This window comes from Somniosus microcephalus, chromosome 32 (assembly GCF_052327205.1).
Source record: "Somniosus microcephalus isolate GS21.2 chromosome 32, FLI_Smic_1.0, whole genome shotgun sequence".
Lineage (NCBI taxonomy): Eukaryota > Metazoa > Chordata > Chondrichthyes > Squaliformes > Somniosidae > Somniosus > Somniosus microcephalus.
In genome coordinates, this window is record NC_141018.1 from 7,826,980 (window position 1) to 7,945,345 (window position 118,366).

At 49.7% G+C, this 118,366-nt stretch overlaps 1 protein-coding gene across 2 annotated transcripts; it reads left to right on the plus strand.

The window, feature by feature from the left end:
- The first annotated feature begins 8,680 nt into the window (after nucleotides 1-8,680).
- On the plus strand, nucleotides 8,681-99,563 carry ca12 (carbonic anhydrase 12). Of its 2 annotated transcripts, XM_085972052.1 has the most exons (11): nucleotides 8,681-8,986; nucleotides 11,492-11,512; nucleotides 44,823-45,002; nucleotides 46,198-46,340; nucleotides 58,636-58,731; nucleotides 58,821-58,884; nucleotides 62,442-62,599; nucleotides 72,816-72,942; nucleotides 89,507-89,539; nucleotides 90,626-90,707; nucleotides 96,713-99,563. In XM_085972052.1, the coding sequence occupies exons 1-11, from the start codon at nucleotides 8,896-8,898 to the stop codon at nucleotides 96,789-96,791; spliced, it is 1,074 nt and encodes a 357-aa protein (XP_085828178.1). In that variant the 5' UTR covers nucleotides 8,681-8,895; the 3' UTR covers nucleotides 96,792-99,563. The 2 variants fall into 2 exon arrangements, with proteins under 2 accessions (XP_085828178.1, XP_085828179.1); XM_085972053.1 differs by lacking the exons at nucleotides 89,507-89,539; nucleotides 90,626-90,707; nucleotides 96,713-99,563 and adding an exon at nucleotides 75,978-79,212.
- The last annotated feature ends 18,803 nt before the right edge of the window (nucleotides 99,564-118,366 follow it).

The following is a 118,366-nucleotide window of genomic DNA, read 5'->3' on the forward strand; positions in this document are numbered from 1 at the left end:
GAACGGGCGTCGACCACGAGCAACCGCCCAGTCATCCGGCAGAGAGTGAGCATCGCAGGGGAGGCTGTTGAGAGCTGTGCTTGGTTCTCCAGCCACGATGATCCAGCAACAGGCTGGCAACAGGTACAGCGCAGACCCTTCCCGGACAGCGGTGGCTGGAGCCGACCGACGGCACAGAAAAGGCCGCACTGCGTCGACGGGGTAAGAGAGAGGGTAAAGTGCACAGGGCGCAGCCGGGGGTTGAAGGCCGAGCGGCGTCGACGGAAAACAAAAAGAGAGAGAGGGTAAAGCACAGCCGGGGTTCAGGACCGAGCGGCGGCAACGAGAGAGGCGCACAGGAAAACGCACAGAGCGCAGCCAGGGCTCAAGGGCTGAGCAGCAAGCGCGGGAGACGCCATTTTTGAAGCTGCAGCGGAGAAGAAGGGCGAGCGCGGGAAGAAAGGGAAGCGCGGGAGACGCCATTTTAGCCAGTCTAACCACACCCAGGGATGCCGAAGAGTGGCAGTGTCACAGCGTTCGACAATGAAGTCGAAGATTGGGCGACATATGTGGAACGCATTGAGGTGTACTGCAAGGCGAATGAAGTGCCAGATGCCAGGAAAGCACTGGTTTTGTTGAATTCCATGGGTGCAAAAATGTATGGCTTACTGCGAAACCTAATAACCCCAGAGAAGCCAGTGGATAAGGATTTCGAAAGCATAGTGGAAATCCTACAGGACCACTTAAACCCCACACCGCTGCTGATAGCAGAAAGATTTAAGTTTCACAAAAGGAACCAGCATAAAGACGAAAGTAATGCTGAGTATTTAACGGAACTGCGCAAGCTATCGAAACACTGCCAGTTTGGAATGGGACTAGCAGATACGTTAAGGGACAAGTTTGTGTGTGGGCTTCAAAGTGAAGGAACCCAGAAACGGCTTCTATCAGAAAAGGATCTTACGTTGGACAAGGCTTTCAGCATGGCAGTATCACACGAAGCAGCCGCACGGGGTACTGCAGAGATACAGCGGAGACCGCAAGAATATGGCAGCAATGAAATGTCATATGGAGCAGGGAAGTGTTATTGCTGCGGCAGAACAACACACGACCAGAAGGATTGTTGGTTCAAGGACCAAGTGTGAAGACAGTGTGGAAAAGCAGGACACATAGCAAGAGTCTGCAGGTCGGGGAAGAAAACCAGCAGCAAGAAATCTCCACAGGAGAAGTACAAACAGGTACATAAGGTGACGGAGAGTAGTCCAGACGAACAGAAAAGTGATACAGACTCCGGAAGCAAGGAGCTGGGTTGTCTGAAACTACATAATGTAATCAAAATGGAGGATCACCAGACTATCTGGGTCACGCACAAGATAGACGGAGTCCAAGTGAAAATGGAATTGGACACAGGATCAGCCCTAACAGTCATAAACCGAAGGGACTACAAGCGGCTATTCTCACATATATCCTTGAGAGCTACAGAGATTGTCTTGAAGACGTACACGGGGCAAAAAGTCTACCCCAAAGGAAAAATAAGGGTGAACGTGATATACAACGGCCAGGAAATACCAAAAATGGACCTATATGTATTGCCAGATGGAGGACCACCACTACTAGGACGTGAATGGATCCGGAAGATACAGTTAGATTGGCATTCCATACAGGCACTGACGGTAGAGGCCAAAAAGGATGACGACGTCACACCTGGACGACTGTCAAAAATGCTAACTGACGCACAAGAAGTGTTCCAGGAGGGACTCGGAACACTAAAAGGCATAACAGCGACGATTAAAATAGAGGAAAATGCAAGCCCAAAGTTTTTTAAGGCCAGACCGGTGCCTTATGCGATCCGCCCAGCCGTCGAAGCAGAGCTAGAAGGTTTGGAACGTTCAGGAGTACTGTCCAAAGTGGACTGGAGCGAGTGGGCTACACCCATCGTTCCTGTAATGAAGAGGTCGTTGAGTAATACGCCTGGGGAACCAAAGAAGGTTCGCATCTGTGGGGACTTTAAGGTGACGGTGAACCTGTAGTGTATGTGCCTTTACGAGCCCCCTGTGTACTGTAATGCCGGTAATGGCCACTCGGGCTATATAAGCCTGTATATTGTGTTGTATCAGTTAGTTCACCTCCAGACTTTGTTCAGTAAACACCTGTGAAACCAACTCCTGCCTTCAGTGTCTCTATTAACACACGGATACAACAGTGGCGACGAATTGGAAACGGACTTACCTGCAATTCGGCAGCACCTCAAGGACATCGATTCCTCAGACGTCCAAAGTCAAAGAAAAGCAAGGAAAAAAAAAACTGTGGTTTCACCAGCTAGCCGAGCTGGTGGCAGGTACTGCAATAATCCTTCCTGGGCGGGCTGGGGCTCCATTGGCTGGCTCTGCGGCGAGGCCAAGCAGCGAAGGCGGAGGCAAGCAGAAACAGACGGGGGGGAGCACTCGGGAGACGGCCGGTGCTGCAAAGCAGGTCGGCGTTCGGACCTAGCAGAGGGGGGGAAAAGTCCCAGAGAGTCCGGCGGGAACGAGTCTCCACCTGTAAATAAAAAAAATAAAAAAATAATTTTTTTTTTTTTAAAACGCGGAAAACAGCGTTGTCAGCAGCAGCAGCGGCGGGAAAGCGCGGGAAGCGCCATATCTTTTTTGCAGGAAAGAAAGAAAAGCGCGGGAAGCGCCATTTTTTTTCCAGGATGCCTAAGGCTGGCAATATTGATGCTTTTGATAACGATATAGAGGATTGGACCACATATGTGGAAAGAGTGGAGGTATATTGCACAGCAAATGGAATAGAAAATGATAAAAAGGCGTCAGTACTTCTAAATCTAATGGGCGCAAAGACATACGGGCTGTTACGAAACTTAATCACTCCAGCCAAACCAAAGGACAAGAATTTTAAGGAAATTGTTGATACCCTACAGGAGCACTTAAACCCAACACCGCTGCTGATAGCGGAACGATTCAAATTCTTCAAGAGGAATCTGCACAAGAATGAAAGTAACGCTGATTACCTCACCGAATTAAGAAAGCTATCAAAGCACTGCCAATTCGGGGCAGGACTGGCAGATTCTCTTCGAGACAAATTCGTCTGCGGTCTCCTAAGTGAAGGAACACAGAAAAGGCTGCTTTCTGAGAAAGATTTGACACTGGACAAGGCTTTCAGTATGGCTGTATCATACGAAGCAGCCGCAAGAGGAGCTGCAGAGATACAGCAAAAGACACAGGACTTCGGCACCCATGAAATGACACAGGGTTTCGAGAGATGATATCGCTGCGGCAGATCCACCCATGACCAGAGGGTCTGCTGGTTCAAGGACAAAGCATGCAGGCAATGCGGAAAGATTGGACATATTGCACGGGTATGCCGATCTGGACAAAAAAAATCCACGGACAGGAAAAAAAAAATCAATAAAGAAAAGTACAGAAAGGTACAAATGATGACGGACAGTAGCTCCGAAGACCAGAAGAGCGATAGCGACTCCGGAAACAAGAGACTAAGCTGTCTCAAATTACATAATGTAATTGCCAAAGAAGATTACCAGATCATTTGGGTTACCCTCACGATAGCAGGGTCCCCAGTTAAAATGGAGCTAGATACAGGATCAGCTCTGATCATCATAAATCGACGGGATTACGAGCGGCTATTTCCGCATATACCTTTAAAAGACACATCCATTATCTTGAAAACATATACGGGGCAGAAAGTATACCCCAAAGGAAAAATAAGGGTGCCTGTTGTATACAATGGCAAGGAAATACAGAAGTTGTATTTATACGTTCTACAAGATGGTGGTCCACCGCTGTTGGGACGTGAATGGATCAGGAAGATACGTTTAGACTGGCACTCCATTCAGGCACTGACGGTGACCAGTAAGAAAAAAAATGATGATGACGTCATACCTGAACGATTAAAAGGCATCTTGGCCAACGCCAAGGAAGTGTTTCAAGAGAAACTAGGAACCTTGAAAGGCATCACCGCCTCAATAAAAGTGGAAGATGCGGCAATTCCCAAGTTTTTTAAGGCAAGGCCGGTGCCATACGCAATTCGTCCAGCAGTCGAGGCAGAGCTGGAGAATTTGGAAAAGGCAGGCGTATTATCCAAGATAGATTGGAGCGAGTGGGCAACACCCATCGTCCCGGTCATGAAGAAAACGTTGAATAATGATAAATCTGAAGAACAGAGAAAAATTCGCATCTGTGGCGACTTCAAGGTGACTGTAAATCCGGTCCTTCACACGGTACAGTATCCTCTTCCGAGGTTAGAAGATATTTTCGCCTCACTATCCGGAGGGAAACGTTTCACCAAAATTGACTTGGCACAGGCATATCTACAGATGGAGGTTGAAGAGGCCTCTGGAAAGTATCTCACGATAAATACACACAAAGGCCTGTACCAGTACAATCGACTGGTTTTCGGAGTAGCATCAGCTCCAGCTATCTGGCAAAGAGCTATGGAGCAAGTCCTCCAAGGGATTCCGGGGACTCAATGCTACCTAGACGACATCCTTGTAACAGGAGAAAACGACAACGAGCACCTTGCCAATTTGGAGCAGGTGCTCACTAGGCTGAGAGAATGGGGCCTACGAGCAAATCGCCCCAAGTGCGAATTTTTCCAGAAACAAATATCATATTGTGGCCACATAATTAATAAGGAAGGGTTGCATAAGTCACCTGAAAAAATTGAAGCGGTCATAAAAGCCCCAGCACCTGAAAATGTTTCACAATTAAGGTCGTTCCTGGGATTGATAAATTACTATCATAAATTTTTACCGAACTTATCAACTCTTCTGCACCCTCTTAATGAACTGCTACAAACAGGAGTAATTTGGAAATGGAGCGAAGACTGTAAACGTGCCTTCCATAAATGCAAAGACTTAATCACGTCCAAGGAAGTTTTTGCTCATTACAACCCATCACTGCCAATCAGACTGGCGTGCGATGCATCCCCTTACGGCGTAGGAGCGGTATTATCGCATAGATTCCCTGATGGCTCGGAACGGCCGATAGCTTTTGCGTCACGCTCATTGAACTCAGCTGAGCGTAACTATGCCCAAATCGACAGGGAAGCACTCAGCCTGGTATGGGGAGTGAAGAAATTCAACCATTACCTGCACGGACAAAAATTTACCTTGTTGACTGACCATCAACCCCTCATCTCCATATTCAACCCTAAAAAGGGTGTTCCCATTATGACAGCGCAAAGGCTACAGAGGTGGTCCCTTTTTCTAGGGGCACACCAATATGACATAGAATACAAAGGATCAAAACAGCATGGGAATGCTGACGGTTTATCACGCCTACCGTTGCCAATGGTAGAAGAGGCACCTACAGTAGACCCAGTGGAGATGTTCCACTCTACCATAGTCGAATGTCTACCAGTAACAAATTCTGCCATTGAAAGGGAAACGAGAAATGACCCGACTCTCTCACGAGTCTACGATTTAACAGTGAAGGGATGGCCAGCACATGGCGAACCACTGCTGCCAGCATTCTCGCTACGAAGGTCAACATACCATTTGCCTTCTTAACCGCCTGCTGCACCTGCATGCTTACCTTCAGCGACTGGCGCACAAGGACACCCAGGTCTTGTTGCACTTCCCCTTCTCCCAATCTATTGTCATTCAGATAATAATCTGCCTTCCTGTTTTTGCCACCAAAGTGGATAACCTCGCATTTATCCACATTATACTGTATCTGCCATGCATCTGCCCAATCACCCAACGTGTCCAAATCATACTGGAGTTTCTCGGCACCCTCCTCACAGCACACACACCCACCCAGCTTTGTGTTGTCTGCAATCTTGGAGATATTACATCTAGTTCCCTCGTCTAGATCATTTATATATATTGTGAATAGCTGGGGTCCTTGGACCGATCCCTGTGATACCCCACTAGTCACTGCCTGCCACTCGGAAAAAGACCCATTTATTCCAACTCTTTGCTTCCTGTCTGCCAACCAGTTCTCTATCCAAGTCAGTACCTTGTCCCCAACTCCATGTGCCTTAACTTTACATGCTAATCTCTTATGCGGGATCTTATCGAAAGCTTTCTGAAAGTCCAAATGCACCACATCCACTGGTTCTCCCTTATCTATTCTATCAGTTACATCCTCAAAAAATTCCAGTAGATTAGTCAAGCACGATTTACATTTTGTAAATCCATGTTGACTTTGTTGACACTGTTTTCCAAGTGCTCTGCTATTACATCTTTTATAATGGACTCTAGCATTTTCCCCACTACCGATGTCAGGCTTACCGGTCTATTATTCCCTGTTTTCTCTCTACCACCTTTTTTGAACAGTGGGGTAACATTAGCTACCCTCCAATCCATGGGAACTGTTCCAGAGTCTATAGAATTTTGGAAGATGACCAGCAATGCATCTACTATTTCTAGGGCCACTTCCTTAAGTACCCTAGGATGTAGATTATCAGGCCCTGGGGATTTATCGGCCTTCAATCCCATCAATTTCCCTAACACCATTGCCCTACAAATACTGATTTCATTCAGTTCCTCCCTCTCATTAGACCCTATGTTCCCGACATTTCTGGGAGGTTATTTGTGTCCTCCTTTGTGAAGACAGAACCAAAGTATGTATTTAATTGGTCTGCCATTTCTTTGTTCCCCATTATAAATTCCCTCGATTCTGACTGCAAGGGACCTACGCTTGACTTCACCAATCTTTTTCTCTTCACATATCTATAAAAGCTTTTACAGTCAGTCTTTATGTTCCTTGCAAGCTTACTCTCGTACTCTATTTTCCCCCTCTTAATTAATCCCTTTGTCCTCCTTTGCTGAATCCTAAACTGCTCCCAATCCTCAGGTTTACTGATGAAGGGCCCCAGACCTGAAACGTTAACTCTCTTTCTCTCTCCACGGATGCTGCCTGGCCTGCTGAGTATTTCCAGCATTTTCTGTTGTTACCTCAGGTTTACTGCTTTTTCTGGCCAATATATATGTCCTCTCCTTGGATCTTATGCTATCCCTAATTTCCCTTGTTAGCCACGGTTGAGTCACCTTTTTTGTTTTATTTTTATGCCAAACAGGGATGAACATATACTTAGAAGTGTATCACCGATCCTTCATCTGTGCTGGGTCAAAATCCTGGAACTCCCTCCCTAACAGCACTGTGGGAACACCTTCACCACACGGACTGCAGCGGTTCAAGAAGGCGGCTCACCACCACCTTCTCGAGGGCGGCTAGGGATGGGCAATAAATGCTGGCCTTGCCAGCGATGCCCAGATCCCATAAATGAATTTTTAAAAAGTGTGGTTTTACCAAGGTTCGATACAGGTTTAGCATAACTTCCCTACTTTTCAATTATATCCCTCTAGAAATAAACCCTAGTGCCTGGTCTGCTTTTTTTTTAATGGCCTTGCTAAGCTGTGTCGCAAATTTTAGTGATTTGTGTATTTGTACTCCGAGATCCCTGTTCCTGCACCCCACCCAGACTCGCACCCTCCAAGTGATGTGACCTCCCTATTCTTCCTACCAAAATGTAATACCTCACATTTATCTGTTGAACTTCATTTGCCAACTATATGCCCTGTGTGTGTGTGTTTCTGTCTGTGTGTGTGTTTCTGTCTGTGTTTGTGTGTATTTCTTGACTGTGTGTGTTTCTTGTCTGTGTGTGTTTCTGTCTGTGTGTGTGTGTTTCTTGTCTGTGTGTGTTTCTGTCTGTGTGTGTGTGTATTTCTTGTCTGTGTGTGTGTTTCTTGTCTGTGTGTGTTTCTGTCTGTGTGTGTGTGTATTTCTTGTCTGTGTGTGTGTTTCTGTCTGTGTGTGTGTTTCTTGACTGTGTGTGTTTCTGTCTGTGTGTGTATTTCTTGTCTGTGTGTGTGTTTCTGTCTGTGTGTGTGTTTCTGTCTGTGTGTGTTTCTGTCTGTGTGTGTATTTCTTGTCTGTGTGTGTGTTTCTGTCTGTGTGTGTGTTTCTTGTCTGTGTGTGTTTCTGTCTGTGTGTGTGTGTATTTCTTGTCTGTGTGTGTGTTTCTGTCTGTGTGTGTGTTTCTTGACTGTGTGTGTTTCTGTCTGTGTGTGTGTGTATTTCTTGTCTGTGTGTGTGTTTCTGTCTGTGTGTGTTTCTGTCTGTGTGTGTATTTCTTGACTGTGTGTGTTTCTGTCTGTGTGTGTGTTTCTTGACTGTGTGTGTTTCTGTCTGTGTGTATTTCTTGACTGTGTGTGTTTCTGTCTGTGTGTGTGTATTTCTTGTCTGTGTGTGTTTCTGTCTGTGTGTTTCTGTGCCTACCCGCCCCTCCCCCTTCGCTTTGTCTATCATTTCTTCCATTTCTAAGGCGCCATTCTTGAACCGTTAACTGTTCTCTCCACAGCTTAGAGCATTGTGCAAAACGAATTAATCGCCCATTATACTCCCGCCGTTCCCTTCCCATTAATGTTGATGTAATGTGCATAACAGGCGGTAATTAGCTATCACCCCTTTAACTGAAAGATAAAATGACCCCCCCTGAGTATTTTCCAGTTTTTGTTCTTTGCCCCGAGTTGGATCTGGTCCAAAACTGTTCCATTCTGGAAAGTTTGCTGAAACTAGCAGGAGAATGAGTGGCTGTGGGAGTGAAGGCAACAATAAGCACATGGCGAGAGAGAGAGAGAGATCAATGGAAAGTGAGTGGAGACAGACTGGTGGAGAGTCGCCCGGAGCTCAAGTATCTCCTGGCCCCTGAGAATGGGGAGAGGTCAGGTTACAGGAGCTGCCCCATTCGGCTCTCAAAGACTGAGCATCTTTTGGGGATTTCAACTTCTCCGCTGAACCGGTCGGACAGAGAGTCCGGCAGCTGCACAAGGCAACGCCCATTGACGCCAGCCCAGCCACCAGCTAGAGGGAGCCCGGAGAGAGAGAGAGAGAGAGAGAGCCGGCAGAGTAGAACAGAGTCAGAGAGAGTAGCGCAGCTCTGGTCAGCTGGACCATGTCTCCGGGGCGGATCTGCGGCTCGGCTCTCCTCCTTCTCCTGCTGCATCTCCTGGGGCTGAGGAGCCGCGTCCTGGCCGGGTCTGGAGGTCAGTGGGGGGGTCTGCGGAGTGGGGGGGTCTGCGGGGTGGGGGGCTTCGCCCAGGGTGGAGGGGCTTCACTTCCACGTGCTACTCTCAGTTTAATTGTGGGTGATTTCACTCCGGTTGGGAAGGGTTTCAGTTTCTAGTGTGGGGTTTTCACAGATTGTGGGGTCTTCATGCTGACAGAACAAAGCAGGTCTGTGAGATGGAGAAATTGCTCTGTGTATATTACCCTGGGTTTAAAGGGGCTCTGTGTATATTACCCTGGGTTTAAAGGGGCTCTGTGTATATTACTCTGGGTTTAAAGGGGCTCTGTGTATATTACCCTGGGTTTAAAGGGGCTCTGTGTATATTACCCTGGGTTTAAAGGGGCTCTGTGTATATTACCCTGGGTTTAAAGGGGCTCTGTGTATATTACCCTGGGTTTAAAGGGGCTCTGTGTATATTACCCTGGGTTTAAAGGGGTTCTGTGTATATTACCCTGGGTTTAAAGGGGCTCTGTGTATATTACCCTGGGTTTAAAGGGGTTCTGTGTATATTACCCTGGGTTTAAAGGGGCTCTGTGTATATTACCCTGGGTTTAAAGGGGCTCTGTGTATACTACTCTGGGTTTAAAGGGGCTCTGTGTATATTACCCTGGGTTTAAAGGGGTTCTGTAGATGTGTGAAGTTACTGAAGTGCTGATGAATGTTTTGTTGTGAATTGCAGCAAGGGGCTTCTGCTTGTTCAGACACTGGCAGTTGCTGCAGGAGGGTTCATGCTTCAATGGACTCGAATTCCTCTCAGACAAAGTCTGTCCGCAGGCAAAACGACCGGGCCAGATCTTGCTGGAGTGGGGCATCTTGCGGTGTGCCGCTTTAGTTAGACTTTTTCCCTGCACCCTTCAAAAGTTTTTGTACCGTAACTTGCTGGAAGTGCGAGCTGATAACGGGGCAACTGGGACCTCCGTGAATGACGGGACCAACAGTCTATCTCCTTAACCAATGAGATTTAAGCATTGAGAAATAAGCAGAGGAAGGGCAGAGAAGAAAGTAGGGTGAATTAGAGTCAAATCATAGAATGATACAGCACAGAAGGAGGCCATTCGGCCCATCGTGCCTGTGCCAGCTCTTTGAACGAGCTCTCCAATTAGTCCCACTCCCCCGCTCTTCCTCCAACAGCCCTGCAAAATTTTCCCTTCAAGTATTTATCCAATTCCATTTTGAAAGTCATTATTGAATCTGCTTCCAACGTCCTTTTAGGCAGTGCATTCCAGATGAGAATAACTCGCTGCATTAAAAAAAAATTGTTTCCTCATGTCGCCTCTGGTTCTTATCACCTCAAATCTGTGTCCTCTGGTTACAAAGCCTTCTGCCACTGGGAATGTTTTATCCTTATTTACTCTATCGAAACCCTTCGTGATTTTGAACAACTCTATCAAATCGCCTCTTAGCCTTCTCTGCTCTAAGGGGAACAACCCCAGCTTCTCCAGTCTCTCCACATAACTGAAGTCCCTCATCCCTGGTACCATTCCAGTAAATCTCCTCCGCACTCTCTCCAAGGCCTTCCTAAAGTGTGGTGCCCAGAATTGGACACGATACTCCAGCTGAGGCCTAACCAGTGATTTATAAAGGTTTAGCGTAACTTCCTTGCTTTTGTACTCTGTGCCCCTATTTATAAAGCCATGGATCCCGTATGCCCTTCTAACAGCCTTCTCAACTTGCCCTGCCACTGACTTGTGTACGTGTACCCTTAGTTCTCTCTGTTCCTGCATCAAAGAACTCAATCAAGTTAGTAAAATCTGTGCTGCCTTTCATTTATTAACCCATATTTTTTCCAAGTGCCAATTAATTTTCTCCCAGATTAACCTCTCTCAAAGTTTCCCACCACCGAGGTTAGGCTGACTGGCCTGTCGTTGCCGGGTTTATCACCCTCCTCTTTTAAACAGGAGTGTAACATTTGCAATCCTCTGGCACCGTTCCCATATCTAAGGAGGATTGGATCAGGTACAGAATGAGCGGGAAAGAAAGATTGGATTGAGAGAGAGAGAGAGAGAGAGAGAGAGGGAAAAAAGAGACAGAAAGGAAAAGTAAGAAAAAAAAACGTAATTTTAAATCTCCAACAATTTACTACCTGCAGAAATGAGATTGACCACTTTAAATTGTTCCCTTTTGCATTAACACTGACCATGTTGTTAAAAAGCTACTTACGCTCCTAATTGCCAGCGCTAGCTATCTGTGGCGAGTTTAATGGGCAATTAACATGCAAATCCAGCAAGTTCTAACAATAACGGGGAGTCTGAGGCCGAGATGCCATTCGTGCGAAGCAAACAGCGGAGCAGCAAGTTCTAGAGATTCACAACTCCCGGCGTGTCTCTCAATCCCCTGAACTCGCTGGCTGATTTGCACACAAACAACGGCGAGTGTCATTTCCCAGCAAGATCCGGCCTGTTGTGTTTGAGTGTGTACGGACCTCATCCCGAATGTGAATATTCATGATTTGATTTCATTAACGTTTTCTTTTTTTTTACAGCATCTGATTGGAGTTACACTGGTGAGTGCTTCTTGGTTTTTTTCCAGTTACAGACTGCATATTTCACATCACATTGCCCAGTAGCTCACTCGCACGGAACACAGGCTGCTCCCGCACCGCACAGTAGCAGTCAGACTGCAGTTAAGTGCGAGTGTTGTTTGTACCAAGTATCTATCCATCACTTTCACACTGCAAGATCAAGGTGCCAAATAGTCTCCGCTTTGCACTGAGGCTAGTTCTGTGCCGTGTATAGCAGCCAGACGGTGGGGTGGGGTGGGTTGGAGTGAGATTACCTCCGGATCTAATCCAGGTTGCATTTACACTGTAAAAGCTGAAACGTGATTACATTTTCAAAACCAGTAAAGTGAACTTGGGGTGCCTTTACATTGTAGCCGCGGCATCAGTGAGAGGTGGAACTGGCTCGTAGCTATGTTCCAGTGTGGGTGCTCATCCTCATTCCCCATTCAATGGCCTTTATTAGTTTTGCAAATGCAATCACATCATAAAAACACGTTTGCCTTTAACACAGATCAAATTATCTGTTATTTTCAAAACCCAAAGTGAACAGGTCAGTTTATTTTCTAAAATGGCTCTGTGTGGATCGATATTTCAAAGGTTTATTTCCATTTTATGGTTGGCATTTGCCTAAAAATGATGCTTCAGTTGGACCGATGGGTTGTAATGTGCTGGAAGCGAGGGGCTGGACTTGGACCACACACAATCTTAGCAGCACCGGGCACAATCCAACACAGTCAATGAGACCCGTCAACAACTGGCCACTTCTCGAGGCAGCCTGTAACCAAACCCCCGCGGGGTCCCTCGCCGCCCCCGCCCATCCCATGGGATCCCCCTGCAATCCCTCTCGCCCACCCGTGAGGTCTGTCGCCCCGCCCCCCCTTGTGGGATCCCCCTGCAGTCCCTCTCTCGCCCCCCCGGTGGGATCCCCCTGCAGTCCCTCTCTCGCTGAGGAAGGATGTTCTTGCCATGGAGGGAGTGCAGCGAAGATTCACCAGACTGATACCTGGGATGGCAGGAATGACGTATGAGGAGAGATTGGGTCGATTAGGCTTATACTCGTTGGAGTTTAGAAGAATGAGAGGGGATTTCATTGAAACTTATAAAATTCTGACAGGACTGGACAGACTAGATGCAGGAAGGATGTTCCCGATGGTCGAGGAGTCCAGAACCAGGGGACACAGTCTAAGGATAAGGGGTAAGCCATTTAGGACAGAAATGAGGAGGAATTTCTTCACCCAGAGAGTGGTGAACCTGTGGAATTCTCTACCACAGAAGGCAGTAGAGGCCAATTCATTAAATATATTCAAGAAGGAGTTGGATATATTTCTTAAGGCTAAAGGGATCAAGGGATATGGGGAGAAGGCAGGGACAGGGTACTGAATTTGGATGATCCGCCATGATCGCATTGAATGGCGGAGCAGGCTCGAGGGGCCGAATGGCCTACTCCTGCTCCTATCTTCTATGTTTCTATGTTTGCCCCCCCCCGTGGGATTCCCCTGCAGTCCCTCTCTTGCCCCCCCCGCCCCCCCGGTGGGGTCAGTCACCCCTCCCCATGGGATCCCCTGCAGTCCCTCTCTTGCCCCCCCCCCCCCCCACGTGGGATCCCCCTGCAGTCCCTCTCGCCCCCCCCCTGGTGGGGTCAGTCGCCTCTCCCCATGGGATCCCCCTGCAGTCCTGCTCTCCCCCCGCGGGGTCCCTCTCACCCCCTGCAGTCCCGCTCGCCCCCTGCGATCACACCGCGGACTCACTGACCCACTGACCTCAGTACCTCGCCCAAGTAACTATTTTGTATCCGTCTGTCATGCAAGTGCCCATTGGCTGGACATTCGACCACAGAGCCATGACAGCTGGGCCCAGTCCTTAACGCACTCGCCATCCACACATTTTCCAGCAGCATAGTCACCCGGAGTTGATGCCCTGTCTGATTTATTTTCTCTGTCTCTCTCCCTGATCAGGGAGTGCAGAGACCAATTGTAACCTCCCCAACCACCCCCCCCCCCCCCCCCCATGCCGTCCAACTCGACTGACATCTGCCAACTGTGCCCAGATCAGCAATGCCACCTTTGACTTTCTGGTCTGTGTGACTCCGTGCTGCACCAGATAGTGCACTTACGCGGAAGGGAATTCCTACAGGTTAATCTGTTTTGGCGCAGTATGCTTAATACGAGAGGCATAATTCTCACAATTTACTTGACGTTTCCGCCTTCAGATAATTACAGACCTGTAATTCTGCTTCTCACTGCCCTAACAACTTGGAATTATTCTTTCCTCTTGGGAAATGAGGCTAATTAGTAGCATCTGAAACTCAGTGAGGAGAAGCTGGATTGTGAAATCTGCAAATGTTGGTTGTGATTCAAGTGACTTAAATTTTACTCGTGTGTAATAATTGATACTGACGGCTGAAAAGGTTGGTTTGTATTTGTGCCAAACAGTAACAACAGAGCTTTATTCAGGCGCTAACTATAAACTGGCTCCGACCTCGGCCATCCAACAGAATGTCTGTTACTTTGCATAAATTATTGGCCCAAAAATTGCTGTCAGAATAAGGGTGAAGCTAATGGCGCTCACCGTTATTTAAGTGAAAATGCCTCAGAAACTTCAGGCGTGGGGCAGATCCGCGGTTAGACGCAAATATCCATAAGTTGCTGTCCGAGTTGCGCCGCTCCACCGTTGGCCTCGTGAAAGTGGCATCTCGCTGTCTGGCTCGCCATTGAAATTGCAATATTTGTGCGGTAGATATGAAGTAAACTCGCCACAAAGTTCAGTCTTGTCCATTCCTGTCTCAGTACTTTTTTAATGACGTGATTATTGTTAATTACTGATGATCGACCTCTCTGGTACTGAAAATTAACTATTACAAGTGTCGAGTCTCATTCCTTCAGGTTTTAATTGTTGGAGATTTAAAAGAAAAAAAGACTTGCATTTATATGGCGCCTTTCACGACCGTGCTTAGAGCCAATGAAGTACTTTTTAAACCGTAGTCACTGATGTAATGTAGGAAACGCGGCAGCTAATTTGCGCACAGCAAGCTCCCACAAACAGCAATGTGATAATGACCAGATAATCTGTTTTAGTGATGTTGATTGAGGGATAAATATTGACAGCGTGGGTAACTCCCCTGCTTTCCTTCAAAATAGTGCCATGGGATCTTTTATTTCCACCCAAGGGAGCAGACGTGGCCTCGGTTTAATGTCTCATTCGAAAGACGGCACCTCCGACAGGGCAACACTCCCACAGTACTGCACTGGGATGTCAGCTTGGATTTTTGTGCTCGAGTCTGTAGCATGGGACTTTCCCCCCCTCTCTCTTTTTCTTTCTGTACCTGATTTGACATTAAATTTATCCACGTTAATTTATACTTCCCTCTCAGTCCGTGCGCTGCTCATTTCAGAATCCTTCTGTCTGATTGGTTAAGGAGACGGCCTGTTCTCTCCGATCCCAGATGCCCTGTAGCGGGCGCTGCACCAGTTCAATCTCCCACTAACAGCAACTTGCAGCGTAAAGTCTCGCAGAGATTAAACGGACAAGGGCAAGTGAATGTTTAAATCAATTGCAGTTTATCTTTTTAAATATATTTTTATCCAGTTTTCTCCTATTAAATTTCCTCCTGCCCTCAGTGTAATGCCTCCTGTTGGAGATCTCTGATACTCTTAGTGTAAGGCTGGTCATTGCGCTGTAATAGTGTGCAGGGTTGGTCATTGCACTGCACTAGTGTGCAGGGCTGGTCATTGCACTGCACTAGTGTGCAGGGCAGGTCATTGCACTGCACTAGTGTGCAGGGCAGGTCATTGCACTGCACTAGTGTGCAGGGCAGGTCATTGCACTGCACTAGTGTGCAGGGCAGGTCATTGCACTGCACTAGTGTGCAGGGCAGGTCATTGCACTGCACTAGTGTGCAGGGCAGGTCATTGCACTGCACTAGTGTGCAGGGCAGGTCATTGCACTGCACTAGTGTGCAGGGCAGGTCATTGCACTGCACTAGTGTGCAGGGCAGGTCATTGCACTGCACTAGTGTGCAGGGCAGGTCATTGCACTGCACTAGTGTGCAGGGCAGGTCATTGCACTGCACTAGTGTGCAGGGCAGGTCATTGCACTGCACTAGTGTGCAGGGCAGGTCATTGCACTGCACTAGTGTGCAGGGCAGGTCATTGCACTGCACTAGTGTGCAGGGCAGGTCATTGCACTGCACTAGTGTGCAGGGCAGGTCACTGCACTGTAATAGTGTGCAGGGTTGGTCACTGCACTGTAATAGTGTGCAGGGTTGGTCATTGCACTGTAATAGTGTGCAGGGTAGGTCATTGCACTGCACTAGTGTGCAGGGTAGATCATTGCACTGCACTAGTGTGCAGGGTAGGTCATTGCACTGTACTAGTGTGCAGGGTAGATCATTGCACTGTACTAGTGTGCAGGGTAGGTCATTGCACTGTAATAGTGTGCAGGGTTGGACATTGCACTGCACTAGTGTGCAGGGTTGGTCATTGCACTGCACTAGTGTGCAGGGTTGGACATTGCACTGCACTAGTGTGCAGGGTTGGACATTGCACTGCACTAGTGTGCAGGGTTGGTCATTGCACTGTAATAGTGTGCAGGGTTGGTCATTGCACTGCACTAGTGTGCAGGGTTGGTCATTGCACTGTAATAGTGTGCAGGGTTGGACATTGCACTGCATTAGTGTGCAGGGTTGGTCATTGCACTGCACTAGTGTGCAGGGTTGGTCATTGCACTGCACTAGTGTGCAGGGTTGGTCATTGCACTGCAGTAGTGTGCAGGGTTGGTCATTGCACTGCAGTAGTGTGCAGGGTAGGTCATTACACCTTAATATTGTTTAAGTTGCTCCTTGAATTGTAATTTTGTGTTAGGCTGTTCATTGCACTGTAATAATGTTGTAGTTCATTTTTTTGCTTCTCTGTATTAATCCTGCTGTAAATATACTTGACCCTGTAGTAGTATCCTGCTTCCATTTGTCTAACTAGAGTTAATGGTTAAATCTGAGTATAGTCATTCAAAAGGCCGTGGACAAAGATGCAGATTTTGATTCATCAGGGTCTCTGTCTTCTTATGAATCCTTCAGTCGGGCCATGAACAGAAGAACACGGGGGGGGGGGGGGGAAGCCCAAATTGGGTCTTGCTGTCCTATCGCAGTGGAGACCTCTTCTGGGTTATAGAAACTAATTCCATTTTCATGTAGGAGCACAGGGTAAAGATTGTGCAGAACACACACAACAAGGTTTGAGCAAGTTTAGATGTTGTTTTCTGAGTTTTCCCCCTCTTGTTAACACATTGCATGACCACAAGAACTGTTATATTTTTGGGGCTTCTTCACTCTTTGGTTTCAGTGTTTCTCTCTAGTCTCATAGAGTCATAACGGCACAGAAGGAGGCTATTTGGCCCACCGAGTCCGTGCCGGCTCTCTGTAGAGCAATCCAGTCAGTCCCATTCCCCCGCTCTATCCCCGTAGCCCTATAAGTTTATTTCCCTCAAGTGCCTATCCAGTCTCCCAATGTCCCAAAGAACCTCTTTTCACTTACCCAGATACCTAGGCAACTTTGTAGTGTGCCCAGGGAATGAACGGAGAACCCACTTCTAGTTATTGCAGCCAGCTATTTATCACATTCCCTCCGATGATCTTCCTTGTCTTTGACTTGGGCTTCAAGTGTCAGTCGTGGCTCAGTGGGCAGCACTCTCGCCTACTGACTCAGAATGTTCTGAGTTCAGGCCCCACTCCAGGGACTCGAGCGCAAAAATCTAGGCTGATGTGCCCAGTCAAATACCGAGGGAGTGCTGCATTGTCAGAGGTGCCGTCTTTCGGGTGAGACGTTAAACCGAGGCCCCATCTGCCCTCCCAGGTGGATGTAAAAGATCCCACAGCACTAGTTCGAAGAGTAGCAGGGGTGTTATCACTGGTGTCCTGGCCAATATTTATCCTGCAACCAACATCAGTAAAACAGATTATTATCACATTGCTGTTTGTGGGAGCTTGCTGTGCGCAAATTGGCTGCCGTGTTTCCCATATCACAACAGTGACTGCACTTTAAAAAGTACTTCATTGGCTGTAAAGCGCTTTGAGACGTCCTGAGGTTGTGGAAGGTGCTGTAGAAATACAAGTCTTTTTTCATCCAGCACTTGCATGCACACCTGCTCTGTACAGCACTTGTGTGAGACCTCTACCCAGTTCCTCAGGTTGATGTAGATTTACCGCTTTTTGGATGCTGTTGCCCTTTTGGAGAGTTTGGGTGTCTCTGTCGGTGCAGGCTCGGTGTTCACAGTGGCCATGTTAGCTGCTGGAGGGCACACACCTGAGGCGTGCTCGTCACAGGATCACTTCCAATTTAAATACAATAACATCGAATTTTACAGTACAGAGACAGGCCATTCTGTCCACGCCGGTGTTTCTGCTCCACACGAGCCTCCTCCCACCTAACTTCATCTACCCCATCAGCGTAAACCTTCTCTTCCTTTCTCCCTCATGTGTTTATCTAGCTTCCCCTTAAATTCATCTGTGCTGTTCGCCTCAACCACTCTGTGGTAGCAAGTTCCACATTCTCACCACTCTGAGTAAAGAAGTTTCTCCTGAATTCCTTATTTGATTTATTAGTAGCCATCTTATATTTGTGTCCTCTAGTTCTGGACTCCCCCACAAGTGGATACATCTTCTCTGTGTCTACCCTATCAAACCCTTTCATAATCTTAAAGACCCCTCTATCAGGTCACCCCTCAGCCTTCTCTTTTCCAGAGAAAAGACCCCATCCTGGTCAATCTTTCCTAGAGTTATAACCTCTCAGTTCTGGTACCAGCCTGGTCAATCTTTCCTATAGTTATAACCTCTCAGTTCTGGTACCAGCCTGGTCAATCTTTCCTATAGTTATAACCTCTCAGTTCTGATACCAGCCTGGTCAATCTTTCCTATAGTTATAACCTCTCAGTTCTGGTACCAGCCTGGTCAATCTTTCCTATAGTTATAACCTCTCAGTTCTGGTACCAGCCTGGTCAATCTTTCCTACAGTTATAACCTCTCAGTTCTGGTACCAGCCTGGTCAATCTTTCCTATAGTTATAACCTCTCAGTTCTGGTACCAGCCTGGTCAATCTTTCCTATAGTTATAACCTCTCAGTTCTGATACCAGCCTGGTCAATCTTTCCTATAGTTATAACCTCTCAGTTCTGGTACCAGCCTGGTCAATCTTTCCTATAGTTATAACCTCTCAGTTCTGGTACCAGCCTGGTCAATCTTTTTTGTACTTTCTCCGGTGCTGCTGTAAACTGGTGACCTCATGACATCACCATCTGGCCTGTTTCCCATCGATCATTGATGACATCCCATCACTCTAGCAGGATGTCCAACTCCTCTGACAAACGCAACAACCTCATCATTGCACTGTTGAAGATTGTGCTTTGTCCGTGATGCCACTGATTGGTCCTCTATAACATTTATAAAAACCTGCGGTGCCTTCTTCGAAAACCGTTCACCATTACCTATCCCGTTAATGACGCCATTCATTTCTTGCACTCAAATGAATTTTGGATGGTCCATGAAAGTGTCCACGGGGGAAGGGAGTCCATTAAAGGAACTTGGTTTAACTTTCAGCTCTTACTCAATAGCATCAATTCCCTTTAGACATTCACTGAATGCTAAAAATGCAATGGGGTTAAAAAGCTGCAACAGGAGGAGAAGCTCTTGCACTCTGCTTGTGGGTATGTGCTGTGGCTTAACATGATTGATTTACAATTTACAAAAGGTGCTTTGTCCATGACTTGTGAGCGAACTGCACCTGCTCACTCTGACGAATGTGCAATGTGGTGAGAGCCGAATGTGGTAAATATGTGTGATTGAATCTGAGGTTACCGCTTCCTGGGCCTCCAATACACTGAGCGATGGAACACACATTCATGCCTGTGGTTCCTGACATGGTGAGGTGCCCCTCAGAGGCACTGCGCTGGGGAGGAAGGTTGAATGAAGCTCGAGGGGGGGGGGGTTCCCTGCCCTGTGAGCTCAATGCTCAATTATTCCCCAGTTCTTCCTGCTGACCTCCACCATTCACAAAATCCAACTAATTCAGGGAATTCAGAGAAATTAAATGGGCCACGCACCCAACAAACAAATTAGCGGCAACATTGCTACTGAGTAGAGGGCCAGTTGGAAGAAGGGGAAAAAGAGATCGATAGATGGAAAGGCTGGGTGAACTCCCACTTGACCTGATGAAGTCTGCTATTGTGGCCAATAGCTGCCTGAAACGGGGCCTGAAGTATGGCACATACATCCTAATGACGCTCTCTCAGCACCGCAATCGCAGTGGAGGTTCGCGCCCTCGCCCTGGCTGATAGCCAGTCTCTGAAAAACTTACTGACACATATACGTTACAAATATATACACATATACGCTGCGCAGATCGACCGGGGTGGGTGTAGAAAGAGGCCCGGTCCATTTTAACGGCCGAGGCCTCGATTTAAGTGGGGCGAACCAGGGGCAGTTCGCTGGGTTTGGGCCACCGCTGTATCGGGAGTTCCTGCAAGCAGCAAGGTACGTCGTTTGGGGGATGGGGGTGGATTCGGGGATCGCAGGGGGAGGTGGGTATGGAGCCTGGAGTGGCTTCATCTTGTGGGGTTGTAAGGAGAACTCCTGGTCCTCCTGCCCCACTAAGCTCTGTGACTTACTTACCTCGGAGAGCCTCCTGGCTCCGGTCCGACAGCTTCTACTGTGTTGGTGGTCAACTGCGGCTCAGTGGGCAGCACTCTCGCCTCTGAGTCAGAAGGTCGTGGGGTCAAGTCCCACTCCAGAGACTTGAGCACAAAAATCCAGGCTGACACTCCAGCCCAGTACTGAGGGAGTGCTGCACTGTCTGAGGCCCCGTCTGCGCTCTCAGGTGGGCGTAAAAGACCCTGTGGGCACTATTTCAAAGAAGAGCAGGGGAGCTATCCCTGGTCTCCTGGCCAATATTTATCCCTCAATCAAAATAATAAAAACAGATTATCTGGTCATTATGAGATTGCTGTTTGTGGGAGCTTGCTGTGCGCAAATTGGCTGCTGCGTTTCCCACATTACAACAGTGACCACACTTCAAAAAAAGTACTTCATTGACTGTAAAGCGCTTTGGGACGTCCTGAGGCCGTGAAAGGCTCTAGATACTGAACCGCACCCCCGAGACGCTAAAAATGACTCCGGGATCCTCAGCCGCCCAGCTTTAAGATGGCTGCGGGGCGGTAAGTGAAGCGCTTTGCTATTACCTCCCGGGCCTCGCGGTTTTAGCCGAGCAGAGGGAGTTAGAATTGGCGATACCGTTCCGAGTCAATCAGGAGTGAGGTAGCTAGTGCTCGCGCTCCTTGCTCGCTCTGCACTGGGTGAGGGACATCAAAAAAATCAATCGGGTAATGAATCGATTGTGCACTCGAGCAGCTCCCGTTCTGCGTTGGTGGCACTAGATCGTGGAATCCCCTCTCCAGGTCTATTCCCTGTTAACAGTGAGTCTCAGCGGCTGTTGGCAAATCCCGGGCAGCGAACCGGCTGTTTCCTGGCATGGACTGACGGCAGGTGAGGTACCTCACCCTCGGCGCACACTCCAGGGCTGCCAGCCCTCCAGGATTGGCCTGGAGTCACCAGGAATTGAAGATTAGTCTGCAGTGAGCAAACCCGGGAGAAACATCATAGGGCAGTTAAAAAATTTCATTTTCTTTGAACACTTCTGTTTATTAGTTACAAAAATATTAGGGATGGGGGGAAAAAATACTTTTTGATTGGGTAATGAGTCTTTTCGCTTTCCAATTGGCCATGGGAAGGTGGGTGGGGAGTGGCGGTCTTGGCCGACCAATGGCAGGAGAGTGGGGGCAGGACATGTGATGAGACTGCCAGGAATACGTTCAACCAGAGTTGGCGACCCTAAGGAGCTCATAAAATTCACTCCCCCCATCTCCACTTCCTGACCTGCCGTGAAAAGGAAAGGCGAGGGAGTCCTAGCTCTGCAGGTAGAGCCAACATTGTCCCAGAGACGAGCTCAGGAGCACCTGGCAAATGCGCTGCAATCTTTATTCAAGCTAGTAGGTTGCATTGCCCAGTCAGTAGATAGATGTATTTTTTTTTTTACATGCACAATGGTGATAGAATTGGGGGAGAGTTTTGGACAGCTCGCTCAGTACAACCACCTACTTCTCAGTACCTGCAGCTACATCGTGACACCATGACAGTTGACATAGCAAGATTGAATGGGAAATGTTGACATAGCACTTTTCAATGGGAAATGTTGACACGAGGTGTGGCCAAAAATCATGACGACAAGAAATAAGGTTTATGGACAGGAAGTGTGTGCCCTTTTAATAGGATATAAAAAATATGTTATGTCGCATTTCAGTTTTAGACTAAAGAAAGAAAGACTTGCATTTCTATAGCGCCTTTCACGACCACCGGACATCTCAAAGCGCTTTACAGTCAATGAAGTACTTTTGAAGAGTCACTGTTGTAATGTGGGAAACGCGGCAGCCAATTTGCGCACAGCAAGGTCCCACAAACAGCAATGTGATAATGACCAGATCATCTGTTTTAGTGATGTTGGTGCAATAATAGCCCCTCAGGAGAAAGGGCAACTGTAGAATTCTTCAAGGCAGGCAAATGAACTGATGCTCTGCCTCCTTCCTGAGGATGCAACTGTTACTTTATAAATTCGAATCACAGAATCATTCGGCCCATCGTGCATGTTCCGGCTCTTTGAAAGAACTGTCCAATTAATCCCACTCCCCTGCCCTTTCCCCATCACCATTTTTCCTTTGCAAGTAAATACTCTTTTGAAAGTTACGATTGAATCTGCTTCCACCGCCCTTTCAGGCCGCGCGTTCCAGATCACAACAACTCGCTGCGTAAAAAGAATTCTCCTCAAACTCCCCTCTGGCTCTTTTGCCAATGATCTTCACCAGAGGCTAAATAATGCTAACGATGGTCACAATAATACTTGATCAAAACACATCTAAGGCTGTGTGTAAAACACTGGTTGTGTAAGCGAGGGTTCCTGCGGAGCTTGGCAAGGGTGAGCGATTCTTACTCCCAGTCGCAAGAACTTGTAATGAGTTTGCACGGCTGTATAAGGCAATGTCATTTGCATATCTCTTTGCAATCCCATTTGTAATTAGCAGAATGGTCATCCAATCCAGGCCAGCTCTTGTCTCCTTTGTAGAGGATGTAATACAAATAAATATTGTCTGACCTTGCAGATGAAATACTCTAGCGAATTGAGACAGCTACGAGCAGTGAGGGACAGGAACAGACCCACTGGTCCATCCAACCTTTTATCAAACCTCAGAGTGCTGGAGAAATCAGTACACTGCTTAATGACGCATGTAGACTAACGCACACCTTTAATCTTCCAATGCTACCAAGACCAGAGGGTAAGCGTAATCAGGCACGCACGCACGCACGCACCCATACACAAATGCACCCTTACCCACAAGCACACATGTGCGTGTCCAGACACAGCACACAGGCACAGCATATGCTGCATCCACACACACATGTACATGCACACATACACGAGTGCACACACACAACTGCTTGCACTGGCTAGGTTTATTCACCAGCTCAAAGTAGACGTCGTACATGAAGAGAGATTGGGTCGATTAGGCTTATATTCGCTACAGTTTAGAACAATGAGAGGGGATCTCATTGAAACTTATAAAATTCTAACAGGACGAGACAGACTAGATGCAGGAAGGATGTTCCCGATGGCCGGGGAGTCCAGAACCAGGAGTCACAATCTAAGGATAAGGGGTAAGCCATTTAGGACTGAGATGAGGTGGAATTTCTTCACCCAGAGAGTAGTGAACCTGTGGAATTCTCTACCACAGAAGGCAGTTGAGGCTAATTCATTAAATATATTCAAGAAGGAGTTAGATATATTTCTTAAGGCTAAATGGATCAAGGGCTATGGGGAGAAGGCAGGGACAGGGTACTGAATTTGGATGATCAGCCATGATCTCATTGAATGGCGGAGCAGGCTCGAGGGGCCGAATGGCCTACTCCTGCTCCTATCTCCTATGTTTCTATGTCTATCCCACACAACGGTGATGCTTTGTGTTTAAAATGATGAAAGGATTCCAACGCTCCCCTGGCTGGCTTCCCATCCTCCACCCTCCATGAACTTGAGGTCATCCAAATCTCTGCTGCCCGATCCTAACTCACACCCAGTCCCGTTCACACATCACCCCTGTGCTCGCTGCCCCGTGTCCTAACTCGCACCGAGTCCCGTTCACACATCACCCCCTGTGCTCACTGCCCCGTGTCCTAACTCACACCCAGTCCCGTTCACCCATCACCCCCTGTGCTCACTGCCCCGTGTCCTAACTTGCACCCAGTCCCGTTCACCCATCACCCCCCTGTGCTCACTGCCCAGTGTCCTAACTCACACCCAGTCCCGTTCACCCATCACCCCCTGTGCTCACTGCCCCGTGTCCTAACTTACACCCAGTCCCGTTCACCCATCGCCCCCTGTGCTCACTGCCCAGTGTCCTAACTCACACCCAGTCCCGTTCACCCATCACCCCCTGTGCTCACTGCCCCGTGTCCTAACTCACACCGAGTCCTGTTCACCCATCACCCCGTGCTCACTGCCCCGTGTCCTAACTCACACCCAGTCCCGTTCACCCATCACCCCCTGTGCTCACTGCCCCGTGCCCTAACTTGCACCAAGTCCCATTCACCCATCACCCCTGTGCTCACTGCCCCGTGTCCTAACTCGCACCGAGTCCCGTTCACCCATCACCCCCTGTGCTCGCTGACCCGTGTCCTAACTCACACCCAGTCCCGTTCACCCATCACCCCCTGTGCTCACTGCCCCGTGTCCTAACTCACACCCAGTCCCGTTCACCCATCACCCCTGTGCTCCCTGCCCCGTGTCCTAACTCACACCCAGTCCCGTTCACACATCACCCCTGTGCTCGCTGCCCCGTGTCCTAACTCACACCCAGTCCTGTTCACCCATCACCCACTGTGCTCACTGCCCCATGTCCTAACTCACACCCAGTCCCGTTCACCCATCACCCCCTGTGCTCACTGCCCCGTGTCCTAACTCACACCCAGTCCCGTTCACCCATCACCCCCCTGTGCTCGCTGACCCGTGTCCTAACTCACACCCGGTCCCGTTCACACATCACCCTTGTGCTCGCTGCCCCGTGTCCTAACTCACACCCAGTCCCGTTCACCCATCACCCACTGTGCTCACTGCCCCGTGTCCTAACTCACACCCAGTCCCGTTCACCCATCACCCCCTGTGCTCACTGCCCCGTGTCCTAACTCACACCCAGTCCCGTTCACCCATCACCCCCTGTGCTCACTGCCCCGTGTCCTAACTCGCACCCAGTCCCGTTCACCCATCACCCCCCGTGCTCACTGCCCCGTGTCCTAACTCGCACCCAGTCCCGTTCACCCATCACCCCCTGTGCTCACTGCCCCGTGTCCTAACTCACACCCAGTCCCGTTCACCCATCACCCCCTGTGCTCACTGCCCCGTGTCCTAACTCACACCCAGTCCCGTTCACACATCACCCCCTGTGCTCACTGCCCCGTGTCCTAACTCACACCCAGTCCCGTTCACCCATCACCCCCTGTGCTCACTGCCCCGTGTCCTAACTCACACCCAGTCCCGTTCACACATCACCCCTGTGCTCACTGACCTACATTGGCTCCCGGTCCGGCAACGCCTCGATTTTAAAATTCTCATCTGTCTTTTCAAATTCCTCCACAGTCTCGCCCCTTCCTATCTCTGTAATCTCCTCCAGCCCTGCAACTCTCGGATCTCCGTGCTCCTCCAATTCTGGCCGCGATTTTAATCACACCACCATTGGCGGCCGTGCCTTCAGCGGCCTGTTGGAATTCCCTCCCTAACCCTCTCCGCCTCGCTACCTCTCTCCTTAAGACGCTCCTTCAAACCTACCTCTTTGTCCAATCTGTCCTAATATCTCCTGTGGCCTGTTGTCAAATTTTTGTCTGATCACTCCTGTGAAGCACCTTGGGAGGTTTTAACTGCGTTAAAGGCGTGATATATCTGCAAGTTGTTGTCGTTGATGGGGTGGATCCAGAGAAACTATTTCCTCTGCTGGGGAATCAAGAACAAGGGGACATAATCTTAAAATTAGAGCTCAGCCATTTCGGAGGGAAATCGGGAAGCGCTTTTTTCCACACACACATCAGGAATTTTCTCCCCCAAACCAGCTGTGGATGCGGAGGGTAACTTGGAGCTGAGATCGATAGAGTTTTGTTGGGTAAGGGTATCGAGGGATATGGAGTTAAAGCGGCTAAATAGAGCCGAGGTACAGATCAGTCATGATCTAATTGAATGGTGGAGCAGGCTCGAGGGGCTGAATAGTCCACTCCTATTCCTATGACAGTATGTACCCGCTCCACCCCACCCAGAGCCATCTGATCTCCTTGGAAAGGCAAAAGAACAGATAAAATCCCAGGCCAATTAGGGGGAAAAAGCTGGATAGCTGCCCTGCTCTTCGAAATACTGCCATGGGAGCTTTGACGCCCACCTGAGAGAGCAGGCGGGGCCTCGGTTTAACGTCTCATCCAAAAGCTTTGGGACATCCGGAGGCCGTGAAAGGCGGTAGAGAAATACAAGTTCTTCCATTGAGTTTATGAAGCTTTTCAGACTTAGTCCGCCATATGAAAAATATCCCCGAATACACCATTGTCTATCTACTCCAGCAATCTGTGCACTATAACTCACTGGGTCCTTTGCTTTTTGTGGTATATATCAACGATCTTGACTTGAATATCGGGGGTATGATTAAGAAGTTTGCAGATGATACTAAAATCGACTGTGTGGTTGATACTGAAGAAGGAAGCTGCAGACTGCAGGAAGATATCAATAAATTGGTCAGGTGGGCAGAACAGTGGCAAATGGAATTCAATCCGGAGAAGTGTGAGGTAATGCATTTGGGGAGGGCTAACAAGGAAAGGGAATACACATTAAATGGTAGGACACTGAGTAGTGTAGAGGAACAAAGGGACCTTGGAGTGCACGTCCACAGATCCCTGAAGGTAGCAGGTCAAGTAGATAGGTGGTTAAGAAGGCATATGGAATGCTTGCCTTTATTGGCTGTGGCATAGAATACAAGAGCAGGGGGGGTTATGCTTCAACTGTATAAAACACTAGTCAGGACTCAGCTAGAGTATTGCGTGCAGTTCTGGTCACCACATTACAGGAAAGATGTGATTACACTAGCGAGGGTACAGCGGAGATTTACAAGGATGTTGCCGGGAGTAGAGAATCTTAGCTATGAGGAAAGACTGGATAGGCTGGGTCTGTTTTCCTTGGAACAGAGGAGGCTGAGGGGAGACCTTATTGAGGTGTATAAAATTATGAGGGGCCTAGATAATGTGGATAGAAAGGACCTATTTCCCTTAGCAGAGGGGTCAAAAACCAGGGGGCACAGATTTAAAGTAACTGGGGGAAGGTTTAGAGGGGATTTGAGGGGAAATGTCTTCACCCAGAGGGTTGTGGGGGTCTGGAACTCACTGCCTGAAAGGGTGGTAGAGGCAGGAACCCTAACCACATTTAAAAAGTACTTGGATGTGCACTTGGGATGCTGTAACCTGCAGGGCTACGGACCAAGAGCTGGGAAGTGGGATTAGGCTGGATAGCTCTTTGTCGACCAGCGCAGACACGATGGGCCGAAATGGCCTCCTTCTGTGCTGTAACTTTCTATGATGCTACGAGAAGGCAAATAATCAGAATATAGTCACAAATCATTGGCAGGAAAGGTTACAATGAGCGGTGCTGGTCCAGGACTGGCCCTGTAGGGTCTACAAGACTGATAGCTTTCCAAAAGGGATTCATCAGTCCGTTATTCTTTCATGTCAAAATTCATTGATCTACATGTAACAAATCTATTGAGGGTTCAGGCAGGCCAAACAATGGCTCCTCATAATGGAGCCTGTGGCCTGGTGCCGGTCACTGTGTAATGCTGACCTTCGATTTCTGACCAATTTACAGCGCTTATTCATCAGAGCGTTTGTTACAAGAAAGAAAGAACATTTCAACTTGATTTGGTTTCCGATAGGGATCAAGAAAGCATAGCTGCTGTCGTGACTTTTTCTTCCGTCAACATTTTTAAAGTCGGAATTTGCCGATTGCACCCAGCCCAGCTTCCGAGTCTTGGCCACGGGAGCTCGTACGGTGGAGGGAGGGCGGGGAAAACCGCACACGTGCAGTCGGAGAATTAACCCTTCTGGCATGCCTCTGCAGTAATTCTGATCGGGAAGACTTTGAGTGAAGTTCTGGTGAAGGAATCTTGGACAAGAAATAACTTGCATTCTACAGCGCCTTTAACGGCCTCAGGATGTCCAAAAGCGCTTTATAGCCGATGAAGAACTTTTTTGAAGTGTAGTCACTGTTCTAATGTGGGAAACGCGGCAGCCAATTTACACACAGCAAGCTCCCACAAACAGCAATGTGATAATGACCAGATAATTGTATTTTACTGGTGTTGGTTTTGGGATAAATATTGGTCAGGACACCGGGGATAGCTCCCCTGCTCTTCTTCAAAATAGTGCCATTGGATCTTTCACGTCCATCTGAGAGAGCAGACGGGGCCTCGGTTTAACGTCTTATCTGAAAGACGGCACCTCCGACAGTGCAGCACTCCCTCAGCATTGCACTGGAGTGTCAGCCTGGATTTTTGTGCTCAAGTCTCTGGAGTGGGACTTGAACCCACAACCTTCTGACTCAGAGGCGAGGGTGCTGCCCACTGAGCCACTGGCTGACAAAAAGGACAGAATCAACATTGTAGTGTGATTCCGACTGGATAAGGCCTCGGGGATGAAAAAGTTTCCTGAGGAGGTGGTTTCCGTGGCAACAGACACAGGCCTGGGAGCAACCTTGGGTCCTATCTGACGGGGACTTGAGGTTTCCTTGCTGTAGTTCACTGACAGATTTTTACATGTAATCCCCCCGTTCAATAATTATTCTGGCATGTTGTGGCTCACTGGAACCAATGCCATATGTGGTGAACAAGGGGCTCATTGTGTGGTTGGCATCGTCACGTATTGGGGGAGCTTGCACCATCGGGTGTATCCCAGTTCCTCCAGGATCAGACTCCGCAGTCCACCAACCTATTGGAGGCTTGCTGAACGTGCGCTCCGCTTTGCCGTTTACATTGGCGCGGATTTTCCCGCTGCGGTAAAATTGGTGGCCGTGAATCTCGCTGTCGCTGACTCGATCCAAATTTTGGGATGTGCTGTCGCTTCAGCTCTTGGATTGGCATCAAGTGCCAGATTCACCAGGACGAGCGTCACTGCGCTACCATCAATGTTCCCTCTAATGTCTCTTTCCCGCGCGGTCCCGTTTAGGTTTGCCGCGCTTGCGGGGTATCTCTTCCAGCTTGTGAGCAGCCTGCGCGGGATTGTCAGATTGATGCGCGCCCGCACACCTTAGGAGGGACGTTGGCTACCAACCCCGCCACCCTGCGCCGCTCCACCCATGCACCCCACCACGCCCGCTCCTCACCACCCCGTTCCCTGCCGCCCTGTACCGCTCCACCCCTGTCACCCCCGCACCCATGGTTCCTGAGCTGATTGCTGTATTCACTGCATTGCTGCTGCACCGATGTGGAAAGCGAGCCTTGCCCAATAGTCATCATTCACCGTATGAATCATGCAGAGTGTAATTATGAATAAATGACATGCAGCAACTTCCAGTGTGTCTGGTTGCCCCGGGGGACCGGGCCTGTGTTTGGAAAAGGATGTTTTTCTTTGAAAAGTCTGGTGTTATGTCCGTGGGCAGCTCTGACGCTGAACATGCAGAAACAGGGAACAGAATTAAAGCCAGTGATGAAAGGAGATGTGGGTGGTGTTGCTCGCGAAGGGTTCATGACCAGTGCCATGAATCAATAACTAAAGTCGACAAGGTTCCCAGGTGTAGTCACTGGACAATTCACTAAGACAAAGCGTTTTGTCCTTGTACAGGACCTTGCTTCAGCCTCTGTTAAGCCAGTTTTGGTCTCCTCACATGGTGGGGGATATTGCGGCTTTGGAAAGGGTGCAGAGGAGGGCCACCAGACTAATTTGCAGCTTAAACCGCCTCACTTACCCAGACAGGCTTAACGAGCTGGGTCTGTACATTTTAGGGAAGTATAGACTTAGAGTTGATTTGATTGAGGTTTATAAAATAATGAAGGGACTAGATTGTGTGTACGTGAACAAATTCTTTCAACTGAACCGGTTAGAGAGGTTCGGGGTCACGGATACAAGTTACACGAGAGCGGTAACTAGGCTGTAAGTTGTGCATGGACCCGTGAAACAAGTTACCGGCCCGTGCGGTGAACGTTGATTCACTGAATTCCCTCAAGCGAGGGCTGGATCTGTTTCTGGCTGGGGCAGAGTTCACCAGGATGTTGCCTGGGCTGGAGCGCTTCAGCTATGAAGAGAGACTGGACAGGCTGGGGTTGTTTTCCTTGGAGCAGAGAAGGCTGAGGGAGGACCTGATTGAGGTGTACAAAATTATGAGGGGCGTAGATAGGGTAGATAGAAAGGAACTTTTCCCCTTAGTAGAGGGGTCAATAACAAGGGGGCATAGATTCAAGGTAAGGGGCAGGAGGTATAGAGGGGATTTGAGGAAAAACTTTTTCACCCAGAGGGTGGTTGGAATCTGGAACTCACTGCCTGAAAGGGTGGTAGAGGCAGGAACCCTCACAACATTCAAGAAGCATTTAGATGAGCACTTGAAACGCCATAGCATACAAGGCTACGGGCCAAGTGCTGGAAAATGGGATTAGAATAGACAGGGCTTGATGGCCGGCGCAGACACGATGGGCCGAGGGGCCTCTTTCTGTGCTGTATAACTCTATGGGCTAAAAATTCGGTGGCGCCGCGTTTGGGGCACCAAGCTCGCCTGGGTGCTAGAATTTGTGCTCCGGGCGGAGCCGCTTGCGCCCTCCCAATATTCAGTTGGAGCGCCCTAAGAGGGACTCTGGGCGCTGCTCGAGGCTCCCCGCGTCCCGCTTGGGGCGCTCAAACTGAATATCGCAGTGCTACGTGCCGCAGCGCCACATGCTGCGGCACGGCACGCTGTGGTACTGCAGGCCTTCCTCCCCTTCTTAAGCGGGAGGGGCCTGCACCAGCGCGATCTCTGATCGCGAGTGCCGGCAAAAGAGGCCGACACCGAGGAGAAGTGCCGGCCTCTCGGGACACAGCTGGCACTGCCCGGGGTGGGGGGATCAGGAGGCCGGGGAGGGCGGCGCGAGGAGGTGCTGGCAGGCGGCCACCGAAAAAAATGGCCGCCCCGCACCTCCACCTTAATTTGCGCCATTACCGCCACAGGTAGGCCCTGTGAACCGGTCGCGATTTGCGACCGGCGCTACAGGGGGGGGGGGGCGTGACCCAATATTGCACTCGGGGCGGTAGCGGGGCGCTGTGCACACCGATGACATCATCGGTGGCGGTGCAGCGCTACAGGCTAACGCCGCCATCAGCGCCCCGCTAAATATCGCGGGAGGCGTGGCCAGTGGCGCTAAAGCCAGTGAGTGCCCTCTTTAGGTGCTCACTGGTGGCGCAGCCCACCGAATTTCTAGGCCTATGACTCTATCTATGACCTCGAACAAGAGGTATGTTCCTGTAATGTGAATGAGGGCCAGAGTGATCTCCTGGACTAGTTTCGATCGCTTAAGGGGGTCGGTGAGGAATTTTCTGGATTTTGTCCCTAATTGGCCTGGGTTTTTATCTGGTTTTATTGCCTCTCCCAGGAGATTCAAGGTGGGTGGGGCCTGTACGTATTGTGATGTATAGGGCATCACAACTGTGTGGGTCGAGCGGAATGGACCAGTTGACCTTTTCCTGTTCGACACTTGCGTATGTTCGTATAACCAGCTCTGAGCCTTCAGGCTCTTGAGTACACAAGAGATTGATTGGGTTAGTGGACTGGCTCGGGTTTTCAACATCCCATCAACACATAGTTCGCCCATCACAACCTCTGGCACCTACCAGAGCCAGATACAGACATCATTTTATTTGTAAATGCTGAGCGATGGTTCTCAGTGGGGGAGCTGAGGGTCGCTGACACAGTGACGTGTTTCCGAGACAGCAAAACAAGGTCCGCGAGGCTAACCTTTGAAATCTGATGCCCGTCGCCAGCAAGAAAGAAAGACTTGCATTTCTACGGCGCCTTCCACGACCTCAGGATGTCCCAAAGCGCTTTACAGCCAATGAAGTACATTTGGTGTGTAGTCACTGTTGTAATGTAGGAAATGTGACAACCAGTTTGTGCACAGTAAGATCCCACAAACAGCAATGTGATAATTGACCAGATAATCTGTTTTTAGTGATGTTGATTCAGGGATAAATATTGGCCAGGACACTGGGGAGAACTCCCCTGCTTGTCTTCAAAATAGTGCCTTGGGATCTTTTACATCCACCTGAGAGAGCAGACGGAGCCTCGGTTTAACCTCTCATCCGAAAGACGGCGCCTCTGACAGTGCAGCACTCCCTCAGTACTGCACTGGAGTGTCAGCCTAGATTTCTATGCTCAAGTCGCTGGAGTGGGACCTTCTGGCTCAGAGGCAAGGGTGCTGCCCACTGAGCCACTGGTGACCCCATTATGTGCCCACTGCAGTGGCTGATCAGTCACACACCCGGAGCCCACCTCTGCCCACCCAAAGCAGATAACTGCGAGTGCCCCCTGATGGCACAGCCAGATCCACGAGGCGTCAACGTGGCTGGTTAATGTACAACAGTAGACACTAGTGTCATCGAGAACCCATGGAATCAATCCCAGGACTCTTCACAACACCAGCTGCTCAGTAACCGTGGCTCAGTGGGCAGCACCCTCGCCTCTGAGTCATGAAGGCAGTGGGTTCAAGTCCCACTCCAGCGACTTGAGCACAAAATCCAGGCTGACACTCCAGTGCAGTGCTGAGGGGGTGCTGCACTGTCAGAGGGTGCTGTCTTTCGGATGAGATGTTAAACCGAGGCCCCGTCTGTTCTCTCAGGTGGACATAAAAGATCCCAGGGCACTATTTCGAAGAAGAGCAGGGGAGTTCTCCCCGGTGTCCTGGCCTATATTTATCCCTCAACCAACATCACTAAAACAGATTAATCTCATCATCATCACATTGCTGTTTGTGGGAGCTTGCTGTGCGCAATTTGGCTGTCATGTTTTCTACATTACAACAGTGACTACACTTTAAAAAGTACTTCATTGGCTGTAAAGCGGTTGGGACGTCTGTTGGTCCTGAAAGGCGCTATAGAAATGCAAGTCTTTCCCTCTTTCACTGGCAAAATGTGCCGTTTTATACCTATTTTAGTCTATTCATTCTCGGGACGTGGGTGTCCTTGCATTTCAACAGTGACTACTATTCCAAAAGTACTTCATTGGCTGTTAAGCACTTTGGGACGTCCTGAAGTCAAGAAAGGCGCTATAGAAATGCAAGTCATTTTTCAGGCAAGGCCGGGGTTTATTGCCCATCCCTAGTTGACCTGGGAAGGTGGTGGTGGGCCGCCGCCTTGAACCGCTTACGGTGTGGCTCGCTCGGCCACTTCTGAGGGTAGTGAAGAGTTAACCACGTTGGGGTGGGACTGGAGTCACACTTAGGCCAGACCAGGTAAGGACATTAGGGACTCAGTTGGGTTTTTACAACAATCTGACAGCTTCGTTAAAATCAATGGAAGATTTGGGAGAGAAGTATAACGGGCTGCCGATTCGCTATTGCCCATTTTACACTGTCACATAACGTCACGATCAACCCCACGTGTGCAATACCACGGAGATTGACTGGTAAAATATTAAAAGTCTTGTATAAAGAATGCACTTCCTGTCTAACTTCCTATTTTTGGTCGCCCATTAAACATTGACACTGCCTATGTAAACATTTACAATAGAAAGCTAATACAACAGCAAAATACTGCGGATGCTGGAAATCTGAAATAACAACAGAAAATGCTGGAAACACTCAGCGGGTCAGGCAGCATCCGTGGAGAGAGAAACAGAGTTAACGTTTCAGGTCTGTGACCCTTCGTCAGAACTGGAAAAAGTTAGAGATGTAACAGATTTTAAGCAAGTGCAGGGGCAGGGAAATGGGGAGGGGAGGAAAGAATAAAAGGGAAGGTCTGATAGGGTGGAAGGCGGGAGAGATTAAATGACAAAAGGGATGATGGCGCAAGGCAAAAGGAGATGGTAATGGAACAAGTTAAGAAACAAAAGATGAGTCTAGATGAGGTGTAAATGGCAATGGCAGAATCATCAACAGCTGCCATGTGAGAGAGAGAGAAAATATGTGCTGAGGTTATTGTCTGAAATTGTTGAACTCGATGTTGAGTTCAGAAGGCTGTAAAGTACCTAATCGAATGTTGAGTTGCTGTTCCTCGAGATAACATTGAGCTTCGTTGGAACAGTGTAAGAGGCCGAGGACAGTGAGGTCTGAGTGGGAGTGGAGCGGAGAATTAAAGTGACAGGCGACCAGAAGCTCGGGGTCACCCTTACGGACTGAACGGAGGTGTTCCGCAAAGCAGTCACCCAATCTGTTCCATTTCTGACAAAGGGTCATCGACCTGAAACGTTAACTCTCTTTTTCTCTCTCCACGGATGCTGCCTGACCCGCTGAGTGTTTCCAGCATTTTCTGTTGTTATTACACAATAGATAGCTTGTATGTAAACAGCTGCCTGTAACAATGTAGTTGCAAGCTCTGGCCAGTAAGTGATGCTGTGGAGTGAGTTTTTGAAGTCTCTCTCAACTGCGTCACCATCTTGTAAATGAAAAATAACATAGTCATTAACTCACTTTGAGCAACGCTGGGACAATCTATTAGTTTTCCAGTCTGGTTTCAGAGTCTAGGACCCAAGCTGGTTTTGTTTCAGAGGTTAAAAGCTATAGTGCATAGGTTAACAGGTTGATGGAACTCCAGATAAGACTATTCACGTAAACACTAGGAGGTAGATTTTACCAATTCACCATCCTGGCGCAAGCTTCACGTGACAAGGCTGCCCAGTTGGCGCAGAGGTCAGTGACCCTTGTTTGGTTTTCTGTCGTGAACGGACCGCTGCACACAACTTCCTGATGTGCAGCACTCTCGCGCAAACCCCTAGGTGCACAAGAGGTTTCGTTTGATTGACCCTTAACTGGCCTCTGAAATGGCCTAGCAAGCCACTCAGTGGTCAAGAAGGCAGCTCACCTCCGCCACCTTCTCAAGGGCAATTAGGGATGGGCAATAAATGCCGGCCTTGCCAGCAACACCCACATCCAGAGAATGAGTTTTTTAAAATGTTGTGTTCACAGATTGTCACCCAGCACTGCTCTCACTGCAGGCTCGGACTCCAGCCCCAGAGATGCGATGCACGGCTGGTTGCAGCGATGACCAGCGTGCCCTGGCTCCGGCTTCCACCCCCGGTCAAAAGGCAGACAGGGCGAGGTGGAAATGGGGCCCGTTTGCTCATGTTCGAAACAGGCTTGTTCACACATGCACCAAACACTCAGTCCCACTCGGGCAGGGCGTTGTATTAAATACAGCCTTGTCTTTGTCCGGTTTTTGCATTGGGAAAAGATGAGCAACTCTATCAATATTGCTACCCAACCCAACCCAAAACCACATGGATGGGTCACCTTTGGCAGTTTCTAAGAAACTGTTTACAAAGAGCTGATTGGTCTGTCTAAAAGAAGCTGAAGTGGAATCAGAACAATTTGAGGATAGACCGTGTTCACTACAGTGGAACAAAAACTAACTCAACGGGCCTGTACAAAAACAAAATACTGCAGATGCTGGAAATCTGAAATACAAACAGAAAATGCTGGAAACATTCAGATGGTCAGGCAGCATCTGTGGAGAGAGAAACAGAGTTAACGTCTCAGGTCGATGACCTATCGTCAGAACTGGAAAAAGTTAGAGATGTAATTAGTTTTAAGCAAGTACAGCAAAGGAGAATTCAATGTGAGAACAAGTTCAGCCAAGCGGAGGAGGGTGGTGGTGGATGGGGACTGGTTGGGCCTCCGTTCAAGGAAGAAGCGGAGCGCCCTCAGGCCATCCTGGGGGTGGGGGGGAGGAGATGGAGGTGTAGTGGGATTGAACTTGCTGAAAACCTATTACATCTCTAACTTTTTCCAGTTCTGACGAAAGGTCATCGACCTGAAACGCTGACTCTGTTTCTCGCTCCACGGATGCTGCCTGACCCGCTGAGTATGTCCAGCATTTTCTGTTTTTATTTCGATGGGCCAGTGGTTGAGATGGTGAGCACTTGGCAGGACCATGGGGACTAGTGAAGAGCTGGGGTTGATCCTGTGACTGTTGCCGGTATTGATGGAGCTTCACTGGGATTCTGGCCCGTCGTGTCTCTCGACAGGGCCTTTCCAAGAGTAGGACACTTTGGGTTTTGTTGCCACTTGCTTTTCAGTTTGAGCAGCCACTTGAAAAATAATCAGTTAATGCAGCTTGTGGTGTGATATGAACTCTGACTTTCTGCCATGGAAGGAGTGCAGCGGAGATTCACCAGGCTGATACCTGGGATGGCAGGAATGACGTATGAGGAGAGATTGTGTCGATTGGGCTTATACTCACTGGAGTTTAGAAGATTGAGAGGGGATCTCATCGAAACCTATAAAATTCTGTCAGGCCTAGACAGACTAGATGCTGGAAGGATGTTCCCGATGGTCGGGGAGTCCAGAACCAGGGGTCATAGTCTAAGGATAAGGGGTAGGACATTTAGGACTGAAATGAGGAGGAATTTCTTCACCCAGAGAGTGGTGAACCTGTGGAATTCTCTATCACAGAGGGCGGTGGAGGCCAGTTCATTAAATATATTCAAGAAAGAGTTGGATATATTTCTTAAGGCTAAAGGGATGAAGGGATATGGGGAGAAGGCAGGGACAGGGTACTGAATTTGAATGATCAGCCATGATCTCATTGAATGGCGGAGCAGGCTCGAAGGGCCGAATGGCCGACTCCTGCTCCTATCTTTCTATGTTTCTATGTTAACCGCCACGCGCGCTCTCCCATGACGTCCACTCCAGATGAAAGCCGCAGAGACTCCTTTTTAGCTAAGATTTAGAAAACTGGGGAGCATTTGATATTAAAAGATATGTTGCCTTAAATTCAACATTTAGAAATTGGGATATTGTTGTTGGGTTTCAGTTATCAAACTACAGGAAACTCTCGTTTAAACGGCACCTAAATATCCGGAATTCTCTATTAACCGGCAAAATTCTCACTCCGAAAACAGCACCTCAATAACCGGCAATGTTGCCGAGTCTGAGTCTCCCGCGGTGGCCAAGTTAGTCAGTGGGGGTAATTCTCCAAACTGCCACTCCTTGGCTTCTTGGCGCTGTCGGAAGTCGGAACACCTCAAAACCCCTGTAACAGGAGTCTGACTCTCCCGCGCTGCCGGTAGTCTCTTCTGATCCGCCATTTTACAGGGGTAGTGTGTGTCTCCCACGCTGCTGGTAGTCATTGCATTGCATTACCCTCAACTGGCAGTACTGTACTTAATGAAGCATCTTCCACCATCCATTTAACACAACATTCTGTAAGTGAGTACCCAATTGCTGTATACTGCACATTTCTTGATTTTTTTAATTTTTATTTGTTAAAAATAGCCTCGGTAGATAGCCCTCTCCGTCAACCGGAATTTTTGATCAACCGGCAACACGTCGGTGCCGGATACCAGAGAGTTTCCTGTAATTCAGTTCGCTAACCACTTGCGAAGCTCGGCTCTTGTCAGGAGCCCGCTTGCATTAACTTTGCTCATATTCTCCTGAGTTGAGGAGATTGAGGTGCGATCTGAACGAGATGTTTAAAATGTTAAAAGGGTTCGATAGACTAGATACAGGGAAAACATTCCCTCGAAGTGAGGGAATTCAGAACGAGGGGGCGTAACCTTAAAGTTAGAGCTCGGCCGTTCAGGGGTAAAATCAGGAAGTATCTTCTCCAGACAAAGGGGAGTGAAAATCTGTGGTTGTTGGCGGGGGGGGGGGGGGGGTTCAATTGAAGCTTTCAAGACTGAGATTGTTAGATTTTTGTTGGGTGCGGGTATCGAGGGATATGGAGCAAAGGCGGGTAGATGGAAATGAGGTGCCGATCAGCCAAGATCTGATTGAATGGTACGTCAGGCTCCAGGGGCTCCTCCTTTTCCTGATGTTATTATGTTGAAGACTTTGGAGATGCGGAAGCAGTTTATTGGGTCATTTAGGGTCAGAATTCCAGTCCAGGACACTCGACCCACTGATTCCAAATAACCGGATCGCACCAGAGGCAAACATCGCTGCCTCCTAAAGATGGCAGGGGCGGGCAGGGGCGGGCAGGGGTGGGCAGGGGTGGGCAGGGGTGGGCAGCCTGGTGTGCACACTGTGCTGAGGGGGCGGGCAGGGGTGGGCAGCACACTGCGCTGAGGGGGCGGGCAGGGGTGGGCAGTCTGGTGTGCACACTGCGCTGAGGGGGCGGGCAGGGGCGGGCAGTCTGGTGTGCCCACTGCGCTGAGGGGGCGGGCAGGGGCGGGCAGCCTGGTCTGCACACTGTGCTGAGGGGGCGGGCAGGGGCGGGCAGCCTGGTCTGCACACTGTGCTGAGGGGGCGGGCAGGGGCGGGCAGCCTGGTCTGCACACTGTGCTGAGGGGGCGGGCAGGGGCGGGCAGCCTGGTGTGCACACTGCGCTGAGGGGGCGGGCAGGGGTGGGCAGTCTGGTGTGCACACTGCGCTGAGGGGGCGGGCAGGGGCGGGCAGTCTGGTGTGCCCACTGCGCTGAGGGGGCGGGCAGGGGCGGGCAGCCTGGTCTGCACACTATGCTGAGGGGGCGGGCAGGGGCGGGCAGCCTGGTCTGCACACTGTGCTGAGGGGGCGGGCAGGGGCGGGCAGCCTGGTCTGCACACTGTGCTGAGGGGGCGGGCAGGGGCGGGCAGCCTGGTCTGCACACTGTGCTGAGGGGGCGGGCAGGGGCGGGCAGCCTGGTGTGCACACTGTGCTGAGGGCACGATCCGGGGCGGGCAGCCTGGTGTGCCCACTGTGCTGAGGGGGCGGGCAGGGGTGGGCAGCCTGGTGTGCACACTGTGCTGAGGGCACGATCAGGGGCGGGCAGCCTGGTGTGCACACTGCGCTGAGGGGGCGGGCAGGGGTGGGCAGCCTGGTGTGCACACTGTGCTGAGGGCACGATCAGGGGCGGGCAGCCTGGTGTGCACACTGTGCTGAGGGCACGATCAGGGGCGGGCAGCCTGGTGTGCACACTGCGCTGAGGGGGCGGGCAGGGGTGGGCAGCCTGGTGTGCACACTGTGCTGAGGGCACGATCAGGGGCGGGCAGCCTGGTCTGCACACTGCGCTGAGGGTACGATCAGGGGTGGGCAGCCTGGTCTGCACACTGTGCTGAGGGTACGATCAGGGGCGGGCAGCCTGGTGTGCACACTGCGCTGAGGGTACGATCCGGGGCGGGCAGCCTGGTGTGCACACTGTGCTGAGGGTACGATCCGGGGCGGGCAGCCTGGTGTGCACACTGCGCTGAGGGTACGATCAGGGGTGGGCAGCCTGGTGTGCACACTGTGCTGAGGGGGCGGGCAGGGGCGGGCAGCCTGGTGTGCACACTGTGCTGAGGGGGCGGGCAGGGGCGGGCAGCCTGGTGTGCACACTGCGCTGAGGGTACGATCAGGGGCGGGCAGTCTAGTCTGCACACTGCGCTGAGGGTACGATCAGGGGCGGGCAGCCTGGTGTGCACACTGCGCTGAGGGCACGATCAGGGGTGGGCAGTCTGGTGTGCACACTGCGCTGAGGGCACGATCAGGGGCGGGCAGCCTGGTCTGCACACTGCGCTGAGGGTACGATCAGGGGTGGGCAGTCTGGTGTGCACACTGTGCTGAGGGCACGATCAGGGGTGGGCAGCCTGGTCTGCACACTGCGCTGAGGGTACGATCAGGGGCGGGCAGTCTAGTCTGCACACTGCGCTGAGGGCACGATCAGGGGTGGGCAGCCTGGTGTGCACACTGCGCTGAGGGCACGATCCGGGGCGGGCAGTCTAGTCTGCACACTGCGCTGAGGGCACGATCAGGGGTGGGCAGCCTGGTGTGCACACTGCGCTGAGGGCACGATCCGGGGCGGGCAGTCTAGTCTGCACACTGCGCTGAGGGGGCGGGCAGGGGCGGGCAGCCTAGTCTGCACACTGCGCTGAGGGGGCGGGCAGCCTGGTCTGCACACTGTGCTGAGGGTACGATCAGGGGCGGGCAGCCTGGTGTGCCACACTGCGCTGAGGGCACGATCAGGGGCGGGCAGCCTGGTGTGCACACTGCGCTGAGGGCACGATCAGGGGCGGGCAGTCTAATCTGCACACTGTGCTGAGGGTACGATCAGGGGCGGGCAGTCTAGTGTGCACACTGCGCTGAGGGGGCGGGCAGGGGCGGGCAGTCTAGTCAGCACACTGTGCTGAGGGTACGATCAGGGGTGGGCAGCCTGGTCTGCACACTGTGCTGAGGGTATGATCAGGGGCGGGCAGTCTAGTCTGCACACTGCGCTGAGGGTATGATCAGGGGCGGGCAGCCTGGTCTGCACACTGCGCTGAGGGTATGATCAGGGGCGGGCAGTCTAGTCTGCACACTGCGCTGAGGGTACGATCAGGGGCGGGCAGCCTGGTCTGCACACTGTGCTGAGGGTATGATCAGGGGCGGGCAGTCTAGTCTGCACACTGCGCTGAGGGGGCGGGCAGCCTAGTCTGCACACTGCACTGCAGGGGCGGGCAGCCTAGTCTGCACGCTGTGCTGAGGGTACGATCGGGGCGGGCAGTCTAGTCTGCACACTGCGCTGAGGGTACGAGCAGGGGCGGGCAGCCTGGTCTGCACACTGCGCTGAGGGTACGATCAGGGGTGGGCAGCCTAGTCTGCACACTGCGCTGAGGGGGCGGGCAGGGGCGGGCAGTCTAGTCTGCACACTGCGCTGAGGGTACGATCAGGGGCGGGCAGCCTGGTCTGCACACTGTGCTGAGGGTATGATCAGGGGCGGGCAGTCTAGTCTGCACACTGCGCTGAGGGGGCGGGCAGCCTAGTCTGCACACTGCACTGCAGGGGCGGGCAGCCTAGTCTGCACGCTGTGCTGAGGGTACGATCGGGGCGGGCAGTCTAGTCTGCACACTGCGCTGAGGGTACGAGCAGGGGCGGGCAGCCTGGTCTGCACACTGCGCTGAGGGTACGATCAGGGGTGGGCAGCCTAGTCTGCACACTGCGCTGAGGGGGCGGGCAGGGGCGGGCAGCCTAGTCTGCACACTGCGCTGAGGGTACGATCAGGGGTGAGCAGCCTAGTCTGCACACTGTACTCAGGAGGCAGGCAGTCTTCATGCCGCTCTGAGCACTTGGACAGCCTCCCGGTGTTTCTCCCGTGTTTGATTGCAGCCGAGGAGAAATTAAATTCGTTACATGGAGAGAGGTTAGAATGTGGAATTCTTTGTCCCCAACCCTTGCTGAAGCAAAGTCCACAAACGGGAATTAGGGAGATGATTGAAAAAGAGGGATGGTAGAGGGATTAGACTGGGTAGTGAGCAGGAGAATGGGATTAGACTGGGTGGGATATTAAAGGGTGCGGGGAGAGTGGGATTAGAGTGGGTGGGATATTAAAGGGTGCGGGGAGAGTGGGATTAGAGTGGGTGGGATATTAAAGGGTACGGGGAGTGAGGGGGAGAGTGGGATTAGACTGGGTGGGATATTAAAGGGTACGGGGAGTGAGGGAGAGAGTGGGATTAGAGTGGGTGGAATATTGAAGGGTGTGGGGAGTGAGGGGGAGAGTGGGATTAGAGTGGGTGGAATATTGAAGGGTGTGGGGAGTGAGGGGGAGAGTGGGATTAGACTGGGTGGGATATTGAAGGGTGCGGGGAGTGAGGGGGAGAGTGGGATTAGACTGGGTGGGATATTAAAGGGTGTGGGGAGTGAGGGGAGAGTGGGATTAGACTGGGTGGGATATTGAAGGGTGTGGGGAGTGAGGGGAGAGTGGGATTAGACTGGGTGGGATATTAAAGGGTGAGGGGGAGAGTGGGATTAGACTGGGTGGGATATTAAAGGGTGAGGGGGGAGAGTGGGATTAGACTGGGTGGGATATTAAAGGGTGAGGGGGAGAGTGGGATTAGACTGGGGGGGATATTAAAGGGTGCGGGGAGTGAGGGGGAGAGTGGGATTAGACTGGATGGGATATTAAAGGGTACGGGAAGTGAGCAGGAGAGTGGGATTAGACTGGGTGGGATATTAAAGGGTGCGGGGAGTGAGGAGGAGAGTGGGATTAGATTGGGTGGGATATTAATGGGTGTGGGGAGTGAGGGGGAGAGTGGGATTAGACTGGGTGGGATATTAAAGGGTGCGGGGAGTGAGGGGGAGAGTGGGATTAGACTGGGTTGGGATATTATAGGGTGCGGGGAGTGAGGGGGAGAGTGGGATTAGACTGGGTGAGATATTAAAGGGTATGGGGAGTGAGGGGGAGAGTGGGATTAGACTGGGTGGGATATTAAAGGGTACGGGGAGTGAGGGGGAGAGTGGGATTAGACTGGGTGGGATATTAATGGGTGTGGGGAGTGAGGGGGAGAGTGGGATTAGACTGGGTGGGATATTAAAGGGTGCGGGGAGTGAGGGGGAGAGTGGGATTAGACTGGGTGGGATATTAAAGGGTGCGGGGAGTGAGGGGGAGAGTGGGATTAGACTGGGTGGGATATTAAAGGGTGCGGGGAGTGAGGGGGAGAGAGGGATTAGACTGGGTGGGATATTAATGGGTGTGGGGAGTGAGGGGGAGAGTGGGATTAGACTGGGTGGGATATTAAAGGGTGCGGGGAGTGAGGGGGAGAGGGATTAGACTGGGTGGGATATTAAAGGGTACGGGAAGTGAGCAGGAGAGTGGGATTAGACTGGGTGGGATATTAAAGGGTGCGGGGAGTGAGGGGGCGAGTGGGATTAGACTGGGTGGGATATTGAAGGGTGCGGGGAGTGAGGGGGAGAGTGGGATTAGACTGGGTGGGATATTAATGGGTGCGGGGAGTGAGGGGGAGAGTGGGATTAGACTGGGTGGGATATTAAAGGGTGCGGGGAGTGAGGGGGAGAGTGGGATTAGACTGGGTGGGATATTAAAGGGTGCGGGGAGTGAGGGGGAGAGAGGGATTAGACTGGGTGGGATATTAATGGGTGCGGGAAGTGAGGGGGCGAGTGGGATTAGACTGGGTGGGATATTAAAGGGTACGGGAAGTGAGCGGGAGAGTGGGACCAGACTGGGTGGGACATTAATTGGTACGGGGAGTGAGGGGGAGAGTGGGATTAGACTGGGTGGGATATTAAAGGGTATGGGGAGTGAGGGGAGAGTGGGATTAGACTGGGTGGGATATTAAAGGGTGCGGGGAGTGGGATTAGACTGCGTGGGATATTAAAGGGTGTGGGGAGTGAGTGGGATTAGACTGGGTGGGATATTAAAGGGTGTGGGGAGAGTGGGATTAGACTGGGTGGGATATTAAAGGGTACGGGGAGCGAGGGGGAGAGTGGGATTAGACTGGGTGGGATATTAAAGGGTACGGGGATTGAGGCGGAGAGTGGGATTAGACTGGGTGGGATATTAAAGGGTACGGGGATTGAGGCGGAGAGTGGGATTAGACTGGGTGGGATATTAAAGGGTGTGGGGAGTGAGGGGGAGAGTGGGATTAGACTGGGTGGGATATTAAAGGGTACGGGGAGCGAGGGGGAGAGTGGGATTAGACTGGGTGGGATATTAAAGGGTACGGGGATTGAGGCGGAGAGTGGGATTAGACTGGGTGGGATATTAAAGGGTACGGGGATTGAGGCGGAGAGTGGGATTAGACTGGGTGGGATATTAAAGGGTGTGGGGAGTGAGGGGGAGAGTGGGATTAGACTGGGTGGGATATTAAAGGGTACGGGGAGTAAAAAGATTGGTCAAACATATGGAACAAATTGCCAAGTCATTAAACTTTAATGGGCTTTTAAAAAAGGAACTAGGCAATTTCTTGGCAGCTGAAGGGATTCAATTATTTGAAGAACAGAGAAAGAAGGAGTGGCTCGGTGGCGATGCTCACTGTGAGTCGACACTTACTCTCTTTTATAATGAGCGAGTCACTGCACTGTGCGACACCCATAGCACAGAAAGGAAAATTGAGTTCCTGTAACATTGCTCACAGACTAAAATTAGACAAAACCTGATTTTAATCTTGCTTGCCTGCCGAAACATGGGTGACGGGTGGTTAAAATGGCGACGGTGGACACTTCCGTTAACGCTGCATTCAAGTTTGCTGCTGTTTTAACTACCGGGTCCTCGGCTGCATCAAGGCTTCATTATTTGTCAATAGCAGTTTGAGAAATGAATAAATAAAGTTAAGTTCCTGACTCTGTATTCATTGCATTAGAGGAGATTTTCTCAGGCATAATAATAGCTTGTCAATGCTATTCTTTCAAGGAGTCGGCCATGATTCAGTAGGTAGCACTGTCACCTCAGAATCAGAAGGTTGTGGGTTAGAGTCCCACTCCAGAGACTTCAGCACATAATCCAGGCTGACACTGTCGGCGGTGCCGTCTTTCGGATGAGATGTTAAACCGAGGTGTCTGTCCTCTCAGATAAAAGATCCCACGGCACTATTTCGAAGAGCAGGGGCGTTCGTCCCGGTGTTCTGGCCAACATTTATCCCTCAACCAAAACTCCAAATGATTATCTTGTCATTTCTGTTATTGCTGTTTGTGGGACCTTGCTGTGCGCAAATTGGCTGTCGCGTTTCCCCCCAACAGTGACTACAATTCAATTGGCTGTGAACAACAAGAACTTGTATTTATACAGCGCCTTTAATGTAGTAAAACGGCCCAAGTCGCTTCACAGGAGCGTTATCGAACAAAACCGAGGCACAGAAGGAGACATTAGGACAGGTGACCAAAAGCTCGGTCAAAGAGGTCGGTTTTAAGGAGCGTCTTACTGCACCATTGGAACATCTGGAGGTCATGAAAGGTGCTATATAAATGCCAGTCCTTTTGTCCAGACTTATTTTCTTTCCTGCCTTTGATTTCTTAAGCCCAAACACCATGTGGATGCAAGAGCGAGCAAGCGAGGCCTCTGATAAATGCTATGCAGAGACAGCTGTCAGGAGGTCCCAATGGGCGGGGGGGGGGAGTGGGTGGCGATTATTCTTCTGTGATATTTTTGTCCTTTCTAAGAACGCTCCTTGTCCCCTCCACTTGGGACTTTTCTTCAATATGAAATAATTCTCAGGAGTGAAATAAGTGTTTAATGCTAACCACTTAACCACTGCATGATACCAAGGAATGTGATAAACGGCCTCGAAATCCTAGATCTTAATTCTGCTTCACATGTGAGATCTTGCAGGATGTCAGCCAAGCAAGAACAATATTAAGGAACGGTGTTTCATTTCCAGGCCCCCATGGAGAAGATCACTGGTCATCAAGCTATCCATACTGTGGAAATTTGCAGCAGTCACCCATAGACTTTCACAGCGGTATCTTCAAGTACAACCCAGCCCTGGAGCCCATCCAGTTGCTAGGCTACAACCTATCAGCAAAAGAGACGCTGACCTTAACCAATGATGGACACGCAGGTAAGAGGCAATAGCGACGCTTGTTCCCGTGACCAATCAGAACCCAGAACTAGAATCCTGAGCAAAATCTACCAATGAAAAGAACTGGAAGCTGAACCAATCAAATACATTGGTAACAACTTTTCCATCTGGCATTTCTTCCCTCAATCAGCTGACTACACTTGGTTATGTGACAAATTGTATTTTTTTAAACCAACATAACCCTGATGGGTTGCCCTTTATAGAAGCTGCCTGATTTGTATTGCTGTTCATTCTGGGCAGTTTCTACAATAAACCGTTCATCCACAACACCAGTTTTACACACAATCGGCAAGGTAATTACCCCAATATCTCTGGGCTACTAGTCTAGTTCCATAACCTCGACTCTACTTGTACCCAATCTAAGTCAGACATATGGAGGAGCCCATTCCCTCCAAATTAATATTGATGACCCTGGTTATAGGAAAATCCAGGTCATCGTGCCCTCTCTCCAACCCCAATGAAACCGGACATAGGAACAGGAGGAGGCCATTCAGCCCCTCGAGCCTGCTCCGCCATTCAATGAGACCATGGCTGATCTGTGAACTGACTCCATATACCCGCCTTTGGTCCATATCCATTAATACCTTTGGTTAACAGAAAGCTATCAATCTCAGATTTAAAATTAACTATTGATCCAGCATCAATTGCTGTTTGCGGAAGAGAGTTCCAAACTTCTACCACCCTTTGTGTGTAGAAGTGTTTCCTAACTTCACTCCTGAAAGGCCGGGCTCTAATTTTCAGACTCTGCCCCCTAGTCCGAGACTCCCCAACCAGCGGAAATAGTTTCTCTCTCTCTACCCTATCTGTTCCCCTTAATATCGTGAAAACTTCGATCAGATCACCCCTTAATCTTCAAATTCCAGGGAATACAACCCTACACATGATTCAAAAACTGCTATCTGCGATAAGGAGTTGCCTGCATCCGATTAATCGTTAGTTACTGACAATGGAACAACTTGAGGTTCAGGGCAGAAGTCAGTGTTAACATGGAGAAGACTGTTTTCAATTATGATCAAGGTGTTCTGATCTTTGTTACTATTCCCCATGCAAGCAAGGTTCTCACCGCCGAGGTTAATGATTATCCAGTGATCGCCGGAGCGTTTCATAATGAACTTCTTTTGAAATCTCCGGGCCGTCCTTCCAGATCTCAGTGATGGTTTGCTGTTTGTTGCAGTGAAAATGACCTTGCCCCCGACCATGCACGTCACCATCATGTCTCACCGCTACACTGCAGTGCAGCTCCATCTACACTGGGGGAGTGAAAGCGAGGCCCTGGGGTCCGAACACACAGTCAGTGGGAAGCATTATCCATCAGAGGTAAGATCGTCCAATCTGGCCTGGGCCTCATCTGCTCTTTTAAAAGCCTTCTAACGGGAGCAAAAACCGAGAGCTTGCATTTCTATCGCGCCTTTCACTACCTCAGGACAGTCCCAAAGCGCTTTACAGCTAATTAAAAATTTGAGGTGGAGTCACTGTTGTATTAGAGGAGACGCGGCAGCCAATTTGCACACAGCAAGCTCCCACAAACAGCAACGTGATAATCTGCTTTAGTGATGTTGGTTGAGAGATAAATATTGGCCAGGGGCGAACTCCCCTACTCTTCTTCGAAATAGTGCCGTGGGCTCTTTTACGTCCACCTGAGAGAGCAGACGCAGCCTTGGTTTAACGTCTCATCTGAAAGACAGCACCTCCGACAGTGCAGCACTCCCTCGGCACTGCACTGGAGTGTCAGCCGAGGTTTTTGTGCTCAAGTCCCTGGAGTGGAACTTGAACCCACGACCTTCTGACTCAGAGGCGAGGGTGCTGCCCACTGAGCCACGGCTGCCCTCCCAAGAGGCTGATTCTGGGATGCTGCCCTCCCAGTACGGAGCCGGTGCCTCACATGGAAAGGACGTCTGCGACATCCTCTGTCTGGGGTTGTGGCACCAGCCCTTTGATATATGGACTTTGGGAAGAATACATGGCTGGGCGTAAACCATTTGTACTGCTCCTCTCTCATCCACACCCTTTCATATCTGTGTCGCATTAAAACTATTAAAGAGCACAGAAAACATTTGAAGGGCCATATTCACCTCTGCTAACGAAAAATGCAAGCGATGCTGGATTATGTGGTCACTTGATTGGAATCGTGAAGGCGAGCGTGGGACTGCACGGTTCTGAAGGGTAATGTAGTCCTACTTACGTTCCTGCTAAGCTGCGTGGCCACGCCGCGGTCTGGAGGTCCCGCGCAGGCCGCTCCCCGGCTTTTACACAGAAGAAACCGCGCATGCGCGGAAATTTGAATGGGCCGCGCAGCCAGTTAAAGGACCGCCCACCTAAAATTAAAATTAGAGGGAACTTTGGTCCCATTGGTGCAATTCACATTGTTCGTCAAATAGAAATTCCGCTAGCCATGTGGGAGAGATTGTTAGTTCAGATGTGCAGGGTCCACCAGTCAGACAGTACACACTGCAGCCACGGCAGGCCGGATCCTGATCCCACGCTAACTGCACCCCATTCCCGACTGATGGAATTCATGGCTCAGCCCTGCGAGCTGGTCAATCGTGAGTTAACACTGTGCGACACCCTCGGCATTCCAACAGGCAGCTGGGAGTTGGGACCATCCAGGTCTGCTGCCTGGGGCACCGAGTCAGCCTGGGACCAAGCAAACACTGAGCTGTGGTAGAGGCTGTTTGTTATACTGGGGGCTGATTGTTTCTTGCCAGAAGCAGTTTTATGGTTAAATGAATGGAACCGGTTTAGATCAGACTCGTGCCAGTTCAGTTATTGAGCCGACCAACGCAGCCAGACAGGAACATCATCCATCAGCAGAATACTTACCACTCCCTGGCCAGGAAATACCTTTGAGTGAATAAACACGTGATTGCAGACAGTGCGGTACTGCCCAGGGCTTCTGGGCTCTTGCCATGCGGCCACATCCCCCAGCCCTGTAGCCGGTGCCCCCCCAGCCCTGTGTACCCTTTGACCAGTGCCTGAAACTATTAACCTTGTCCCTGTGACCTTTTTGAACTGTGAACTTGGGGCAATGTTGGTTTTATTGTTCATTCAACAACAATAACATGCATTTATATAGTGCCTTTAATGTAGTAAGAATCAGACTCTCGGGCGCTCCCAGCCTCTATGTCAAAAATTCGCACCGTCAGACGTGTGCTCGCTCTCTCTTGACCTCTGTCAAGATCTCGTTTGTCAAGTCACACAAGTCATGTCTATAGCTCATCTAAACCATCAGTGACCCACATATAGGCCAGACCGGGTAAGGACAGTAGATTTCCTTCCCTAAAAAGGACATTAGTGAACCAATCTGGTAGTTTCATGGTAGTACCATAACTAACACTAACTTTTTATTCCAGATTTATTTAATTAACTGAATTTAAATTCCCCAGCTGCCGTGGTGGGATTTTGAACTCATGCCTTCCGATTATCAGTCCAGGCCTCGGGATTACTAGCCCAGTAACACAACTACTATGCTACCGCACCCAATATAATAATACTGCTCCCAGAATTGAACACAATACTCTAGATGAGGTCTAACCAGTGATTTATAAAGGTTTAGCATAACTTCCTTGTTTTTGTACTCGATGCCTCTGTTCATAAAGCCAAGGCTCCCTTTTGCTTTTTAAACAGCCTTCTCCACTTGTCCTGCCACCTTCAAAGACTTGTGTACGTACATCCCCAGATCTCTCTGTTCCTGCAACCATTTTAAAATTGTACCATTTAGTTTATATTGCCTCTCATTCTTCCTACCAAAATGTATCACTTCACACTGCTCTGCATTAAATTTCACCTGCCATGTGGCCGCCCATTCGACCAGTTTCTCCAGTCTCCCCATAACTAAAGCCTCTCACTCCTGGTATCATCCTAGTGAATCTCTCTGCACCCTCACTATTTCCTTGACATCCTTCCTAAAGTAGGGCATCCAAAACTGGGCCTAATATTCTAACTGCGGCCCAGCCAATGAAGCCGATAGAATGTTGATCCCTGTAACAATACAGTTCAGAGGAGGTGGTGATCAGACTGTACATGGCTCTGGGCAGACAGCACCTCGAGTACTGGGTACTGTTCTGGAGACAAGGGAGCCATTCAAACACGGGAGAAGCCACCAGGCTGATCGCCAGCGTCAGGGCTGTCAGGAAAGACTGTAGTGAGTTGGGCTTCTTAACTTTGAAAGGTAACTTCAGGACTGGTATCAGGAGGTTCTTGCTTCAGAGAGTGATCAACACTTAGCACGCTCGGAGTGGTAGAGGCAAAAACTCTGGCAATTGTTTAAGTAGCAACCAGGTGCAGCAATGGTTGGGGGAGGGCAGGGTTGTTCTGGGCAGATGAATTAAGATGGGCCGAATGGCTTCCCTCATCCGTAAAGGATCTTCTGATCTGTATAGGCTTAGCAATGCCTCTCTGTTTTTATACCCTATTTACAAACCTGTACACTTTGCTCAGATCTTTATGAACTTGTGAAGTGAGGGAACATCAGTGAGCTGGAAGTCATCCTGTGTGGGGGGAGGGGGGGAGGTATGGGGGGGAGGTGGGGGATGGGGGGGGAGGGGGCGAGGTGTGGGGGAGGGGGGGAGGTGTGGGGGATGGGGGGGGAGGTGGGGGATGTGGGGGGAGGTGTGGTGGGGGGAGGTGGGGAGGTGTGGGGGAGGGGAGGTGGTTCAGGGTGGGGGGTGAGGAGTGGCGGTGGATGGGGGGGTGGTTTGGAGGGGAGTGGGGGTGAAGGGAGAGGTGGGTGGTTCAGGGTGGGGGGTGAGGAGGGGATGTGGGTGGGTGGGGGGTGAGGAGGGGAGGGGGGGTGGCATGTGGGGGAGGGGATGGAGCCACTGGGAGCGAAGCCAGGGTTAAATCGCTGGGTGCAGTATTTCTGTGGACAGACACTGAGCGAAGCCGAGCAATGTCTGACTGAAGGCAGTGAGTTAGTGTCGGGGTGAGTGAGACAGCAGCTGGGCCTGCAGTCCGGAACACAATGAAAGCCGTTTCCCCCTGAAATGGCAGAATATTTACTGCACAAGCTGATCACAGGATTGTGCTGCACTTTGTGAGTCCGAGGGACCTCCAGCTCTGTGGTGTCAAATTGTCCTTTTCCGCAGACAGAGCCACGCCATTAATCACCGAGTGATCTTTTAATTTTCAATTTGCTTTATTGGTCCTTTGGAATCCAAGACTGAATGAAGAGGTTTAAAATGACACCATACACTCAGACAGCCTGCGTTCAGTGTGCTACATCTCCAGCCTGCCTGGTTTTGGCCACTTCAAACCACTTGCTCATTGAGATAATGCCAGGCACTGGTTGTTGAGGGAGCGTCTCCAAATTACATACTCAAACTGACAAGCAGGAACAGCTGGTTCCTGAGGAACAGACACTAAATCAGCGCCAGGTTGGAGTGTCTCTTGCCCTCCATGTTACACTCAGGCTATCTTACCTCATTGTGAGTGATCTTAGCTTAATTTGCTAGCTAAAGCTGAATCTTTGGAATATAAGTAGAGGGTATTTGTCCATTAACGCTACAGCTCGCACCAACGTTCCCGTTAAGCCGCGCGACGGTCTGGAGGTCCCGCGCAGGCCGCTCACCGGCTTTTCAATGCAAGAAACCACGCATGCGGGAAAATTGGAATTGGCCGCGCAGCCAGTTAAAGGGACAGCGTACTCCAAAATAAAAATGAGAGGGAACATTGGCTAGCACGCGCTAATATTAAGTCCTGTCGGAATGTATCTGATGCACGGCATTCAACAAGGCGTAACTTTTTCAATGGTTTTTACAGCGAGAATAGTGCGTAAAAAGCCGGAGTTGATTTCTAATCAGTGATAGCAGATGGAATCATTTGAAAAGAAACATAGAAGATAGGAGCAGGAGTAGGCCATTCGGCCCCTCGAGCCTGCTCCGCCATTCAATGCGATCATGGCTGATCATCCAAATTCAGTACCCTGGCCCTGCTTTCTCCCCATATCGCTTGATCCCTTTACCCTTAAGAAATATATCCAACTCCTTCTTGAATATATTTAATGAATTGGCCTCTACTGCCTTCTGTGGTAGAGAATTCCACAGGTTCACCACTCTCTGGGTGAAGAAATTCCTCCTCATCTCTGTCCTAAATGGCTTACCCCTTATCCTTAGACTGTGACCCCTGGTTCTGGACTCCCCGACCATCAGGAACATCCTTCCTGCATCTAGTCTGTCCAGTCCTGTCAGAATTTTATAAGTTTCAATGAGATCCCCTCTCATTCTTCTAAACTCCAGCGAGTATAAGCCCAATCGACCCAATCTCTCCTCATACGTCATTCCTGCCATCCCAGGTATCAGTCTGGTGAATCTTCGCTGAACTCCTTCCATGACAAGAACATCCTTCCTCAGATAAGGCGACCAAAATTGCACACAATACTTAAGATGTGGTCTCACCAAGGCCCTGTACAACTGCAGCAAGACATCCTCGTTCCTGTACTCAAACCCTCTCGCTACGAAGGCCAACATACCATTTGCCTTCTTAACCACCTGCTGCACCTGCATGCTTACCTTCAGCGACTGGTGCACAAGGACACCAGGTCTTGTTGCATTTCCCCTTCTCCCAATCTATTGCCATTCAGATAATAATCTGCCTTCCTGTTTTTGACACCAAAGTGGATAACCTCGCATTTATCCACGTTCTATTGCATCTGCCATGCTTCTGCCCAATCATCCAACCTGTCCAAATCATCCTGGAGTTTCTCGGCATCCTCCTCACAGCACACATGCCCACCCAGCTTTGTGTCGTCTGCAAACTTGGAGATATTACATCTAGTTCCCTTGTCTAGATCATTAATTTATATTGTGAATAGCTGGGGTCCAAGGACCGATCCCTGCGGTACCCCACTAGTCACTGCCTGCCACTCGGAAAAAGACCCGTTTATTACAACTCTTTGCTTTCTGTCTGCCAACCAGTTCTCTATCCAAGTCAATACCTTGCCTCCAATCCCATGTGCCTTAACTTTACACGCTAATCTCTTATGCAGGACCTTATCGAAAGCCTTTTGAAAGTCCAAATACACCACATCCACTGGTTCTCCCTTATCTATTTTACCAGTTACATCCTCAAAAAATTCCAGTAGATTAGTCAAGCACACTTTACCTTTTGTAAATCCATGTTGACTTTGTCTGATCCTGTCACTGTTTTCCAAGTGCTCTGCTATTACATCTTTTATAATGGACTCTAGCATTTTCCCCACTACCGATGTCAGGCTTACCGGTCTGTAATTCCCCGTTTTCTCTCTACCACCTTTTTTGAATAGTGGGGTAACATTTGCTACCCTCCAATCCATGGGTACTGTTCCAGATTCCATCGAATGTTGGAAGATGATCAGCAATGCATCTACTATTTCTAGGGCCACTTCCTTAAGTACCCTAGGATGTAGATTATCAGGCCCTGGGGATTTATCGGCCTTCAATCCCGTCAATTTCCCCAACACCATTTCCCTACAAATACTGATTTCTTTCAGTTCTTCCCTTACATCGGACCCTATGTTCTCCGACATCTCTGGGAGGTTATTTGTGTCCTCCTTTGTGAAGACAGAACCAAAATATGTATTTAATTGGTCTGCCATTACTTTGTTCCCCATTATAAATTCCCCTGATTCTGACTGCAAGGGACCTACGCTTGACTTCACCAATTTTTTTCTCTTCACATACCTATAAAAGCTTTTACAGTCAGTTTTTATGTTCCCAGAAAGCTTACTCTCATATTCTATTTTCCCCTTCTTAATTAATCCCTTTGTTGAATCCTAAACTGCTCCCAATCCTCAGGTTTACTGCTTTTTCTGGCCAATTTATATGACCTCTCCTTGGATCTTACGCTGTCCCTAATTTCCCTCGTTAGCCACGGTTGAGTCAGCTTTGTTGTTTTATTTTTATGCCAAACTGAGATGAACAAATTCTGTAGTTCATCCATGCGGTCTTTGAATGTTTGCCATTGCCTATCCACCATCAACCCTTTGAGTGACATTCCCCAATCAATCCTACCCAACTCGCGCCTCATACCATCGTAGTTTCCTTTATTTAAATTCAGGACCCTAGTCTCTGAGTCAACTACTTCACTCTCCATCTTAATGAAGAATTCTATCATATTATGATCGCTCCGACCCAAGGGGCCTCGTACAACATGATTGCTAATTAATCCTTTCTCATTACATAATACCCAGTCTAAGATGGCCTGATCTCTGGTTGGTTCCTCGACATATTGGTCCAGGAAACCATCCCGTAAACACTCCAGGAATTCCTCCTCCACAGTATTGTTACTAATTTGGTTAGCCCAATCTATATGAAGATTAAAGTCACCCATGATGACTGCTGTGCCCTAATTGCACGCTTCTCTAATTTCCCTTTTAATGCCATCCCCAACCTCCGCATTACTGTTTGGAGGTCTATATACCACTCCCACTAATGTTTTCTGCCCCTTGGTATTTCTCAGTTCTACCCATACAGATTCCACATCATCAGAGCTAATATCCTTCCTTACAATTGTGTTAATCCCCTCTTTAACCAGCAATGCTACCCCACCTCCCTTTCCTTTTTGCCTGTCGTTCCTGAATATTGAATACCCCTGGACGTTGAGTTCCCAGCCTTGGCCACCCTGGAGCCATGTTTCCGTAATCCCAATTAAATCATATTCGTTTACCTCTATTTGCGCAGCTAATTCATCCACCTTATTACGAATGCTCCTCGCATTAAGACACAAAGCCTTCAGGCTTGTTTTTTTAACGCTCTTAGACCTATTAGAATTATTATTTACTGTGGCCGTGTTTGATTTAAAACATTGATTTCTCTGACTGCCACTTTTGTTTTTCTCCTTATCTTTTGCTTTTATCCTTGTTTCCCTTTCCTCCGTCTCCCTGTTCAGGTTCCCAACCCCCTGCCATTTTAGTTTAAACCCTCCCCCAGAGCACTAGCAAACACTCCCCCTAGGACATCGGTCCCGGCCCTGCCCAGGTGCAAACCGTCCAGTTTGTACTGGTCCCACCTCCCCCAGAACTGGTTCCAATGTCCCAGAAGACTGCAGCAGCGCACCCTGTGGAGGAGCAGGGTATCAGTGACAGAAACTTCCGGATTTCCGTGTTTTACTGCGCAGACGACAGGAGTTGCTGTCAGTTTCACAGAGTAATGACAGCGAGCGCCATCAGTTTCGCCATCATTACAACCGCAAATTCCGGCCCATTATTCAACTCTTGACCCTGAGCTTGAGCTGAGCTTCCGACTCCATATCCTCTCCATCATAAAGACCGCCTACTTCCACCTCCATATCATCGCCCCTCGCCCCCCTGCCTCAGCCCATCCGCTGCTGAAACCCCCATCCGTTCTTTTGTTACCTCCAGACTTGACCATTCCAACGCCCTCCTGGCCAACACCCCATCAACCACCCTCCGTAATTCTCATTCTCGTGTCCAGATCCCTCCATGGCCTCGCCCCTCCCTATCTCTCTAACCTTCTCCAGCCCTACAACCCTTCGAGATCTCTGTGTTCCACCAACTCTGGCCTTCTGTGCATCCCCCACTTCCTACAACCCACCATTGGTGGCCGTGCCTTCAGCTGCCAAGGCCCTAAGCTCTGGAATTCCCTCCCTAAACCTCTCCGCTTCTCTACCTCCCTTTCCTCCTTTAAGACATTCCTTAAAACCTACCTCTTTGACCAAGCCTGTCCTAATACCTCCTGATGTGGCTCGGGGTCGGTTTATATCTGATTGCGCTCCTGTGAAACGCCTTGGGATGTTTTACTACATTAAAGGCCCTGGATAAATACAAGTTGTTTATGTTATTATTGACGATTCCTAAGGGAGTGACAATAACGTACAATCGACAGTGGGTTACAGAGTCTGTCGTACTTTTGCAATCAGGATAACTCAGTGTTATATTTTGTTAGGCTATGCTCCTTGTGCAGAGTCTCGCTCAACAGGCGCCCAGATCGAACAATTAGGCGTGAGCGCCGTACAAAACTGACTATAATCTGAAGTGTGTTACGTAGAGGCTCACCCAGAACATATGGGTTATCCTGTAACATATAGCAGAGTGCTGATTATCTTGTCTGTAATGTGTCTGTCGTGGCTCAGTGGGCAGCACCCTTGCCTCTGAGTCAGAAGGTAGTGGGTTCAAACTCCCACTCCAGAGACTTGACCCCATAATCTAGACTGACACTCCAGTGCAGTGCTGAGGGAGTGCTGCACTGTTGAAGGTGCCGTCTTTTGGATGAGACGTTAAACTGAGGCCCCGTCTGCTCTCTAAAAGATCCCATGGAACTATTTCAAAGAAGAGCAGGGGAGTTATCCCCAGTGTCCTGGCCAATATTTATCCCTCAGTCAACTTTTTTTTTAAAACAGATGATCTGGTCATTATCACATTGCTGTTTGTGGGATCTTGCTGTGCGCAACTTGGCTGCCGTGTTTCTTACATTACAACAGTGACTTCACTTCAAAAAAGTACTTTTGGCTGTGAAGTGCTTTGGGACGTCATGATTTTGTGATAGGCACGATATAAGTGCAAGTCTTTCTTTCAAATGCGCTGCAGAGTGTTGGTTATCGTGCATGTAATGCGCTGCAGAGCGTTGGTTATCGTGCATGTAATGCGCTGCAGAGCGTTGGTTATCGTGCATGTAATGCGCTGCAGAGCGTTGGTTATCGTGCATGTAATGCGCTGCAGAGCGTTGGTTATCGTGCATGTAATGCGCTGCAGAGCGTTGGTTATCGTGCATGTAATGCGCTGCAGAGCGTTGGTTATCGTGCATGTAATGCACTGCACAGTGGCAAATGGAATTTAACCCTGAAAAGTGTGAGGTGATGCATTTTGGGAGGACTAACAAGGCAAGGGAATACACATGGGTCAGCAGCTTCAAATTCCTGGGTGTATTCATTACGGAGGACTTAACGTGGTCGCATCACATCGACGTTGTAACCAAGAAGGCATGCCAACGCCTGTTCTTCCTCAGGAGACTGAAGAAATTTGGAATGTCCCCCCAGATTCTCACCAACTTCTACCGGTGCACCATCGAGAGTATCCTGTTCGGCTGCATCACTACCTGGTATGGCAACTGCACCGCCACAGACCGCAAGGCTCTACAGATGGTAGTGAAAGCTGCACAACATACTATAGGAATTAAACTACCTGCTATGCAGGATATCTACCCCGAGAGGTGCCGGGGGAAGGCCCTGAGAATCATTAAAGACGCGAGCCACCCCCGCCACAACCTCTTCGCCCTGCTCCCGTCCGGTAAGAGATACCGAAGCATACAGTCTCGTACCAGCAGGTTTCGAAACAGCTTCTACCCCCAGGCCATAAGACTCATGAACGAATAATTTATTATTATTTATTAATGTTGTTTTATTTATTATTACTGTATTTCTATTAGTATTTTATCATTGTTATGCCATATTTATTCCAATGTTGGGAGGACTCGTAAAAATCAACATTTCATTGTGCAGTACACACGTCTGCTGCATATATGACAAATAAAATTGAATTGAATTGAATTAAATGGTAGGACCCTAGGAAGGACAGAGGATCAGAGGGACCTTGGTGTGCATGTACATAGATCACTGAAGGCAGCAGGACAGGTAGATAAGGCATATGGGATACTTGCCTTCATTAGCCGAGGCATAGAATATAAGAGCAGGGAGGTTATGATGGAACTGTACAAAACGCTAGTTAGGCCACAGCTGGAATACTGTGTAGTTCTGGTTGTCACACTATAGGAAGGATGTGATTGCATTGGAGAGGGTGCAGAGGAGATTCACCAGGATGTTACCTGGGCTGGAGTGCTTCAGCTATGAAGAGAGACTGGACAGACTGGGGTTGTTTCCTTAGAGCAGAGAAGGCTGAGGGGGGACCTGATTGAGGTGTACAAAATTATGAGGGGCATAGATAGGGTAGATAGAAAGGAACTTTTCCCCTTAGTAGAGGGGTCAATAACCAGGGGGCATAGTTTCAAGGTAAGGGGCAGGAGGTTTAGAGGGGATTTGAGGAAAAACTTTTTCACCCAGAGGGTGGTTGGAATCTGGAACTCACTGTCTGAAAGGATGGTAGAGGCAGGAACCCTCACAACATTCAAGAAGCATTTAGATGAGCACTTGAAACGCCATAGCATACAAGGCTACGGACCAAGTGCTGGAAAATGGGATTAGAATAGACAGGGCTTGATGGCTGGCGTGGACACGATGGGCCGAAGGGCCTCTTTCTGTGCTGTATAACTCTGAGAGTGTTGGTTATCGTACATTTAATGCACTGCAGAGTGAGAGGTGTAAGAGGAAATGCAGCAGCACAGATCGCAAGTTATTTGATGAACAGGATAAAGTGTTTGTGAAGATTGGTATTGAACAGATTTAGAGAAGTGTTAGCAATGTTGTACCCCAGGTGTCAGTGCTGGCTCCACTTTAGTTTTCGGTGTATACACATCATTTGGATTTGATCACAATCTCGAAAATAGCTGATGACACAAGTCTTGGCGAACAGTGAGGAGGACTGTGAAAGACTTCAGGAAGACACAGGCTGGTTAGTGAGATGGGCAGACAGGGGGAAGATGCAACTTAATGTGGATGAATGCGAGGTGATACCTTTTGGGAGGAAAAACGAGGAGTGTACACACAATGGAAAGATACTAAAGGCTGCGGATGAACCGAGAGACCGAGGGGTTCAAATATATGATTCCCTGAAAGTGCGAGTGCAGGTAGATGAACCACTAAAAAAAAAGTACCACTGGGTTTTATAAATAGGAGAAACAAGAGTTAAGGAGGAATGATAAATTTATACAGAAGGTTAGGTCACAGGGTACTGGGTGCAATTACACGCCATTGTCGAAAGTACAGTGTGGCTGACCAGGGATGGGAAACTGGTTATGAGCAGAGACCTGCGAGACGGGGACGACAGCCACTGGAGCAGGGAAGGCCAAGAGGAGACTAAATTGAGGTTTTTTAAATTATGCGGGGCTTTGAAAGAGTGAATAGGGCAAAGGCTCTTCCCATCTGACTGGGGAGGGAGTAATGATTCCAGAACCAGGGGTCACAGTCTAAGGATAAGGGGTAAGCCATTTAGGACAGAGATGAGGAGGAATTTCTTCACCCAGAGAGTGGTGAACCTGTGGAATTCTCTACCACAGAAGGCAGTAGAGGCCAATTCATTAAATATATTCAAGAAGGAGTTGGATATATTTCTTAAGGCTAAAGGAATCCAGGGATATGGGGAGAAAGCAGGGACAGGGTACTGAGTTTGGATGATCAGCCATGATCACATTAAATGGCGGAGCAGGCTCGAGGGGCCGAATGGCCTACTCCTGCTCCTATCTTCTATGTAATGATGGGCCATCGATTTAAAATTGACACTGAGTGAGGATCGCCGTTAGGGGAAACTTCTTCACACAGAGAGTTGCTGGGGCACAGAATGTCTCGCTATGGGCCTATGCAGGGAAGGCATGTCTGTACTATATTGTATAGTATTCTACTTTGGAAAAGCTATCTGAAACCTTATTTGTTGGATGCTGTTGTTCTAAGTAAATTAATTTTTCAGCGAAGGATGTATTGAAGTGTTATGGAACCCAATGACTGAGATTACACAAATGAGATTATCAACACAGTAATGAAGTGACCTTTCACCTTTTCTTTGTCCATTTAGTTACACATTGTTCACTATAACTCTGAGAAGTACCAGGATGTTTCCATAGCACAAGACAAGGCCGATGGGCTGGCTGTCCTGGGAATTCTCATCGAGGTATTTATTGTAAACACTTCAGCGTCCGTTCATATATTATACCCAGAATGATGGCATCTCCCAAAACTAACAGCTTTTCCCTGTTCCAGACTGGGCCATTCAATGCTGCCTATGACCAGATATTCCGTCATTTGAAAGAAATTCAGTTTAAAGGTAAGGAGGACTGAGATTCAAGAATACGGGATCTCACAAAATGATACTTTGCTTACTTTTCAGTAACTCGCCCTTGTACCGAGCTTTTAACATGGCAAAGCGTCCCATGGTGCTTCACAAACACAAACTAGACACCAAGCGGGAGCTTGGGAGGAAGCCATTGGGAGGTGGATGAAGGAATGCATGAAGAGGAGGACTTTGAAAGTGGGGAGATCTGTGGGAAAGAGGGAGGTGTTTGGGAGGTAGTTCCTGAGAGCAGGAACATGATGACTGGTGGCTGTGATGTCAACACTGGAGCAGGGTTGGGTTCACTGAAGACCAGGGTTGGAAAAGTGGAGATTGTGAGCTGGGATGTAGGGCTGGAGAAGGTTACAGAGGTGGAGTTTGATGAGGCCATGGAGGAATTTATAAACAAGGATGAAGATTTTGAAATCATTGTGCTGGGAAATGGAAATAAATGATGACATGTTTGAGAACCTTAAGAGAGGAAAGGGAGGCTGAAGATGTGGCGGTAGTTAGAAAGGACAGAGGGGTCCAGAGTGGGCTTCTTACAGAGGAAGGTGATGACAACAGGGAAGAGATAATGCCAAAGGCAAAATCATCTGAAAACATGTGAGGTTCCACATGTCATCTGACGACACCCAGCTCCACCTCACCACCAGCTCCCTCGACCCCTCCACTGCCTCTGTGCTGTCACACTGCTTGTCTAACATCCAATCCTGGATGAGCCAAAATATCCTCCAATTAAACTTTGGGAAGACCAAAGCAATTGTCCTTGGTCCCCGCCACAAACTCCTTTCCCTAGCCCCTGATTCCGTCTCCCTCCCTGGCCACTGTCTCAGATTAAACCGGACTGTTCGGAACCTCAGCGTTCTATTTGACCCTGAGCTTAACTTCCGACCTTATAATCCTCTCCATCACCAAGACTGTCTACTTCCAACTCCATAATATTGTCTCTCTCTCTCCCACACGGCAGCTGTCTCTCATCCTGCCAGTACACTTCACACCTAATCTCAGCCGTCTTTTGTCTCCACTGTCCTATTACCATCTCGTCTGGTTTTGAATAACTCTTAATGTCTCTTTTACTTCTTTTGTTCTGTCGCAGCCCTGCCTTCAATCTATTTCATTTCCTTTCCAGTTTTGAAAAAGGGTTTCGACCCGAAACGTCGACTCTAATTTCTCTCCACGGATGTTGCCTGACCTGCTGAGTTTTTCCAGCATTTTCTGTTGTTATTCCATAATATTGTCTCTGTCTCCACCCCTGCCTCAGCCCATCTGCCCATGAAACCCTCATCCATGCTTTTGTTGACTATGCCAATGGTCTCCCACCTTGCATCCTCCATAAGCTTGAGCTCATCTGCTGCCCATGTCCTAACTCGCACCAAGTCCTGTTCCTCCAGCAGCTCATTGACCTACATTGCATCCTGGTCCACCAACTATGGATCATGTTCAAACCTCTCCATAGTCTCGCCTCCTCCCTATCTCTGTAACCTCCTCCAGCTCTACAACCCTCCAAGAACTCTACGTTCCTCCAACTCTGACCTCTTGTCTGTCCCCCACTTCCTTCACCCTACCATTGGTGACCGTGCCTTCGGCTGTCTAGGCCCGAAGCTCTGGAATTCCCTCCCTAAACCTCTCTGCCTCTCCGCCTCTCCTCCTTTTAGACTCTCCTTAAAACCGACCTCTTTGACCGGCCCTAATGTCTCCCCTATATCTGTGCAAGTTATTGTTGAGAGGGAGCAGTTGATGAAGTTGGCAAGTAGAGACCTAAGGAGAGGTTGTTGAAAGATTGGAAACTGAGTCAGAAGCAAGTCAATAGAGCAGGCGGGGAATGTATTGGAACTTGCAAACAGTTGGGGCATCGGGAGAGAGGAGCAGGCAGTTTGTATTGCTGAGCTAGGAAAAGCAGCAGTGGGTACGATGATGGTGGCAGTGGAGAATGCTCAGGCTAGAGGACAGGGAATCCATGGCCTGTCCAGCCTAGAGTGATGGCAAGAGACGAGATCAAGGGGAGTGTTGAAAAATGGGTTTGGGGATAATGGAGGCTATGGTATCAGAGACAGGAGGACAGGGGAGGTCAAGGCCAGAGTTCTGCACAGGAACTGTAGTCTAGAGCTACATATACAGAGCCTAAGGCAGAGCTCAACAAGACTATAGGTAAGTTATGATGAATTAAACAATTGTAGACAGTCTGGGACATGGGCAGAACAGCAATAGAGTTACTGTTTTAAAAATATGCGTTGAATTTAGATAGGACTTTAACCCATCTCAAAGCACATCACGTTCAGTGAGTTACACAGCACTGTTGATTTGCAGGCAAGTTCAGCAGCCATTTTTCACACGGCAAGATCCCACAAACAGTACTGAGTTAATCTATTTTTTTGTGATATTGGTTGAGGGAGGAATGTTGGCCAGGAGACCTCCTGCTCTTGGAATAGTGCCGTGGGCTCTTTAACATCCAGCACCATCCAAAGGACAGTGTCATGGCAACTCGGAACGCCCTCCGTACTGCCCTGAAGTGACAGCCTAGATTATATGTCCAAACGGCCTTGGACCCACAGCCCTCCGAGTGAGAGTGCTACAAGTTGAGCCAAGCTAGCAAACTGCAGCCAAGTGTGGATTAAGGGTGTACAGTAGACCATTCATTAACAACCCAAGTTATTGTGTGCACTTAGGGGACTAGAGGGATGAATTTTGATGGGCTGAATGGCTTGTTCTCATCCTTGACTTTCCTTGTGTTCTCTGTCTCAGGTCCCACTCGCCGAGTGATCCAAGCACTGAGCTTCCTGCTTTGCTCGCTATTTTAGCAGAGGCATTTCAGAACATGTTACGCATTCATACATTAGTGTCACATGATGTAATTGCTTCTGTACAACTATATTCTAATAAAACCTTCCTTCAGTGTGTATGAAGTCCCGCCAGAAACTTGGGCGCATAATCTCTGCTGGCATTTCAGTGCAGTGCTGAGGGAGTGCTGCTCTGTCGGAGGTGCCGTCTTTCGGATGAGACGTTAAACCGAGGTTCCGTCTGTCCTCTCGGGTGGATGTAAAAGATCCCATGGCACTATTTCGAAGAAGAGCAGGGGAGTTCTCCCTGGTGTCCTGGCCAACATCACTAAAAATAGATTGTCTGGTCATTGTCACATTGCTGTTTGTGGGAGCTTGCTGTGCGCAAATTGGCTGCCATGTTTCCTACATTACAACAGTGACTACACTCCAAAAGTACTTAATTGGCTGTAAAGCACTTTGGGATGAAAGTCACTATAGAAATGCAAGTTCTTTATTTGCTATCTATTTCAGCACTTCAGTGTAGCTGTGAACTTCCTGCTCTGTCGTCAATGGTTATTCATTCACCTGTTGTTTCTGGGACATTGGCAGTTCTGGGTTTCTGATCCACAGTCATCACTAGCAAGGCTGCACACTGGGAGTGAGGCCTTCCAAGGTTACTCTCCAAATACTCGGTCTCCTGGCTTGTTGTAGCAGTTCCCAAATATTTTCCGTCCATGCTCCGTGTTTGCTAGCCAGCTGTTCCTGAGGGACCTTCATTGTATTTTACAGGTATAAAGATCAAGCTCCCTGGTTTCAACATTAATGATCTGATCCCTCACCGATTGGATGAATACTTCCGCTATAATGGATCCTTGACCACCCCTCCTTGCTACTCAAGTGTGCTGTGGACTGTTTTCAGGACACCTGTGCAAATTTCCAATGAACAGGTAGGGGCAAGAATGTTCCGCGAGGCAATGGTTTATGATTCGGATTGATTCCACTCACTTTTCTCTCGTAACCCAAATGCAAAAGTCCGCTTCCACAGGCCGCCTCTCGTTCCCCTTGGCCTGAGTGGGATCTTACTCACAAAGTAATGGGGAGTAGAGTGAACAATGAGGACTCTATTGACAACAAGCCGAGCTGAAGACTGGATGACAACACTGTAGGCCCAATTCTCCGACCTGTACTCCCGTCACTAGAGGCTCCCACCAGGAGCGAGGGATCAGGTTAACCCTTCTATCGATTTGAGTAACACTCTGGTTCACATTTGGTTTTGATGACTTGTTAATCCATCTGATCACCTGGGCAGATTGCTTGACATTCAGCTGTAGTTCAGTCAAAGGTTTTTTTTGTAATAAACAGTATATTTAACATGGATGTTAACAGTCTGACAATGCCCTCACATATTCACAGAATTACATCGGATATACGGCACAGAAACAGGCCATTCGGCCCAACCAGTCCATGCCGGCGTTTATGCTCCACTCGAGCCTCCTCCCGTCTTTCCTCATCTAAATCTATCAGCGTAACCCTCTATTCCCTTCTCCCTCATATCCTTGTCCAGCCTCCCCTTAAATGCATCGATACTATTCGCTTCAACCACTCCCTGTGGTAGCGAGTTCCACATTCTCACCACGCTTTGGGTAAAGAAGTTTCTTCTGAATTCCCTATTGGATTTCTTGGTGACTATCTTATATTGAGGCCTCTAGTTATGCTCTTCCCCACAAGTGGAAACATTCTCTCTGTATCCACTCTATCAAAACCTTTCATAATTTTAAAGACCTCTATTAGGTCACCCCTCAGCCTTCTTTTTTCAAGAGAAAAGAGACCCAGCCTGTTCATCATTTCCTGATATGTATACCCTCGCATTTCTGCTATCATCCTTGTAAATCTTCCCTGCACCCTCTCCAGTGCCTCTTTATCCTTTTTATAATATGGCGACCAGAACTGTATGCAGTAGTCCAAGTGTGGTCTATCCAAGGTTCGATACAGGTTTAGCATATCTCCCCTACTTTTCAATTCTATCCCCTTTGTCAAGATCTCGTTTGTCAAGTCACACAAGTCATGTCTATAGCTCATCTAAACCATCAGTGATCCTCGTTGTTAGTGCAATGGACTGAATCACATTCTATGTTGTTTCCACAGTCACGGTCTCTGTATTAGGCCACTGAGACGGAATTCCACCACCTGCTGTCCCAGCACAGAGCTGCCCCTACAGCGAGTGCCGAGTGGAGAAATGGGGCAATCATGCTGTGCTTTTATCTTCTACCCCAGCTCCTTTCAAGCCTGGCTCCGCACTGGAAGTGTGGGGTCAGATTTACCCGATAAACAAAGCCTAGGAGAGCTTGCTAATCTCCAGCCAGTGGGACTCCAGAATCACTGTGTTAGCACAAGGATGGTGTCTCAGAGTGTCTCGGTTACACTTCTCTCTCCTCCCAGGATCACTGTACAGGGAGAGGCACAAAAACTTCAAATCCTTCAGTGAAAAGGAATTGAGACTGACTGGATTGCCCTTCGAAAGAGCCGGCACAGACTCGATGGGCCGAATGGCCTCCTTCTGTGCTGTACTATTCTACGATTCTATAGAGTCATAATGGCACAGAAGGAGGCCATTTGGTCCATCGAGTCCGTGCCGGCTCTCTGCAGAGCAATCCAGTCAGTCCCATTCCCCCGCTCTATCCCCGTAGCTCTGCAAGTTTATTTCCCTCAAGTGCCTATCCAGTCTCCCCTTGAAAACATTGAGTGTCTCCGCTTCCACCACTTCCGTCGGCAGCGAGTTCCAGGTCCTCACCACTCACTGCGTAAAAAAGTTTTTCCTCACATCCCCCCCTGTATCTCTTGCCCAAAACCTTAAATCTGTGTCCCCTAGTCCTTGTACCATCAACTAGTGGGAACAGCCTTTCCCTGTCCAGCCTATCCAAACCCGTCATAATCTTGTACACCTCTCAAATCACCCCTCAACCTCCTTTGCTCTAATGAAAACAAATACAGCTTCTCCAACCTGTCCTTGTAGCTAAGATCCCCCATCCCCGGAACCATTCTGGTAAATCTCCTCTGCACCCTCTCAAGGGCTTTCACATCCTTCCTAAAGTGTGGTGACCAGAACTGGATGCAATATTCCAGTTGTGGCCTAACCAACGATTTATAAAGGTTCAGCATAACTTCTCTACCTTTGTACTCAATACCTCTATTTATGAAGCCCAAGATCCCATATGCTTTGCTAACCACCCTCTCAATATGTCCTGCCACCTTCAGGGACCGATGCACATTAACTCCCAGGTCCCTCTGTCCCTGCACACTCTGTAAAACTGTGCCATTAAGTGTATATTGCCTCTCTCTCTTCCTTCTGCCAAAATGCATCACCTCACACTTCTCTGTATTAAATTCTGTCTGCCCATTCTGCTAGCCTTTCTATGTCCTGTTGCAGTCGATTGGTATCATCCTCACTGTTTGCCACACCCCCAAGTTTGGTGTCATCGGCAAATTTAGAAATTCTACTCTTTATTCCAATATCCAGGTCATTTATATATCAAAAAAAGCAGTGGCCCCAGCACTGACCCTTGGGGAACACCACTGTCTACCATCCTCCAGTCTGAAAAACAGCCATTTGCCACAACTCGCTGTTTTCTGTCCTTGAGCCAATTCCTTATCCAAGCTGCCACTGACCCACCTATTCCATTAGCCTCAATTTTGTTAACCAGCATGCTATGTGTTACTTTGTCAAATGCCTTCCGAACATCCATGTAGACAACATCCATTGCATTCCCTTCATCAATCCACCCTGTTATTTCATCAAAAAATTCAACTAGATTAGTCAAACACGATCTGCTTTTCACAAATCCGTGTTGGCTCCTTAATTAGCTTAAACCTCTCCAAGTGCCCAGCAATTTTTTCCTTGATTATTGTTTCTAAAACTTTACCCACCACTGATGTTAAACTGACCGGCCTGTAGTTACTAGGATTGTCCTTACAGCCTTTCTTGAACAATGGTGTCACATTTGCCACTTTCCAATCCTCAGGCACCTCCCCCGCATCTAGGGAAGATTGGAAAATTATGGCAAGCCCTTCCGCTATCTCCTCCCCCACTTCCCTTAGCAACCTGGGATGCAAGCCATCTGGACCAGGCAACTTATCCACCCTAACCATACCCAGCCTTTCTAGTACATCCTGTCTATCAATTTTCACCCCTTCCATTGCTTCTACCTTTTCTGCTTCTACCGATATTTTATCAGTATCCACCTCCTTAGTAAACACCGATACAAAGTACTCATTGAGTATTCTAGCCCTGCCCTGCGCCTCTAAGCATATATCGCCTTCTTTGTCCCAATAGGGCCCACCCCGCCTCTTACTACCCGCTTACTGTTTACATGCAAGTTATTATCTAAATGGAGAGAAACTGCAAAGTGCTACAGTACAAAGGGATCTGGGGGTCCTGGTGCATGAAACACAGAAGGTTAGTATGCAGGTACAGCAGGTGATCAGGAAGGCCAATGGAATCTTGGCTTTTATTGCAAGGGGGATGGAGTATAAAAACAGGGAAGTTTTGCTGCAGTTATACAGGGTATTGGTGAGGCCACACCTGGAATACTGCGTGCAGTTTTGGTTTCCATATTTAAGAAAAGATATACTTGCTCTCGAGACAGTTCAGAGAAGGTTCACTCGGTTGATTCCGGAGATGAGGAGGTTGACTTATGAGGAAGGGTTACATAGATACATAGATACATAGAAGATAGGAGCAGGAGTAGGCCATTCGGCCCTTCGTGCCTGCTCCGCCATTCGATGAGATCATGGCTGATCCTTTAATTCAGTATCCCGTCCCCGCCTTCTCTCCGTAACCCTTAACCCCTTTTGCCCGTAGAAATATATCTAATTCCCTCTTAAATATATTTAATGAGCTGGCGTACACTGCCCTCTGTGGCAATGAGTTCCACAGGTTCACCACTCTCTGAGTGAAGAAATTCCCCCTCATCTCTGTCCTAAATGGTTTAGCCCTTATCCTTAAATTATGTCCTCTAGTTCTGTTCTCACCCGCCAAGGGAAACATTCCTTCTGCATCCAGTCTGTCTAGACCTGTCAGAATTTTATACACTTCTATGAGGTCCCCTCTCAATCTTCTAAACTCCAGTGTGTACATCCCTAAACTACATAGTCTCTCCTCATAGGTCATTCCCGCCATTCCTGGTATCAGCCTGGTGAATCGCCGCTGCACCCCCTCCATGGCAAGAACATCCTTCCTCAGATGAGGCGACCAAAACTGTACACAGTACTCGAGGTGTGGTCTCACCAGTGCCCTGTACAGCTGCAGCAAGGTATCCCTGTTCCTGTATTCTAACCCTTTTGCTATGAAGGCCAGCATTCCGTTTGCCTTCTTGACCGCCTGTTGCACCTGCATGCTCGCCTTCAGTGACTGGTGTACAAGAACACCCAGGTCTCTCTGTACTTCCCCCTCTCCCAATCTATTGCCATTTAAATAATAATTTGCCCTCCCGTTCCTGCACCCAAGGTGGATAACTTCGCACTTGTCCACATTATAGTGCATCTGCCATTTATCCGCCCAATCGCCCAGTCTGTCCAAATCGCTCTGGAGCTTCCTGGTCTCTTCCTCTGAGCCCACCCCCCCTCCTAGTTTAGTGTCGTCTGCAAATTTGGAAATGCTGCATCCGACTCCCTGATCCAGGTCATTAATGTAAATTGTGAACAGCTGGGGGCCCAGGACAGATCCCTGTGGTACCCCACTTGTTACTGCCTGCCATTCAGAAAATGAGCCGTTTATTCCAACTCTCTGTTTTCTATCTGACAGCCAGTTCCCTATCCACGCCAAAACTTTCCCCTTTATCCCATGAGCCTCAATTTTCCATGCTAATCTTTTATGTGGGACCTTATCGAAGGCCTTTTGGAAGTCCAGGTACACCACATCTACTGGCTCTCCCCCATCTATTCTACCAGTTACTCCCTCAAAAAATTCCAATAGATTAGTCAAGCACGATTTACCCTTTGTAAATCCATGTTGACTCTGTCCTATCCTGTCCCCATTTGCTAAGTGCTCCGCTATTTCATCCTTAATGATGGACTCCAGCATTTTGCCCACAACTGATGTAAGGCTTACAGGTCTGTAATTACCTGCTTTTTCCCTACCCCCCTTTTTGAATAGTGGGGTAACGTTAGCTACCCTCCAATCCATCGGCACTGTTCCCGAGTCTAATGAATTCTGAAAAATCATCCTTAGTGCATCCGCTATCTCTAGGGCCACCTCCTTCAGTACCCTAGGATGCATGTTATCAGGCCCTGGGGATTTGTCCACCTTCAATCCCTTTAGCTTCCTTAACACCATATCCTTAGAGATATTGATTTGCGTCAGTTCCTCCTTTGCCAATGTCCCTATTTTTCCCGATATCCCAGGGAGGTTTTTTGTGTCTTCCTTCGTAAAGACTGACCCAAAGTATGCATTTAGTTGATCTGCCATTTCCTTATTTCCCATTATATATTCCCCCGTATCTGACTGCAATGGACCAACTTTGGTTTTCACCAGTCTTTTCCTTTTGATATACTTGAGTAGGTTGGGCCTCTACTCATTGGAATTCAGAAGAATGAGAGGCGATCTTATCGAAACATATAAGATTGTGAGGGAGCTTGATCGGGTGGATGCGGTGAGGATGTTTCCACTGATGGGTGAGACTAGAACTAGGGGGCATAATCTTAGAATAAGGGGCTGCCCTTTCAAAATTGAGATGAGGAGAAACTTCTTCACTCAGAGGGTAGTAAATCTATGGAATTTGCTACCTCAGAGAGCTGTGGAAGCTGCGACATTAAATAAATTTAAAACGGAGATAGACAGTTTCCTAGCTGATAAGGGAATTAGGGGTTACGGGGAGCGGGCAGGGAAGTGGACGTGAGTCTAGGTTCGGATCAGCCATGATCCTATTGAATGGCGGAGCAGGCCCAAGGGGCCGTATGGCCTACTCCTGCTCCTACTTCTTATGTTCTTATGCTGGTAGAAGATTTTTGGGTTCCCTTTTATGTTAACCGCCATTCTACTCTCATATTCTCTCTTTGCCAATCTTATTTTCGTCTTCACTTCCCCTCTCAACTTATTGTATTTGGTCTGGTTCTCCCTTGAAGAATTCACCTGACATTCATCATACACCCTCTTTTTTGTTTCATCATCTTCTCTATCTCCCTCATCATCCAAGGAGCCCGTGCTTTGGTTCCCTTACCCTTCCCTCTTGTTGGAATGTACCTAGCCTGTACTTGGAACATCTCCTCCTTAAAGATCACCCATTGTTCTGTTAGTTTTTCCTGTCAGACTTTGGTTCCATTTTACCCTGGCTAGATCCTTTCGCATCCCATTGAAGTTAGCCCTATTCCAGTTTAGAAGTTCCACTCTAGATTGTTCCTTGCTCCTCTCCATTGCTAATCTAAATCTTATGATACGATGATCACTTGTACCCAAGTGTTCTCTCACAGACACTTGGTCGACCTGGCCCACCTCATTCTCCAGCAAAAGATCCAGCAATGCCTCCTTCCTAGTTGGGCCAAGAACATACTGGTCAAGGAAATTCTCCTGAACACATTTCAGAAATTCCTCCCCCTCCCTTCCCTTTACCCTAGCATTATCCCAATCGATATTTGGGTAATTAAAGTCCCCCAATATCACCACTCTATATCTCTTGCATATCTCTGCGATTTCCCTGTAGATTTGTTCCTCTACCTCCCTCTCACTCTTTGGAGGCCTGTAGAATACCGCCAGGAGCGTGATCATACCCTTTTTGCTCCTCAACTCTAACCAAATGGATTCTGTCCTTGGCCCCTCAAGAACATCCTCCCTTTCCAACACTACAATGTCTTCCTTAATCAGCACTGCCACCCCACCTCCCTTTTTTCCTTCCCTATCTTTTCTGAACACCTTGTACCCTTGAATATTAAGTCCTCGCCGTTTTTAAGCCACGTTTCCGTTATTGCCACATCATATTGCCACACAGCTAATTGTGCTTGTAGCTCACCAACCTTATTCACCACACTTTGTGCGTTTACGTACATGCATTCTAAACCCATTTTTGAAATTTTCGGAGTCTTTCTTAGTCTACTCCTATCTAATATGGTACTACTACTGCCTCTAGTACTATCTTCTCTAGTACTATCCAACACACTCACTCTTTCATGCACCTTATTCCTCTTTTTCTACTCCTATATGCTAGTGCCCATCCCCCTGCCATGTTAGTTTAAACCCTCCCCAACAGCACTAACAAACCTCCCCACGAGAATATTGGTCCCGGCTCTGTTGAGGCGTATCCCGTCCGACTTATACAGGTCCCACCTTCCCCAGAAATGGTCCCACTGCCTCAGGAATCTAAAGCCCTCCCTCCTGCACCATCTCTCCAGCCACACATTCATCCGTTCTATCCTCCTATTCCTGTACTCACTAGCACGTGGCACCGGGAGTAATCCGGAGATTACTACCTTTTGAGGTCCTGCTTTTTAATCTCTTTCCTAGCTCCCTATAGTCTGCCTGCTGGTCCTCATCCCTATTTCTGCCTATGTTGTTGGTACCGATATGGACAACGACCTCTGGCTGTTCACCCTCCCCCCTCAGAGTGTCCTGCAGTCACTCAGTGACATCTTTGACCCTAGCACCAGGGATACAACATACCACCCTGGAGTCACGTCTGCGTCCACAGAAATGCCTATGTTCCCCTAACCAATGAATCCCCTATCACTATTGCTCTTCCACTCATCTTCCTCCCCCCCCTGTGCAGCTGAGCCACCCGTGGTGCCGTGGTCTTGGCTCTGGCTGCTCTCCCCAGAGGAGCCATCCAGAACTGTGAACTGGTTCACGAGCGAGATGCACTCTGGGGATTCCTGCCCTACCTGCCTGGTCCTCCTTCTCTGTCTGGTGGACACCCATTCCCTCTCTGCCTGCACATTCTGAGACTGCGGGGTGACCACTTCTAGAAACGTGCTTTCCAAGTATTTCTCAGCCTTGCGAATGCACTGTAGTGACTCCAGCTGCCGCTCAAGCTCCGAAACCCGGAGCTCGAGATGCTGCAGTTGGTGACACTTCCTGCACACCTGGTCATCCAGGCCACAAGAAGCGTCCCGGATTTCCCACAGGATGTGCAAATCACGGGACTGAGCTGCCCTGTCATGCCTCTATTTACCAGAAATAAACTTAAAACGTAACAAGAAACACTCAACAGCTACCCACCAATCAGTACTTCCCTCTATTAGATAGGCTATGAACTACTTAGCAGAAATATACTCAGAGCAGAACTAAAAATTTACCACAAATACTCACCCGATACTCACCTCTCAGCTCCCTTGTGCCAGTGACACTATGAATTCTGACGTCACTCCCGTGTTGAGTTGCTCACCGACTCTGTGCCTCTTGTTGGTCCGCTCCCGCTGTGAACTCGGGTCGCCGAACCAATCAGCTCCTCCCTTGTGCCGACGTCACTTTTTCTACTCTGACGTCACTCTTTTGAATTCTGCCTCTGTTGAGTTGCTGCCTCTCTCGCTCTGCTCCCGCTCTGGTCTCGCCCGGGTCCACTGCCTCCTCCGGATTCAACGATTGTTGAAATATTCTCTGTGAGGTTGTTGAAAGTTTCTCATCTGTTTCAAAGGCAACCAGGAATAGGCTGAAGAAGAGGCGACTGCCAGCCCAGTGACCAGTGTTAAACCATCCCTTCAACAACCTCCCAACAACAATCGTTCCTTCCACTGAAAGGTCGGAGGGTTTGTGTCTCTATACCGTGACCCTGCGGAAGTTTGGCGCTAACCCTGTTGACCCAGTTTAAACGGGGAGGGTTTCTGCCAAAGATTCACCAGCTGAGCAGGAGAAACTTTCAGGTTACAAAAGGCAAACACCTACTCCCCTCCCCCACCCGCTCCCCCCTCCCCCTGCTCCCCACCCCTTCCCCGCTCCCCACTCCCCTCCCCCACCCGCTCCCCCTCCCCCCACCCAGTCCCCACTCCCCTCCCCCAACCCCCCGCTCCCCATTCCCCTCCCCGTCCCCACTCCCCTCCCCCAACCCCCCGCTCCCCCCTCCCCACTCCCCGACCCCCCGTCCCTCCCCCACCCCCTCCCCGACCCCCTCCCCGCTCCCCACTCCCCACTCCCCTCCCCGTCTCCACGCTCCCCACGGCCCTCCCCCAACCCCCCGCTCCCCATTCCCCTCCCCGTCCCCACTCCCCTCCCACTCCCCTCCCCCAACCCCCCGCTCCCCACTCCCCTCCCCATCCCCACTCCCCTCCCACTCCCTTCCCCCAACCCCCTGCTCCCCACTCCCCTCCCCGTCCCCCACCCCCTCCCCCTCCCCACTCCCCGCCCCAACCCCCCACTCCCCGCTCCCCCATCCCTCCCCCACCTACTCCCCTCCCCACTCCCCGTCCCTCCCCCACCCGCTCCCGCTCCCCCATCACTCCCCCACCCCCTCCCCCTCCCCACTCCCCTCCCCCAACCCCCCACTCCCCGCTCCCCCATCCCTCCCCCACCCCCTCCCCTCCCCACTCCCCCAACCCCTCCCTCACCCCCTCCTTGCTCCCCACACCCCTCCCCGTCCCCACTCCCCCATCACCTCCCCACTCCCCTCCCCCACCCTCTCCCCATTCCCCCGCCCTCATTATTTGCACCATAGCGACGCCAGCATGCATTGCGAAATGGAGGTCGCAGGTCAATTGCTCCTGGAAGCCTGAGAGGCCTGTGACCACAGGCTTTGGAGCCTTTGGTCGCTATGGTGATGATATGCCATGCTGGGCCCTCTGTGTGCTTGGTGCCCAGCCCGCTCGGATCCTGCAGTCTGAGGGCGCTGGGCGCGAGCATTCAGGCTCACACCGCCAGCAGCCATCACTCCGTCGGGCCTCACGCCCCTCCCTCTCCATCGCCCCCCACACCCCCACCCCACCCAACAGTGGAAACCCAGGAAAATGAGCCGGGTCATTAGTCAGGAAACGAAGTTAAGCGCTGTGACTTGGGAATGATGTGCCAGGGACTACACGTAAGCGGAGCAGGAGATGTGACATCGGGCCCACCAGTCTTGGGCATCGTCCTCAGTCCTGTGGCTCCCAACAGGCAAGGCTCCATTCCGGGAGCGTCCCGGCAGAAGCTAACCGTAAGGATCTTTTTGGCACAGTGTGTCTATAACTGGAGCTGTCTTTCTCTGTCGCCAGCTGTTGGAGTTAGAAAGAGACTTGTACTTGTCGAATGTGGATGAAACCAATCGAACGGAGATGGTGAACAATTACAGACATGTTCAGGAGCTGGGGGAGAGAGAAGTCTTCATCTCATTCCAGGAAGGTGAGCATTGTAGTACAGTGCGGGATCAGACTCTGCACCTGGCCCCTCAGTCATCCCTCAACCAACATCACTAGAAACAGATTATCTGGCCATTATCTCTGCTGTTCGTGGGAGCTTGCTGTGCACAAATTGGCTGCTGCGTTTCCCTCATTACAACAGCGACTGCATAAAATAAAGTACTTCATTGGCTGTAAAGTCAGCGTGGTGACTATTCAGTTAGTTGAGGAGATAAATGATGCAATGTGTTTTTCCAAGGGAACACGGTGAGTCATGTAGAAGGGAGGAAGATTGTGTACGAGCTAGAATACAATAGGTGACAGATACAAAAGACATACAAGCGCAAACAGGACTGAGCTGGCTTCACTTCAGGGGCAGACTGCCAGGGCTCGGGGTCACAGGTCAGATATCCTGATGCAAAGCAGTGATATAACGCAGTATCACTTTCTTGGTTTTTCCTTAGGTTTAAGTTACTTTTTGAAGTGTAGTCCTTGTTGTAATGTCGGAAACGCGGCAGCCAATTTGCGCACAGCAAGCTCCCACAAACAGCAATGTGATGATGATTAGATAATCTGTTTTATTGATGTTGGTTGAGGGATAAATATTGGCCCAGGACATCGGGGAGAACTCCCCTGCTCTTGGGATCTTTTATGTCCACCTGAGAGAGCAGACATGGCCTCGGTTTAACGTCTCATCTGAAAGACGGCACCTCCGACAGTGCAGCACTCCCTCAGTACTGGGCTGGAGTGACAGCCTAGATTTTGTGGGGGCGGGGGGCTACGGCAGTGTGGTGGGTTCTGGCAGTGTGCGGGGGTTGTCCAGTGTGCGGGGGTTGTCCAGTGTGCGGGGGTTGTCCAGTGTGCGGGGGTTGTCCAGTGTGCGGGGGTTGTGCAGTGTGCGCGGGGGTTGTGCCGGTGCGCGCGGGGGTTGTGCCGGTGCGCGCGGGGGTTGTGCCGGTGCGCGCGGGGGTTGTGCCGGTGCGCGCGGGGGTTGTGCCGGTGCGCGCGGGGGTTGTGCCGGTGCGCGCGGGGGTTGTGCCGGTGCGCGCGGGGGTTGTGCCGGTGCGCGCGGGGGTTGTGCCGGTGCGCGCGGGGGTTGTGCCGGTGCGCGCGGGGGTTGTGCCGGTGCGCACGGGGGTTGTGCCGGTGCGCGCGGGGGTTAGCCAGTGTGCGGGGGTTAGCCAGTGGACTAGTTACCTGGAGGTTGTGAGTTATGAAACTAAATTCATTAAATATGGTAATTTGGGACTTTGCACAAGAAGAGAGACCGTGGAAGCTGTCGGATCGTCATAAAAACCCAACTGGGTGGTCAACTTCTTCAGGGAAGTGGAAGCCGTTGGACTGAGCGGGTTTTGACTCCAGTCCCACAGCGTATGTTTGACCCTGGGAAGCTCTGGGAAGAATGCGGAAAGGACAGTACGTGCTACTTTCTCAGTATTACCCGCACCCAACAAAACAATTGAGCCCAGAAGTGTAGGATTAGCACTGAATCAACCAGCTCAATGCAGTCGTACAGGAAATTCTGGGGCACAAGGGATTGCAAGGTAACCCAACGTGCAAATGATACAACAGAGCATGACTGCGGTTAGTGAGGGAGCCTGTAATCGGAGCTTTTCAAAGATCACTTGCCTTTCTTGTTTCTCTATTCAAAGGGAGACGGTGCCAATTTCTAAGTATAACTTTACCAATTTGTTTGAGACACGTCACGATAATGTTATTTGTCGTGTGACCCAGAAAACCCACTCGTACCCCGAGCTCCACCAACCTCTCCACCCCTGAAATGGCCTGGAGCTCCATTTAACACAGGGGACAGTTGGCCTGCTCGTCTGATTTCCTCGCTCAACATGCTGTTAAATTCCAGCTGTAGGCTCCACACCGAGATCTCTTGACAGCGAGATCGTTGAGAAAGAAGGCGCTGGCATTTCTATAGCGCCTGTCACCACCTCAGGGTGTCCCAAAGCGCTTCATAGCCAATGAAGTCACAGAATCACAGAATCACAGAAACCCCACAGTGCAGATAGAGGCCATTTCGGCCCATCGAGCCTGCACCGACACATATCCCACCCGATCCCCGTAACCCCTACACCAACACATATCCCACCCTATCCCCGTAACCCCATGTATTTAATCCCCCTAACACTAAGGGTCAATTTATCATAGCCAATCAACCTAACCCGCACATCTTTGGACTGTGGGAGGAAACCGGAGCACCCGGAGGAAACCCACGCAAACACGGGGAGAATGTGCAAACTCCACACAGACAGTCACCCGAGGCCGGATTCGAACCCGGGTCCCTGGCGCTGTGAGGCAACAGTGCTAACCACTATGCCACCGCAAAAGTCCTTTTGAAGTGCGGTTCCCGTTGTGATGCGGGGAAACGCGGCAGCCAATCTGCGCACAGCAAGAACCCACAAACAGCACCGTGATGATGAGCAGATTGTCTGTTTTTAGTGATGTTGGGTGAGGGATAAATATTGGCCAGGACACCGGGGAGAGCTTCTTCAAAAAGTACCGTGGGATCTTTTACGTCCACCTGAGAGAGCAGACAGGGCCTCGGTATAACATTTCATTCGAAAGATGGCTCCTCTGACAGTGCAGCACTCCCTCAGTACCACACTGGAGTGTCAGCCTAGATTATGTGGTCAAGTCTCTGGAGAGAGGCGTGAACCCACGATCTTCTGACTCAGAGGTGAGAGTGCTGCCCACTGAACACTTTGGGGGAGAAATTCGGTATCGCCCCATTTGGGGCGCAATTATCGGCCGGGCGCAAAGATTAGTGCCTGGCGCTAATTATCGCCTCCGACTGCAAACTTGGCTTTTATCGCCCCTGGAGGTGATTGGAGCGCTAAATCAGGCGCTTCACATCTGTCTTAAGGCGCAAAGGCCAAGGAGCGAGGCGCTACCTCAGAGTGCTGGCGAAGCTCATGTGATGTCAGTCAGCAATGGAACACAGAAACACTGGCGCCGGCCAGTTCTTAAAGGGGAGTTCTGATGAATGGTCATTGACCTGAAATGTTAACTCTGTTTCTCTCTTCACAGATGCTGCTTGACCTGCTGAGTTTCTCCAGCATTTTCTGTTTTTATCTTGGTCTCCATCCACATCCTGCTCATTGCAGCCTTGAATCTCGGCCTGGAGAGACCTGGACATCAAATCTGCTGGCAAGAACAATGGAGAGGCCCAGGGAAAGAGCTCAGAGTGCAGCCCCCACAGTCTCTTCTAAATCGATACAAGGAAGGGCAAATCAAAACCAACCTGCAAAGTGCTGCTCAGTACCCAAAACTCCTTCACACAGCATTGAATCTCTCCAGAAGTCTCTCTCTCTCTCTCTCAGAATGTGTGGTGCAAAAATGTCACCAACAAAACAAGGCAGGAAGTAGTTGCCTTTAAATAGCGCTCCCCCAGTCCCTTGCCGCATGCAAAACGCTCCCCTCAACCTGTCGTTGCTAGCGGCAGGCGTTAAGGCAGGGGGTGCCACTCAATTTCCAGTCCGGGGCGCTACTGGGGCGTTGCGCACTCGACTGACATCACGATCTGCGGGCGCAGGAGATCGTGGCGGTAGTATTTAGCGCCGCCGCAAAATGTCCGGTCAATTTCGTGAGAGGCGCGCCCGGGCGCTAGTTGGTTTGCGCCCCACTTAGCGCCCTCTTAAGGCGCTAACGGGTGGCGCTACCAACTGAATTAGAGGTGATCTCATTGAAACATACAAGATTCTGAGGGGGATTGACAGGGTAGATGCTGAGAGGTTGTTTCCCCTGGCTGGAGTGTCTAGAACTAGGGGGCAGAGTCTCAGGATAAGGGGTCGGCCATTTAAGACTAAGATGATGTGCAATGATGATAGATTGATTTTTGGACTCTAGGGGAATCAAGGGATATGGAGATCGGGCAGGAAAGTGAAGTTGAGGTCGAAGATCAGCCATGATCTTATTGAATGGCGGAGCAGGCTCGAGGGGCCGTATGGCCGACTCCTGCTCCTAATTCTTGTGTTCTTATGTAAATCCTGTGGGGAAGATACAATCCGTGTTTGACTCTCTAGCCCCATGTTTACAATAATGGGTTAGGATGTGGCAGAGACTCACCTATATCGGCAGTGCACAGGGCAGTCACACCCAATTTTAGAATGGCCTTCCTTCTCCTTAATTTCAATCCACTACTCCTACACTGAAAATCTTCGCCCAGAGAGCTTGGCCTGTAGGCTGGGATCTGTAAACTCCAGTGAGGCAATGACAACAATTGACATTTCTGTAACGCCTTTAGTGTAGAACAATGTCCTAAGGTGCTTCACGGAGGCGGAATCAAACATAAATGGATGCTGAGCTAAATAAGGAGGTGTCTCCAAAGGCTTGGTTAAAGAATTGGATTTTAAAGAGGCTCCTAAAGGAGGAATTGTACATTTGGGCTGGGGATGAGGTCTTTGGAGACAGCCCCTTGACCATATCCAGGCAGATTCTTGGGGGACTCCATACGTAACGGCGCAGAGGTGGGAAGAGAAGCCATTGCTGGAGATTCTCTGGCTATGATTGGATGGATTAGAGTGGAATGAAGCAAGGGCAGTCCCACAGAGCTGGCCAATGGCGGAGAGGCGTTGGGGGAGGATGGTGAGGTCAGCCGTGTCAAAAGCTGCAGAGGTGTCAACAAGAACGAGGAAGGATAGTGCAGCACAGTCTTGGTCACAGAGGATGCCATTTGTGACTTTGATTAGGGCTGTTTCAGTGCTGTGGGAGGGGTGGAAACCTGATTGCAGAGGTTCAAACATGGAGTTCCAGGAATGAGAATTGGGAGGTAGTAACATGTTCAAGGACTTTGGATAGGAAAGGGAGATTGGTAACTGTATTGGTGCTGTTTCCTGCTCTCGCCCTGAACTAGAAAATTTCATTCACTTTGCTTCCAATTTCCACCCTTCCCTCACCTTCACGTGGTCCATCTCCAACTCTTCTCTTCCCTTCCTTGACTTCTCTGTCTCCATTTCTGGTGATAGGTTATCGACAAACATCCACTACAAGCCCACTGACTCCCACAGCTACCTGGACTACACTTCCTCCCACCCTGTTTCCTGTAAGGACTCTATTTCATTCTCCCAGTTTCTCCGTCTCCGCCGCGTCTGTTCTGACAATGCCACCTTCCATACCAGTGCTTCCGATATGTCTTCCTTGTTCGTCATCCGAGGATTCCCCTCTATTGTTGTTGACACGGCCCTTGACTGTGTCCGTTCTATTTCCCGCACTTCTGCTCTCACCCCTTCCCCTCCCTCCCTCCCAGAACCACGATAGGGTTCCCCTTGTCCTCACCTTTCACCCCACCAGCCTCCACATTCAACGGATCATCCTCCGCCATTTCCGCCACCTCCAACGTGATCCCACCACCAAACACATCTTCCCCCTCACCTCCCCTTTCAGCATTCCGAAGGGACCGCTCCCTCCGCGACACCCTGGTCCACTCCTCAATCACCCTTAACAGCCCTTCTCCTTCGCCTGGCACCTTCCCGTGCAAGCGCAGGAGATGCAACACCTGCCCTTTTACCTCCTCCCTTCCCACTGTCCAGGGCCCCAAACACCCCTTCCAGGTGAAACAGCAATTTACTTGTACTTCTTGCAATTTAATATACTGCATTCGCTGCTCACGATGCGGTCTCCTCTACATTGGGGACACAGATTGGGTGACCACTTTGCGGAACACCTCCATTCAGTCCGTAAGGGTGACCCTGAGCTTCCGGTCGCCTGTCACTTTAATTCTCCGCTCCACTCCCACTCTGACCTCTCTGTCCTCGGCCTCTTACACTGTTCCAATGAAGCTCAACGTAAGCTCGAGGAACAGCACCTCATCTTTCGATTAGGCACTTTATAGCCTTCTACACTCAACATTGAGTTCTACAATTTCAGACTATTTTTCAGGCAGCAGTTGTTGATGATTCTGCCGTCCCCATTTGCAACATTTAGGGGGGAAAATTGAGTTGTGCCCCTTTTGGGCCCGAAAAATATTAGCACCCCCGTGGCCGAAATTCATCAATAGCACCCCAAGAGGGAGGCAGGGCACTTCTAGTAGTGCCCCGCCTCCCTTTTGGAGTGCTGCGAGGGAATATCGTCGCGCGACGTGCCACAGCGCCATGCACGTTGCGCCGCGGTATTGCAGGCCTTTCTCCCCTTCTTAAAGGGGAGGGGCCTTGCGCAGCGCGACCCGGGGCCCAGCTGGGCCACCTGGGATTGGAGTGCCAGCAAAAGAGTTCATGGAGCGCAGCCGGCACTCCGCGGCGGGGGCTACAGAGGAGGCCAGGAGCGGCAGAAGCCGCCCAGCACCTCGCCTTTAATTAGCGTTGCCCCAGCCGCAGGTAGGCCCCCCCGACCCCGTCTGACATAGCGTCCGGCGGTAAGTCAGGGGGCGCTACCGAAGATCGCGGCCGGGGCGCAAGCAGGGCGCTGTGCGCGGCGATGACATCGTTGCCAGCGGCGCAGCGCCACAGGGCGCTAACGGTTACCACCGCCGCTAACCTCCCACTGAATTTCGCGGGAGGCGTTCGCGGCGCGCGCCCGGACGCTAGTTGCTTTGCAAAGCTACCAAATTATTCCCCCTTAATCTCTCCTGCCTTCAATCCTAGCACAGACTCTCCCTTCAGTACCTTCCTCCCCTCCTCCCCCTTTTCACCGCCTCTGCGCCTGCTTAAAACCTGTTACTTCTCTAACTTTCTCCAGTTCTGACGAAGGGTCCCAGACCCGAAACGTTAACGCTGTTTCTCTCTCCACGGATGCTGCCTGACCTGCTGGGTATTCCAGCATTTTCTGTTGTTATTAAAGGGAGATTGGAGATGGGGTGGTCATTTGTCAGCTGTGGTTTGTTTGAGGGGGGGGAGGGGGACAGTACCTGAGGAGAGAGAACCATCTACAATGTCAGCGAACATGGGGGCCAGCAAGAGAGGTTGAGTGATCAGCAGTTTAGTGAAAATGGGGTCAAGAAGGCAGGAGGTGGGTCTCATGAACGAGATGAACTTGGACATGGCATGAGGAGAGAAACGAAACATAGAAGATAGGAGCAGGAGTAGGCCATTCGGCCCCTCGAGCCTGCTCCGCCATTCAATGAGATCATGGCTGATCATCCAAATTCAGTACCCTGTCCCTGCCTTCTCCCCATACCCCTTGATCCCTTTAGCCTTAAGAAATATATCCAACTTCTTCTTGAATATATTTAATGAATTGGCCTCAACTGCCATCTGTGGTAGAGAATTCCACAGGTTCGCCACTCACTGGGTGAAGAAATTCCTCCTCATCTCTGTCCTAAATGGCTTACCCCTTATCCTTAGACTGTGACCCCTGGTTTTGGACTCCCTGACCATCGGGAACATCCTTCCAGCATCTAGTCTGTCTAGTCCTGTTAGAATTTTATAAGTTTCGATGAGATCCCCTCTCATTCTTCTAAACTCCAGCGAGTAAGAATGTAATGTATATACCTTTAAGGGGGAAACTACTTTTTACAGCTCATGTATACTGTAGTACCGGCAGTGACCACACCTGTATATAGCACTGAGTAGTAATCTGTACAGGCAGTTCCACTGTGAGCCACGTTGAGTAAACACCTGTTGTACCGTTTCTCCTGCAGTCTGTGTCTTATTATACCCAGACACAACATTGGCGACAAGGCAAGTTCGAACCTACCTGCAACTCTGCATCACCTCCCGGGGATTCGTTCCTGGAGATCAGTGGATTGGAGGTCAAGGCCAGAGACTCGGGCGTCGACCACGAGCAACCGCCCAGTCATCCAGCAGAGACTCGAGAATTGCGGGGGAGGCTGTCGAGAGCCAGGCTTGGCTTTCCAGTCAAGGTGGTCCAGCGAAATGGGCTGGCAACAGGTAGTGCGCAGACCCTTCCCGGACAGCGGCGGGCTACAGCCCGACCGAGCGGCACAGCAAAGGGCCGAGCAGCGTCGACGGGGGAGAGAGAGAGAGGGCAGAGCGCACAGGGTGCAGCCGGTGTTCAGGGGCCGAGCAGCGTCGGAGAGAGGGAGAGAGAGAGACGCGCAGAAAACCGCGAGGCGCTGCCATTGCCACGAGGACCGCCGAGAGCGGCGTTGGCAGCAGCGCAGGAGAAGCGCGCGAAACCTACAGGGCGCCGCCATTGCCACGAGAACCACCGGAAGCGGTGTTGGCAGCAGCGGGGGAGGAAGGAAAGCGCGGGAGACGCCATTTTAAGCCATTGGGAGACGCCATTTTAAACCACACCCAAAATGCCAAAGAGTGGCAGTATCACCGCATTTGACAATGAAGTCGAAGATTGGACTACATATGTCGAACGAATAGAGGTGTACTGCAAGGCAAATGAGGTGTCAGATGACAAGAAAGCATCGGTATTGTTAAATTTAATGGGTGCAAAGACGTATGGTTTATTACGAAATCTAGTAACCCCAACGAAGCCAATGGAAAAGAGTTTTGAAGACATAGTAACGATACTACAGGGACATTTAAACCCCACACCGCTGCTGATAGCAGAAAGATTCCAGTTTCACAAACGGAACCAGCATAAGGATGAAAGCAATGCTGATTATTTAACAGAACTGCGCAAACTATCGAAACACTGCCAGTTTGGAGCGGGACTAGCAGATACCTTAAGGGACAAGTTTGTGTGTGGGCTTCAAAGTGAAGGAACCCAGAAACGGCTTTTATCTGAAAAGGACCTTACGCTGAAAAAGGCTTTCAGCATTGCGGTATCATATGAAGCGGCAGCACGGGGCACTGCAGAGATACAACAGAGACTGCAAGAATATGGCACAAATGAAATGTCATATGGAACAGAGAAGTGCTATCGCTGCGGCAGAACAACACACGACCAGAATGATTGCTGGTTCAAAGACAAAGTGTGCAGACAGTGTGGAAAAGTAGGACACATAGCACGAGTCTGCAGGTCGGGAAAGAAAACCAGCAATAAGAAACCTACCAAAGGAAAGTACAAGAAGGTACATAAGATGACGGAGAATAGTTCAGACGAACAAAAGAGTGATAACGAGTTGTCTGAAACTACATAATGTGATCACAACGGAGGATCACCGAACCATTTGGGTCACTCTCAAGATAGCAGGAGTCCAGGTAAAGATGGAATTGGACACAGGATCAGCCCTAACAGTCATAAACCGACAGGACTACGAGCGGCTATTCTCACACATACACTTGAGAGACACAAAAATTATTTTGAAGACGTACACGGGGCAAAAAGTCTACCCCAAAGGAAAAATAAGGGTGACCGTTATATATAACAGTAAGGAAACACCAAAACTAGACCTGTATGTATTGCAAGATGGAGGACCACCATTACTGGGACGTGAATGGATCCGGAAAATACAACTGGATTGGCATTCCATACAGGCACTGACTGTGGCTGACAAAAAGGATGACGACGTCACACCTGGGCGACTGTCAAAGATCCTAACTGACGCGAAAGAAGTGTTCCAGCAAGGACTCGGAATACTGAAAGGCATGACAGCGACGATTAACATTGAAGAAAACGCAAGCCCAAAATTTTTTAAGGCCAGACCGGTACCTTAAGCGATCCGCCCAGCCGTCGAAGCAGAGCTGGAGAGTCTGGAACGTTCAGGTGTACTGTCCAAGGTAGACTGGAGCGAGTGGGCTACACCCATCGTCCCTGTGATGAAAAAGTCGTTGAGTAGCACGCCTGGGGAACCAAGGAAGGTTCGCATCCGTGGGGACTTTAAGGTAACAGTGAACCCGATCTTTCACACCGTACAATATCCACTTCCGCGGATTGAAGATATTTTCGCCTCGCTATCTGGTGGGAAACGCTTCACTAAGATTGATCTGGCCCAGGCGTATCTGCAAATGGAGGTAGAAGAAGCATCAAAAAAATACCTCACAATCAACACCCATAAAGGTCTCTACCAATACAACCGGCTGGTATTCGGGGTAGCATCAGCTCCGGCTATTTGGCAGAGGGCAATGGAACAAGCCCTGCAAGGGATCCCAGGGACCCAGTGTTATTTGGACGACATCCTGGTCACGGGCGAAAATGACAGTGATCACCTCGCCAACCTGGAGCAGGTGCTCACTAGGTTGCAGGAATATGGGCTCCGAGCTAACCGCCCCAAATGCGAGTTTTTTAGAAAACAGATCTCGTATTGTGGCCACGTTATCGATAAAGAGGGGTTACATAAGTCCCCTGAAAAGATTGAGGCAGTAGTCAAGGCTCCAGCACCGGAAAATGTGTCACAACTGAGGTCGTTCCTCAGGCTGGTAAACTACTACCATAAGTTCTTGCCAAATTTGTCTACAATACTACACCCACTGAACACCCTACTGCAAACTAGGGTGCCATGGAAGTGGAGTGACGAATGTAGACGAGCTTTCCAGAAGAGCAAAACACTAATCACATCGAAGGAGGTATTGGCCCATTACAACCCGGCATTATCAATTCGGTTGGCATGTGATGCATCACCCTACGGCATTGGAGCGGTGCTGTCGCACAAATTCTCGGACGGCTCAGAGAGGCCAATAGCCTTTGCGTCACAATCACTAACCTCAGCCGAGCGTAACTACACCCAGATTGACAGGGAGGCCCTCAGCCTAGTGTGGGGAATGAAAAAGTTCAATCACTATCTGCACGGGCAGAAATTCACCTTGCTGACTGATCACCAGCCTCTTGTCTCCATTTTTAATCCGAAGAAGGGCGTTCCGGTGATGACTGCGCAACGACTACAAAGATGGTCACTTTTTCTAGGGGCGCAGCACTATGAGGTTGAATATAAGGGCACGAAACATCATGGAAATGCTGATGGGCTATCACGCCTGCCACTGCCTACTGCGGAGGAAGCACCAGCAGTGGATCCTGTCGAAATATTCCATTCGACTATAGTTGAATACCTACCGGTAACTAACGCTTGTATCGAAAAGGAAACCCGAAATGACCCGACACTGTCTCGGGTATATGATTTGACGGTGAAGGGATGGCCAGCACATGACGACTCGCTGTTGCCAGCATTCTCAACAAGGAGAGAACAGCTGTCAGTGTGCCGGGGGACCTTGATGTGTGGATCCCGAGTGGTAATTCCACCCAAGTTAAGGGATAGAGTGCTCAATGAGCTTCATGAGGGTCATCTGGGAGGGGTAAAAATGAAAAGCCTAGCCAGGGCTTATGTGTGGTGGCCGGGAATCGATAAACAAATCGAGGACCTGACCAAGAGCTGCTCAGGATGCCAGAAAGTCCAAAATGCACCACCACAGGCCCCTCTACACCCATGGGAGTGGCCCTCATCTCCGTGGCAACGGGTGCATATTGATTTTGCTGGTCCATTCATGGACTCAATGTTTTTAATAGCCGTGGATGCACACTCGAAATGGCCTGAGGTCATCAAAATGTCCTCCACCACCACGGAGAAAACTATTGCAGTCCTACGGACCATTTTTGCCAGGAATGGCTTGCCAGAACAGATTTGCTCCGACAACGGACCACAGTTTGTGTCCGAAGAGTGCCGGAGGTTAACATAAGAACATAAGAAATAGGAGCAGGAGTAGGCCAATCGGCCCCTCAAGCCTGCTCCGCCATTCAATAACATCATGGCTGATCTGATCCTAACCGCCAATCTGCTATCACAGAACCATCTCCTGAATCTAACAGAATTAGACACACGAAATAGGAGCAGGATCAGGCTACATGGCCCCTGGGCCCGCTCCGCTACCCACAGGGCCATGTCCGATCCGAACCTAGACTCATGTCCAAATTCCTGCCCGCTCCTCGTAACCCTTAATTCCCTTTACTTCTAGGAAACTGTCTATTTCTGTTTTAAATTTATGTAATGATGTAGCTTCTACACCTTTTTGGGGCAGCATATTCCATGGACCTACCACCCTCTGAGTGAAGTAGTTCCTCCTCATCTCAGTTTTGAAAGAGCAGCCCCTTATTCTAAGACTATGCCCCCTAGTTCTAGTTTCACCCATCATCGGGAACATCCCGCATCCACCCGATCCAACCCCTTCACAATCTTATATGTTTCAATAAGATCGCCTCTCATTCTTCTGAACTCCAATGAGTAGAGTCCCAATCTACTCAACCTCTCCTCATATGTCCATCCCCTCATCCCCGGGATTAACCGAGTGAACCTTCTTTGTACTGACTCGACAGCAAGTATGTCCTTTCTTAAGTATGGACACCAAAACTGTACGCAGTATTCCAGGTGCGGTCTCACCAATACCTTGTACAACTGAAGCAATACCTCCCTATTTTTATATTCTATCCCCCTAGCAATGAAAGCCAACATTCCATTGGCCTTCTTAATCACTTGCTGCACCTGCATACTAACCTTTTGAGTTTCGTGCACCAGGACCCCCAGATCCCTTTGTACTTCAGTACTTTCCAGTTTCTTGCCATTAAGATAATAACTTGCTCTACGATTTTTCCTGCCAAAGTGCATAGCCTCACACTTTCCAGTATTGTATTCCATCTGCCAAATCTCTGCCCACTTTCTTAGCCTGTCTATGTCCCCTTGCAGGTTTTTTATGTCCTCCTCACTCACTACTTTCCCCCCCATCTTAGTATCGTCTGCAAACTTTGATATGTTACACTCGGTCCCCTCCTCCAAATCGTTAATATAGATTGTAAAGAGTTGGGGACCCAGCACTGACCCCTGCGGAACACCACCAGTTACTGATTGCCAGTCTGAGAATGAACCATTTATCCCAACTCTCTGCCTTCTGTTAGATAGCCAATCCTCTATCCATGCCAGAATATTACCCCCAATCCCGTGATTTTTTATCTTAAGCAATAATCTTTTGTGTGGCACCTTGTCAAATGCCTTTTGGAAGTCTAAATACACTACGTCCACTGGGTCCCCTTTATCCACCCTATATGTTACTTAAAGAACTCCAGCAAATTTGTCAAACATGACTTCCCCTTCATAAAACCATGCTGACTTTGTCCTATTAAATTATGATTATCCAAATGTCCTGTTACTGTCTCCTTAATAATGGACTCCAAAATTTTACCTACCACAGATGTTAGGCTAACCGGTCTATAGTTTCCAGCCTTCTGTCTACTGCCCTTTTTAAATAAGGGTGTTACATTAGCAGTTTTCCAGTCTGCCGGGACCTTTGCTGAGTCCAGGGAGTTTTGGAAAATTATTACTAATGCATCCACAATCCCTACCGCCACTTCCCTCAAGACCCTAGGATGTAAGCCATCAGGTCCAGATGATTTATCCGCCTTGAGTCCCATTATTTTACCGAGTACCACTTCCTTAGTGATTTTGATCGTGTTTAGCTCCTCCCCCCCCTATAGCCCCCTGTTTGTCCAGTGTTGGGATATTCTTAGTGTCCTGTACTGTAAAGACTGATACAAAATATTCATTCAGTGTTTTTGCCATCTCCATATTTCCCACCATTAATTTCCCAGTCTCATCCTCTAAGGGACCAACATTTACTTTAGCCACCCTTTTTCTTTTTATATAACTATAAAAACTCTTACTATCTGTTTTTATATTTTTTGCTAATTTACTTTCATAATCTATCTTCCCTTTCTTAATCAATCTTTTTGTTATTTTTTGCTGTCTTTTAAAGTTTTCCCAATCCTCTATCCTCCCACTAGATTTGGCTACCTTACATGCCCTTGTTTTTAGTCGAATACTATCCTTAATTTCTTTACTTAGCCACGGATGGCTGTCTTTTCTTTTACACTCTTTTCTTCTCAGTGGAATATATATTTTTTGGAAGTTGTAAAATAACTCCTTAAATGTACACCACTGATCATGTACCGTCTTACCCTTTAATCTATTTTCCCAATCCACTCTACTCAATTCCGCTCTCATACCTTCATAGTCTCCTTTATTCAAGCTTAGCACGCTTGTTTGAGATCCAACCTTCTCACCCTCTAACTGAATATGGAATTCAACCATGTTATGGTCACTCATTCCAAGAGGATCCTTTACTAGGACATTTTTAATTAATCCTGTCTCATTACACAGGACCAGATCTAAGGTTGCTTGCCCCCTGGTCGGTTCAGTTAAGAATGGGGTAAGGCATTACACATCCGCCCCGTATCATCAAGCCACAAATGGATTGGCTGAGGGCTTCGTACAAACCTTTAAGAAGGCAATAAAGGCTATGTACAATGACAACATTCCGCTGCAGCACAAGGTGGACAATTTCCTGTTCGCCTACCGGAATGCGACACATGCAGTCACCAACCAGGCCCCAGCCATGATGTTCTTTAACCGAAGGTTAAGATCTCGCCTGGATTTGCTCAGAACAAACGTACGAAGAGATGTTGAGAGTAAGCAATTCCAGCACATCCATGAGAAGCCAACAAGGAGCTTCAATGTAGGGCAACCAGTCTTGGCCCGCGACTACCGAACAGAAAAATGGCAGCCAGGAATGATATGCACACGGCAGGGCCCACTAATGTACACAGTGGACGTTGGGGAGAGCATCGTGAGATGCCATGCTGACCAGATCCTAGAGTCACAGGAACAAGTCAACCCCATGCCTCGCCCATACGTACCTGGTGATGAACCCGACGTACAGGTCACATCTACCCCAGAAACAGTAGCATCGGAAGCTGATGAACCAACCGACGACAGGGGGCCAGAATCGCCTCCGCACCAAGAGCAAGACACTCAGGAAAGGCACTATCCAGAAAGGATCAGGAGGCCTCCCCAAAGACTGAATATATAAATAGACTATTTTCAGCTAATGTTGCATGTTAAAAGTGTTAATTGTAATTAGTTTGATATTTAATTGTTAAATGAGTGTTATGGTACTGTTAATCTAAAAGGGGAGGAATTGTAATGTATATACCTTTTAAGGGGGGAACTACTTTTTACAGCTCATGTATACTGTAGTACCGGCAGTGACCACACCTGTATATAGCACGGAGTAGTAATCTGTACAGGCAGTTCCACTGTGAGCCACGTTGAGTAAACACCTGTTGTACCCTTTCTCCTGCAGTCTGTGTCTTATTATACCCAAATCAAATCAAATCAAATCAAATCAACTTTTATTGTCATTGTTAGTGCACAAGTGCAGTACAACGAAATGTAGGCTTGCGGCTCCCAAGAGTGTACAATTTGGATTAGGACAGACACAACAAAGAAAGGTTCAGGTTCAGGGTGAGGGCAAAGAGGAGTCTGGGAGGAGGTTTGGCTCGGTGGTGGGGGAGGGCCACAGTGGAGGCTGCTGAATGGATGGTGTCAATCCGTGTGACCTAGAAGTCTGTGAGCTCTGCGCGCTTGTATTTAGAGATGAGGTTGGAGGGGCAGAGGGTTTAAAGAGACAGTTAGTCATGAAGAAAAGAATCCGGGGGCCAGCCTTGCTCTCCAAGGTGATGCTGGAGTCGTGGGCAGCTTTCTGGGAGATTGGGAGGCAGTTGGCAGTTTGAAAATGCTGTGGCAAATGACTAGGGTTAGAAATGCTGCCCAGAGGTGAGCACACGCAAGTGGGATTGGAAGGGGGATGTGGGCACTGGGGGCTGCAAAGGAATGATCAGAGATGGCCTTGACTGTGAACATTAGAGTAGAGACGCTAAATGAGCTGGTGAGGTCGAGGGGGTGACTGCGTATACGGGTTGTATACGAGAGCTGTCGCCCTTTAAAGCTTTACAAATGTTAACTTTTAAAAATATAGGGGGGAAAATTCGGTTGCTTTGCACCTCCCGGGGCACCAAGCAACTAGCGCCCAGGCACGGCGATGTTTGCGCCGCTCGCGAAATTGACCAGACATTTTGTGTCGGCGCTAGACACTTACCGCCACGATCTCCTGCGCCGGCAGATCGGGACGTCAGTCGAGCATGCAACGCCCTGGTAGCGCCCCAGACCGGATATTGAGTGGCGCCGCCTGCTGCTAGCAACGACAGGTTGAGGGGAGCGTTTTGCAGTCGGGAAGGGACTGGCCGAGCGCTATTTAAAGGCGGCCACTTCCTGCCTTTTTTTGTCGGTGACATTTTTGCACCACACATTCTGAGAGAGAGAGAGAGAGAGACTTCTGGAGAGATTCAACGCTGTGTGAAGGAGTTTTGGGTACTGAGCAGCACTTTGCAGGTTGATTTTGATTTGACCTTCCTTGCATCAATTTAGAAGAGACTATGGGGGCTGCACTCTGAGCTCTTTCCCTGGGCCTCTCCATTGTTCTTTCCAGCAGAATTGATCTACAGGTCTCTCCAGGCCGAGATTCAAGGCTGCAATGAGCAGGGTGTGGATGGAGAGCAAGATCGACCCTCCCCTTTAAGAACTGGCCGGCGCCAGTGTGTCTGTGTTCCATTGCTGACTGACATCACATGAGCTTCGCCAGCGCTCTGAGGTAGCGCCTCGCTCCTTGGCGTTAGCGCCTTAAGAGAAGTGTGTGTAGCGCCTGATTTAGCGCTCCAATCACCTCCAGGGGCGATAGAAGCCAAGTTTGCAGTCAGAGGCGATAATTAACACCAGGCGCTAAACTTTGCACCCGGCCGATAATTGTGCCCCAAACGGGGCGATACCAAATTTCTTCCCCATAAAATGTTATAAAATGTAACGAACATGAAACAATGCCGATATATAAAGCGTTACCGATATAGTGTTACGGGTATTAGCATTAATATAACTTTGTGTTTTCTTTCAGAAGCTATGAATGCTGGCCATAAACTGACTCTAGGTAATGTGATTGGTTTCTATATGAAAAGCCTGTGCTCCTCTGACTGATCGCAATGACACCGAGTCACCTTCCGGCTTTTCTTGCCTCGTGTTCCCTGCTGAGCTGCATCTGCAGAATCTTCCTCGTCCCCACTCTGTGCAGTAGCCATGCCGAGCTGCCTTCAGCGCTCTTGCCCCGAGGCCTGGTATAAGAGCAAGACTCGATAACATCTAATCATATTTCCGATTGAACCGGCCTCATTTCTAAAACTCACTGGCCAGCAACGCTTCCTTTCTTGCCGCTTTGATTTTTCTACACAATTATTTCTCAGCGTTTCATTTCTGTGTGTGGTTTTTGCAGGGCTGCATGCATAGGTCTGATAACAAATTTAACAAGCTTTCCTGTATGATTTAGTGCTTTATTATATAAAATGTGTGATTCAGACAGAATCCTCGACCGCGGCACTGGGCAATGCAGAATTCGTTCCACTTGACAGGGGGCTATTGTCTTCATCATTCAGAATAAATTCAGAACTCGGCACTTCAATTAATGTCAGATAGGATCCGGGTGGCATGCTGACTTCTGATCGCTTCCTGATGGACTCAAATCCAGCCCTGACTGACGGGATGAAAGTTTCCTCTCTCCTTACAAAGTTACAAAGTAAAGAAACAGGCCATTCGGCCCAACAGGTCCATCCCGACGTTTATGCTCCACACCAGCCTCCTCCCGTCCCTCTTCATCTCACTCCTGTTGTGGTGGTTGTACAAAATGGACGGAAATTCATGGACACTGTGTGTGTGAATTCCCGATATGCACTCCCAGCGGACAGGGCCTCACACAGAGCATGCAATCTGTAAACTTACCCCTTCAGCGGAGATGGGGAGGGGAGGTTACCAGAGGCCTTGGTCCCACCTGTCCAACTATAACCTTATGGGATTTAGCGCCCCCCCCCCCCCGCCCCCATTGAACACAGGAGGAGAAATTCAGAATTCCATCACCCGCTATACCTAATATTAACAAATCTGCTTGGAGTAAAGCGATGGGTAATATTCTGTGCAAGCAGCCCGGGTGTCAGTCTGTGTTAAACGTGATCTGTTTTCTGTGCAGGTGTAATCCTGACCATTACTTTGGGCTGTGTGTTCGGTGTCATGGCCACTTTAGCTTTGAGCTTCTTCTTCCTCAGGAAAAGGTAAGAGTTTAACATTCGGCCTTTCAGTGTTCTGATTGAACATATTCATGGCAGCACCCCCTGTTCAAAGGGACCATTTCTCTCGGGAACTAATTCATTCCTCATACTACTGTGTCAACAACAACAACTTGCCTTTAGAGAGTGCTTTTAATGTAGTAAAACGTACAGGAGTGTAAATCAGACAAAAATTAACACTGAGCCATATTCAGATATTAGGGCAGGAAGCTTGGTTACAGAGGTAGGTTTTAAGGAGCGTCTTAAAGGAGGAGAGAGAGGTAGAGAGGCGGAGAGGTTTAGGGAGGAACTCCACAGCTTAAGGCCTCGGCAGCTGAAGGCACGGCCGCCAATGGTGGAGCAACTTAAATCAGGGATGCGCCAGAGGCCAGAATTAGAGGAGCGCAGATATCTCTGAGGTTTGTGGGGCTGGAGGAGGTTACAGAGATAGGGAGGGGCGAGGCCATAGAGGGATTTGAAAACAAGGATGAGAATTTTAAAATCGAGGCTTTGGTGGAATGGGAGCACGGGGTGAACGAGACTTGGTGCGAGTTAGGACATGGACAGCAGAAAATGATTTACTGAATCCCCGTCCCTCAGCTCAGCAGCGACGATGCGGCCAGTTCGGTTTCATTTCAACCATTTCTCCTTGGCTACATACTAGGTTCTGTTTTACCATTTCGTGTATATTTCTTCCCCTTAGCCTTCCTCTCAAATCTACCAGCTCAGATTTCTTTCCTTTAAATTTCATCCATCTGCTATCTGCGCAATCTACATTCTGTCTTCCTGAGGTCACTTACAGTCCTGTTCACAGTTAGCCACACTCCCTGTTCTTGTGTCATCTACACATTTTGATATTGTGCACCTTATACCCAATTCCAGATCATCTCTATTTATTGAGGATGATGGGGACAACACTGACCCCTGGGGGTCAACACTGCACACATCTCTCTAGTCTGAAAAACATCCAGTTACCTCAACGCTGTCCTTCAACCAACGTCCTATCTATGATCCCTTTAATACCGTGTGCCTTAATTTATCACCAAGGCTCCTGCATGTCACCTTATCAAATGCCTTTCGAAAATCCGTCCACTGCATTTCCTTTATCAATATATACTGCGTTACATCCTCACAGAACTCTATTAAACTTGTCAGACACGACTTGCCTCGTGATGCCTGTCCTTAAACAACCCGTGTCTTTCTGAGGATTCATTTTATGCCCTACACTGATCTCTGGCTCCAGGGTGCAGTTCCAGGGCCATTGATCATCCTCCGTGACCTCACCCAAGCAGCCATTCTGCTGGTATGGCCCCAGACCATTGAGCAGGGCGTCGCAGGCAAGCTCACAATTAACCGGCAGCCGCACATCAGCAGGGTCAGTGGGCATTGATCCATACATTTATTACCTCCAGACTTGACTATTCCACAGCTCTCCGGGCCGGCCTCCCATCTTTCACCCCCCATAAACTTGAGTTCATCCAAAACTCGGCTGCCCGGGACCTAACTCACACCAAGTCCCTTTCACCCATCACCCCCTGTGCTCACTGCCCCATGTCCTAACTCACACCCAGTCCCGTTCACCCATCACCCCCTGTGCTCACTGCCCCGTGTCCTAACTCGCACCAAGTCCCGTTCACCCATCACCCCCTGTGCTCACTGCCCCGTGTCCTAACTCACACCCAGTCCCGTTCACCCATCACCCCCTGTGCTCACTGCCCCGTGTCCTAACTCACACCCAGTCCAGTTCACCCATCACCCCCTGTGCTCACTGCCCCGTGGCCTAACTCGCATCGAGTCACGTTCACCCCTCACCCCCTGTGCTCACTGCCCCGTGTCCTAACTCACACCCAGTCCCGTTCACCCATCACCCCCTGTGCTCACTGCCCCGTGTCCTAACTCGCACCAAGTCCCGTTCACCCATCACCCCCTGTGCTCACTGCCCCGTGTCCTAACTCACACCCAGTCCCGTTCACCCATCACCCCCTGTGCTCACTGCCCCGTGTCCGAACTCACACCCAGTCCCGTTCACCCATCACCCCCTGTGCTCACTGCCCCGTGTCCTAACTCACACCCAGTCCAGTTCACCCATCACCCCCTGTGCTCACTGCCCCGTGTCCTAACTCGCACCAAGTCCCGTTCACCCATCACCCCCTGTGCTCACTGCCCCGTGTCCTAACTCACACCCAGTCCTGTTCACCCATCACCCCGTGCTCACTGCCCCGTGTCCTAACTCACACCCAGTCCCGTTCACCCATCACCCCCTGTGCTCACTGCCCCGTGTCCTAACTCACACCCAGTCCCGTTCACCCATCACCCCCTGTGCTCACTGCCCCGTGTCCTAACTCGCACTAAGTCCCGTTCACCCATCACCCCGTGCTCACTGCCCCGTGTCCTAACTCACTCCCAGTCCCGTTCACCCATCACCCCCTGTGCTCACTGCCCCGTGTCCTAACTCGCACTAAGTCCCGTTCACCCATCACCCCCTGTGCTCACTGCCCCGTGTCCTAACTCGCCCCAAGTCCCGTTCACCCACCACCCCCTGTGCTCACTGCCCCGTGTCCTAACTCGCACCCAGTCCCGTTCACCCATCACCCTCTGTGCTCACTGCCCCGTGTCCTAACTCGCACCCAGTCCCGTTCACCCATCACCCCCTGTGCTCACTGCCCCGTGTCCTAACTCACACCCAGTCCCGTTCACCCATCACCCCCTGTGCTCACTGCCCCGTGTCCTAACTCGCACCGAGTCCCGTTCACCCATCACCCCCTGTGCTCACTGCCCCGTGTCCTAACTCACGCCCAGTCCCGTTCACCCATCACCCCTGTGCTCACTGCCCCGTGTCCTAACTCGCACCAAGTCCCGTTCACCTATCGCCCCCTGTGCTCACTGCCCCGTGTCCTAACTCGCACTAAGTCTTGTTCACCCATCACCCCGTGCTCACTGCCCCGTGTCCTAACTCGCACCCAGTCCCGTTCACCCATCACCCCCTGTGCTCACTGCCCCGTGTCCTAACTCGTACCGAGTCCCGTTCACCCATCACCCCCTGTGCTCACTGCCCCGTGTCCTAACTCGCACCAAGTCCCGTTCACCCATCACCCCCTGTGCTCACTGCCCCGTGTCCTAACTCGCACTAAGTCCCGTTCACCCATCACCCCTGTGCTCGCTGCCCAGTGTCCTAACTCGCACCAAGTCCCGTTCACCTATCGCCCCCTGTGCTCACTGCCCCGTGTCCTAACTCGCACCAAGTCCCGTTCACCCATCACCCCTGTACTCACTGCCCCGTGTCCTAACTCACACCAAGTCCCGTTCACCCATCACCCCCTGTGCACACTGCCCCGTGTCCTAACTCGCACCAAGTCCTGTTCACCCATCACTCCCTGTGCTCACTGCCCCGTGTCCTAACTCACACCCAGTCCTGTTCACCCATCACTCCCTGTGCTCACTGCCCCGTGTCCTAACTCGCACCAAGTCCCGTTCACCCATCACCCCCTGTGCACACTGCCCCGTGTCCTAACTCGCACCAAGTCCTGTTCACCCATCACCCCCTGTGCTCACTGCCCCGTGTCCTAACTCACACCAAGTCCCGTTCACCCATCACCCCCTGTGCTCACTGCCCCGTGTCCTAACTCGCACCAAGTCCCGTTCACCCATCACCCCCTGTGCTCACTGCCCCGTGTCCTAACTCGCACCAAGTCCCATTCACCCATCACCCCCTGTGCTCACTGCCCCGTGTCCTAACTCGCACCAAGTCCCGTTCACCCATCACCCCTGCGCTCGCTGACCTACATTAGCTCCCGGTCCCGCAATGCCTCAATTAAAAAATTATCATCCTTGTTTTCAAATCCCTCCTCAATCTCTGCAACCTCCTCCAGCTCTATAACCCCCGGAAATATCTGCGCTCCTCCAATTCTGGCCTCTTGAGCATCCCTGATTTAAGTTGCTCCACCATTGGCGGCCGTGCCTTCAGCTGCCAAGACCCTAAGCTCTGGAATTCCCTCCCTAAACCTCTCCACTTCTCTCTTTTCCTATAAGACGTTCCTTAAAACCTACCTCTTTGATCAAGCTTTTGGTCACCTGCCCTATTTTCTCCTTATGTGGCTCGGTGTCAAATTTTGTTCAGTGAAGCGCCTTGGGATGTTTTACTACGTTAAAGGCGCTATATAACTGCACGTTGTTGTTGTTGTTGTGATCAGGAGCCGGAACTCTGGCTGATACTTTTCTCTCCGAGCAACCCCACAAAACTAAACTCCCTGAGCGGTTTTAACGGGCTGCCTTCGGACTTTAAGGAGTGCAGACAGCAGCAATAATATCCTGTAACCTTCAGCCCCTTCACCTGCTGCTCAATTTGGAGACAAAATTAAAATGAAGAAAACCTGGAGATGCCTTGGAGAGGGTGCGGAGGAGATGTACCAGGGCTGCCGGACTTCAGTTACATGGAGAGACTGGAGAGGCTGGGATTGTTCTCCTTCGAGCCGAGAAGGCTAAGGGGAGATTTAATGGAGGTGTTCAAAATCATATGGGGTCTTGATCGAGGAGATGGGGAGAATCTGTTTCCACTGGCAGGGCCGTCGACAAGCAGGGGACACAGAATTAAGTTAATTAGCAAAAGAACCAGAGGGGAGCTGAGGAGAATGTTTTTTTACGCAGCGAGTTGTTGTGATCTGGAATGCACTGCCTGAAAGGGCCGATTCAATAATCATTTTTAAAAGGGAGTTGTAGCAATACATGAAAGAGAAAATTTTGCAGGGCTGTGTGGAAAGAGTGGGATTAATTGGAGAGCTCTTTCAAAGAGCCGGCACAGGCACGATGGGCCAAATGGCCTCCTTGTGTGCTGTACAATTCTTTGATGCTAAAATGAAAGGATTCATTTTCCCAATACAAGCTCTGAGCACTGGGCTTCTCCCGCCGGGAGTAGGGGGCACCTGTCCGAATTCCCGATCGGTGCTCGTGACAGGAAAGTGCCTTTTACAAGACTTAACTGTGAGCACATTGATGGTAGCAGCAGTGGTAGATGAGGAAAGGCCTACACACTGCTGAGGGGGTAGTGCGGTCGAGTCAGGCTGGTGTGTGACTGGGAGGCGATGAGGCTCCCACAACATTGCTGCTCTTGTCCCTCTCGGTGGTAAGGTGGCAGGGCAGGAAGGTGCTGTAAGCTTGTTGCAGTGCACCCTTTAGACCGTACACACAGCGGTGTGTTATAAGGAGGGTGTTAAAGAAGGAGAAGAAGGTGGAGGAGAGGGGTGTAAGGGAGGAATTCCAGCGAAGGCCAGGCGAGCATTGGATTCCGGGAATGTGCTGCAAATGGGGAGGGCTGAGATCAACCTGTTTCCACCCTCAGAGAATCAGCAGCTACCTCGGTTGTGCTCCGTGAGAGGTGTGGAGAGGGGACAGTGTCTCTCCCTGCACATGGAGGTTACAGTGCTTGTTTCCTGCTTTAAAGGAGCTATGGTAATGCATATAGTTGTAGTTAGTGACCAGCAGGGTCAGAGGGCAGCAGGGTCAAGCAGAGAGCACCCAGGTCAGAGAGAGATCTTAACCTAGGTTCATGCTAAGAACCTACAAGAAATGTGTATACATCTTAACCTCCAGTCAAACGCCCGTCGCCCTAGTTCCACAATCCCTTAGCCAGGTTGCTCCTAGCAGTGCTTGTACAGCAGCTACATGGAGTACTGCTCAACCACGCTTAAACGTGGCCAAATTACAAGGCAGTGTCATTGACAGATGTGCTTTGGCTGCGTGTTGACGTTTCCCAGCCAGGACCCTCCCTCCTCCTGAATCAGTAATCCTTCAGCCCAGCTCCTGCCGCGCGTTACGGAGAAGGACAGATTACTCTTCCTCGTTCCTCAAATGATGACCATCCTTCAAACCATACAACCCCTCCCGCCCAACCTCTAGATTGGCTTTGCTTCAGTTAATAGTGGGATGGGATTGAAACGTTAGCCCTGAACCATCGTGTGACGCTTGCTGCCTCCTACCTCCCCAATTCCAAACTCTATCTTTTCTTGTTTTTGCAGAGCTAATAAAGCGACTGAAAGCAGCGGGGTTATTTACAAATCGGCAGCCAGTAAAGAAGACGGGCTCTCACAAGCATGAGCTTCGAACTTGATGAAAGATAATCTGGAAATAGTTTAGAGAGGTGGTTAGTACAGATGCCCGAAGATGTAGCACCAACATTTAGCAGCTAGGAGCCGGTATCATTTGTATCAACCCTTGACCTTTGCTGAGTTCTGGTCCTTAACCTTCGCTGAAGAATATCCAAATGTTATGTTCTAATGACAATTTCTCTTTTAAAATCTAACGTTTGTAAACCGCATTCATACAAGTCGTGCATTCCTGCTCTTCGTGATATGAAAGGAAACATATCTGGAGATCGGAGCAAGTCTGTGTCTAAATTCAGGGACTTTCTACAACGTTAGTGATGTGACTACACTCAGGGATCCAACAGCTAACCCTGGATATCACTCCCAAATCCTTATTTGCTTTGAGTTTCAAGCTCAGTTTGTTTCACCATATTCAGAAGGTCCGCCCTGGACTCCTGGCCGACGTGGCTGTGTGTCTGAGAGACCAGGGGAACTTGCGGCCCTGTTTCCTGCTCCGTGCAGAGCCGGGTGATCCCAGCCAGGTCAGCAGTGGCATCATCGTCATTGGCCTCAGTGCCAAGAAATCAACCAGGTCCCAAATTGGCAGAAGTGGGAATTCCTCACCTCCAGGGTTGCCAGTTCTGATTGGACGTATTCCAGATTTCATCACGTGACCTCCAACCTCTCAGCGGTCACCTGACAGCTCCGCCCTCACGATGCCCCGCCTTCTCACACTAGGAGGGCCAAGACTCTTCATTACCTGATTGGATGATTCTTGGCTGTCAATCAAACAGCCTCTCCCCCCCCCCACCCACAGCTCCAATACTTTCATAACTAATAAAAGTTATAACAGTTGAGGCCAACTTATTAAATATATTCAAGAAGGAGTTGGATATATTTCTTAAGGCTAAAGGGATCAAGGGATATGGGGAGAAAGCAGGGACAGGGTACTGAATTTGGATGATCAGCCATGATCGCATTAAATGGCGGGGCAGGCTCGAGGGGCCGAATGGCCTACTCCTGCTCCTATCTTCTATGTTTCAAAGAAAATGAAAAATCCACACTTTTTTTATTGCCCCAATGATTTCTCTCCTGGATTGCTTGCGGCAGTGCCCTGGAGATTAATCTTCAATCCCTGGAGACGCCAGGCCAATCCTGGCGAGTTGGCAAGCTTGATGTCATTTGTCTTGGAAAGGGCAGGTGGGGACTCAACCCCTTAAACCGCGGCAGAGGCTCGGCACCGCCGTCCCAGTGCCGGTCTTTCCAGGGGCCTTTGTGCATTTATTTATTAAAGCTTCGGTTTCTGGCTCAGTATCTAGACTTTTTTTTCCCCCAAACGTCCACCTTTGGCGCGAAGATTTTCCCGCCTCTCTCTCTCTCTCCAGCCTGTGACGTACTGGATGCCTCGCTCCATGGCGCCTGCCTGCACCGCACAAAGCAGCCGCTGGGAGAGGCACGGAAGCACCGCGGTAACAATCGCCCGCTCCCTCCCGTTCTCCCCTCCTAGTCACCACAGCAACGTGGCTGAGAGTGAGGGTGTCGGGGTTCAATCCCACCCCATCCCATCCTCTCCCCACCCTCAACCACAGACAGGCGGCGTCTCGGAACCGCGCTGTCTAACCGTTGATGTGTAATGAGCCGGTGATTGTGATATAACTGGTGAGTAGATTGATGGAGTTTATGGATAACATCTGTTTACATGAAGATAGTGTGAAAATGATCTCAAAATCTATTTCCGACTTCACACTCCTGGCTGGGAGTCTCATGAGCGCGGGTCGGAAATTCAACCGCACGCTGCCCATGTCGGATAACAAACAACCTGCTGATCCTTTCCGCCTGTCCCTCAGTCGGATTTCCAATGCTTCACAATGTGTACACTCCCCACCCTCAGAGCCATAGGATCGCCAGCGGGAGGCGAGAAAGCATAACAATTAGCAGGGGAAATTCCTCTCCGACCCCCACTTAGGCGATCGAAACTAGTCCACTGATCACATTGGCTCTGATTGACGTTACAGGATACCCACCTCTTGTTCGAGGTGATCTCCGCCCCAGCCAGAAACTGGTCCCACTCTCGCTTGAGGGAGTTCAGAGATTCAGTGTTCGCCCCACGATCTATTCTGCACTTACTTTAACTTATATTGCTGACCCCCTAGTCCTCTCTAACCGATTCAGCAGTCCACGGAAACAAAATCGAGTCCTTTCATTATTTTCAATCAAATCGACCCTAAGTTTCCCCGTTTGCTTTATCCCCCTTTTTTAAAACTTGGAGCGACTTTAGTCTCCTTCCAGTTTAAGGGAACAGTCCCTGGCCCCAATTAAAGATACGGGCAAGGGGCTGGCACAACACCTGTCCCATCTCTTTAAGGACCCTCGGGTGGATATCATCTGGAACGGCCGCCCGATCTATTCTAAGGCTCCTCATTCTATCTAAAGCAATATCCTCATCTATTTTAATATTAACAGAGTTAATTCTGCCAGTTGAGCTCCAGTTGAGTTTAGTTCAAAAGTAAAGGCCGAAGCAAAAGTATTTGTTCAGTTTCCCCGCCATACCCTGAGAGTCCAGTCTGACCTGCCCCTGAGCATCTTTCAATGGCCCAATGCCCTCTGTCAAGGTCCACTGACTCCTCACAGAGCTGAAAGACCTTTGCCCATTACTATCACAGTTCTCCACAATCCTCCTTTCCATTTTTAGCAGCTTTAGCTTTCTGCAACTGTTCCCGGTACTTGTTCTTTGTCTTGCTGTGTATTGTGTACTTTTTAATTTATAAAAACATTTTTGTTTATGTCTTATGTGTCTTTGCATCTGCCCAGTCAGACACCTTGGCGTCTTCTGACCACACTCCCTTCTTTGGATTTTACAGAGATTCATAGTTTTATTTCACTCTTGGAAAAACTTGCCACTGATATTCTGCATCGGAGTCGACCTCGCCCAAACCGGTTGATCAATTGGAAATTGGTCGGGAAAATGTGCACAGCCGGACCTGGATTTCTGACACATGCTCCCGGCAGCTGAGACCTCCCACTAGATACACCGGGTTAAAAATGACTCCTTTTTTTGGGTGGGGCGGTTAGCAAAGATGTTCATTAATTTTAGGGCGTCTCTGTTCAAATGTTCATACAGGTGGGGTCAGCTAGTGAACAAACGGAATGCCTGGCGAATTTAAATTACTTGTGATAATGTGGTGCGCTGGGTATTATTACTGTTCAAATGCTGTGGATATCGGACACAGGCAGAGAGACTTTCTGCCTCTGCTTTCTGGTTGGCTGACTGCAATGGAACAAAAATTCAAGACTCATTGATGCATTTAAGGGGGGAGCCAGATAAGTACATGAGGGAGAAAGGAATAGAAGGTTATGTTGACGGTGAGATGGAGGAGGCTCGTGTGGATAAACACCGGCATGGACCAGTAGGGCAGAATGGCCTGTTTCTGTGCTGCACGTTCCATGTAAGACTCTTAGGCCTAGAAATTCGGTATAGCCGCGTTTGGGGCGCTAGTCCTGGCGATGCGCAAAGTTTAGCGCCAGGCGCAATTTAGCGCCACCTAGCGTGATATTGGGTTGCTGCGCCCCTAAAGGTGATTGCGGCGCTAAATCAGGCGCTGCACGCTACTCTTAAGGCGCTAACCCGGCGGTGCAACCCAATTTCGCCACGGCGGGGCGCAGCGAGGGTGCTGTCAATAATAACTTTCCCTGAGACACACTGGCGCCGGCCAGCTCTTAAAGGGGCAGGTCAATTGGCATCACCAGACACACTCACTGCCTTGTAGGCCTTCAAAGCGGTGGGAGCCTACCTGTGGCGCACCAGCCTAGCAAGATATGGAAAGGGTGAGGCAGAGGGCAGAACGCCTCACTGATGGGGCATTAGATGCTTTGGTTGGCGCAGTGGAATCAAGGCCAAGGAAGATGGTCGGAATGTGATTTATGTTTTGGACAGTCTCCCTGGTGTGAGAGGCAGTTATGTGTCAGTGTATTAGTTTTGCTTTCTGTTGCCATAGCTTTCTCATGTTTGAAGGAACCACATTTTGTGTAATGAAACACTTCATTTACAATGGCCATGCCTGCTATTTACATGCATCTTGCCCTTCACAAGCTTGGGGGTATCAGACCGGTTCCATTCCTGGTCTTGGAATGGCAGCAAGCATTCCGTGAGAGGGGCCTAGAAGCTACTTCTGATCAGCCTCTGACGCGCAGCCTGAGAAGAGCCGCTCACGTAGAAGTTCAGGCCAGCAGGCATCTTCTCAGCCACCGACAGAGATGTCCTGCACCTTATCTGAGGCTGCAGATCTGGCTGAAGCAGCTGGCACAGCTCAGTCACCACCTCCTTTCTAAATCGCAGCCTTCTGACACACTGCTCCTCTGGCATGGTCATGTAGGAAAACTGCTGTCGGAAAACCCTGCCAGCGTAATGTCTGCTATGGCGACGTCTGTTGGCCCTTCTCCATCTGGCCATGCCTGCCCCCCTCTCCCAGCGTCTCAGTGCCCTTTCCAGATGATTCAACAGCAGGACGTTCCCCTCCAATGCAGCCCCTATAATAAGTGCCCACAGGAAGGTTCCCCGTTGTCAAGGCTCACCAACAGCAAGGTGATGGTCAGAAGGCTGAAGATCGTCTGCCTGCGCTGGCTCAGTGGTCAAATGGCTCTCAGTGTGCAGCTCAGCAACTCTTTGTAGCTCTCGAGGAAGTTGTGCTCCAAAAATGGCTGCTGCTTTTAAACCACACCAGTCCCCTTTAAATAACGCTCCTCCAGCCTGAGAGCGACTTGGTAAGGCCCAAGTAAGCTGTCACTATTAGCACCAGGCGCTACGGAGGGGGGCGCCACTGAATTTCCGGTCTGGGGCGCCCAAAAGGCGTTGCACACTCAAATGACGTCATAATCAGCCTGCGCCCATGAGCGGGCGCTAAGATTTAGCGCCGGCGCTAAATGCATGCTCAATATGGGGCGAGGCACTAGGCGCCCTGCGCCCGCCCGGAAATTGGCTAGCGCCCCACTTCTCGGCCTCTTTAGGCGTTAATCGGTGGTGCTAACAACCGAATTTCTCCCCCTTAGTGTATGTCACACAAACGTATGCAGAAAACAGCAGCACTGTAAATCTGTTCCAGCATTGCTGTGGGGCGAGATTAGGATTAAGTGAAGTAACCGAGAGCTCAGATACAGAGAAACTATTTCCTCCGGTGGGGGAGTCCAGAACAAGAGAGCACAATCTTAAAATTAGAGCCAAGCTGTTTAGGAGTGAAATCAGGAAGCACTTTTTCACACGAGTTCTGGAAATCTCTCCCCCCCCCACCCCGCCCCCCCCCCCCCCCCCAAAGGCAGTGGATGCTGGGGGTCAACTGAAGCTTTCAAGACTGAGATTGATAGAGTTTTGTTAGGTGACGGTGTTGGACATCTTAAGGTGTTATGGTTTAATAATCCAACTTCTTTGTATCGTGGGGCAACTGACTTTCCGAGATAAACAGGATGGCTTTGAAGTTTCGTGAGAAGGAAGCATAACTTGCCTTCTGCTTTTAGAGCTGGCGTGTTAGATATGAAAAGTGCTTGTGCAAGGAAATATGTGACAGTAATGAAGTCAGCTATGAGTGATTAAGGTCTAACTTTAGGGACTAGGGTAGTAAACATAGATAGAGGGATCATTAACTCTAGTATTATAGAATAATAACAGTTAATAAAGCCTGTTGTTCAGAGAGGTTAAGATCAGTGAGGTCAGGAAGTCTTGTTTGAGGGGAAGTAGCTTTGGAGTAAACTACATGAAAAGAGTGTCTTCAAAGAATTTGGGAACAGATACGTCATGAGGTCTTATCTGTGATAAATACCTTTGATGTAGACACAATGTGGTGTATAAAGGAGCACGGTTTTCAGCAGTTCTTCAGCGGGCTCAGAAGATGGAACTTGAAGTCGAAAGCCACACTTTGATCCAGGTTGAGTTGATCCCTCATCCTAGGTGTCAATAAGTCTTCCATATAGAAGGAGGTTGACTGCTAACAAAGGACATCAAGGGACCTGGAGCAACAATGGGTAAATGGAGTTGAGGTACAGATCAGCCATGATCAAATTGAATGGGCAGAACAGGCTCGAGGGGCTGAATGGCCTCCCCGTGTTCCTATATTCACAGTTTAAGTAAGATTTGAAGTTTAGTCCTGAGCCCTGTAGACTATTGGGTTAAGAACAGACATAACCGCTACAAAAAACATGAATTGTGCACCGTACTGATGTAATGGGTAAGCTGATTTACTTTTTTAATTGAGTGACTGTGGGTAAATCAAAATTCAGAGTTTATAAGTTAATGAAATTGCATTTTAGAATATTTTTAAAAGTTAAAGTGCAATAGAAAATATCAGCGATTATAACTTTGGGGGATGGTGAAAGCGGGTGTACTCGAATTGGCCGCTCATTCTACACCCCTTCCACTGAATTCAATGGGGAAATAAATCGAGCAAGGTGGCAAATTCGTTATTGCACATTTGACACCATCAGCCAGAGATAACATTTCCGTCTGCTGCCTCAGTGCAGCCCAAGAATGATGCTGTGTGTACTTCTCAATGGATCATTGGGACTGAGACTCAACTGTGCAGGGGTTGACACTGTAAGAGAAAAGACACTCAGGATTGAAGTAGAATGGTGCACAACTGAGGGAAGATCTGATGAGGCCAATCTGTTATGGAGTCTCCCCTCACTTTAGGGTGTTCCTGCCGTCAGAATGGGGAATCCGGGTTCACAGGCAGCACCAGAGAATCGGGGCTAGGACATTGTCACTCTGACTCTGACCCGAACTCCCCGCAAGTTGGTTGGATGTATTCGTGGAGGATTCATCATATGACCTTTCACTTCCAATCGCCCTGCCCGGCCGAGACCCGTGAGGTGAAACCCACATTGCTCGTTCTCTAATGGAGAGTGAGACAGCGGGGAGGGATCTTAGTTTGGATGTTCTGCTCACACCAAGCCTCGGGCAGGAAAGCAGCCTGCCCCAAGCCCTGGATGTGGCCCTGACACTAGGAGACACTCTGGCCTTTTGTTCACTCCACCCACATTTTGCTGAGCCCTTGCCCACATCTTTCAGCAGGCCCAGTTTGCTGTATTGAGGAAGGAGCTTTTCATGAAGGAGGTTTGCAATCTCTAAAGAAAGACCTCGCATTTCTACAGCGCCTTTCACAACCTCAGGACGTCCCAAAGTGCTTCACAGCCAATGAAGTACTTTTGAAGTGTCATCACTCTTGTAATGTAGGATACAAAGCGAGGTGGGAAAGTGAGCTGTGAGGAGGACACAAAGAGGCTGCAAAGGGATACAGACAGGTTACGTGAGCGGGCCAGAACGTGGCAGACGGAGGATAATGTGGAGAAATGTGAAGTTATCCACTTTGGTAGGAAGAGTAGAAAAGCAGCATATTTTTAAAAGGTGAGAGACGAGTAAATGTTAGTATTCCGAGGGATTTGGGGGTTCTTGTACACGAATCACAGAAAGTTAACAAGGGATGAGAGGGTTGGCCTATGATGAGAGATTGAGTAGAATGGGCCTGTATTCTCTGGAGTTTAGTAGAATGAGAGGTGATCTCATTGAAACGTATAAAATTCTTAGAGGGCTTGACAGATCTGAGGTCGATAGATTTTTGGACTCTAGGGGAATCAAGGGATATGGAGATCGGGCGGGAAAGTGGAGTTGAGGGCGATGATCAGCTATGATCGTATTGAATGGCGGAGCAGGCTCGAGGGGCTGAATGGCCTGCTCCTAATTCTTATGTAAATGTGGCAGCCAATTTGCGCACAGTAAGGTCCCACAAACAGCACTATGACAATGACCAGAAAATCTGCTTTATTTACTGTTGTTGGTTGAGGTATAAATGTTGGCCAGAACTCCCCTGCTCGTCAAAATAGTGTCCTGGGATCTTTTAGGTTCACCTGAGAGTGCAGAACATCTCATGCAAAAGATGGCCCTCCCTCAGTACTGCACTGGACTGTCAGCCTAGCTTTTTGTGCTCAAGTCTCTGGAGTGGAACTTGAACCCACGACCTTCTGACTCAGTAGCGAGAGTGCTGCCCACTGAGCCACGGCGGACAACCTATGGGGGAAGAGTTTGTGACTCACAGATCGTGATCGATCTTGCCACCTCACACCCAATTCTAGCCCAAACTCCACAACCATTTGAAACACAGGAGCAATACAGACTGGGGGGTCTGTTGTGAGAGGGAGACCCTTAATATTTTGTGGCCTTGGATACATTAACAACCCCCTCCAAAAAATACAATCCATTGAGCAGATGGAGACATGTTAATGGACAACACACTCAGAGCTGGATGGTGATCGATGAAGCACTCTAGACCAACCTATGCGACAGGGTATTAAGATAGCACAAGTATATTTTACAGGAGAATGTGCTTTTAATGGGCAATTACTAAGTGCTCTTGGTTTGTGTGGTAATCTGGTGCCAATGTGATGATCTATAATCACTGGTATTGGGTATAACTGACAACAGTATTTTTCTATCTTTTGAGAAGCTCCAATTGCAGTATTTCCTAAACCTTTCATGGCGAGTCCCTGGACAGTAGGACAAGTGTCGATCAAGCATCGAAGCAAGCTTCCCACAAGAGTGTCTGTGAGGGACAATTCCAACGCCACTGTGTGATTTAAAAGCTCTGCAAAGAAAGCAGCTACAGTGATTCTCTGCCTCTCATGGACATTAGCAAGGAAAGGAATGAGTTGCTCCACAATGCTGATCAGATGAGGGACAGCACACACGGCCATTGTGCTGGCCAGCAGCAAAACCCCCTTGTGGTGCTTCCCTGGACTCTTGATCAGATCCCACCCTCCCTTCTCCGTAATGTTTGTATCGTCACTCTTTCCATTTGTCAGGACAGCTTGGAGTATCTCAACAGCGTAATTGCAAGCGTCGATGTTACCAGGTTTTTCAGGCAGGCTGAAGGTTTTCCTCTCCTTTGGAATGCTCAGAAAATCCCTAGGGAACCAGACCTGGACACTGGAGCTGAGATAAATCAGAATGGTGCTGAACAACTGGGGGTACAGAATGTTTATCACTGTTTGTGACTCAGGGCTGCAGATCATTGTATGAAGAGCACAGATAACAGATAGAGGCTGTTGTCTTGTTGATTTTGTTACCTCTTGGACAAGGGATTCTTTGTCATTATCATACAGTAGCTTTAAGTTATCCAGTAGGTATTTAATGGAGGTCATGACTAGTATATTATCACTCAGTAAGGATCTCCATATGTCATCCATGTACGTCTGGAATGGGATTTGGTATTTGAGGAGATGGGACAAAACCATCAGCACATCCTGTGAAGCCAGAATGGAGATGGAATGTGTCACAGCCTGTGTTACTTGTGGCTCAGTAATTGACTGCAATTGATGGTACAGAACTTTGATTATTCCAGGGATGTCGGTAAGGATGGCTTCACATTTCCTAATGAGGATGTTCATGACAATAGAAGCTACGCAGGAACCGTTCAATTGCTTGTCAGTCAGTCCTGAAGTCATTGAGGGGGAGGTGTGCTACTTAATTAACTTAGTTAACTGCTACTTAGTTAACTGTAACCCAATGTTTTATACCAGAGGGAAAAGGGAACACAACAGACGAAGATACACAGAACCCAACAGGAAGGAAATCAACTGGATAGCCGTATAATTCTGTGGTTCATTGAGACAGCGAAATGAACCAGTTGGAACTGTAGAGAACAAAAAATGGATTGATTTATCCCCCCGCGCCATAACACAAAAATTATTACTTTTGGGAAAGAAGATTTTACTAAGAGTATCAGTAATACCATTAGCCAAATCAAAATCAGGCAAGCAGTCTGCACAGGAGTGGGAATGGACTTGGCTATAAGAATCAAAGACTTTGAGGTTACTGTCAAAACAAAAATGATTGCTATGTTTCCGCATCTAAAAAATCCACTACTACAGTTGATGAAATAATAAGAAACTACTGGATTGATGGAACGGAAAGGGTTCTCCTGTTCCTTCGCCAGAAATTGCTCGTGGCACGAAGGTCTGTTTTATTGAAGATCATCACACTGATAGTGAAAGGCTGGTAAGTGGCAGGTAACATTCGCGCCACACAAGTGCCAGGCAATGACTATCTCCAGCAAGCGAGAGTCTAACCACCGCCCCTTGACATTCAACGGCATTACCATCGCCGAATCCCCCACCATCGACATCCTGGGGTCACCATTGACCAGAAACTTAACTGGACCAGCCACATAAATACTGTGGCAACAAGAGCAGGTCAGAGGCTGGGTATTCTGCAGTGAGTGTCTCACCTCCTGACTCCCCAAAGCCTTTCCACCATCTACAAGGCACAAGTCAGGAGTGTGATGGAATACTCTCCACTTGCCTGGATGAGTGCAGCTCCAACAACACTCAATAAGCTCAACACCATCCAGGACAAAGCAGCCCGCTTGATTGGCACCCCATCCACCATCTTAAACATTCACTCCCTCCACCACCGGCGTACCGTGGCTGCAGTGTGTATCATCTACAAGATGCACTGCAGCAACTCGCCAAGGCTTCTTCGGCAGCACCTCCCAAACCCGCGACCTCTTCCACCTAGAACCACAAGGGCAGCAGGCGCATGGGAACACCACCACCTCCAAGTTCCCCTCCAAGTCACAAACCATCCTGACTTGGAAATATATCGCCGTTCCTTCAGCGTCGCTGGGTCAAAATCCTGGAACTCCCTCCCTAACAGCACTGTGGGAGTACCTTCACCACACGGACTGCAGCGGTTCAAGAAGGCGGCTCACCACCACCTTCTCCAGGGCAGTTAGGGGTGGGCAATAAATGCTGGCCTTGCCAGCGACGCCCACATCCCAGGAACAAATAAAAAAGAAAAATAAGACAACATTTCACATTTAGGACGACCACTGGCAAAAAAAATCACCTCAATGGCTTCGGTAGAAATGACCAAATTAGCATGTGTAACTGATGGGCACAGGGAAATTGCGAGTAACCTCCTGCTTACTCTGGGTTGTGGTTTTCCCACTGACATTTTCATTGAGCTGCAGTCAATGATTCAACGGCAGATCCCACCAAATTTCTACGTGATGCTAACGCTGGCAAACTTGTGTTCTGAAAACGTGCGTTGTATCGTCCCTTTGCTGAAGCCTGTTTTGGAAACTCTGCTCTTTATGCTGCATGTAGAAACATGTGAGAGAATGAAGTGGGTGTTCTGTTATGCCTTAGGTCTTTGTAGTAAGAGCATTCTCATTTACGTCTCAGACACAGAAAAGGCTCCACAACCTCTATTGAGGAAGAATTTGTTCTCCAATGAGTTTTCGACTGCTTATGACATACTTTTCCATTTCTGGTTGAACACGAAAGAAGCCAAGGTGAGCGCAGCAGTAGTAGAAGCGATAGGCCAGATTGTCCACCTGCTCCCTTGTGACAAAGTAGAGAATGAGCTCCCCACACTAATTCCAACTATTCTAGCCATGTACCAAAAAACATCAAGTGATCTTTCTATCACTAAGGGTCTGTGTGGTGTACTGCACACTGCCATGGAGAGGAACAGTAAAATGCTGGTGACTCACCTGGAGTGTCTGATCACCATTTTACAATCAAATCAAATCAAATCAAATCAACTTTATTATCATTGTTAGTGCACAAGTGCAGTACAACGAAATGTAGGCTTGCGGCTCCCGAGAGTGTACATTTAGATTAAGACATTTAAACATTCAGCATACATTTGGCTTGTAGTACATTAACATAAACATAACCATAATAAAGTGCATTGGCAGATGTGCAGGCTTTAGAGTTTATTTGTGGAGTTCAGTAGGATGACAGCCCTGGGAAAGAAGCTGTTCCTAAATCTGGTCGTTCGGGTGCGAATGCATCTGTAGCGTCTCCCAGATGGCAGGAGGGCGAACAGACTGTGGCTGGGGTGGGTAGGGTCTTTGATGATGGACCGTGACCTCCGTAGACAGCGTTTCTGGTATATGTGCTCTATGGTCGGTAGCCGGGTGCCGGTAATGCGTTGGGCAGTTTTGACTACCCGCTGCAGGGCTTTCCGGTCATAGTAGCTACAGCTGCCATACCATACTGTGATACAGTTTGTCAGGATGCAATACAGATCTGTATTGCAATGGATCAACCCACCAATCCATTATCTGAAGACCATCAACAGAAAATCCTTTGCAGCTTCAAAATTCTAACTCCAGCCTTTATAGACCAGATAATAACATTCCTTCAGGACTCCCTCTGCCCTACTCTCTCATGTTTACACTTGGACTGAGGACCCTATCTCCGTGCTGGGGTCTTCTTTCATATAGAGACCCACAGGGAGCAGACACGCTGGGCCTCTCCCTCCCCACTTTTACATAACTGAAGCCAGCTCACTTTACCCCGATTCATCAATCCATATTTCTAAGGGTCTACCATGCCGTCAGTTCCTGGAACCTGGGTGAGCTGTGGAGGCAACTGTTGGAGGAACAGCAGCCTGTCTGCAGTCCGTTTGATCAATCATATTATTGCAACTCATCAGCAGTGAAATCTCACAATGTAGTAAATATTGCAGCATTAAAATGTGTATCCCTCTCCTGATGGCCCTGCCGAGTGGGTAGCTAAGCTGTATAACCCACAAAGGTCTAGGGTTCGAACCCCTGGTCAGTGCTGAGCTCAACAAGGGCACTACGATTGGACAGTGTCCCTAGGCTAGCGACAGCGAAATTGGACAGGGTTCCCGCTCCCTATCTGCTTGAGGTCCATTTGTGAGGACATTGGGTGAAGACAGAAAGACAGAATTGAGCTTGGCTGTGATGCCTTCGCAGATGAATATCATACCAAGACTCAAAAACCAATGCCCATCCATGAAGAATGGCCACTTGGGTGAGATATTGGAAGGTGTATCCCAGCCAATCATTAGATAAAGTCGCTGTCTCAGCAAGGAGTCAACACCTTCGGGAGGGGAGAGGAGCAGTGGGGTGGGGAAGGGAGAAGAGGGGTGGGGAGGAGAGGGGAGAGGTGAGGAGAGGAGAGTGGGGAGAGGAGATGGGGAGGAGAGGGGGGGAGGAGAGAGGTAGGGAGGGGTGGGGAGGGGAGGGGTGGGGTGGGGAGGAGTAGAGAGGAGAGGGTTGGGGGGAGGAGGGGTGGGGTGGAGAGGGGTGAGGTGAGGAGAGTGGGGAGGGGAGGAGAGAGGTAGGCAGGGGAGGAGGGGTGGGGAGGAGAGGGTTGGGGGGAGGAAGAAGAGGGAGGGGAGGGGTAGGGAGAGGAAGGATGGGGAGATGAAGGGTGGGGAGGGGTGGAGTGGAGAGAGGAAGGATGGGGAGATGAAGGGTGGGGAGGGGTGGAGTGGAGAGAGGAAGGATGGGGAGATGAAGGGTGGGGAGGGGTGGAGTGGAGAGAGGAAGGATGGGGAGATGAAGGGTGGGGAGGGGTGGAGTGGAGAGAGGAAGGATGGGGAGATGAAGGGTGGGGAGGGGTGGAGTGGAGAGAGGAAGGATGGGGAGGGGTGGAGTGGAGAGAGGAAGGATGGGGAGGTGAAGGGTGGGGAGGGGTGGAGTGGAGAGAGGAAGGATGGGGAGACAAAGGGTGGGCAGAGGAGGGGTGGGGGGAGACAAAAGTTGCCAAGATAGAAGAAAATAAATTGTATCTGATGAATATTCCCTCATGGTTTATAAGGTCTGCGATCTAAACAGGAAATGCTGAGGGTTAAATTTCCCTCCTTGGCCATATCGCACCACTACAAGCTGCTCGCTGGTGTTTTGCACCTGGACCACACTAGAACATTTTCCCTAAAGCTCTCCACCTTGCCACCTCACTCCTTCAGAGGCCTCCTTAAGACCTGTTTCTTTGATCTTTGGAGCAAGCATCTCACCTGTTCTTTTGACCAGAGACAGGGCCTCCTCTGCATATAAAGCATTTCACACAAATCATTGAAGGTTCCTACCCTTGCACATCTGGGATCTTGGCTCGAATCCAAAGCAGGCTGGTGAGACGACAAGCTGCTTTCTTGGTGCAGTAACAGGGAGATGTGGTGAGTTTCAGCGATCTCACCCCAGTGCTTCGTGGTGAAGCTTTCCACACAATTCACCACGAAATTGACACTCCCAATCAGACCGGCCATAAAAGTGGCTGAAGTGGAAAATGGAAATCTCTCCCTGGAGCTGTGACGGCGAGGGGCAGCACCCTGGCACCTGAGTGAAGGCACACTGCCTAAACTCATTTCACTTCAGAGCCGAGACTCTTACAGCCATCAGGAAGAATGCAAGCCAATCATCCACCCTTGAGACCAGCAGTTAATGCTCTGAGGGCCCAGTCCGTGTACATGTCTACAGACCTAAATCACCATGGACCTCCATCCCACCACCTTGATACCCATCCTGCTTCCTTTTGCATCCGGCCCTGGTAAAAACTCTCTCCCAACTCTCTTACAACTGCACTTACGAAATCCCAACTATCCAGCCTTTGGCCTTCCATTCACCATGACATTTCTGCAGCTACCGGTCTGCTCAACCACACCCTCAACACCACCTTTGATGCCCTAGTTCCTATTAAAACAATTACTCTCTCTCACCCTGGCCATTCCCCCGGTACGGCCCTCATCTTCACTGCCTTAAGTCCAAGGGACACAGACTTGAATGGATATGGCGGACAACTGGTTTAGCCATTCACCGCCAGCTCTGGCTGGACCACATAAAGCATTACCTGGTCCTGCTCTCTCGTCTGCCAAAACTGCTCACTATTCCAGAATCATTCTGGAATACAAAGATAAACCCCACTCCTATTCTCTACTGTTAACCATCTTCTTAAACCCCTCTCCCCTGTCTCCTCCACCCTCACCTCCGACAACAAGTGTGAGGAGCTCATGGACTTCTTTGTCTCTAAGACTGAGACCATCCGTTCAGCTGCCTCTGCCACTTCCCTTCCTTCCCCTAGCCCAGCGGGTCAAACTTCCTCTAAGGTGCCCCCCTGCCCTAGCCCTGAACTCACATCTTTCTCCAGTTTCTCTCCGATCTTCCCTCATGACCCCTCTGCGCTCATCTTGTCCACGAGACCCACCTTCTGCTCCCTCGACTCTATTCCCACCAAACTGCTGACAACCCAACTTCCTTTTCTGGCTCCCATGTTAGCTGACATTGTTAATGGTTCACTCTCCTCAGGTACTGTCCCCCTCTCCCTCAAATCTACCATCATCACCCTCTCCTCAAAAAAACCCTTGACCCCTCTGTCCTTCCAAACTACTGTCCCATCTCCAACCTCCCTTTCCTCTCCAAAGTCCTTGAACGTGTTGTCGCCTCCCAAATCCGTGCCCATCTTTCCCGCAATTCCATGTTTGAATCCCTCCAATCAGGTTTCCACCCTTGCCCTTACCAAAACGGCTCTCATCAAAGTCACAAATGGCATCCTGTGTGACTGTGACAAAGGTAAACTATCCCTCCTCGTCCTTCTTGATTTGTCTGCAGCCTTTGATACAGTTGACCACTCCATCCTTCTGCAACGCCTCTCCACTGTCATCCAGCTGGGTGGGGCTGCACTCGCCTGGTTCAATTCTTATCTATCTAATCGTAGCCAGAGAATCACCTGCAACGGCTTCTCTTCCCGCTCCCTCATCGTTACCTCTGGGGTCCCCCAAGGATCTATCCTTGGCCTCCTCCTATTTCTCATCTACATGTTGCCCCTTGGTGACATCCCCGAAAAAACAGTGTCAGTTTCCACATGCATGCTGACGACACCCAGCTTTACCTCGCCACCTCTTCTCTCGACCGCTCCACGGTCTCTAAATTGTCAGACTGCTTGTCCGACATACAGTTCTGGTGAGCTAAAATTTTCTCCAATTAAATATTGGGAAGGCCGAAGCCATTGTTTTCGGTCCCCGTCACAAACTTCGTTCCATAGCCACTGACTCCATCCCTCTCCCTAACATCTGTCTGAGGCTGAACCACACTGTTCGCAACCTTGGTGTCATATTTGACCCTGAAATGAGCTTCCGACCACATATCCGCAGCATAACAAAGACCGCCTTCTTCCACCTCCGTAACATCGCCCGATTCCGCCCTTGCCTCAGCTCATCCGCTGCTGAAACCCTCATCCATGCCTTTGTTACCTCTAGACTTGACTATTCCAACGCACTCCTGGCTGGCCTCCCACATTCCACCCTACGTAAACTTCAGGTGATTCAAAACTCGGCTGCCCCGGGTCCTAACTCGCACCAAGTCCCGTTCGCCCATCACCCCTGTGTTCGCTGACCTACATTGGCTCCCAGTTAAGCAACGCCTCGATTTCAAAATTCTCATCCTTATTTTCAAATCCCTCCATGGTCTCACCCCTCCCTATCTCTGTAATCTCCTTCAGCCCCCACAACCCCCCGAGATATCTGCGCTCCTCCAATTCTGCTCTCTTGAGCATTCCTGATTATAATGGATTATAGTGGATGTGGTTTACATGGACTTCAGTAAAGCTTTTGACAAAGTCCTGCATAGGAGACTGGTCAAGAAGGTAAGAGCCCATGGGATCCAGGGTGCCTTGGCGCGTTGCATCCTAAACTGGCTGAGTAGCAGGAGGCAGAGGGTGATGATCGAAGGATGCTTTTGTGACTGGAAGCCTGTGTCCAGTGGGGTACCTCAGGGATCGGTGCTGGGTCCCTTGTTGTTTGTGATCTACATAAATGATTTGGATGAGAATGTAAAAGGTATGATCAGTAAGTTCGCAGATGACACGAAAATTGGTGGGGTGGTAAATTGCGAGGAGGAAAGCCTCAGGCTACAGGACGATATAAACGGGTTGGTCAGATGGGCGGAAAAGTGGCAAATGGAATTTAACCCTGAAAAGTGCGAGGTGATGCATTTTGGACGGACAAATAAGGCAAGGGAATACACAATGAGTGGTAGGACCCTAGGAAGTACAGAGGGACCTTGGTGTACATGTACATAGATCTCTGAAGGCAGCGGAACAGGTAGATAAGGTGGTTAAAAAGGCATATGGGATACTTGCCTTCATTAGCCGAGGCATAGAATATAAGAGCAGGGAGGTTATGATGGAGCTGTACAAAACGCTGGTGAGGTCACAGCTGGAGTACTGTGTGCAGTTCTGGTCGCCTCACTATAGGAAGGATGTGATTGCTTTGGAGAGGGTGCAGAGAAGATTCACCAGGATGTTACCTGGGATGGAGCGCCTCAGCTATGAAGAAAGACTAAACAGGCTGGGGTTGTTTTCCTTGGAGCAAAGAAGGCTGAGGGGGGACCTGATTGAGGTGTACAAAATGATGAGGGGCATAGATAGGGTAGATAAAGAGGAACTTTTCCCCTTAGTAGGGGGGTCAATAACAAGGGGGCATAGATTCAGGGTAAGGGGCAGGAGATTTAGAGGGGATTTGAGGAGGAACTTTTTCACCCAGAGGGTGGTTGGAATCTGGAACTCACTGCCTGAAAGGGTGGTAGAGGCAGGAACCCTCACAACATTCAAGAAGCATTTGGATGAGCACTTGAAATGCCATTGCATACAAGGCTATGGACCAAATGCTGGAAAATGGGATTAGACTGGACAGGGATGGATGGGCGGCGCAGACACGATGGGCCGAAGGGCCTCTTTCTGTGCTGTAAAACTCTATGACTCTATGATAATCACTCAACCTTTGGTGGCCGCGCCTTCTGTTGCCTGGACCCTAAGCTCTGGAATACCCTGCCTAAACCTCTCTGCCTCTCTACCCTCCTTTAAGATGCTCCTTAAAACCTACCTCTTTGACCAAGCTTTTGGTCACCTGCCCTAATTTCACCTAATGTGGCTCGGTGTCAAGTTTTTTGTCTTTTAATACTCCTGTGAAGCTCCTTGGGACATTTTACTACGTTAAAGGTGCTATATAAATACAAGTTGTTGTTGTTGATGCTCCTACTGGAGTTGGTAATTCTTGAGAGATTGGGAACTCGCGCTGGCAGTAAAGGTGAGGTCAACCACAGCTAGGGAGCCAGCAGATAGTTCAACAGCAGTACTTGGTGGAAAGTGGGAGAAGCTGGAGAGAGGCGAGATACCAGGACCAGCATCTACTTGGAGGGAAAAGAAGTTTGGACATTTGCACATATTATGGGGCGGGGGAGCTTAGATGGTTCAGACTTAACCCAAACTGGACTGGTACCAACGTTCTTGCAGAGCAGGTACACAGAGCAGTGAGAGAGAATGGGAACTCGTCTGGGGTCACGTGGAAAAGGGGCAAACAAAACAGAAAAGGAAATGAATGACATTACAGAAAGATTAAATAGGAAATGTTTGGGGGAATGTTTTTATATAAACACAAGGAGCATCAGGAACAAAGATTGGAGTTAAGAGTTGCAGCACTTGCCCCAGAGTCAGGAGATCGTGGGGTTGAGCTTCACTCTCTTGCCCCAGAGACAGGAGATCACGGGGTTGAGCTTCACTCTCTTGCCCCAGAGACAGGAGATCACGGGGTTGAGCTTCACTCTCTTGCCCCAGAGACAGGAGATCACGGGGTTGAGCTTCACTCTCTTGCCCCAGAGACAGGAGATCACGGGGTTGAGCTTCACTCTCTTGCCCCAGAGACAGGAGATCACGGGGTTGAGCTCCACTCTCTTGCCCCAGAGTCGGGAGATCGTGGGGTTGAGCTTCACTCTCTTGCCCCAGAGTCAGGAGATCGTGGGGTTGAGCTCCACTCTCTTGCCCCAGAGTCAGGAGATCGTGGGGTTGAGCTCCACTCTCTTGCCCCAGAGACAGGAGATCGTGGGGTTGAGCTCCACTCTCTTGCCCCAGAGACAGGAGATCACGGGGTTGAGCTCCACTCTCTTGCCCCAGAGTCGGGAGATCGTGGGGTTGAGCTCCACTCTCTTGCCCCAGAGACAGGAGATCGTGGGGTTGAGCTCCACTCTCTTGCCCCAGAGACAGGAGATCATGGGGTTGAGCTCCACTCTCTTGCCCCAGAGTCGGGAGATCGTGGGGTTGAGCTCCACTCTCTTGCCCCAGAGACAGGAGATCATGGGGTTGAGCTCCACTCTCTTGCCCCAGAGTCAGGAGATCGTGGGGTTGAGCTCCACTCTCTTGCCCCAGAGACAGGAGATCACGGGGTTGAGCTCCACTCTCTTGCCCCAGAGTCGGGAGATCGTGGGGTTGAGCTCCACTCTCTTGCCCCAGAGTCAGGAGATCGTGGGGTTGAGCTCCACTCTCTTGCCCCAGAGTCGGGAGATCGTGGGGTTGAGCTCCACTCTCTTGCCCCAGAGACAGGAGATCGTGGGGTTGAGCTCCACTCTCTTGCCCCAGAGACAGGAGATCATGGGGTTGAGCTCCACTCTCTTGCCCCAGAGTCGGGAGATCGTGGGGTTGAGCTCCACTCTCTTGCCCCAGAGTCAGGAGATCGTGGGGTTGAGCTCCACTCTCTTGCCCCAGAGTCAGGAGATGGTGGGGTTGAGCTTCACTCTCTTGCCCCAGAGTCAGGAGGTGGTGGGGTTGAGCTTCACTCTCTTGCCCCAGAGTCAGGAGATCGTGGGGTTGAGCTCCACTCTCTTGCCCCAGAGTCAGGAGCTCGTGCGGTTGAGCTCCACTCTGGGACTGAACACATAATCTAGGCTGACACTCGCAGTGCAGTGCTGAGGGAGTGCTGCACTGTCGGAGGTGCCGTCTTTCGGATGAGACATTAAAACAAGGGCTTGTCTACCTGTTCACGTGGATGCAAAAGATCCCACAGCACTATTTCGAAGAAGAGCAGGGGGAGTTCTCCTGGTGCCCTGGCCAATATTTATCCCTCAACCAACATCAAAATAAATGATCTGGTCGTTCATCACATTGCTGTTTGTGGGATCTTGTTGTGCACAAACTAGCTGTTGTGTTTGCCTCTATTACAACAGTGACTACACTCCCAAAGGTTGTGAAGTGGTTTGGGATATCCTGAGGAAGCGAAACTCTATAAATGCACGCTCTTCTTTTCCTTGCTAATATGGTGAACACAGGACCCGAGAATTGTTTTTTTAAAGTACAGGTTCCAGACAGGGAATGGAAGGATAGAGACAACACTGGGCAGGATCTACACTGGAGCAGAGCGAGGAGGAAGGATCAGCTCTTCTTGTACTCAATAGTAATGGTGTGCAAACTGTCCCAGGCACTTCACAGGAGCGTTATCAAACAAGATTTGACACCGAGCAAGATAAGGAAATATTACATAGAATTACATATATTATGAAGCACAGACACAGGCCATTCGCCCCAACTAGTCTGAGCTGGTGTTTATACACCACATAGATGGAGCATTGCAGCAAAGAAGATCGAGAAAAGCGTTGGTGCGATGACACTGCCTTGCTTGACCCCGGTCCGTACGTGAATTGGGTCTGTGGTGGAACCGTTGGTCAGGATCACAACTTGCATGTCGTCGTGAAGCAGGCGGAGGATGGTGACAAACTTTTGAGGGCAGCCGAATTTGAGGAGGACACTCCATAATCCCTCATGGTTGACCGTGTCGAAGGCCTTTGTGAGGTCAAAGAAGGCCATGTACAGCGGTTGGTGCTCAGTAAGCTCCCCGCTGGAGTGGAGCTAATTTACAGAACAAACGGGAAACTGTTCAACCTCCGTCGCCTCCAGTCCAGATCCAAGGTCGTCCCATCCTGTCGTCGAATTACAGTATGCAGACGACTCTTGCGTCTGCGCACATTTGGAAGTTGAACTCCAAACTATCGTTAACACCTTCACCGAAGCGTATGAGAGCATGGGCCTCACACTAAACATCCGTAAGACAAAGATCCTCTACCAACCTGCCCCCGCCACACAGTACTGCTCCCCGATTATCAAAGTCCATGACGAGGCCTTGGACAACGTGGACCACTTTCCATACCTCGGGAGCCTACTGTCAACAAGGGCAGACGTCGATGACGAAGTCCAACACTGCCTTGAGTGTGCCAGTGCAGCCTTCGGTCGCCTGAGGAAGAGAGTATTTGAAGACCAGGACCTCAAACCCAGCACCAAGCTCATGGTCTACAGAGCAGTAGTGATACCCGCCCTCCTGTATGCTTCAGAGACATGGACCATGTACAGCAGGCACCTCAAAGCACTGGAGAGGTACCACCAACGCTGCCTCCGCAAGATCCTGCAAATCCAGTGGCAGGATAGGTGCACCAACGTCAGTGTTCTCGTTCAGACCAACATCCCCAGCATCGAAGCTTTGACCACGCTCAATCAGCTCCGATGGACGGGTCACATTGTCCGCAGGCCCGATACGAGACTCCCAAAACAAGCGCTCTACTCAGAGCTCCGACACGGCAAGAGAGCCCCAAGGTGGGCAGAGGAAACGCTTCAAAGACACCCTCAAAGCCTCCTTGAAAAAGTGCAACATCCCCACCGACACCTGGGAATCCCTGGCCCAAGACCGCACAAAGTGGAGAAGCATCTGGGAAGGCGCCGAATACCTTGAGTCTCTTCGCCGGGAGCAAGCGGAAGTCAAGCGCAGGCAGCGCACGTCAACCCAAGCACCCCACCCACCCGCCCCTTCAACCACCGTCTGCCTCACCTGTGACAGAGACTGTAGGTCCCGCATTGGATTCATCAGTCACCTGAGAACTCATTTTTAATGTGGAAGCAAGCCATCCTCAGTTCCGAGGGACTGCCTAAGAAGCAATGTGCGCTTCCCCCATTTTTTTTAAAACACATTTGTTATAAACA

Coding starts and splice junctions, on each gene's coding strand:
- ca12 (XM_085972052.1), top strand. CDS start 8,896: ATGTCTCCGGGGCGGATCTGCGGCTCGGCTCTCCTCCTTCTCCTGCTG. Junction 72,943..89,506: donor CTTCATCTCATTCCAGGAAG/GTGAGCATTGTA, acceptor GTTTTCTTTCAG/AAGCTATGAATGCTGGCCAT. Junction 90,708..96,712: donor TTCTTCTTCCTCAGGAAAAG/GTAAGAGTTTAA, acceptor TTGTTTTTGCAG/AGCTAATAAAGCGACTGAAA.